Here is a 144,179-nt window from a genome sequence, read left to right as displayed (position 1 = left end):
CCAATGTTCACTATTATGTACAGCTGTGCATTTTAAATATTGTTTTCCTACTTAAAACGAAACGACCTTTTCTTTATTTTGGTGGAGAAGAATGACTACGGGGCGGCTTTTAGGAGCGACGCGTGAATGGCAGTGTGTCTGCAGTCGAGCAACCTTTTTCACACGATCAGATATACGGTACGCTTCTGGCGAACTCCTGCACCTTTAATACTACTGCTGCCTGTTTTTAAAGACGATAGTTCCTCTTGGGGACCTTCAACGTAAAAATTTTTGTCTGTCTGTCTGTCTGTACAATTGTCTGTTTTCCCGCCCTTAATGGTACCCTAAATGGCACCAAAGTGGCCAAACGATACTCCAAACGGCCGAACCCATTCGCCGCGCCAATATTGCTCACCAATATTGCTCATGATTCAGCGTTCATACGTGTGTGATTGTCAAATAAAAGGCAATTATTGCGCATATCTGAGGCACCATAACAACGCGTCAATATTCTGTGTGTCTCTTACTAGAAAAAACATACATAAGTAATTCTAAGCACTGTAGCATTTATCACGTTCCGCTGACCATGCAGCGCTTCCACAAAAATGCAAGTGTTTCCAACGCTTTGCTAATTCACTACAGCTTTGCTAAGACGACACGGTGGTAGCACCTACCCGTCGCCTTGCGTTCTACACCTTATCACCTCCGAGACGGGCGCGCAGGGTACGCGCTTTGTTTTCCAAGATAACTGCCAGATAGCACTCATCTCTCACGTGTGATGTGACTTCATGCGCTCGTTCACCTCCACTGCGTGCTCGAAGCACTCTAACGCAGTGCCTTCAGAATACCATTCACCAATTTCCTTGCGCAGAACATCAAATACACGTTTTGTTTACTCTCTGCAGACGCAACGCTATAGTCTTGGTCCCGTATCTGCATGTTACACTGCAAATGTCGTCGAAGGACGATAGTCTTGCGACTATTGCAGTGCAACATGCAGATACGCAGCCATTTTGGTTTCTATACAGCACTTTTCACAGTGACATGTATTGCTGCTGATGCTGCTTTGGTTGCTTAAAATAGTACATATCTTACCGCTAGGGACTACAGAGAAGCTTTTATTGTTTTAGGAACTTGAACAAGCAGCTTTGTTAGGTGGTGGAGTACCGTTGCACGTTATTTTACGGCTCAATAGGCATGTTTATGTACTGTTTTATTTGTTAAGTTTATCATTACCGCGTGCATAAATCTAAACACTAATACCTGTGTAGAGACGGATCACCAAAGCATCATTGTATTTACAATAACAAATACGCTTCACCAATGCAAATGTCTCACCGGGGATATTTAATGCTCGCATGGGCTTTAACTCACGAGTTTTTTGTCTGGTACAGTTGAATGCTCAAGTCAATCAAAATTGTGACAAGACCCCGATTCGGTAAAGACAATACAAATTTAGTAATGAGCTGGGCGCCATATTTGAATTTCACCACTTATTACTATGTTACTTTTTTTGTTTTCTTTTTCATCTCCCTTTCTGATCTCAAAAATATGCCTGCGTCGTACTCTGGTTGCGCCAATGGCGAAGAAAGTGCGAGGCTAGGAGACCTTACTTGTTTTGTCTTATTTTCTTTCATTCACTTGCGTTCTGTTTCATTTTATCTCTTTCGCTCCCTTCGTGTATGTTTATCTGATATCTGACCTCAGTTTTGTGCCTTTATTATCTCTAATACTTTCCAATTTTCTGTTCCTGTTTACCGCTTTCTTTCTCTCTCTCTCTCTCTCTCTCTCTCTCTATATATATATATATATATATATATATATATATAAATATATATATAAATATATATATATATATATATATATATATATATATATATATATATATATATATATATATATATATATATATATATATATATATATATATATATATATATATATATATATATGTTTAACGCGCCTCCCGTGCTGAACAGACTTCATTTATTGCTCACACTTGCTGCACTAGTTACTGGTTATAGAGGGGAATTACCCAATTCTTGTGGCCCATACCCACCTATGGAGTTTTGCTTGGCAGAGCAGAGTTTACGGATATCTTTATCGGCTTCACTGTTGAAACACCTCACAGCAAATAACTTCGAAACGGTATATTTATGATACGAAGCGTGGCTGCTTTGGTGCTTCTTGGTACTAATTGTGCGTTAGTTTCATGTAGTCGTCACTTGAAATGGCTCTGTGAAAAAAAAAGAGAACAGGTAAACGTCAATAATGAAATCGCGGATTTTGTTACTATTGATGCTGTGTACCAGCCCAGTGTAGAAATATAGTATCAGAACGATATTTTATGACGTAATTCAAAAACATGACTTTCGCTAATTCAAACAAGAACACTGAAGGGTCGTGAAAACACTACTTACAGCCTTCTCAGCTTGAAATCGTCCGGCCACACATCAAAACATCAAAATATCCTCGTTACAACAATAAACTGCCATCTACGCGCTTAAACTAAATTTCGAAGTAGCAGAACGATCGTGCAACAAAGCTCTGCCATAAAGGTCCGTCAGATTCTCTTCAAGCATATTGGTTGCCTAATAAATTATTACATTTCTCAAAAATAATGACCCAAGTCCCCCCCACATATTAATAAGAAATATGACGTATAAAAAGCACACAAGCTCTTCCGACTCAAGGTGTGGTTCCACACTTTTAGTTGGCTAAATCTTTATTCGCAACGTTGTTACACGAGACCTGTATTACCAAATGAGTAACATTATTTTGTTTAACCGCTGCCGTGGTTTAGAGGCGCAACAAAGAGTAACGTCCACCATGAAGCTTCCCGCACATGTACCAAAGTTAATATGTATGATAACAAGAAGTTAAAGCAAATGGTTCTGCAAACCGCTCGGCAACCATCTTATAAAACAAGGCTTTTTTTTTTTGGGGGGGGGGGGGGTCTCCTCTAAACAGTAGCTCGCTTTCGTGATCCACTAGGCTCAATAACAGAGCAGCCAGCATAATATGATTCTTGCTTTCATAGGATATCCTTATTTATTCTGAGGTAAATACATTACGGACTTCAAGATGACAAAGACTGAAAACCGTATGTATAAGTAGATTGATCTTGAAAAACTTTTAACTTTAGCTTGTTCAGAAGAAGTGGTATAAGAAGGTAATCTACCATTTTATTCAGCCTGTAAGGACGCTTGGTACTGGCGTTTCTTGTTGGGTACTGATATGAACTTAAATTCATCAAGTTGTTTGGAGGGAAAAAACAGACTTTGCGATCAGCCACCACCTAATAATAAAGCGAAGTTAATAAGAAAATGAAAGTAACTGCACTGTTCAGGCACTACATTGGCCTAGGCGGTTTATATAAGAAGCCTCACAAATTATTCTACACTCAATCTTCTTAGCCTTTCCGCTAGTACAGGAGGCTTTTCAGTGAGGCTTTTCTACGCCGTGGGGGTGGTAGGGGAAAAGGTCGTTTATTAAACTCCTTATGAGTACGTAGCCATCACAAGTTTGTTATCTATGCTAGCGAAACTACGAACAAAGCAGCAGTACCATTTCTGATTCCAAGGTACCTTTGTCTAATATCTTTGTCCAAGGTATCTTTGTCGTTCTGCTCAATCTCTTCAGGGAAGTAATGATGTGGTCAACTCATTATTTTCCGCTTGCTATACTTTTAGCATGCAGTGACCTTGAGCCTTACAATTGAAAAAACAGTTATCCTTAAATGATATGCTGATCGAAGCACAAGGCTCCAACAATGGCAGCTACAGCTGGCAGCAAAAAATTAGGCTGCAAAGAAAAACTTCACAAGTACAGCTGGTAGGGTAACTCCGGTGCCATGGTAATAGCACGTTTTCTCGCACTGTACATGAAACCACCACGCATGGCTAATTACTGATTCAAAAGTTGTGGTAACAATAGAGCAAGAAATAAGAAAGCTTAACTGATTGAAATTACCCAATACTTACAATGTTTTTTAATGCGAAGCATTTCTTAACGAACTTCGGCGACTTTGAGCGTATCTATCTATCTATCTATCTATCTATCTATCTATCTATCTATCTATCTATCTATCTATCTATCTATCTATCTATCTATCTATCTATCTATCTATCTATCTATCTATCTATCTATCTATCCATCTATCTATCTAGCTGCCTACGACATTTAGCTCTTCTGGCCATTTAGATAATGGTATCAATACGAAACTTGGTATTGCATTACATGATTGTATGAAGAACGTATTTGACTAGTCAAAACATAAAAGTTATAACATGTATCTAATGAATGTCGTGATTTACATTTGATGGTCCTGCAGCTCTTGCGGTGGTTTCGTTCGCATGGCAAGTTGAAAAACTGGTATGGTATGGCATGATGGCATGGTAAACAGAAGCGACAGACACTAACATGAAAATCATGACATGCGTGTCATGTAACAACATGATTACATGCCACGCTCATGATGTGCTCGCGGCCGTTTCGCTAGCGTCACATATACCAAATTTGTTATTACGTGACGCCAATGGAGGACAAAGGTATGTGACTGGGGCGAACATGATAATCATGAGATGAGTGTGATGTGAGAACATGACTGCATGCCACAGTCCAGGCGTCAATACATTTCGACGTGACGTGTTTCGCGTGCTCAATGGCGTTTATTTCATCGCCTCATGCCGGCGTTGCCACGCCAGGCACTGATCTTGCCATATACTCGCAGGCGTGCGCCGCGCTGCGTTACTTTGACGCATGCGCGTTTCAGCGTGTCCAGTGTCCTTCTGTCACGAAAAAAACTCCCAAGCATTTTATTTCCCCGAGGGTTAACATGGTTAAGTGCGAATGCACGGGGTGATGCTATGAGGGGTATTTATTAATTCACAGTAATATATTTATTAATCACACTATGGTGCCTTTATGGTGTAGTGGTTCCTGGAAATCGCAATTTGATAACACGGGGGAGTTTACGTTAACTCACTGGCGAATGCCAACGGATTTTAACTTTACTCCCCCTCATAGCATGCGAGCCCCGGACGAGCAAAGTCCAGGGCTCGCACCCTCTCCCGCGCGGCACGTTCACTGGCTCGAACGGCTTCGGGAACGTCCACTCGCCGTTGACGATTGCGAGCGGCGCCTTCACGCCGGCCTTCATCGCCCTTCTCCGCCTGACGCTTGCGTTGTCGTTCCGCTTCTTGGGCCGCGTTCGCGGCTCGAGGCTGACGCCTCATCTCGGCCTCGCGAGCGCGCAGTTAGCCATCCGCTGCACGCTTCGCCCACTTGTCCTCGGCCTCGCGAGCGCGAAGTTCGGCATCCTCTGCACGCTTCGCCCGCTTGTCCTCGGCCTCGCGAGCGCGCAGTTCGGCATCCGCTGCACGCTTTGCCCGCTTACGTTCGGTCTCACGAGCCCTTCGCAGCGCCGCCTTGTCTTCCAAGGTCGGCGAAACCACCGCGGTACCGTCACCTCCAACGACGGGTGCGGTGCTGGCGTTCGGTTGTACTGCATTCGTTGTTGATGGTAGCGTTGCCTCCGGGACATCCATCGCACGACCCGCTCTCGACGGGAGACTGAGAGAGAAGGCGGGCGCGCGAGAGAGAGGGGTGCGCGCGCAGCTGCAGCGAGTGAGGAGAGCGGAGGAGCGAGCGAAGGGGTAATCAGCGTCGCGTCCGTGGCTTATTCGGTAGAGCGTCGCGCTGCGGCCCACCAAGTCCTCTTTCTTTTAAAGATAGAGAGAAGACTGCGGACGCCGCCGACGGCGGTGGATCGTTTGGGGTCGCTTATAAAGTGTATTCACACTTAGAAGGTAGACGCAGTGTTGTCTGAGTAACGCATCGGCACGAAATGCAGCACGTCGCATTCCGCGCTGGTTGGCGTCGGGCCGTGCCGATGGACGCTGGTCGTGCCTAGCGTCAGATGATAGAGTGCTCGCGTTTTGCTAATGTGGCGTCCCTGTGCCCAGCGTTCACGCGCGTCAATGTTGCATTGGAGTATATTGGGCCCTTCATGATTCGCTCGCGACCGCTTTGCTAATAAACGTTAATAAATGACAAAACATATGACTGGCGCAAACATGATAACCTTGACACGCGTGTCATGTAAGAACATGACAACATGCCACGCTAATAGCGTGCTCGCGGCCGTTTCGCTAGCTCCACATGTACTAAATTTGGTATCACGTGACGTGAATAGATGACGAAGGTAAATGACACATTCAAACATGATAATCATGACACGGAAGGCATGTACGGCATCATTCATGTCCACCTCGTAACGTTGTGCTGATTTTAAAGTGACATATCAACACTTGTCATTCGTCCTTCACATATCAATTCCCACTGTACGTGAGATCTGCCAACTTTTTTCTACTCCAGTCAGCATTATTACGGAAAAGCCTCCATTCATCTGGAACTTTCAAGAGACCAAAACTTATCACGCATTAGGCGGTACATTTCAACAAAGCAACAAATCTTTTTTATGCACATTGGCCATATTCTTATTGGTTGGCGTCAACCGAAGGAACGATAAAACAGTATTTTACACATAGAACACCAGTAAAGGGACTAAACAAAAGTATAGAAGGGGAGCGGCAAGCTTGCAGGGATATCTGAACGATTATTGGAGGTTCTTATAGAAACCAGACACTGTTAATTTATCGCTCTGTAGCCACAAAGGTTCCAATCTGAAATTCACATTTCTCACTTTTCATTATCTTCTTTCTAGTATTCACTGCAGCCCATCAAAGAGGTGAGTAAGTACGTACGAGCGTGCACGCTTTTTATTGAACAAAAATGTGTTTTCAATTTGGTAAAGTTTGAAACACGTATAGATCAGCCTACAAAATTTTGATGCCCCCAGGTCTGATGACTGTAAAGCGTGCCTATTAATAGTCGAAGTGCTCATTTGGTTAGATCGTTTTCAGGGACGTCGTGAAGAAATATGTGCATCGCTAGAAGCCTGAATAACCTGATGAGAGAGTTTCCCGAAAGTATTCCAGACATGTATCTTTTTTATAATTCTACGCACACGCACTGTAATGATAGAAGCTTCTTATGATGAGAGAACCTTTTCACTTACTGGTAAGTACGCTAACATAAGTAGGGTAGTAAAGATTGCTGTAAATACCGCAAAATATTAGGTGCATGGAATCTATCAGACACTAATGCCAAGGAAAGTATAGGGGAAGTTATTTGAGGTAATGATAACTTAAATTTGAAGACAGAAAAGTAGATGAGAGATAACTTGCCGTGGGCAGGGAGGAAACCTGCAACCTGGCAGCTTGTTCAGTATAATTATAGCGGTATTTACAAAGCATCTTTGGGCTGCTTTATTGATTTGTTAGGTATCGTAGACAAATCTGTTCTCTACATCTCATTTGTGGCGCACTTCCGAGATTAACTAAAGTGCAATCACAGCACCAACAAGCAGCTGTTCTGTTGAAAATTTAGGACCAAGCTATATTTGTTGCACTTGGTGACATTTCACCACGAACACATAAAAACGCCTTGCATCAAAAATTCAACTTCGTAATGCAGTCAAGGTCGCATATTGATTCCTTAGTATGCTTGTTACATACTAAATTAAGCACTTTTGCACTGCTGGCTGCACTGTAGACTATGACCAAGCCTTTTAGGAAAGTTTTCAGCAAGGTCAGAGAAATATTCAAATACGGATAGCCACTCCAAGCTTCCACAAAAGGTAAATAAATGTTAGTGCAAATGTACGACAACTACTTAAGAAGCTCAATGAGCAGCACAGGCACATAACGTTTAGATTCCGTAAAAAGCAGTCGGTTTCAACTGATGTTGAGTAAACATTTAGTGGTATAACTAGCGAAGATTGCAAGAAGCAGGAATGCGATGAAGATGGAAAATCAAATCACTTCTCTAGAGCCAAAAATCAGCAAATAAAAAGTAAACAGACCCTGCGACCTAAATATAATACTTGATGCGCCTGCTGTACAAAGCTATCTACAGAAATATAAACCTTGGTGAAAATATGAATGGTTAAAGTGAGAGCACTTTCCTTAACTGCCAGAAAGTAGGGAAAGACACTTCAGGCCTTACTGCAAGTTTTACTTTATTTGTTTGAGCTTTCTTCCTTTTTTTTATCCTCCTGGCTTTCCGAGTGTTCCGTCGTCACATTCGCGCTCTTGAATCAGACGCGTTAAACCTCATTAGACCTTTTGCATGATGGATATTTTTCAGGTACCGAAACAAATCAGAGCCCTATTGCTAAATGAAATTCTGCAAAATGCCCTTAGCATAAAAACTAAACATTAAAAAATGAATCGCTGAGCATGGTATTGCACATACTGTTTGCAAGGAATATGGTGTCGAGTTTGCTTTAAAGAACGAATTAAGGTATGTCGAATATCCAATCAAGAATAAAAATGTTAATTTTGCTGCAAGGGTCAATAAATATATGATGGCAATAAATTCTTGAGTAATACAATGTAATACTTTAAAAGAAATATTCATTGCAGTAAGCAATTTCTCGCTAATTAAGCAGCTGCACTGCAACATGGCTAAACCAGCGTGAAGAGAGACTCTATAACCACAACAAGTCCCTTGTGGAATAATAGTGTTAATGACAAGCGGCTTCCGTGCGCAGATCTCAAATTTTTAGGTAATGAAGCCTAAAACGACATGTACATGACTTAAGACATGCAGCACGCGACTGTACTGCTTCTCAAACATGGTGTACACAGGTGGGTGTCAGTGTGTAATATTCAAAGACACTGAACGCTTAAAGCGTGTATGAGAGAGCCACGGAAAGCTCTTACCTAGAAGCTTTAAGTGCACCAGTTTTCGTTACTTCACCTATCGCTTTCAAGATAGGGCTCCTGAGGCCCTGTCTTAGAGAAAGGGAACAAGTAGAGTTCCTTTTATTTTTGGCAGCGCAAAACCTCGTTCTACGCTTTTTGCTCCTTCTCGGGGGTGGTTAATAAGCCTCTGTCAGGTGAGAGAAGCTCATGTATATTAGTCATTAGCCCATCGCCAACATTTAGGAATTTTTTGAATACCTCACCATTGATTATGCGCTCGTGTCTGTATCATGTGTACAAAGTATGCATCTGTATGCGGAGCGAATACAACAATGGCACACAAGTATGCACCGCGAGTGTCCATAGAGTTGCCTTCACATCAGAAGAGAACAGTCGAGGCAGAAGGAAAGATAAAATTTTAGGTACGAAAATCCTTAAGGCGTGGGTCGGGCGTCTCTGGTATGTAGTAGCCAACTCTCGTTTTAGTTCTTGAAATGCCCACTTAATGGGGATACATGTATATGATGAACATATGATGAAAAGATGTAAGATGGCGATACTTGGAGTGTTCACTAGGTAGGTGGACATGCATACATACATACATACATACATACATACATACATACATACATACATACATACATACATACATACATACATACATACATACATACATACATACATACATACATACATACATACATACATACATACATACATACATACATACATACATACATACATACATACATACATACGAATGCGGCCAGCAGATGATTCACGGTTTGCCGAAAAAACCCTTCGAAGCTTCGCCCCCCTCATCATCATTCACGCCGTGAATATGCTGTCATTTTTTAACGTAGACAATGTATTTAGGCTGCATGTGCATGGTCATTATTGAAATTTCTTTGTGTAATCTCAACCTATAACGCTCTTCCTCTGTGCGTCATCAGATTTGTCTTTCGCTTAAAATGGCTCTGTTTCACAACTGAGCTACCTTACAGAAAAGCACCCTTTACAGTCAACCTAGTCGCAAATTGTCAGCTCGTCGCCAGTATTCTCGTCTATTTCACACTACTTTTTGATTCCAGCCTGCTGATGAAGACTTACCCAAAGTAACGGCAATAACGATCGGCCTCGTATGTTCTAAATATAAGCACGTCAGTGTTTTCTAGTTTTGGTACACATTAGAGAACCATACACTCTATCTACAAGCTGTAACGATAGCACCACATTTTACGCCCCACCGTGGCTAAGGTACTCGGCTGCTGACCCGCAGGACGCGAGCTCCAATCCCGGCTGCGGTGGCTTCATTTCCGATGGAGGCGGAAATGTTGTAGGCCCGTGTGCTCAAATTTGGGTGCACGTTAAAGAACCCCAGGTGGTCGAAATTTCCGGAGCCCTCCACTACGGCGTCTCTCATAATCATATGGTGGTTTTGGGACGTTAAACCCCACATATCAACCACATTTTACAGATCGTTGTCGCTCTTTGAATTTAGGCGCACTAAGTGTAACAGTAACAAAATAGAGCTACCTATATACTGACGCTACATGTGGCCAATCATAAATTATTTCTGGCGTCTTATGTGCCATATCCCGACCATAATAAGGAAACAGATGATCGGAAATTACTCCAGTTTCTTTGTTGTTGTTGTTGTTGTTGCTGCTGTTGTTATTGTTGTTGTTGTTGTTGTTTACAAGGGATATCCTTTGTCATTGGTGTCGGTTTAAGTATGTATTTCGACTCTTCGCTCTAGCTAAAATGCCGCTGAACGACACAACGTCTTGAAACTGAACAGCGCAAGTTCACGCTATAACACGACGCATGAAGTTAGCTCTTCACAATGTGGTGCATTTTTTAGCAAACCTAACACACTATGACTATTTCTATCTATCTATCTATCTATCTATCTATCTATCTATCTATCTATCTATCTATCTATCTATCTATCTATCTATCTATCTATCTATCTATCTATCTATCTATCTATCTATCTATCTATCTATCTATCTATCTGTCTATCTATCTATCTATCTATCTATCTATCTATCTATCTATCTATCTATCTATCTATCTATCTATCTATCTATCTATCTATCTATCTATCTATCTATCTATCTATCTATCTATACTCTGCTGATTATCTATTTAATTTGACACATACCAAGATTGCATGAGTGGTCATTATTGCGTGACGAAAATTATGAACAGGTCATTGCTTTATTAGCCCTATATGCTCGCCGCGTACGCCTTCTAAACCTTTTCCTTCAGTCACGCGTGGAACATGCCCGCAAACCACGGCTGATGAATTGTGGGTATCAGCCACAGGTGAGTCGCAGCTTCGATCAAACCCGAAACAGTGATTATGGGGCCTGTGTTGCATAAAATGCGGGCCATACCTCAGCAGCATTGTCACTGAAGGAAAAATCAGAGGGACAGTAAAACTGAAAATCACGGTTAGAGCCTGAATTCAACTCCTGCGTTCCACGTGGCGGTCAAGCATTCAACCATAAAGATTCCCCAGTGCCTGAAACAGCTTACGAGAAGATTCCTATAGTGGCGTCATGGCGGGGCAACGAAAACTGTGGTTGAACATTTCGCTATCAGCTTTTATAACAGTGTCATAAGCGTTACACACTGATACGTATGCCTCACCAAGCTATGGCCAACCATTGCCTAATCCTGAGGAGAACGGGGAAACCCACTCCTCATAGTGCGCAGCTCATCACAGTGTTGCGTGCAGTTCGTATTGATATAACTGGTGACTGAGCTGTAACGTAACTACCAACGTTACTTCGCACCCCAGGATGCCCTTTGGGATTCCGTGCATCCTACGGGCCTGGTAAGCGTACAATTACCCCAAATAGTCAAGGCTTTCTGTAAAATGTCACCCTTACCCTCCTTCATACATTCTGGCTACAGACTTGCCCGCGATATACCCGTAACTACTCGAAAGCACCAAGTCTGTCCGACTCGCAACACTTCGTTAAAAGCAAAAAAAAAAAGAAACACTGTGTGGCCACCACTTGCCTACAGCTTCAACTTACATCTACTCCTATATTCACTCAATTCTGCCAATTTTATCTTTAGTTTATCTTTTTCATTGAAGAGTTTCTGGCGAATGTTCTCGGCTTCTGCCATGGCAAATGGCATGTGAGGCAGGCTAATTGGTTAACAAGAATTTATTTGCATAGAATGACCCCATTTACTTCTCAAACCCGATGGATTCGTTGCTGTTTCCAGTATTTTTTTAAGTTTACGGCGCACACATAGGACCCGCCATCGGTGTGCCGAAGGCGGTCTACGCTCAGCCCTTCAAGAGTCTGGATGACCGAAAAGTCGCTAAGACTGCCCAGCAAGCTACTTCACTGCACACTCTGGCGAATATGCAACAGGCTCCCTGTCCCCAGATTCACGTCAACGCTGTACACGAGGTTTAGGCCGCATTCGGTGAACCAATTGATGCGCACTATGACGTCACCCTTACCTTTAGCACATGTTGCTGCTCAATCGCCCCAGCCTGGCTTGCCAGCTCCATCACAGTCCGCCCCTTGGTTACAAAGAAAAGATACAACAAACAAAGAACGCTCAATTATAAAACTTTTTTCAACAATAAAAAGTGAATATATCCACTTAATCTATCTTCGAAGTAGAAGTAAATTCTGAATTATATCCTTTTTTGAGATGCGGGAGAAGGAGGTGTTTCTAAGAAGCTTAACTTCCGTGGAGGCGCTGCAGTGTATGGTTACATGTGTGCCACTGTGAACCCAAACTCTTTGTATATGAGACGGCGTCCGACGTGGACGTGCCATCGTCACTGGTTTAATGGAAGGACGAGACGTACAGGAAGCGAGCTGCCGATTTAGAGCAGCGGCCGCGGCGTCCAGCCAGCCAGAAGCCACCGAATGTATCAGGCACCTCGCGCCACAAGCCACGAGCGCTTGTCAACTGTTTCTCGAGTCGGCTGGCCGCCACTAGCACTGCGCTACATCTTAAACATACCACCTGCCCAACTCCCTGGATTACACTATTTCTTGAAACCCATGAGTAGGCTCTGACTCACCGAAACACACCAATATAACACGTCATTAGGGGTACTAAAGATTAAGGCATCAAAAAATGTTCCAGGATTGGGGAAAGCGGATGACCGCTTTCTGCAAACACTGGAATCTCGTCTGATATTGGGGATAACAGTCGTTCTCGACTGCAGTTCTCTTATCTGGGCGTACTGCTTCAAATCATGGGCTTCGGCTAGAGTGGCTGTATTGATTGTTACACCCATTCGTGCATTTAGGTTCGGTACTTCAAGTCTAGCCATTCTTTTACTCAACGTAAAAACAATGCCCAAAGCAAGACGAGTGAAACCAATACTCACTAAGCGTCCACTCCTGTGACTGCCTTTGAACACACCATATTGAATTTCATGGTTGTCCGAAAGCGATGCAGCCAAGCTAAGAAAACTGCGCTTCTTCGAAACGCTGACAGGCAAGTCCTTGCGGATGCCTTGTTTCTTGGTGTTCACACTGGACAGGGCCCTCCTATTGTTTCTCGCAACACAAACATGCTTCCTCTCACTCACTACAGAGCCCCCCCCCCCCTTTCTTTCTCTGTTAACTTTCGATAAGAAGGCCACATGTATTGATTCCGCCAGAACTCCTGTACTCCATTTCATTAGCTTCACTTCACTTGAAAGACTCAGCCAGGAACGAAATGAAAAGACAGTTTGCTCCACAAGCAGCACTTTGCGACTCACCCCAGCATTTGGACGCACATGGGGCAGTTTGGTTCTGAGTGCAAAAGTGGCCTGGTCTCGACTCGGCTTTTGTCAAACGAAATGACAAAGGACGGTAACGCATTTAGTTCCACGAAGCTCTTTCTTGCTCAGGCAACGGGAAGGAACAAATTAATCGGAGTGGTAGGATATCGTTTTCCCGCGCGGATAGAACAAGCAGGCAAACAGTTACGGCATCGCCGCAAGTCGTGCAAGTGAATGCGAGAAAGTTAGGTTTTGTTTTGTACGCACCTAAATCACTGCTTTATGCAGAAAGTGCGCATAGCAAGACATGTCAATATTAAGGTTCTTTATACACGTGCGTTTGTAAGCAATCGGCGATAAAATTTTTAAAAAAGTTTGTTTGTCTCAAGTAGTGTTCCACAGCATTTCCTATGTTGGTTTTTTGTTTCTATTTTTTCAGCTCATTACTCATGAGACAATCAGGTGAAGCCTGTACTTGAGAGGAAGTGTAGGAAACGCTCCAATCAGAACTGAAAGAAAACGTTCCACGGTAATATAACAGTAGTACTGGTGCGTTACCTTCCGTATTCCGTATTTGATTTGGTTGGTTGGTTGGGCGTTAGCTCATAAAAAAGCGCGAACAATTTTTACGCTTCTAACAATAATCAACTTGAACACAATGGCTTTTTCAAGAAAAAACGCGCCTTCTTGCACCTTGCTGATATATATATATATATATATATATATATATATATATATATATATATATATATATATATGTGTGTGTGTGTGTGTGTGTGTGTGTGTGTGTGTGTGTGTGTGTGTGTATGTGTGTGTGTGTGTGTGTGTGTGTGTGTGTGTGTGTATAGTTCCGTGTATGCATCTGTAATGTTGAAATTTTTTTACTTATGCGTACTACCTAATGAATTGTTCCGCGTAACCTATATTTCCACACGAGAGTGAGCTTGAAAATCACTTTCCAGCTGTAAGTAGCTATGTGTTTGTCCACGCTCATGAAGGTGTTGCGCGATGAGAAATTATAGTATTTGCTGAAGTGGTAACAACTGACGGGGGGCCGAAAGTTGTTTCAGATTGCGAGTTTTACACACAGCAGTTTCTTTCGTGTTCCTAGATTATAGGCCAAATGACAGTGCTTAGCACAGGATACATATTTCACGCTATTCAAGCATTCGATGAAATCTCAAAGTTCAGAATATTCACAACGACGGTATACGGCGGTTACCATGGTGCATCTGCAACATAGATCTCGCAGTACGCAATGTTCTACTCGATAAAAATGCCTAATTTTGGATTAAATTTCTGGACAAAACGAGCCTCCATAACAGCTTGATAAAAGATACAGCAGTAAAAAAAATTGCCCGCAGCTTCCCTCGGGGGAACACTGAGGAGGATGCGGACCATATAATTGGTTAACGGGGTGTTAAAGTGCGACTTACTTGGGTCGATGGCTAAATTGGTTAACGTGGTTGTGAAATGGGGTGTTAAATTGCGACTTACTTGGGTCGATGGCTAAATTGGTTAACGTGGTTGTAGGAGGGGGTGTTAAATGAGTGAACACGTACACACGTATGCGAAAGGGCGGCGCTGGTCGAAGGGACGTCCATCATTGTGTTTGTGGATTCGTTGGAATTCATTTCACCGCGACCTTGGACGTCGACGCGCCGTACAAACCAACCGACGAGCGGCAAGTGAGCGAGCGAGCGCCGACCTTGAGTATATATACAGCACGACGGCGCATGCACTGTCAGCTGTTGAATGTTCTCGAAGCGCGACGCCACATGCGCGTCCACTGGAGAATCAGGAGAATTGTAGATGTCGAACGCGGTGTGTAGAGGAGGAAGGGTGCACAGATGGTGGAGGAGTGAAGCGCGCGCGGTGTGTAGAGGAGGAAGGGATGCACAGATGGTGGAAGAGTGGGCGACGGCGCGACGGCGCATGCGCGCGCGTCAGCTGTCGAATGTTCGAGAAGCGGTGCGGACGGCGCACTACAAGGCGCGAGTATAAGATGCTCCGCATCTAAAACTCTGAGAACAAGAAAATCCTGCTGGCCCCACCGTGGTGGTCTAGTGGCTAAGGTACTCGGCTGCTGACCCGCACGTCGCGGGATCAAATCCTGGCGGCGGTGGCTGAATTTCCGAAGGATGCGGAAATTCTGTAGGTCCGTGTGCTCAGATTTGGGTGCACGTTAAAGAACCCCAGGTGGGGGAAATCTTCCGAGCTCTCCACTACGGAGTCTCTCATATTAATATGGTGGTTTTGGGACGTTAAGCTCTACACAACTATCAATCCAAATTCTGCTTCTCCGTCAAGTGCTTAAGGGACACGTGTTTTAGCATACGGCAGCGCAGAAGGCAAGGTCATGCATGCCGGCATCCTAGCAGTGACCAGCACGCGGCTCTTGAGTAAGCATAGGCTCATCTTAACGATATACTAGTTTATATTGTTATTGAACTTGCATGCCTCTTACACGGGAAGGCAAGAGTCAACTTTACCTGGGACTTTTGGTTTTATCAGCAGAGAGGCACCCTATAATATGACCTAGAAACCAGAATATCACACCATTGTAAGAATTTTTCACACTAAACACAGTATTCCTCTAGCCTAAAGAAAAATGGTGACAACCCTGCTGCTAGTATAGCGTGTTACAATCCCCCCCCCCCCAAAAGAAAAAGCAGAAAAGCAGGCGTCTTGAATAACATCACAGCGCAAATATAGAAAAAGCGGCCGAATGACGCTAACGGAAAAAGATAATATCTACGTGCATCCTGAAGAATATATTCAATCCACCATTATAAAAAGCGACGCTGCTTAGGGCGATCGCAAACTAGCGTGAAAGAAAAAATCACAGCATATCCAGGGAGTGAATGATGATGAGTAAGGTGAAGCATCTGTCACTCCGTCCGCGCTTCCGTCCATTCATTCGTTCTTGCTCGTATCCGTCCGTGCGTCCGTCCATCTGTCCGTGCGTAGATCGCTGCGTATGTCCGTCTATGCATTCATCCGGGCATCCGTCCCTGCGTTCGTCCGTGCGTCCATCCGTCCATCCGTCTGTCTGCTTGTCTGTCCATCCATGCGTTCGTCCACGTGTCCGTCTAGTGAACAATCCAAGTACCGCCATCTCTCATCTTTTCATCGCCATCGTAGTCACGCGATCAATTCTCTCCTTCCCCTTTGGCACATACTCATCTATCCCCTGTGGCACATACCCGCTTTCTCGGGTATGTGCCACAGGGGATACAGGGGGAACAAGGTTCGCTCTGCCCATCAGGAAGCAACTCATCGGAAATCACGACAGGTGGCCAGTCGAGACTATTTGACTCGACTCGTTTCAATTGCCCACGAGGTAGTTCGGTCGAAATGACGACATGCGACAGTGCTGCCATCAACTGTAATTTGGCATCAGTTTGCATTATAGTTCCTTTTTGTTAGCATAAACTGGCATTACTCTTTATAACTTGGCATCACTTGGTGTGGCGCGTACCAGCTAAAACCCGTGATCTCTACTACGCCTTTAGTCGTGCGCTGCTAGTGAAAGATACGCCCGACCTTTTTCTTCGTAAGCCATAGCAAAAATAAGAGCTAACAGGCAATCGACTTCGTAACGTCTCTGTTACGCAAGGTTCTCCACAGTGATTGCTGCCTCATTATTGGAGAGGGGGGAGGCGCAAAACAAAACAAATAAAGGTCCACTTCAAAGATTTGACGCATGGGTTGCCGCTAGGCTCGCAAATGAAAGCCGCGTCCGGGAAACAAGCTCCTAAAAATTTTACGTTCTATGCGATGAAAGTAAATAAGAAGCGTACGTTGAAGTTTTTGCGGGGCGGTTCATGAGAACCAACATGGACAACTACTGCGACCGCCATTTTTTTTCGTCTTGTCACTGCGTGCCAGAAACCAAAAGTATCGGCTCCAATGCTTTGATATTTCATCCTTTTGACCCCTTCTTATATCGCTGTCTCCATCACTCCCTTGCCATACTCCTTCTTGCTTAAACTCTCCTCCTTTTCATAGAGCCAGAGTTTTGAGCTCGGTCGCCCACGTAGAGGTTTCCTTTCATCTCTTAGAAACGCGCTGTCAGCACCAGCGGACAGCCTCTCTTTGCGGCTTCATTCCTCGCCTTTGGTTTTCTCAATTTGCTTGTCTCTGGTTTTTATATTTATTTCTTTTTTCGAACTCTACTTTCTTTCCTCTAGCATTTCTTCAACTCCGGCTTCCGTATTTGCACTGACATTATTGTAACAGTTTTATCTCGCGCCCGAACCAAAAAGTACTAGGAGATGAGACGTTCATAAAAGAATAAAATATAACTAAAGAAAGTGTTGAACGAGGATGCCGTGAAGAGTGAACCAGCTACTTAGAAAAACATTTATTTTCTTCTTTTTTTATTTTTTTGTCGAATCAGGAAGTATTCAGTATGTTGAAGAACGTCCAGATGCAGGTAACCACATGGTCAGGGCTGAATTTCCCATAGCTGTATGCATCCTAAGGAAACATACGCGAACAACGCAAGATGAAACTATGTTTGCAGGGTGGTTCGCTTTCCTGTTTGCCCGCCTGCCTCTCTTTCTTCTCTTCCCCTCTTCCATTCGGTCTGCTTCGTTACGTGTTGCTCTATACAAATTGTGGCTTTTCTGCAGCAACATTTTCCCTATCCATGCCACATTGCGGTACCTGGAAAAAAATTACGCATACGACTATATTCTAAATAAAAGTTACATCTTGCACTGTGTATCAGAGATTCTTCTTTTTCTATGACGATGTGTCCATGTCATAAGAGGGTTATATTAGATTGTATATTATTCATTTTACCTGTAACTTTTTATATATGTAGCACTTTGTTTTTTACATCTTCAATTGTGTTACAGATTTATAGTGGTATCCTCAAACTTACAATAAGGACGACTCCGAAGGGTTTCATGAGAAGTTTCGCTTTTCAATTGTTTTACTCTCTGCTTCTTTCCGCATTCAGCATTTTTTTCAGTATAGTAGTTCAGTGCATACGACAAAGCGAAATAATAGCGGGACTTGTCGGGATAAACCTCGCACTATGAACTCAAGTAGGCGCACACATCCCTGGTGCATCCCTAAGCGTCGTGTTTTTGCTTGCCTAGCTCGGCACCGCTGTCGTTCGTGACGCGCCTGCTCAGCGCCATTGATTTGACAGACACGTCGCTAAGAATTAGTGCAAAGCTTAGCAATTTCTATGCTCTGGAACGGAAAAAACGCTGTACAACATATAGGCTTCAAGACTATGAAACTGGCACAGAAAGTGAGACAGTAGACGAAAACTGAAGTCAAGAGGCACTTTAGAGAACCCAGCGAGAGATCGTGCATGTTAAAGAGCAGCCATATTAGTGTGTTGGTTGTTAACGCCTTCGGGTAGCGATGTCGACGGATGTCTAACCCAACATTTTCTCGCGTTCTGGGCACCTTTTGAACGCTGCCAAACGATTGTTAACATCTTTGTTATATCGTGATAGCTACTTGCTGATCATACCCTTATATTGCTTCCCAATATCCTGCTCTACTTTACCATCACTTTTTCACCACGTTCGAATTTCTTTCTATTTATTTTTACTGTTTGAGGATCACCATGTTTTCGTATTCACTTTTCTGGGCTGTTAGTTCTTGTTTTCTAATTGTTATTCTGTTCTATATCACCATTTATCTTGTTCGCTGTGTTTCAACGAATAAAATGATGCATGTGCCCCTTAGGGAAAAAATTGGCCTCGTATCTGCATGTTACACCTCAAAAGTCGTCGAAAGACGATAGTCTTGCGTCTGAAGAGAGTCAACAAAACGTTTATTTGATGTTATGCGCAACAAAATTGGTGAATAGTATGCAGCAGAGGCGAACGAGCGCATCACGTCACGTCACACGTGATACATGAGCACTATCTGGCAGTTATCCTGGAAAACAAAGCGCGCGGCGTGTGCGTCCGTCTCGGAGGTGATAAGGTGTAGGATGCAAGGCGACGGGTAGGTTCCGCCACCGTGTCGTCTAATCAAAGCGTTGGAAACACTTGCCTTTTTGTGCAAGCGTTGCATGGTCAGCGCAGCGTGATAAACGCTGCGGTTCCTAGAATTACTCATGTATGCCTTCTTTAGCGAAATAGACACATACAGAATATTGACGTGTTGTTATAGAGCCTCAGATATGTGTAATAATTGTTCTTTAACTGACAATCACACAAGTACGAACACTGAATTTCGAGCTATATTGGTGGGCGTAGCGGATGGGGTCCACTGTTGGGGTATCGTCTGGTGCCTTTTATAGTACCGTTAAAGGCGGACAAACGTACAAGTGAACAGACATACCAAAATTTTTGCGTCGATGGTCCCCAAGACAGACTTTCGTCTTTAAAATATGGTTTACATGTTGCGAGCGTTGACGGCTTGGCTAGCTCATACTTTGAAGACCAACTTTGAGCCATCCAGCAGGCCAGGGAAGTGGCGGAAAGGCTAAATATTACCTCGAACACTCGTGCAGCCTAGGCTCGGCCGCTAATCTGCAGGTTTTAAATAAAGATTTGTCCATCTATTCGTGCTACGGGCATCCATATGCTCCATGCTGTGCCACAAGTTTTACCATAATCATTCTCTTAGCAGTGCGACCTTTTACCAAACCTTTGAAAAAATGTGATGAAAACCTTGCGCAGCGGTTTTCGGTTCACGAACCTTATTGACTTGATAAGCGTAAAAAATTCCTCGTGAATCAAAAAGTGCTTCTCGTGTATTTGATGCCCAGCATGAAGTGAGCGTACAATGGCGTGAGCGTACACAAGCATGTAACTTATTCAGCTACAAATTTTCTTGAGATAAAATTTGCTTAGGTAAATCACGTAAAAGAAATTATGGTCGGTTCTCACTACCCGCATAAACGTTTTTCTTGTCTGCTTGTCTGGTCCCCTTCATTTTTAACATGCATTACCGTTCTCATAGCCATAGAGTTTCCCAATATACACTAGAGGGAACTCTGGCGCTAGTGTCTATGGGAGCTGCAATGCACAACGCTTCAGCGAGCATGGGATTGATGGGTAATACACACATTTGTCTAATTTTCGTACTTCTGGCCTGCTTCTGGCTTCGTGTGTGTTCGTGCAGCTTTTAGCTGTTTTTTCACGAAAACATAAATTAGCAAATGTTCACCGTTTGCGCTTCACAACCTAATTTATTTAGGCTTACCATTTCGAATCAAGTCACTAAGTTCAGAAGGGTATGTTCTTTCTTTCAAAACAAAATAGAAACACAGCAATAAACGAAGCCGCAAGTACGATTCGTCGCTCGCAAGCACGAAGACTAGGCAAATGTGTGTACTACCCATTATTCTCATGGTCGCTGAACGATCGCAGCGCCAAAGTGCCCTCTAGTTAATTTTGAGAAACTCTATGCTCATAGCAACTCGTTTATTAGGTTATTAGGTCACAAATTGCACAGAGCCTTTTTTGCAGACCCGTTTTTTGTTCTCTCGCTCTCTCCTGGATTCTGGCAGTTCTACTTGACCCCCACTCCTCCCGTTTGCAATTTGTATCTAGTTGTTGCGCCCCTTTCTCTCGCCGGGAGATGCAGCCGGAAATAGTAATACCGGGGGATCCACATCATTTTCTTCAGCCGTCATAACAATCAGCCGGCCCTTCTCGCATAGCCACTTCTTCCGTTCTCCATATTCCCGACACCCCATCGGCACCAAGCGCTTCCCTAACTCCACAATCTTGTCCCAATCTCCATCCCACACCCTCCAAACCCGACCTCACACCCAGTCTGCCAGCGCCACAGGAAATTCCGGCAGTTTGCGATTCTCTCCAGACTCGCGTAGAAGCTTCGCTAGCTTACTTCATAATAAGCCATGAACGCAGTGCCAAATACAGACGCGTTACCACGCGGAGGCCAACAATTCAAGCAGCTCCATCGCTTCCTCTCTTCTGCCTTCCTTTGTCACTCCCAATTCTCCCATCTGATTTCTCCATTTCCTTGGCATGCTCATTGCGACAGCGCATAGGGGACGAAACAAAGTTGCGCGTGCGATTGGCGTTCCTATGGCGACGCTCCCAGCTTCCGCTCTTGCGGACGCCGCAAGTTACTTCCCACACTACCTCGACGACACCAACGGCACATCCGATACACGCGTGGCCATTCCTCACTTCCCCAGTGCTTTTGTTTCTTATGATCGCAATCGTTGTAGTGTTGTGGCCAACAAATGAAGCTGGCAAGGGTCTTCTCTTCGCTGCTTATGGGCCAGCTACAGGTCACAATGGAGATGAGAAGGGAAAAGAATTGCTAAACTTTTTTTTTCATTGATACAAGCACCAAGCGACACTTTACTTTCTCTCACAAGAACAGTGCATCGACCTGTGACACGTGGTTTTCCAAATAATGAAAAGCATGTCTTCCAGCAAAAGTTATCTTTTTGTCTACTTTTCTCCCTTCACATATGCATTGCAATTACTTCCAATAACATCCTTCATATTTTACTTGGCTTCACTGTCTGTTAGTTCGCTATAATATTACTTCTAAGAAGGGAAACAAGCTCTTAAATATACACTTCTTTTCTAAAAAATAGAAATATATGATTGTGGTTGAAGCATAATTGGATATATGTAGTATAGGTACTTGAGTGAGAATAATTACCTAAGACCTTCCAGAGTAAATAATTAAAATTTAGCGAATGAATTCATTGAAGGACTGTGAGCAGCAATAATCTTTGCTGCACCTGGTTGGGCAGATCTCATTCACGTGAATATAGAGCGAAATCTGTTATGAGATCACAACAGAAGCCAATTTCAGTTTCGAAGTTGTCCATTCCCGTTGGCACCGTGGGTGTCCGCAACCATCATCACACACTTGCAGCAGTCGCTCTGTGGGCCCGGTCGATCAGACTCAGCTTATCTCTCAGGTTATCGCTGACCAGAAGCTCCTCCCGTAGCCCTGTCGTTAGATTTTGTATTGATGTTAAGGCTTCAATGGCCTGACATTCCCACGTGACGTGGTACAGAGTGGCTTTAGCTGAACCGAAAGAATTTTCTGGGTGTGTCTCTGACTAGTGGTAGGCAGGGCTAAGTATATGGAGCAAATCAATCCTGAGGGTTGGCAAAAATGTCTGGTCGAGAATAGAGACAGTATTAAGTAGGGGAAGTGACTAAAATTACATTGCACACTATAGCCTAATCACACTAGTAACAACCTATCCGGGTCGTTCATCCCACTACCTTTTTTTCCTCACTAAAATCAGTGCTTCATTTGTTATCATTTTGATGCCTCCGTTTCGTGCAAAAAGGTGCATAGGCCATTTTTTACTCTTTGTTTATTTCATTAGGCATCAAGCACGTAGCACAGGAAATCACATAACATCGATTGCTTCCCCATTCGGCAAGTACCACATGCATTTATATGCTGAAACCAGGTTGTGTAGGATTCCATAACTATTGTTTTAACTGTCAAACAAAACTGTCACGGGGTCATGACGTGAACGAAGGAAGTGGACTGCAGGTCGAATGATACACTGTTTATTCGGGCCGTACTAAGGGCCATGCAAAAGGAAAGTAAGATCACAGCAAGAAGCTGGCACTAATAGCGTCGCGCAGGGCGTCGGCTGTCGATCAACTGAGAAGTGGCGAAGCGTGTCTGCATTTATACACTTGCCATGAAACATTCTAGCATTATCGCTAGTTGCGACGTAAGTTCCAGAATAATTTGAAAGTTTCATGAAGTGAGCGTAATCTTAAGAAAACGATCTACTACTGCCTCGAAGCTTCTCTAACACCGTAGACACGGTTTGCGCAGAACATAGTGTAACGGGGCGATAATAAAACTTGAAGAAAGGAACGTGGCAATACGAACATTTCCACTTGCATCAGTCAAACTACTGAAACTGTTGTTTTTTTTTTTTGAGAGGAAGACCCTTTGCTTTATGCTATATCGAACACTTCACTGAACTTGAACCAAAGTGTGTATCTCAGCCTGGAAATGTCAGAGCCAACGAACACACTCAGACAAGTAGAACTTACTTTCATTTGTGTTGATGCTCTTTAATTTACGTTAGGGTATAGAATTCGTGCTTGATTAGAGAGTGTAGGCTAATTCACTGTTACGTCACGTTTCTGTTAACGCCGACAGAGAGAGCAAGTCAGCATAACATATAGCTACTTACCAAAACTCAAAAGTTGCAATTCAATTTTTATTCTGCCTTTGATTTATATGTGGGGTTCAACCTACATATAAATCAAAAACACGATATGATTCTGAGAGATGCCGTAGTGGAGGGCTCCGGAAATTTTTACCACCCGGGGTTCTTTAACGTGCACCCAAATCTGGGCACATGGCCTACAGCATTTCTGCCTCCATCGCAAATGCATCCGTCGCAGCCGGGATTCAATCCCGCGACCTCCGGGTCAGCAGCCGAGTACCTTAGCCACTAGACCACCGCGGCGGGCCTTCATTCGGCTTTTTATGAGCGCCGTCCTCCCGTTCTCAAAATGTGAAAGAAGAGCTGATATGAGCAGGCTTTTCAGCCAAACCTCAATGAAAGATAACTGAAAAGAAAGTAAGGTTGAAGTAGCTTCTATTCAATCTCTAGTCGAAAGCCTATAAGACAGGCTTGTGTGGCTGGAGAGATATTCTCTAAAGAGGAAACTAAATTAGTTTTGTCTCCCCTCAAAGGATAGACACTATGTGGCTCTTTGATATGTGCAGCTCGTGGAGTGCTCAGTACATAATTAAATTGAACCCGGAAGTCTGTGTAGAGACGTCTTGCGAAATCTCGGCGCGGTTCCTATTGAAGTAGGAAATACCTGTCGTCCGGTGCTATCTTCTAGATGTCGAAGAGTCTAACAGTGCCGTGAGCTAGCGCAAGCGCAGTGGATTGTTTACACAGGCTTCAGCTATCTCACAGCTGTCAGAGACATCCAACAGGCGCCTGAAATAAAGGCATGTCATTATAAGTTAATATCACTCTTGAAAATAAAATGGAAGTAAATAAAGGTGAAATTACATCCCGGCTACAGTCGCTAGCATTTATTTCTATCTTTCTTTTTTCTTTGTGTGATGTGTTTTTCTGCGATCGCCTTCACATAAAACAATTCAAATACCAGCTTTGCGTGGTAACTTCATTCATTCATTCATTCATTCATTCATTCATTCATTCATTCATTCATTCAAACCAACGTGAATGTCAACTCGTGTTATTCTGTAATTTATTTGTGCAAATTCTCTGGCATATCATTGGGACAACAGTTCTTCTATTAACCGCCACAGTGGTCTAGTCACTTGGGCATCGACTGCCGAACCTCAGGTCACGGAATCAAATTCTTGCTACGGTGGCTGCATTTTCTATTGAGCCAGTAATACTTGAAGCCCATGTACTTATATTTAGGTGCACGTTAAAGAACCCTAGGTACACGCAATTTTCGGAGCCCTCTATACTACGGCGTCTCTTATCATCATGTCGTGTTTTTGGGACATCAAACTCCAACAATTATTATTGACTATTCTTCTATATCAGATCACCAAAATATTAAGAAGCAGCATTCACCCACGAAAATCTCATTTCTGATTGCGCGTCCTCGTAAACAGAGTATAACACGGATTGATGTAAGAGTCAATGAACAGCAGCTCGCAGCGCTTTATGCGTCAGCATCAAGAAGTTGAAATGATCAAGATGCACGTGGCGATTGCTGCGACTACGCAATCAAGTTAGCAGCAACAGACTGACACGATAGATACCTCTGCATTTTTTCGTGACTCAGAGCTCGTACATTCTGGCTATTTTCTTGCGTAATTGGCCATCTCTACTTGTTACATTTCTCTGGACACCTACTTGTTCACGAAAGCCTAATTGGCGCTGAAGCTGCCCTAGCATGTGCTCGAGCTTTCATGATCTGAGCGCAGGCTAGACTAAAGGACGCTTCAGAAGTCACTGATCTCCCTCTCTCCCCGCCGCATTTACCTGTAAATAAAGGTTGGTTACGCGCCGCGGTGCTCTAGTGGCTAAGGTACTCCGCTGCTGACCCACAGGTCGCGGGATTGAATCCCGGCTGCGGTGGCTGCATTTCCGATGGAGGCGAAAATGTTGTAGGCCCGTGTACTCAGATTTGGGTGCACGTTAAAGAACCCCAGGTGGTCGAAATGTCGGGAGCCCTCCACTACGGCGTTTCTCGTAATCGTATGGTGGTTTTGGGACGTTGAACCGCACACATCAATCAATCAATTAAGGTAGGTTGCATACCACAACATTTGTGGGCATTACTGCGTAGGCCACCAGACCCTCCCACCTTTACTTAAGGTCTGGTTTTTCGTTGATTTTATCTATGAAGTAAATGTCAGATAATGCGCTAAAGAACAAGTAGGAATGAAAAGTTGTGCGTCCAAAAAACACAGAAACACGAGATCACTTTTACATGTGGAATGGCTGTCACAATTTAATACGCCAACTTAGTGGAACATAATACATAAGATTCACCGCGCATGCATTTCGTTACTAAGCATGAGGCGGTAAACATCTCGTTTTGGAAAGCGGAGAATGGCCACCATCGTTTCCACTCGCATGGGCTTAGCGATGGAACAGCCTAAGGTAGCCGTTTCATGCACTTATAATTCAATTACAGTGCCGTGCATTAATTCTCTCTCTGCTATCACATTTGTCCATGATGACTGGTGCGCACGAATGAATATCACTTAATGATCTTCTTTGAAGGTAAGTATTTATGATATCAGTAAGTTCGTGAAGTGGTGGGCACAAATTACCGTTTATGTACTTGAAGGCAACATGAGGTCTGCAGATAACTGTAGTGGCGTAGTCAGAATTTTTTTTACAGGGGCAAGGAAGGGGCAGTCAACCATGCTTTGCATGTTCGCGTACGCGTTTTGATCTTTGTGTGCGTGCATACGCATGCAAAAGCGCAAAATTTTGGAAGTGACCGGTAGTACGACCCAGCCCTCTCTCTCCACCCCCCTTCCTCTTCCTTGGATACACTAGTCGATCAGTGTACCACTGCTGCTACGTAAATGCATGCCCTTGGCAACTTTCGGGTAAAAATTTCTTATTTTTCTTAAAAAATTTCTTACACCTTCTAAGTGTTTCCGTGTCCGGCTTTCGAACGCAGTGGAAGCAAGTTTACTTGGTATCACCTGCCTTCCGAAATAAAGAAGTTGCAAACCAACATTCATTCTTTAAAAGCATACTTAGGAGTCACTTTACTTAATCGTTGCTTCATCCCGTGGCTATAATAAAAAAAACAAGCAGTCATGAATGTGGAGGTGCTTGTGTACAGATGAGTAAATGAGTTAGTAAGGCGCGATTAGTATACGCAGAATAATTCTTAATCCCCAACAATTCATAGGATACGGAGCCAGCCAAACATGACAGGTACCATTAGTTTTTAAGAAGGCCATCTTCGGCACTAAGTAAATAACATTCAATGTAAAACTTGAAACACCTGCATGATCCATCTGAGGGGAGGGGGAGGACCCAACCTAAACGTCAGCCATAATCCCGTGAGCACTGGCGGTGTCTCCGGCCTGCAATATAGAGCAACTTTGTAATTGTTTGTTTATTAATTAATGTTCATTCGTTTTTATTTATATAAAAACACACAGGTTTTTAGGTTACGTTACACATTTTGGCAGAAGTGATGTAAGCATAACAAAATTATGTAAATGAATCGCTTGACCGACTTGTGCAGCGTGGAAAACTCAAATCTTATTCTCGCGGCAAGCCTATAGTGAAAAAAAAAACACTAGCCAAATGTTAAGCCCGTTCAACTCAGTTAACTCCGGTGACAGGTTTTCAACTGGTGGTTTAACTTGTATTTGCCTTGTTGTGAATGGGTTATTTACCTACTAGCGAGGATAGCAGTACCATGAATTAAAGATGCAAATGTGTGAAGAAGCACATTTTAAGGCTTGCTGCATGAAGCATTCGCTGCCTTGAAGTGATGACCGGCTTAATTCTTCAATTGTCAAAACATTTGCAAGCTCCTTAAAAGTCCGACAAATACTAAGTGCACAATGCATAACATGAAGAGGAGCTCTTGAATATGTCACATCGGGTTTAGTCATTCTAGAGGCCGCATCTATGCTTTCGGTGAACACGTCCGATCATCGTGTCTTGATGCTATTACCCGTAAAATCTGCCAGCCTGATCTCACCCCTCTTTCATCTTTTTCCCTATAATCATTTGAGCCTTCGACACTTCTGACACCTCTTAAGTATAGTATAAATTGCCAAGTTGCCTTAATAGATTTATCAGGTATGCTTCAGCCACGCTTCCGCGGAAAAGTCCAGACATACCACTATACCACTCTAACACAGTTGTAATACGAGCTTTTCGCGTTCTTCTCAACGCGCTTCACAAGAAGTTGGCTACTAGTGGAACCGAAAAAAAATGGTAGTCCGGGCTTTCCCCTACAGCACTTATCCACCAAGAAAAAGCTGCACGCTTCATTGCTACATCCTTCTACGAAACACGCTCGTTTTTCCCGTTCCTCCATTCATACAGGGGCCTTGGTTGCCGTGATGACATGCACGTGCCAAAAGTCTTCTTTCGCCTTTTGTCCCGCGTCCCCGAGACTGCTGAAGCGCGATGGCCACAACGCCCACATGTAATGGTTCGCAAAGGCAAATGTCGCCTTGGCCAGGCAGCTGGCCGAGGGCGGATGGCGCATGCGCAAGCCGAGAGCGGTGTACGACGCCATGCGCGTTGATCGATGGCCGCTCGTCGATGCATCAGCGCGACCCCTCCGTGTCACGTGGCAACCGTATACCGTTCGACTGCTGCGGGCGCTGCCTAACACGCCACTGAACAAAGTCTCCCTCAGAGCCTCCTCTGATCACAACAACCCACTCTACGCAGCAGCTACGACTTAATGGCGTAAAGGGCTTGCTGTGAGGCCATTGCTTGTCCAACTCTCATTTTAGGCGTGCTTACTAGGAACGTGCGTTGCCACCGCCACACTTACTCACTCTTCAATCTATCTCCATCCTAGCTCCGCATTCCGCTTTGTCAGGTCACCTTGTGGTGCGGTCATGGTCGGTGTTGTCGCGTTTTCGATCTAAATAAAAGTGCTTGAGAAGCTGTGTAGTATGTGGTGCTTTCAGTGCACGTAAAGAACACCTGATGATTGAAACAAAACGAAGCCCTTCTCTACGGCGTCTTTCGTAGCCTGAGACCCTTGGGGACGTCACACATCACGAACCAACCGGTGATCGTGCCTGATGTGAAGTTGAAATAACCGCCTATACTAGGCAGGGGTATGTCGTGAGCCGAAATTGAAACAAATTAAAATGGTAGCGCGGGAGTGCCATAAATACAACAGTAACAGAAAAAATGTAATTTTCATCGTCTATTGGCACAGTTCGATCTTTAACGCAGCGTTTAGACCTCCACTCGCCCCGCTCTATTATTGTTGCATCCTTTTCTTTGTGGTGATAGAAGTGGTACCAGCCCAATGACGTCTGCTTAAACAAGCCCCACTTTTTGAAGTAAGTGTTTTTTCAAAAAATTAAGTTTTTTTTATTTAATTCTACTAGTGTCACGTCTGCTCCAACTAAACTGCGACATATTTGTTGACAAATAAAGTTTCCATGACGACCACTTTTATTATCATCTTCATAATCATGAACAACAACAGAGCTCGCTAAGTAGTGGTACAAATTAAGAGGCTGGTAAACACCACGGCACTGTGTGTTCTCATTTTTTAACCATCAAAGGTGGATGTGATGCTCGTTCGCCAGTGGTTAATTCTGGAGAACCAGTATGAATTAAGTAAACTATATATCCTGCATTTTATATGTAAAAAAACAAAAATAAGAAGTACAGTCGCAGTCACATTTATGTAGAGCGTGCGACCAACCAGTTCTTGCTCTGTGGGGTGACACTTCGCGGCAGTTTTGGGATGAGTCATCACGTGTCAGGATCATGCTCATCCTTGTAGTCAGGCTGACCACGCAAGAGCCCGAAACCGCTTCGCGGTGTCACCCTGCAGAGCAAAAACCAGCCAGTTGCATGCTTTACACAGATGGGTACACTGCCGTGCATGTAATATTGCAAAAGCCCGTATCTTTTTTTCTTTGCTGCATTCGCATAGGCGCTTTCTGTGCTCTCACTAAATCATCCTGTTCCTATTTGCTTTCATTACGTTGTCTCGTTTTTATCACATCATTGGGTTTTGCCTTGTAAAGTTCATTGACCTCTGATTCTGGGTCTATATGCACATTTCATTTTATTTTTCACAACATGTAGCCCACATGAGCGGCGAGTTGTACATGCACACAGCTACTTTTACACGAGTTTATAGATCCCAGTTTTATCTTCACTTTACGATGAGCATGTGGTTAGAATTTTGTAAACTGAGTTCCACGAAAATATGCAACTATCTAAAAATTTTATGGAAGTGGAATAACAAATGAGCCACCAAGTTTTACTCTCAACAACAATACACGCAAAGGGAAGAAAAAGTATCAAAGCCTAAAACAAAACGTATACGAAACACAGCATTGGAGACTGTGAGCGTACGTGTTCCTACAAGGAAACAAAGTGCTGTTGCCGACGCTGTTGACAATTCTATTCCAGAGAACAATGACGACAGTAATAATGCCTTGGTTTCGTTTATCTCAACGCCAAGCTTCCATTCCAGCAGTCATACGAGCACGAAGACAAAGTGCGGGACCGTGTTCGAAATGCTCACGCCTCTGTTACGTATACCCCTAATTTTTTTTCTGTCTTGGGCCCTGGGTCCGAGGTTACACTTTCTTTCGGTGTTTATACAAATAAAATAAGGGCGTGAGAAACATCACCGGCAGAATCAGTTGTTTATGCAGTGAGGCCATACGTCGTTCTTCGTTGCTGTCACACTTGCTTTTTGCCACAGTCATGTTGCTTTTGGCATCGTTGTATAGCATTTGCTGCTAGAACTTCGTTGACGACTACGGCGCTTCTGACAGAACCTTAGTTATTCTTCGTTTCTTCCCACCACTGACAAAAAAAGTGACACGGTGACGTGAACAAAGAAACATACATATTAAGGAATCGCTGCTGTGAAGACAACAGTCAAGAAAATAACGGAATCTCATGCGGGTGGTGATGAGGGAGATGGATGGAAACCAAGAGAATAATCCTGTAAAGTAGTCTACGCACCATTATAACCATTTTGTCACCACGGAGTGTGTTGTTTTCATAGTACAGGCACAAGCTAAAGAGTGTTTACCTAATGAGTGTTCATAATACATATGCTACCTTGTGAAAGCTACAGATGATGAATCTAAGGAATACGTAGGTCAACGTCTTCGGTGATCAAACCTAGTCATTGCCAGCCGCAACAAAGTAGCTATAAGTGGGCTAGTGGGCCTCCCATTATTATATAAAACTTCGAGCAATAGTAAACGACAAAGGAAGGCAATGCGAAACAAGCATCACAAGCGTTTGTGGTGTGCATTTTGCTTCTTCGTCCTGCGTCGTTTATTTGTGCTCGAAGTTTTATAGCTCCCGCCAACAGCAAAAAAGTTTCCTTTCCTTGTTAATTCAATTTCATGCATTTAATAACTACTACAACACAGTTAAAAACTCAAGACATTGATTTTCATGCCTTCACCGGCTCCACTGCCTGTCAGCTTCATCAGGCTGTGTTCTACGTAGAACTGAGCCTTGTTTCGTTCACAACAAAGGGGAACCCTTGTGAAACCATTATAATTAAACAAGTTGTTTATATTTTTGACCAAAATGCTGTCACTTTACGGCTTTAGCTGGCGGATAAGGTAAACCTTTGCAAGGTTGCTCCACGAAACCACCATGCTTTATGACAATACAAACCCTACTATTTGTAAATAAGCCCCGTGGTCCTTCTAGAACTGCTGATGTTTGAATCTTATTGTTTCCATAGTGTTTAATCAGTAACATTATATAAACAAACAATTGCTGAAAACGTAAAGCAAACGCCTACTTTAGATAGAGTTTATTTATGTATTGATATTGCACTCATCCGATATGACACACAACATATGACAGAAAAGTATAGCCACACAGGTCCCTGTCTCATCAACACACCGCTGCACATGAATGCCCCCCCCCCCCCACACACACACCACCTCATATTTGCTATCGCCAATGTAAACCTCCAAGACAAAAGTTCAAATGAAATAAGAGAACAAAGTTCACTTCTGAGCCGTGCCGCTGTCTAATTAGAAACCAAGCCTGAAGACATGTCAATATGCTCGAAGCAACTTTAAAGACCGCGCAGCCAGAATAAAAGAGCTTTTGGAAGATGAGCAAAAACAGGCAAGAGTGTATGAGTGGACTGAATAAAAATAAGTCACTATATTTACACCCAACAGTGCATTCAGATGGTGAGAGGCACGTACGCTTCAAGATCGATATGCCAGCTGATGCGCTACTGAATGCAGTTGGAGCTGACTCATGTCTCGAAACCAAACAATGATTTCGGGTGCATTGAAGCACAGCATCCTCCACCTGATTTTTACGTCATGAAGCGGCTTTTTCCGAAGCTGTTCCTGGTGCACTGCTATCCAGACACTACCGAGCCCGCTAAAGATTACAGATCAATTTATAACGGCTCGTGTGTCAGCTAGGGAAGAGCTTTTTATTTCGATTGTCACATGAGCGCTACTTTTTTAGACCACATGGAGGTCAGTGTTGTGAAAAAAAGCTGCTTGACGCCACAAATTTCGACTCTTCTTCGTTTTAGATGCGAAGAGTTTCTTCAGTAAACTGAGAAGCTGTTTTCGTCGAGCACAAATACGGACGAGCCATTTCGTGGAAGATTTTCAGCGCCACAAATTAAGAGACCAGAGTTTACATGGCCAAGTCTTTTGCTATGTGTATCCATCTGTAAGTGTGCTGGTTCAACCAACGACACTTTAGCAAAAAAAGGCACAATCATGAGTGCGATAGCAAGAAACTGCAATGTCCCACGAAGACAATCAGCTCAATACTTGCCGCGCGTCGCTCAAGCTAAAAGGAAGACGCTCAGAAAGAACGCATAGGTTTTTACACAGGATAGGTAAAGACTAACAACGGTCACAGTTGTTACGCCTTTGTGTTTCAGCAACCTATTGCAAGTGTCGACAAGGCATATCCCGGTGCTCTTATCAGTTCTTTTTCTTTTAAACTGCAGCGCGTGTAGTGACGCCTCTGGGCCTCTGTTTTTTGTTTTGTCTTTTTTTTGTCAAATCACGAGGGGGCGAAGAAATGAACTCCTTAAAAATGTTTTTTTTTCTTTAAGACCTACTTAGAGCAACAATCTTTACCACCCACACACACATATATATATATATATATATATAAAGAGATCTAACAGACAATAATGCCAAGGAATGTATAGAGGAAGTTATTAGAACAAATGTAATGTGAATGTGAAGAAAGAAAAGTTGGCGAAAAAATAATTAGACGTGAGCAGGACGTGAGCGATGGTGATTTGGCAGTGAAGGTAGAGCGCTGACATTTTTCGGTGTAAATAAACCCATCACATCCGTAACAATATATATACATATATATATATATATATGGTGGGCTGAAATTCAATGGATCCGGTGGAAAATGCGGTAGAAAAATAAGTCGACAAACGTGCGAAAACACAAGTTTTACTAACGTTTCGGCAGGTGGGCCTGCCTTCGTCGACCTATTTTTCTACCATATATATATATTTATATATATATATATATATATATATATATAGTAGTAATTTCCGTCTTTTGTAGTTTCCATTCACGGGAAGATTGTTCAGTTGCGATTTTCTTTCGAGCTTTTCTTATACAAAACACGCCATCCACGTTGAGCTGGAAAAAAGTTCTCTTTCATGAAAAGTGTCAAAGTCACAACAAACAATTTTTTTCGTTCTGCTTTTTCCTTGCCTCTTCTCGTCTCACAGAGGCACAGCGGACTGATACAACTGCTCCGCGAGCAGCACCTGGTTCAGAAAGGCTATTGTGACGACAACAATGAGAGCTGAAACTAAGGCATTCTTCACGAGAGCCAGACACGATGACTAAAAAGGGCTTAAGCCATAATGATCACCGTACAAGGCACCTAAGGGGACTAAAAGGGATCATTACCATGGAGCTAGTAATAAAGTTAGAAGCAAAAAAAACCTTCGCAGCTCACCGCTTGGCATGATACTCAGCAGAGCCGATTGATGAAAGAAATCGTTAAAAAGCAATGAACGTCTTACTATTCTGCTTCCCATTCCTTAACTTTTAATACTTTTCAATCTTGCGCATGGAAATATTCCTTTTTCTTATTGCGTCAGTACCTAATTTCGTATCTCAACCCCTCTCAGCTCCTCCGTTCCATCACTTGCTTTTCGAACAGTGACCATCGCACTCGGCACCTGGTCTTACGTGGACACGATCAGCGATCGATCAGAACAGCTCGTCGTTATCGAAATAAGGATAAAAAGCTATACTCAGAAAATCCCTGTCTTCTTTCTGGCTTACAAACACCCGTTAATGTTCTGTTTTATCGGGGGAACCATGGCACTCCATCATATCGTCCTCACTAGCTAGCACACGAACTTACATTTTCATTATCTTGCGTAGTTTGCAGTGCTAATTACTGCTCCTTCTGTTCCCTTGTTGTAGAGTTTTGCTCGTACTTATTCGTACAGTGGGGTGGGGTTGCAGGGGATGTTTCGCTTTCATTTACATTCACCTTGAATTATCCCAGGAGTGTGATAAATACGTACTGTTTTGGGATGTATCGACAAACAGCTGGGAGAGGGGGCAGAGATGTGTGGCAGCACCGGATTTCTGCACGATGTCCAGAAGACTCACCACTTGCCTAGCTTTGCGAAATGAGGTGGTCCCTGCGCAACGCTGCCGGCAATCACCCCCCTGAAGCACGGCCCCTTTTTCTCCTCTTTCGTCATCGATAGAGTTGCTGAAGTGGAGGTGGAAGGGTTTTTCCGAGCTCGGCCACCAATTCGCTTTCTAATGAAAACGAATCAGCGGATGATTAGGGAGAACGACAGAAACGGGCACGGCATGGCGGTAGCGCCTGTTCTCCCGCGCGTGTCTGCCCAGAGCAGAACACGACAGTGGGGAGTGGAGGATACCGAACAAGTAAGAGGAAAGAACGGGAAAAGGCCGGGTCCCGGCGCGTAACTTAGTGCACTCGTGGCTGTGTGTACAAAGGGGACACTCTGCTGCAGGACGGGCCAATGGTTTAATCTGTGTTCGCCAGCCGCTGTCGCTGTGTACTTCCTGCGTCCTCGCTCGTTACCATTTATTCGTCGATCGGTTAGGTTGCTGGCACGTTTCGCGCCCCGTCGGGTTCGCTGCGCAATTATAATTGGATCCACGTCTGAGCTTCTTATTCTGTTTCAAATTTCTTTATAATGACTCCATCATTAAGTACAAGCTAACGATTTCTCAGAGTTCCCAAGGCACTTAACTATTTCTGGATTCTTAATGTTCGCTGTCCTCTAGGAGCCTTTTTCATAACAATCTTCAATCATGTAGTGCGCTCATCCAGAAAATCATCATTTATTGACCAAAGCAATCCCTGAAGTATATGATGTAAACGTTACAGAAGTTGGGACTAACAATTGAAAAGGAAAAAGTCAGGAATTGAGACAACACTGTACAGGAGAACAGGTAATGGTGAATTCTGCCTCAGTGGCCATATTTTCAAAGAACTCATAGGATAGTACACTCACAAGACAAAATTTGAGCCAATGCAGACGCTAGGCAATATATTGAAGGCTACGGGTCAAAGGCAAGCAGAGCTTACTTAGAAATAAAAACGTTTGTGAATTGAGCAGTGGTTTACCAAAAAGGGCGTAAGTAAAAAAGCATAGAAAAAAACACCTTTCGAGTTGTTTTCATTTTTAGTGGTGTCTCCGCCTTTTAACTGCTTATTATTCCGCTATAGGTCACATGGTACAAGTAACTTAGATGATCCGTACTTATTTTGAGTGCCGATATTTACAAGAATGCAGATGCACTACTTTACAAGTTCAGCGCATGAGTGAATTTAGAACTTTCGGCGACAGGAACTCCGCAAAGCCTGATACACAGCAAGCATGGAGATTAAAAATAGTGTGTGAAAAGAGGAAGGAACGCCATTTACAGCTTTTGGGGTTTCTACTAGAAAATTGATAAACGGGTTTAGCATATGAACGGTGATTACAGCTTAAGTATATTGACTGCAAAATCTAACACACATTTCATCACTAACTGCCCGAAGATTGTTGCTACACAGAACCGTATCTTCTGCGTTCTTTTGAACAACTACTATTGAGTGCTTGAAGACGGGAAAAAAGCTTCTGTATTAAACTAAATATTATTTCTTCCTGCTCAAAACAAATGGTGCCTCAAGCAAGCCTTTAGCTTTAAATCCGCCTTCACCGTCATTGACCAGCGGTTGCAATGCTATGTAACAGCAAAAAAAAGAAAGAAAGAAAAAGAGAAAGAAAGAAAGAAAGAAGAAAAGAAAGAAAGAAAGAAAGAAAGCAAGAAAGAAAGAAAGAAAGAAAGAAAGAAAGAAAGAAAGAAAGAAAGAAAGAAAGAAAGAAAGATTTCATTTGTCGTCTTGTCTCAGGATGCGTCGCTCAATTCGTAAAACCACTTTTATTACAATTTCACTTTTGCGTTCTCTTAAGAGCGAGATATATTTTAATTCCATCTCTCATTTCTCTCAACAGAAGCAATGTACTACTAATAATACAGTGAGTGTAATCATTCCCCCTTTTCGCATTCGTATCAGTCGCGTTTGACGTTCATAAAATGAACTGTGAATCTTATGAATGATTGGGCATTCTTTCTCTTTTACTTGACTTACATTCTCCGAAGATCTTCATGCCGCCTTTAATGAAATTTCGCAGAAGTGATACTCTATCTTATTGATTTGCGGGTAATCCGTCGACCAAAAAAATTCAAACAAGGTGTTTCTTCATTAGTCTAGCAGCCCCCCCCCCCCCCCAAAAAAAAAAAACGTGACTTGTTAAGGCATGCTGTTCGCAGCCTTTGCTTTTCTTCTCTTCCTTTGAGTTTGCAGTAGACATGAGCCACGTATTTATTCCGAACTAATTTGCATTTGAGCCTCATTTATAATATCTTCTTTTATATTTCGACTCAAAATAATGAGCGCCGTGCAACTAAAGAACTTCGGTCTTTTCGGCGATAGAACCTTTACTCATCGTTAGCCTAACAAACGACCCCAGCGATTTCTCACGCACAAAAGTGTGCATACCGAAGTTCTGCCGCCAGTGACCTCGATTCGGTGAAGCCAAGAGCAGAGTAGCGGAAAATGAAGAGTCAATGCTCGTCGGGGAACGGCAGGCTTTGAGCAATCGCTACTATGAATAGAACACGTTCTTTGATGTTCCGAAATAGAAAACAAAAGATCAAAGTATTCACAATAGTCTTAGTCAATGAACCGCGGCGCTCAGATATCATTATACTGTCTCTCGTGGGGCTCTGTGAAGCCAGTGCTCTGCTCATCAGATGGTGTGTCAAGTAACTTCTTTGTGCGACACTCATGCTTTCGCTTTCTTTAGTGCGTACCTTCTCAGTCAAATCCTAGCTAGACTACACGCCTGTGGGCAGGAAATCAAGTCAAATCAAGCCGCTTCTACGCGGTTCCGTAGCCATGCCCCAGAGAACCGGCCCGATTCAAAGTGGCCTTGAAAATATGCGGAATATTAAGTTAAGTTTTTCCTGGCAAGATACGGCCAGTGCCATTATACGGCCCTGACGCGGTGGTGAAAATAAAAAGAAAAGACATTATTCTACGCAATCGGGAGCGGCTTCTCGCCGACAATGCGGTGGATATCAAGACTATATGTAATAATAAAACTATTAGTACCACAATCGTCTACATCTGCGCGAATAACATGCAACGCACACTCAGCACTGGAATCGAATTCGGGACCGAATGCACGTGAAGCAGATGTCTTATCCGTTGCCTCACGGCGCCACTCCACCTAGGTGAGTTTTTGTTAAACCGTCAGCGGAACTTTGACATTTTTTGTGCCGTATGCATTTGTTTACGCATGCATTTGATTAGCGAATATTTTGTAGGGCTTCATGAACTCCAGACAACCATGGCGAGCGCTTTCGGCTCCGAATTCGGTTCGTGGTTCGCCGTTCCACCAGAACGTTTAACGTGTGTTCGTGCGTCGCTTTAGTGTTTCCCCGTGAACCACGGGTGTTTCGCTCACCAAAAATTGCTTATACCAGCGCGACAGGGCTGCCTTCGGCTGTCGAAATCTACGTATGTTTCTCGCACCTGCGTGTGCTGTGAGCAATTTTGCTTATTTGTGTCGCCTATTCTCAGCTGTTTGAAGACAATGCGCTTTCGCACGTAAACGTTGCATGGGTATTTTAGCGTGCCTACTCTAACAAGTGCATTTCGCACGCGCGAACTGCCGCGAGCTTCACGCTGGGGCAGCAGCACCTCTTTAGGATTTCGACGATTACTGATTTCCGCAATTAGAATTTATGCGTGTTATTTCGCAAAATGGAGTGGTTTTTACTGATTTTCTGTCTTAAACTGATCTTATTTATGGGGAGTGGCTACTCTTACCTTTATTCAGTATCACACCGCTGTTCAAGTTAATGCTGAAGCGCACGCCAAGGTGAAGTATGACGTACACAAATTAGCAACGAACAGGTAGCTTTCCCTCCAAACAAATATTGCTACGGCACATCTCTTTTGCGAACGTCTGCGTGCAGTTGGGGTCAAGAAATGATTTGGAACGAACCACAAAATCTTTATTGTTACTGCATGCAGTTGCTCTTTCGAAAATGGGGATTTTTATAGCTGATACATTATCTCCACAGCAGTACACTGGTTGTCTCGGTCGTGGTTTACTATTACAAATCCATGCTGGAATATGAAAACTGTACCTAATATTCAAAAGATTGAGCAAATGTTGGTGGCATACGCTCTCCTGCTGACTTCTGCACCTGACTTCTGTACTTGATGTTCATCATCAAATTACGCAACCCCTAATAAAACATCAACCAACTGATTTTCAATTTTGATCTTTCTCTGTCTCGCCGCTTTCCGTTTGTTTCTTTTTTGCCATGCTTTCCTAAAATCATCAGTTCAACTTGTTTTGTAGAACACGAGCATCAACAAACATAGGTCAGTGTTTCAGTAAGCTGTCGCGCATACACTAGTACTCTTTTTTTCAGTGTCTGACACAATGTCCTACCTCGGCAACTAATAAACGGAAAGATGTTTGCACTCTTTTATTAAAATCAAACGAGTAACACTAGGACCGCACATCCTAGTGCTTGCCCAATTGCAGGGAGATGTATGATATTTTGAATAAAGTGTGCCGGAAGGCACTGGAAGATGTTTCCATCTAAGGCCATCTCGTAGAAAAATGATCATTACAAAACAGCAGGACGAAACGGTGACGCACATATGCCATGGCAGGCGACGGTGAACGCGTGTGCGTGAGGTGATCCCGGCGCCGAGCTGGCGAGACGGCGGGGTGAGGGAAGGTGGGGGTGGCGTTTCTCTTCTTTTTTTTTTCTATTTTCTTTGCTCACACTCGTCACTGAACGGGTCTGTGTAAGCTGATGCAGGCTACGGTGCCAAGCTGGCGCACCAGATTCAGGGGCTTTCTCATTTTTTTCTTATTGTTCTCTTTTTTCACCTGCTCTTACTAGCTATAAGCAGTACTTCCATGCCACGCGGCTGTCACGGATATTTTTTATTACTGGGCTTCTTATAGACAGGATTTTAGTCAGTACGTACGAACGCGCCGTTTATATGCCATTTGTTATCCGGAACTTGACTGAGAGTGTACGCTCTCCTGTCTCTTTTGTCTACGTACGCTTCAACCTTGATGCGTCCAGTGTATGCTTCCGCAGCGGAGGAAACGAGTATGTATGTATGTATGTATGTATGTATGTATGTATGTATGTATGTATGTATGTATGTATGTATGTATGTATGTATGTATGTATGTATGTATGTATGTATGTATGTATGTATGTATGTATGTATGTATGTATGTATGTATGTAAGTATGTATGTATGTATGTATGTATGTATGTATGTATGTAAGTATGTATGTATGTATGTATGTATGTATGCATGTATCTATGTATGTATGTATCTATGTTGAGAATGAGCTGTCCCTTTTTTTCAAGCCTGTCATAAAAGGAAAAAAATGAGTGCGGACTCCTACCACTTATATGGGCTTTGTGCATGCTACTAACAACTTATCGCCTTTACGAATCCTGGTCTCACAAAGTTTCTGAACGCAGCGAGAATTGCTCGACAGGCTGTAGACACAGCGACTAGTTATTGGCTTTATTACGGGGACAAGGTGCGGGAATGCGCGAGCAATCCAAATTGATGCAGCGGCTGTCAAGGCTGCCAGTTCGCCTGCGTGGGACCGATTCCTATCTATACGCACGCCGTACAAGGACCTCACATTCGCCTGTGAACGCACACCCACAGCATATAACACAGCGGTATTCCCTTCGCGCTAGTATTGCGTACGCGTGAACTATTTCGTTACGAAATCACGTACTCTGCTGGATCAGACTCCGCGTGACTTCTGAATTCCGCGCGTACGTTTGTTTTCTTTGCTATGTGAGCCTGTTGTCTTACAACAGCGTGAAATCAATTGTCTCCAAGTGGCTTTTTTTTGAGAGCGTAAAGCAAATTGATTTAGTGTCGCCATGAGCTGCATTCATGAGAAGTCTTTTGACATATCCGGCAGAGAGCTTCCTACGAAGTGGCTGTTGCGGATGATTGCGGCCACACGACCACTAGCAGGAGAACCGAGGAAGACAAGGAAGAAGTTAGGCACGAGCAGTCGGAGTAGAGGGACGTTCTTGGTGTATAGGGCTCGGGTCTTGAATACGCGACAGTGGCTTCTTCTTTTACGACTTTCAAATTTCAAAAAGTAAGGAAAAGAAACAGCTAAATAAAACTTGTACACTCTGTTAGGAGTAATCTGGCGCTCGTAAAAAAACTGTGGTAAAAAGGTGGCATAATTAGGTTGGTGTGGGTGCTCTTTTTGATCTTACATTTACCGAATGTAAGTGCATAGCACGAGTGTGGGCCTTGAATAGTCGTACGGCGGTGTTGTAAGGCAATTTTGTTGCGTGGTACGTGCTACGAAGATTGATGATGAGAGCAGGTGGGCCGGTCGCCATAAAAACGGACAGGTTGACGGGTCTCCTTTCTTTTGAATGGCACATTTTGTTCTCTTATAATACCGACCCCGCAAAGCTGCTAAAAACGCGCTCGCACGCGTGCGTGCGTTGTAAAAACAACGACGATGGTCAGCCGGAACAGTTGAAAAGAGGCACCGCAAACAGAACAAAGAACAACAAGAACGAATCAATAGACGACAACAGAAAAACAAAAAAAGTGCGACGCCATTCCGGCAATGCCATCCCTTTAGCCGTGCACGTTGACACGGTTTGGGGTTTTCACGGCCTCATTAGACTAACGCTTCTCGCGTCGTCCACTGGTGGTGAGGAGCGGTGCTTTGTCGCCGACGTTATGTTTCGTTCTGCCGTACTCTCGCCACGTCTTCCGTCTCTTCGACAACTCCAATTTCTCAAGGGACACTCCGGCAACTTTGCCCTGGACTCTTCCCAGGCCTTCTAGAACCTTTTTCACGACCGTCTGCTTAAAGTCACTCGTGCATTGCATGCCTTGTATCGAGCTTCGCTTTAAATGCGAAGCATTTCTTAGCGAACTTCGGTGACTTTGAGCGTATCTATCTATCTATCTATCTATCTATCTATCTATCTATCTATCTATCTATCTATCTATCTATCTATCTATCTATCTATCTATCTATCTATCTATCTATCTATCTATCTATCTATCTATCTATCTATCTATCTATCTATCTATCTATCTATCTATCTATCTATCTATCTATCTATGTAGCCACCTAGGACTTTTAGCTCTCCTGGCCGTTTCGAAAATGATATCAATACCAAACTTGGTATGGCATAACATGACTGTATGAAGAACTTATTTGACTTGTCATAACATGAAAATCATGATATGTATGCTATATATGTCATGGTTTACATTTCATGGTCCTGCAGCTCTTGCGGTGGTTTCGTGCACATGTGACATGTTGCAAAACTGGTATGGTACGACGTGGTTGCATGGCGAACACAAGCGACAGACCCGAACACAAAAATAATGACATGTGTGTCATGTAACAACATGACTACATGCCACACTCATGATGTGCTTGCGGCCGTTTCGCTAGCGTCATATATGTACCAAATTAAGGTACGTGAATGGATGACGAAGGTATGTGACTCGTACAAACATGACAATCATGAGATGCATGTCATTAACAACATGACTACATGCCACGCTCTAGATGCGCTGGCGGCCATTTCACTAGCTTCACGTATGCAAAATTTGATAATACGTGATGTCAATGGATGACGAAGGTATCTGACTGGCGCAAAAGACGAAATAATCATGAGATGCGTGTCATGTGAGAACATGACTGCATGCCACAGTCAAGGCACCAATACATTTCGACGTGATGTGGTGCACGTGCTCGCCGGCGTTCATTTCGTCACGTCACGCTGGCGTTGCCACGCCAGTCGCCGGTCCTGCCATATGCTCGCAGGCGCGCGCCGCGCTGCGTTGCTTTGACGCATGCGCGTTTCAGCGCGTCCGGCGTCCCTCTGTCACAAGAAGAAGGAGACGCAAAGTTGTCTGAGTAAGGCATCGGCGCGAAATGCAGCATGTCCCATTTCGCGCCGGTTGCCGTCAGGCCGCGCTGATGGACGCTGGTCGCGCCGGTCGCACCTGGCGTCAGACTATAGAGTGCTCGCGTTTCGCTAACGTAGCGTCGCTGGGCCAAGCGTACGCACGCGTCAACGCTACATTGGAATATATTGGGCCCTTCATGATGCGCTCGCGGTCGTTTTGCAAGCTTCAGTTATGCCAAGTTTGGTGTTACTTGACGTCAATGGATGACGAAATATATGATTGGTGCAAACACAATAATCCTGACAGACGTGATATGTAAGAACATAACAACATACCACGTTCATAGTGTGCGCGTTGGCGTTTCGCTAGCTCCACATATACTAAATTTGGTACACGTGACGTGAATAGATATAGAAGGTAAACGACACATCCAAACATGATAATCACGACACGGAAGTCATGCGCGGCATCATTTACCTCCACCTAGTAACGTTGTGCTGATTTTAAAGTGACATATTAACAGTTCTCATTCGTGCTTCGCATATCATCGATTCCCGCTGTACGTGGGATCTGTCAATTTTTCGAGTAATGCCGAACCAAATTTTTTTCTGCGTTCTTCATCCGCGTTATGCTTGCTGCTTATACGTGACAAAGTGCCTCGTGCTTTCTCCTCTGGCACACGGTTGAAGCGTATAAATTTATTTCTTCTTCTTCGTTTATGTTTCGTGAGTCGTCAAGTCGTATTCGTGCTAAGGAAATACAAGCAGCCTGGCTGCGAAATTTCCCGGTGCTTGCTAGGCCGAACGGAGACAATTCGAGCGTGCAGACATGGTCGGAGTCGCGACACGTCTGCTCGATGTATGGAACTGTGGTTTTTAGGTGGCACCATAAGTGAACGCGCCTTCGGCAAAACTTTGCGGGCAACTCGCTTCAAGAAACAACATGGTGTCGACTGTTCGCGCCGCATGACAGCTAAGAGAGTACTTCACGAAGACGTCCATCCTTCCTCAAGACCTTTCCACAAAAACTTGAGTCCTCTGTGGAGGTGGGCAACCACACTACAATGCACTTAGGAAAACTAGTTCGGTTGCATGCTAGTTAGTTATGTAGCAGTCCCCTGGTATGGTCCTTGGTCTAAATCAAAAATTTTCTCTTGCAAGTCTTCTTTTTCTAATTCTAATTTAGGTGGTTAGAACGGGCAATAGCATTCGAGACAAAGCTTTTTCTTCGCGGTTACAGATTTATAAAGGTTCTTTAGTCACGTTCTGTTTCACAACAAACATCAGCTGTATAATTGGGGCTAACTAGATGTCTCTTCTTTTAAGAGTACAGAATGCTGTACAAGTTGGTAATTCATAACTACAAAACTGCGCGAAAAATCTACAATAAACAGAGAAGGCACACACACAAGTGCTTCTATTATAATATTTCATTTTTTGGGCAAATGAAAACAGCATGTTGATCATTGATGTTTCCCGTGCTAATACCGCTGATTCATTACGGATTGTACATTTTTGCAAGCCCAAGGTAACACCGAATTAAATATAAAATTACTGGAAGTTGGGTTCGACAAACCACAGAAGTCTCCGGGGCACACTTGGTACCTTCAAACCTTATATGAAAGGTCACGAGCATAATGGGCTGCTAGAAGATTACAAGTGTGATAAGAGCTGCAGCAATGGGTACAAGTACTACAGGTTCCAAATGATCTAGTATGGGAGTGGTGTTTGTAGCGCACTATAAAAATATACAGAAAATAACGCAAAGAAAAATGGCTGTAAAAGAGGGCTACCTAAATATTCTCAGATATAAACAAATGCAATTGGCATGCTTCTTTATTCTACATTTTTTTTTGCAGTTACACAGTCTGTAAACATTTTAGAGAGGTTTGCTTAAATATATATGTGACTTATCAGTTGGTAAAAAAAAACTAAACCGCATCGACATGGACATATACTGTTTATTCTCAGTTTTGCCTGCCTTCATTTTGCATATAACTTTTCTAGAAACGTCACACACTGTCTATATGCCATCTAGTTATCCCGCCATTTCCACAACACGTTAAACAATCCGCTGTGAAGCAAGGAAGCATTGCTAAATCGAACCTGAACGAGAGAGATTCAAGCGGCCAAAAAATAAGAAAAATAAAGGCAAATTCTTCTTTTTTTTCACTAGTTTCCGGACAGAAGCCCTTATACTGGGCAGAAAGAGTATCAGACGCGCAATCTAGGCGACGTGCATTACAGTTCTAGAAAAACGAATTTGTCCGAAGAAAAAAGGTCTGGCTTCACGAAGGTATAGAAAGGCGAATTTCGCTTCCAGCTAGAGGTATACTTCTGAAAACCTTGACCGGAAAAATGACACAAATGAGGCAAGAGGCTCCCATATCACTGCTGCCTTTTCAAGGAGCGCAGGTGTTTACACGAAAACATCCGCTCCGTCTTGTAACAATCTGTGCTCCCAGCCAGTAATTAATTCACCATGAAGCACGAACGCACGCATTTGCAGCAAAGCAGTAAGTACTGCAGACTGAAAAAAAAATCTACGCGAAGTGAAGCCGATGAGACTAGGAGGCCCGCCTGTCCATATTCAACTACGCTTTGAAACATTACTCTTTTGTTTTTATTTCGTAATTTTTCGCCAGCCATTTTAGCTAAATTGTATAGCACTTTACGCAGCGCATGTGGCCTATTATGCCTAACACGAAAAGAAGGAAGAGCGTCTGAATCTCGTTAGCGGAACAAAATCTGGCGTGTAAATTAAGGAAAAAACTTTGCTCGGTGTGTATGCAGAAGCGAAACGAACACTCATTTAATAATCAAGTGCATGGTCCGTGATAAGTGCGCGAAGTGCATTCATTTCATCAGGGTGAAAACATCGTTAAGTAAGCTGTATTCAGTGCGAGATTTCAGCCACATCAGAAAAAGAACAATGAGAAAATGTGCAAATCAAGGATTTGGCAGCGACAGTGATTGATATGTGGGATTTAACGTCCTAAAATCACCATATGATTAAAAAAGACGCCTTAGTGGAAGACTCCGGAAATTTCGACCACCTGGGGTTCTTTAACCTGCACCCAGATCTGAGCACACGGGCCTACAACATTTCCACCTCCATCGAAAATGCAGCCGCTGCAGCCGGGATTCGATCCAGCGACCTGCGGGTGGCAGCGAAAGAGGTAATTACCTTCCTCTCGTTTTCATGCAATATTTGTTGTATTATTCTTTCGTGATACGATTTTATTGCTGCTTTACACTAGATACCTCCTGACGCCAGTGGCGTCTTGTTTAAATGCAAATTGAATTTTCTCCTCCCCGTTCATGGTTATCTCACTCTGGCAGGCCGCTGGCGGAGTCCATTCTTCGAACCTTAGCTTACGTATTCTGTACGGCCCTCTATCTTCTTATTATTCTTTTTTTACTACACTGTGTAGCATCAGCTTTCCCGATATTGCTCATATTCACACTCAAAAGGTTGAGCTCCTAGAACTTCTGACGAAAAAAAAAATTCGGCAGATCCCGCGTACTTTGGGAATCGACGTTATGCGAAGCGTGCGGAGGAAAAGTGGCCGTGTTGGAATTTTTTTATTGAGCAACCCGTCATGCAATCACGCTAAATATACCTACAGCGTATATGCAGAATTGCGCAGCCAGGTTGGTCCCTGGTAATTACAACTATAATTTAATTATTTAAAGTTGCATTTAATCCATGCTAGGAGACTAGCTGTCTCCTAGCATATAATTAATTAAAGACAACCTTGACTGGAAAACTCTAGCCCAACGCCGCTAAGCAACAAAATTGGAACTTTTTTTCTGTATTTACTCTGTTCTCACAGGTATTAACAAAAACTAGTACGTTTTCCCCTCACTTTATCTACGCGCGTTTTAATCATCACTGTAAAGCACTTGAAACGCGATGCCGCACAAATCCGTTTCGATATTCATTTTTTGCCCACGCCTCCACGCTTTGGAACATACTTCCTAAAGGTATAGCAGATTGTAAAACACTCTCCCAGTTCCAGTAGTTTTTACTCTCAAAATTCCCGTGAGCTTTAAACTAGCTGTCTCCTTGCTATTGCTTGTGCTGTCTTTTTTTTTTCTTTTCTACTTTTGATGAGATTTGTGCCTGAATTATGTGCCGCCACTTTTTATTGTTGCATACACCGCTTTGTTATTGGTTCATTTTTTCTCTTTGTCTTTGTGTAAACATATATTTTTACGTGATTATATTTTCTCATGTTAGCCCCATGCAATAATTCCCTCATGGAGCTGCAAGTACTTGTATAAATGAAGAAAAGATAAAAAAATTTCCCATGCACAGACACATGTTGAAGAGTTCGAGATGTTTATATAACTAGTTGTTCGCACTTGCGCAACGATTCCAACTAGAACATGCGTATTAGCAACACCAGAAGCTAATATGAAGCGCTGATGCTCGCGAAGATGCTGGCCCTGGACATTGCTACATGAATCAACTTCAGCGCATAGCAACTAACACAGAATTGACCTTAGCGCGACTTGACGGCTATATCAAAGGAATACATATGTAATGTTTATAAAATTTAGTAGGCAGCACTTCAACCACTGTTGACGTTTCACAAATATTAGCGCCTATTTGAAAAGTAGTTCTGAGACCTGGCGTAGCTCTGTGGTAAAATAGTTCATTGCCCCGCGGAATGCTTGAGTTTTAGTCTAGCTTGGACCTTGACACTCATTATTTGCATTTATCGGGTAGACGGTGCCGATGTCGGGTATTTCTTAACGCTCGCGTGTTAAACTTGCGCATGTGTGTTCTCATGATTGATTTATTTGTGGGGTTTAACGTCCCAAAACCACCATATGATTATGAGAGACGCCGTAGTGGAGGGCTCCGGAAATTTCGACCACCTGGGGTTCTTTAACGTGCACCCAAATCTGAGTACACGGACCTACAACATTTCCGCCTCCATCGGAAATGCAGCCGCCACAGCCGGGATTTGATCCCGCGACCTGCGGGTCAGTAGCCGAGTACCATAGCCACTAGACCACCGTGGCGGGGCTGTGTGTTCTCATCGTTCCTGGGTAGAAACTAAGTGGTAATCACCTGTGCCACATACCCGCCCGTGGGCATGTGCCACTATCTGGAGGGAAGTGTTTGACGACGTACGCGACGGGATTGTAACATTATTCATGTTTCGACCAGTGCGTCATATTCGTCAAACCATCTTACCCTTCAATGCTAATTTTGGTTCGTGCCAAGTTAAGGGCACCCAAACCTAAGCGGCTAGACAGACAGACAGACAGACAGACAGACAGACAGACAGACAGACAGACAGACAGACAGACGGACAGACGGACAGACGGACAGACAGACAGACAGACAGACAGACAGACAGACAGACAGACAGACAGACAGACAGACAGACAGACAGACAGACAGATAGATAGATAGATAGATAGATAGATAGATAGATAGATAGATAGATAGATAGATAGATAGATAGATAGATAGATAGATAGATAGATAGATAGATACGCTCAATGTCGCTGACGTTCGCTAAGAAATGCTCCACATTTAAAAAAACGAATGAAGTTGTTCATTCATTCATCCATTCAATCATTCATTCACTGAAGGCACGCTTCTTCTCAGATGAAGCAGGAAATATCTACTGCCTTAAAAAAAAGAACAATATTCTGCTTCGCTTGTGTCATATATGCTGTTCTTTCTCATTTCATGTAGTCTGTCTAAACCTTTGTAGTAACATGTTCCCTATGCAAAGAGAGGGCACGGCCACAGGTTCATGTATCGCTCTTCCTTCATTATCCATTTTGTTGTCATAGCGTCATTTTTTTTGTTCTATTTAGGTGATGTGGCGTGGAAAGGACACTTAAGAGCACTTTACATACAGTGACGAAATTGCCTCCAATGCTTACACTATGGAACCAGTGTTTACTCATGTCACAATGACAACAAGTGTTAGTTTGTCAAGCAAGAAAAATTAGAAAAAGAGATCAAGTGACTTTTAGCGTTTGCAAGGACCACGAGACATGAATGCTACTACACTGTCATTATTTAGGTCACACGTCTCGCCGGCAGAAGGGTTCGGCCAGCCCATGCATGGGACGCCCTTAGTTCTGACCCATTTATTAGTGATATACGGGGTTTAACGTCCCAAACCACGATATTATTATGAGAAACTGCGTAGTAAAGGGCTCCGGAAATTTCTACCACCTGGGTTTATTTAACGCGCACCTAATTCTAATTACAAAGGGAACGAACATTTTAACTTAGCTCTGACCCTTCTGATGAAGTGTGTGTTCCTTTGAGAAGCATCAATTCTCACGTGTCTGTTCTCTTGTACACAAGTCAGTCACGTCTTCTTTACCTGACGCTGATGGTGTGTACCCTGCTGCGGTTCAAGTGTGTGACAGTATAATATGACCTGTTCAGCGGTTCTTCGGAAAATCAAAGGCTCATTTAGAAAATTATAAAAAACCGCAGTTATGGCGCATGTTGATCTATCAGTTATCGTTGTTGAATTGTTGAAACCACTAATATTTTAGCGAAACGAACATTTCCATACGGCGCGTGCTACAATCACGGGTTTAGAGTCATCATTCGACAGTAATGCCTCGCAAAATCTTTATACGATTCAAATCTGCCAATACCGGCTAAATATGATGAAAGTTACATAATCCACGTTACGTAGTAACAAGCCGGTTACATTGTTACAGACATCGAGTATTATCACTCATGGGCTGATAATATTAGTGACAGGTGTTTGCTGGCATTGCTTTGGGCGTCTTGTGGAAATCATGTCTACATCTGAGAATCGTGATGAGGTAGACCATGCATTTTTGGAGGAAGGAGAGATTAGCGCCTTAAAAAGGTGAACGAACCTTTCTTTTGAACCTTGTAGGCGAGGGCTGTAAGCTGAAAAATGTGTACGCGTTAATCCTTCAAAGTGCTGAAGCAGCCAACCCCCGCGCACACTATATACACAAATAAAATCTGAGAATACATTTTTTCTAATGGCAGGCCACCAGAGGGACTTAGTACTTAGTATTAATACTTAATACAAAATACTTATTACTGTATATTTACGCACAATGTAAGCTGATACCAACCGTCAAAAGCTCCAGAGAGAGAACACACAGCAAAGGTCTTGTTGACCCGCTATATCTATTTAGCAAAGCAAATTGATTATTATGTGCAGTTTAACGTCCCAAAACCACCATATTATTATGAGAGACATCGTAGTGGAGGACTCCTGAAATTTCGACCACCTGTGGTTCTTTAACGTGCACCCAAATCAGGGCACACGGGCTTACAGCATTTCCGCCTCCATAGGAAATGCAGTCGCCGCTGCCGGGATTCGATGCAGTGACCCTAGTACATTAGCCACTAGACCACCGTGGCGGGGCAACAGAGCAAATTAGAACGTATGATATTTAAACCGTATATTGCATGACTTTAGCGCTTTTAGATAAACATTTTCTTAAGAACTGGAGTTTCTTTCTCTTTTAATTTTTAAAAAAGGGCTTCTTGAAGCAACACGCTTTTTAACTTTTTTTTCCTTTTCTTATGCTGTTGTTAGAGAAAATATTTCAAAGGTTTTTTTTTCTATATGTGCCATAGTTTTAACGTATTGCATCCGACGCATCAAACTCAGCAGACGTTTCTCATTTGGGTCATTGTTGCCAAGTTTTTCTTTTATTTTTCTTTTGAGGACAGCTTTAAAAAGCATGGATGTAGTTCACAGTATTGCGTATTAAGACCAACTGCAAATATCTTCGAAACGTCGTTTACAGTTCACGTTAACGTCGGCCGTGAAATGCAAATATATATTTCAAGGAGCAAAAACAGGACGCCTGTGCCGCCACCTTCAAATGTTTTTTGACGCACTTGGAGCATTTTTCGCGGATAAGATTTGCGGTTTTGTGCACTTTTAGTGGGACCACATTGTATGTAAAAAAACCCAGACACAGCAGGAATACTGACCGGACATATGCATGTTAAATCTCTCGTGGAATCACCCAGGAGTAAAAATTGTATTTTTCCGTAAAAGTGCGTGTTTGAACACTGAGCTGTAGTTTGCAATAAAAAACGATCCTCCATGTATTTCGCCTTCGTGAGGTGTTCTTTTTTTTTAAAACAACCCAAGTTCTTACGTACAATGCACATGAAACGCTGCATTCCAACGCATCATCCCTGACGCTGTTCCGTGATCAGAACAATTCTGCGGAGGCGATGCATCTTGACTTGAGGAATATGATAGACAGATAGGAAATTCATTATGGAATACAAAGACGGGCATTTGCGTTTTGTGTCATGTTCACGAGGAGGAAAAAAACTAATTACACTGCTGGAGCAGCTGTCTCTCGTGCGGACAAACAGAGAAGCAATGGAGATAAAAACCAGAGCTGCGTCAATGCATCTTCACTCTCTTCTTTCTCGTCCCTACTTCATTTATTCGAACGCGTGCTCTCAGACTTCGAAATGGCGTTACAGAGGAGGAGGTGACGCATTCATTGTGACACTCGAGCAGCTAAGGCAAAGTAGAGAAAGCTAGCTGGTAAAAAAAAAGCCTGCAAACTAAAATTGATTCGAGCGAGAAACAATCTAACTATTCGCATTATTTGAGAGCACAAAGAACTATTCCCCCCCCCCCTACACAAATTGATCGCATTTTGCTGTCGTTTTCACCATGTCATTTTAGGGAAGAAAATGAGAAAATCAAGCGCGCGCGCGACAACTTCAGCCCCGTTCAAGCATCCTCGCCCTCGTGATGCTTCAGGTCTTGGAAAAAGCGAATCTTGTTACGTGTGCCTTTACACGCGGGGGCAGAAACAACGACTTAAAAAGAAAAAAACAACGTTGACATCGGACGAAGGGGAAAGTTTCATTCCCAAGGTATGCCGCCAACGCCTTCAAATTTGGTGGCGGACACAGCCAGGACTCTTTTCCACTATCTGTCCTCGTCCTGAAAGGGAGAGGAGAAAAGAACGGGACGCCTGCATGAAACAATGGGGCGTCCCGTTGGCCCTCGCTAAATCCAAAGGGAATCGATGCCGGCCTCCACGTCCGACCTGCAGCTGGCGATCGGGGAAGGCATCGGAGGCGCATTGTCCCGTATAGTGAGGCTCACAGAAGAGCGAGACGGGAAAGAGGCGACCCACACACAAACGCGCTCATCTCTGTCACGCGCAGCATGGTTTCCGATTCGCCAAATTTCCATATAAATTGCGTCCCGCGTGAGTCGCTTCCCTGCACGCAGCTTTGCCCAGCACTGCGCGGCACAGCTACTGCCTCGTTTCACTGCGGCCATCACCCAACGCTCCCCTTGCAGGGTTGAGCCGCCCAACCGCAACGTAGAGGGTAGGTGAGCGAGTCTGCGTGTCTGTGTGTCGCGTGAAGAGGCGTCACGAAGGCCGCTGTCAGTCATGCACGCGGTGCTTGCAACTTGTACTTCCCAGGACTGCATCGGCCACCGATAGTCGTAAAAAAGAAGGGGGCGTTGGTGGTTTTTGTACCAGATGGCTCCACACGTGCCCCTTTCGCGTGTATTCAATGAAGAGGATGAACGCTGGCGTGCACGCGTTCGTAGGGCTATTTCCAAAGAAAACGTTTGTTCGGTGGAACGATGTCGAGTATGATCAACGGGATTGTAAGAGCGTATGGCAAGTGAGCTTTCCACTTTCAATTCCAAGCCCCCGCATGTGCTTTGCGTGTGGCACTCAAGTCGCGAATTAGCTATGTAAATGAAAAGGTGTCGCCTTGCACTCGAATTCTCAGGAAAATGCTCATAGCATAGCATAGTGATGAATAGCTCTGCTCTGAGAGCTCTGGAAATTTTTGGAATACCAACAGCTATTTGTTCATGATGTACACGTGTTTCTTCTCTTTATTGGGACTGCGGTTATACGAACGCATGAAGCGCATTTGCGACATCGGGCCCACGAAGGTGTCCTGCTATTGACCTTGAGTGCATACCCGAGGCGTTGGAGGGTTAGAGCATTTTATGGATGCACTGTGCGTCTGGTTAAAAAAAAAAAGAAAGTGTAGTGCCAAGTGCTGTACAGTTATATACAATGTTCATTGGTCATGAATGGTATGTTGTGTTTAGTTGTTAATTTTGTTTCCCTTCATTATAAAGGATATGTGGTGTCAAATATAGCTTAAGTTGACAAAGAAGAGGCCTGGGCACGTTTCTCTAGTGGTCGTTAATGGTTTCCAGTCATACGAAATGCATCGTATTCGAAACGTCATCTACTGTACAAGGCAGTGATTGTCCATGACTATCACTGTCATGAGCTTTGTCGTCATCGTCATGACGTATATATATTGTCATAAGCGACATCTTCATCGTCTGGACGTACAGTGCGTACCTTGCAGGTGCTGTACCGTGATGGCTGTTAGAGAATGTGTGGTATGGGGTGTGTTCCTATACTCACCGTAGACGGCTAAATAGACAGCTAAATGAACGGCAGCCATCTTAAGTCCCATTCTAATTCTCACGTAGCCGTCAAAATAGACTGCTCCGAGAAGACCGCATCGTAGACATATGTGATGCAGGCTACTTTGCTGTCTAAACAAGATGGCAGCTGAGCGAATCACTCGAGTAGATCGTATCTCACCGGAAAGGTCATCTGTGCACGTTTCTCCAGACGCTCAATGTGAGTAATGTTTGTTTTTCAGAATTCAACACAAAATAAGCCAAAATATACAAGTGTTACGTTTGTTTATTTTGGCTTTCTCTTCTCCACGCGAGGTGGCGCATTGTTGTGTAAAAGTCGTCCAGACGTGTTCCAATTCTCAGACAGCATGGGCTCGGTGCTGTCTTCTAAGCAGTCTGCGTAGACTGTCAACGTGCTGTCTAAGAATTAGAACACAGCATGATCGTCATCGTCAGTGGCGGCTACAGCACAGAACGCCAACGCCAACAGACAAGCATCGAACGTAAGGAGCTTCGCCCCTGAGAAGCCAAACAATGGGAGATCAAGTGTACGCACCATCACACTCCACCTGCACTTCCTGCGCAAGAGGAGGGGATCAGGTTGAGACTAGAAAATAGATGTTTGTTTAAGCCATGCGGTGACTGTTGCAATCGCAGAAGGAAAAAAGAGATGCCAAGTAAAACACATTGCAAAGTTTCTCGTTTCTGTCTATAGTGAAGTAGAATATCATTCTAGTTCACTATATTTCTGTCTAAGCTGTCGTTGTTCTTTTTATATGCTTTACAATTAATTGTTTTTTCTTTCAATTTGTTCATTGGTGCTCACGGAAAAAAAAGACAGTGGGTATACGTAATATTACTCATATGTACCGGTCTTCTCTTTGCCTTTGTCTTCTGTTCGGGACACTACAAAAACAAGGATGAATGAAAACAGTTGAAGTGCCTTTAGGGGACCGAAAATATATCACAGCAAATCCACGGAGTGAATGATGAGTGGGGTAAAGCTTCGAAGGGTTTATTTTATCAGTAAACTGTGAATCATCCTCTGGCCGCGTCTGCCTGCCTGCCTGCCTGCCTGCCTGCCTGCCTGCCTGCCTGCCTGCCTGCCTGCCTGTCTGTCTGTCTGTCTGTCTGTCTGTCTGTCTGTCTGTCTGTCTGTCTGTCTGTCTGTCTGTCAATTTTTCAATTTAAATCTCAAAATTTGTTTTATTGTTTTCTTGTACAAGATACTAGAAACAAAAGGATGTTGGGGCTAAAGGAATATAGCCTGACAGAGGACCCAACACCCTTGTACACAGTTCGTACATCAAAAAATATAAATAAAAAACAGCTTCCGCGGCATCAGTCATTTATGAACAAAAGAAGCAACAGAGAAAAGATCTATCTATCTCTCTATCTATTTATCTATCTATCTATCTGTATGTATGTATGTATGTATGTATGTATGTATGTATGTATGTATGTATGTATGTATGTATGTATGTATGTATGTATGTATGTATGTATGTCCGCCCGTCCATCCATCCATCCGGCTATATAGTGAACACTCCAAGTACCGTCATCTCGCATCTTGTCATAATATATTCATCATATACAAGTACCCCCATCCAGCGGGCATCCTAAATACTAAAACGAGAGGTGGCTGCTGCATACATGAGATGCACTACCCACGCCTTAAGGAGCTTCGCCCCGAAAATTCCACCATGTCCCACTAAATGGAACCATGTGCGGATGCGAAGCAGCGGGTGCTAACGCGCACACTGGTGGTAGTGTGTTTACGCTGGCGCTCACCGTGGCATCGGAAGGACCAATGTTTCCTGATGGAACATGCCAATCACTGCAAACGGACACTTAGAGACCCAAGACTTCGATAGGGCACAGAAACCAGCAGTTTTCTTCTAGCTAACGCGCACGCAACGTATTTTTATAGCACAACAACGCGCAGGAGAAATCTCCTACCGACATTACCTTGGAAGTCCAGATCCAGCGTCCGGGTTGGCCAGCGAACGATTGTGCATCGTGAGGAGCCGGAGTTTTTAATCAAGAAACTCACTAGCAGATGCTCCCTGCGTCGGCGTTGCGAGGTGAGAGTTAGGGCGAGCGTAGGAGAGAAGAGGGAGGGAGCGTGCATGCACACCCACTTCATATTCACAATGATAAAGAGTGCTTACTAGCGCAAACGACAGGAGAAAATAAAAGAGACGAGACAGAGCGCTGACAGCGCTCTGTCTCGTCTCTTCTATCTCATCCGGTCGTTTGAGCTGGTAAGCACTCTTTATCATGTTATAACGACACGCTCTATCCTACTGTTTCTTAAGTTTTATATTCACACTTGAGGGAGAGCAGCGGATGCGCCGCGAAAGTAGAAGTGATAACGCAGGAGATGCGCAAGCAGGTGGTCGGAGAGATGTTGTGAGAGTAACGCGCAGCTGTTGGAGAGAGGCAAGGAGCAGAGTTGCACATGCGTAGTGTGAGTGCGGACGCCGACTCCACGGGACATGGACCCGAGCAGGAGATGCTCCGCATGCTCCGCGTCTAAAAACGCTTCGAATGTAATATACAAGAGTCTAAGTTTGTATCAAGAAAATTAAAATTAAAAGTTTGTATCAAGAAAATTATCAAGAAACACTGCTGATCCCTCCGTTATGGGCATTGGTAAACACATAAGTGAAACGTAACTTCGAACATTTAGCTCAGCGTTTTTTTTTCTGTGCTTTGTTTCCCCACAAGTGCGAAAGATTGAATGTTATGGCAACAAATTGTAATGTCACTCGAAGAACGGCAAGCAGCTCGAAAATTACAGCGTGCTCGGCAAGCAGAAAGGACCCGTGGAAAGAACATACACAGGACGAGCGCCGTGAACTAACAACTGTCATGGCTCGGCACCTAAAGCGTGTTGCTCAGAGATAAATACACACCAAACAAACACGCACGAGTCTACACAAGACGAGTGCGAACTAACAAAAGAATATCTATGCTTTCACGCCCCAAAACCCTACGATTATGAGAGACGCCGTAGTAGAGGGCTCCAAAAATTTCGATCACATGTGGTTCATTAACGTGCACGTAAATCGAAGTACATGAGCGAGCTTGAACTAACAATTGCCACACTGGTTACTTTCTTGTGCGTGAGCTGCGTGCTTTTTTTGCAAACATGGCCGCTGTAGCGAGTGCACTGAATTTCGTGCTCTTTGTAACTTAAACGGCACTAGAAGCACAAGACGATCAAACCGCTCATATCAAGAATTAAGCGAGCGCGCCCAAGCGAACACGCCCTGACGAGGAGCTCGCACGTCGCAACGCGCGGGATGATATCTAAAGCGGTCAGCTAAAGCCCCTTGATCTTTCAAGGGGCTTTCCGCCTTGCGCGCCTGTTGCGCCATCTCGCTAGCAACAACGAGAACACGCGAAATGTCATGGAGCTTTGGGTATCATCAGCGGTAAAGGGTGTATATAGATAGCCCGAAGTTAGTACCCCGAAGAACGTTTGGCGGGTTGTCACTCCGTCTAAGGTCGCAGGTTCGACACACGGTGACGAAAATATTTCTTCATGTTTCTGTTTTACCTTTGTTGTAGTATGTTTTTCAACGTCCTACTTGTGACGACTGTACATCAGTGAAGCCATAGTGGATCCCGGCATAGATCTTTTTTGAGTTAAAAGCTCTCTGAAAAACCTCGCATACATAATGACGCTTCCCTCTGTAGCCCAGCTTAATGTTCTTTCAGTAAACGGTGAACTGCCAATTGACACAAAGTGGTGCAACATACGGTATTAACAAAAAAGACCGTTAAGTATTCAGAGAATAATTATAGCACTAATAAACGTATGCCACTGCATGCAACGGGTGTAGTCAATCAAGTGTCCGCATGTATCCGGCAAGTACTTAAGCGACGTGCGGTACCACGTCCGCCATATGCAACCTGTTTTAATGCGACGTAAATGCTCAGGCTGTCGCAACAGGGTAGCCGACCGTTCGGTCGGCTACCCTGTTTGGTGGGAATGATTGAGCAATAAAAAGCAAGAAAGGAAGAAGAAATTAAAGAAAGCAAAAAAGAAATGTAGTTGAGTGAGAATTTCGTACTGAAATGTGAGCTATAAAATACGAAATGTATCTATCGCAAAAACGGAACTACGAATTCGGTCCTTCTCATTCATGGATTTCATTTTTGTATTTAGTAATGTTATTTTTATTTCACTTTATATCTGTTACATGCACCCATTGTGAAATAGTGTCGCCAACTCTTAGCTGTTTGCGTGTTTCCAGAACATTCGCATCATTTCATTTATTTTATCGTTTTTAAACTGAAGCATATCACTCTAAAAGAAGCGCTGGTCTTAAAAAGCAGTAGCGGTGCTCGACTCCTTTCACTGCTATTCATGACTTCTAAGTGAGCTTATATTTGTACGCAGACCACGTGTGTACATGCACACGAAGCCACACCAGCCTAATGGTTGAGATCATGTACAGTATTCTATTTCACTTGCGGAGCCAACCTAAGTGTTTGCCTTCGCATGCTTGTAAAAAAATCAAGAAGCAAAAAATAAACTGGAAATACCAGCTTTTTGTGTACATAGTACACAAGAGCCGAATCATCTGGGAGGCTGGACCCGGAACAAGCTTAGCAAGACTTTGATTTGAGCGAGCTAGTACATGCTTAGGTGGGCAAACACAGCGTAAGAAGGACGAAAACGCAGGAACAGAGTACATTGGTCTCGCCTTGTACATTCTGCTCGTCCTGCGTAATGTGTTCCTGCATCCTCGCAATCTTTGCGTTGCGTTTCTCTGGCTAAGCTTAGCAAGATTTTGGGGGATAAGCCTTTTTTTTACTTCAAACTAGTGTTATGAAAAGCTTTAATAACCTAAACTAAGGATAGATGCAAGACATGGCGAACTTGTGCCGAAGGTGAGCGAGGAAGCAAGGGCATTGTTGTAAGAAGCACGCTATAGCGCCCACTTCGACTAGAAAATGCGCTCGGCATTCAGAAACAACGTATTTTCTCCTTCGCTTCTACTGTCAACACGAAGCAACAATTACACAAGGACCAGTGAAGTGTCTCTCCCCACTGTCGCAAAGCATTGAATAGCGAACTCACGAAAGCTACCTCGTCCGGACGGGCTGAAGTGGGTGCTCTTCATGGATAATCATGCACAGCAGAAGAGGTGCAGGCTCAGCACAGCACGTCGGAAGCACACACCGTGACTCGGTAGCAGCAAAGAAGCAAAGGATATAAGCACTCGCAAGGACGCACGGGAATGCTGTCGGAGGTTCAAGGCGAAGACTGAGAAGAAGCCAGATGGGCTGCAATTACCGGACTCGCAGCACTGTTAATGGGCTCCTCTTCTGGCCGCCAGTAGAGTGGCCACTAAGAGCGTTTGTCCAGATGCGCTAGCAAGCCACTCAAAGACACTGTCGCGACAAAGGAAACCGAATCTACTCGACAGTGTCCAAGTGGCAATGTCGTCACCAATCACAGCAAACACGCTTCGGTTCAGCCAGCGTAGCCGCGGTCGGAAGAAGCGTGTCGTCTTTGCTCGGCCTCCATTTAACATTGTCTCCGCGTGTTACCTTACAGCGTCTCTCTCTTTATCCCCTTTCTATATTTGGCCGCTCGCTCTTTGCTGTCGGCTCTCCCTGCTTTGCTAGGAGTGTGGCATTTGTACAAAAGGAGACAGATCTGTCGTTCATTCGGCACCTGAAGTCTGTGAATGCGACGCGTGTCTGGATTCTTGCCGCCATTACTATCCACGAGACGATGTCCTTGCGAAGAAACGACAAGTTTGAGAAACCGACATTCGGGCGCCCGTTGAGGGCAATTTCGTGAAACAGCCGCGCGAACTACGCGACAATCTTCGGCTGTCGAAGAACGATGTCTCGATAACAAGGGCTGCAGCATCTATCATGACTGCATATAAAGAGAAGTTGAAATATATAAAATGGCGTTGTTTTAGCTGCATGACAATCCTATAAGGTCCGAGCATGTTTTGAATATTGCGAAGCAGTGCTCTAACTTTGCTATTGTATAGTATGCACACGGAATAAAACGCTGTGCTATGCCCGTACGGAATATTTGCAGGGCCACGTAGAGGAATGATGAAATTACAAATAGATAAGTATGAAGAGTAATCGCCAGTGTACAGTTTAGGAGCAAAAAGGTGAATCCTGAGCACCGTGACTGAAAAAAAGATTGTTCATCTCAACCGGCAGTTGTCCACGCATATTATATTGTGTCATTGATGGATATTGCCAGGGCCTTCGAAGAAGTATTCTTTCAGTTTTGTATTTTGCGAACCCAGCTACATATTATCTGCAGAGTATTCTAAAGAAAATATCTGCAATACTACAAATCTCACTATAATGCTCTTAAGCATATAATTTACAATGAAAATAAACATTCATGCAATGTAGGTTTCTATTTCTAACGCGATGTTTTCGCTGCATGCTGGTTCAAGCGGTGAATCTGTACTGGAACCGCTCCTTACCGAAATCTGTTGCACCAGCTGTCCGTAATACGAGAAGGCTCGAACGTGATAGACGAGGTTGCTATGACATCGCAGACGCTATTAGAACGTGAAAGTTTCTAAACTACCCTTTTTTTCGCTTTAACGGTCTTCAACAAAAAGCAAAAACAAAACAAGAACAAAAACGAGAACAAAAATACACAATTGAATGGAGCTCCTTGTCTTCTCTCAGTTCCCCTGTCAATCACCTGTTCGTAATTATGGCTAATATCAAGAAGGCTCTCTGCCTATCCTTTACAGTGAAACATAAAGTTGATGATGACCCCTCCATGATTTTGGTGCTGGTTTTAGAGACTGGGCACGTATATGCCACGTAGGAAAGTAATGCAAATTTCAACGGGACGGGAAGCTTATATGTTACGTATTCCAGTGTTGGCGTTTTTCATTCAGTGCATCAAGTATGCGTGTTGAACATTTAGAATGAGAAATAAAGAAAAAAAATTATTTATACGACAGTGAGTTCTCGAAAGATAACGCAGCGTTGTCTTCCCCATATATGACAAACCACCTACAGATGCAAATTGAAGCCGCTTCTTTCCTTACGCTCAGCTCGAGAAATAACACGAGATAATCATCGACCTGCATGACTAAGCACAGTTCGCTGAACAAGCTCCTCTAAACCTCGAAGACTAAGGACAACTGTTCTTAGTCATCGAGTTCTCAGAGTAAATGCAGCACAGCGAGCGAAAGGTGCGTTTAATGAACGGTCCCAGAGGCTTTTCCAAAACGCTTGCGGTACTGGTTCTTCAATAAGGTGCTATTACATAACCTGCTGGCCGTGCAATGACGCCGCATTGTGTACTAACCTCCGCCAGCCGATTTTCTCGTCTATCACTGATTTTAGGCTGTTCTTTTTTTATTAAACTTTTGTTGCCCATGAGTTTCCTCAGATTTTCGTTTACCATTTTGTTTTTTGCTTGAAGCTGCGTTTTATCGCGTATTCCATTTTACTAAGATTGACCTGCACTTATCAGGATTAAAATAAATTTGTAGGTGCATTCAAATAAACAGTGTCATTTGGCCGTTTCAAACACCAGTGTTTTACGATTATCCTCATTGTTATCCGACTGCGTTAACTAGTTCAATGTTGAATACATAAAAGTAAAACAGGGCAAAATGTCTAACTATATGGCATGGTGACTCGCTGTTCGACCTATGACTCATTGTTTGGATTGATGATTTTGGTACTATGGGTCAATACTTCACCTCTAGCTGACAATTCTAGGGTTAGAACACTTTCAAGGGAGACCTCGAAGCAGTAACTGTTTTCGTTCGTAGGAGCACACCTTGGTGAAATTGGTCGAGCGCATTTGGTTTTTAATAAATATTTGCTACCACTATTGGCTGGGTCTGCGTGGTCTTGTGAATACAGGAATGCTCGTCCAGAAGGGGGTTCCGAGAAAAAAGATTTCTTCGCAAGAAATTACAGTGGCTGTCTAAAAGAAAACTCCTGGTTAAATAGCAAATTATTTTGTAGCTTCGGTTTCCAGGCCTGCATTTAGCAGACGTTTCTTGACGTATAAGCCTCAAAGTTAGCTGGGTTGGCCCCGTCGTTGGGTAGTTCGTTTTGTTTTGAGGCCGATAGCAAGTGACATGGCCTGGCACTCTGACAATCGAAGTGTTAGAAGCGGGAGGGGAGGGAGTTCTAAACCGAAAGCATGAATAATTAATAGTGTGTACTCTTAAGTTGCCTTAAAATGATGGGTAACTGAAAATAAATGTTCGCGAACCTCCTTTACTCGTAGTGTGTGCTAAGTCGAAATATCCTACACTTTGTGGAATCTGTTTCATGCAAAAGAGTCGGCGAGCAATGCTCCATGCTGTATTTTTTCGCTTTTATCCAAACACTTCGAGTTGGACTGACGTGTTTTTGTAGATTTAGTAGTTCTGTGCACGTCATAGACTTTTCAGGAACATGGTTTACATGGGTGTGTAAAAGGCACCTTATGGTCGGACGTAGCATCTCCCTCATGTTAGAACAGAGCGGATGCACGTATATTAACAAAACGAAGCACACATTACTGAGCACAAATGTGAATATCATACTTAACTTCGTTAGCGTATTTTATTGGGATTGAGGAGTGCTTTATTATAGCTTGCCGAGTAATAGCAATATAAATGTAATGTTTATTAGGTATGCTGGAGTAAAATGTAACAAACATTTCAAAATAGTTAATATTTATTTTTATTTCACGCCTTACAATTAAACATCAATGAAGAAACTTCAATGGAGGTATGTGCAACATAAGTATTGCAATGTTTCCACTGTTCTCAACACCAATTTAGGAACAAATAAAGAACGTTACAGATTTCTCATTTGGTCCGACATGTGGAACAAAGCAAAACGCTGTGTGGGGCAAAACGAGGCAGCGTGAAAAAAAAAATTCATTGCTTCAGTTTTTGCACATAAAGACTTCAAATTTATTCTGTAAGCCCTTACGCAGTCCAAAGATTCCAGTATTTGGACTTCAGGCATCGGATATAGACAGAACGCGATGTTGTGCTGCTCTGAAACGTCTTGCAGATCAAACACAGCCAGTGTTGCTTTGTGCTAATGTCATTTTTGAACGATTGTACCTCATTGTATTATTCAACAACTGGAGGCTAGATGTGTTCTGACGTATCTTCTTCGCCTCTTTTCGCCGTTTTGATGCAGAACTGTTCAAACATTGCGTGACTTTCATTTTCGTCCGCTGGGCTTTTTGAATTTCAAACTGTACTAGAATTAAATTGGTACGCTTGTTTTAGCGCTTGTTTACATGTGTATGTTTTAGCACTTGTTTTTTTTCAATTAGGGTATTGAAAAAATGCCGTTAAAACTCATTCCCAACATGTTTTTGGGAACGACTTGACTTGGAGATTCTGCCATTTGGAAATTCTGCCAGGGCATCCTTGAGAGCACAGAAAAATCTCGATGCAGCGCGAAGGAATGAAGTCATGTCCTGAACGAAAATCAGTGCTTTTTCATGTCGTTTTTGCTCTATATGACATTCTCTTGGATGTTCGAACCCTCGTAAAAGAAGAAATGTAATATATACTCAGTGTAAGTTATTGGCTAAATTAATCAGACACTTTCTAAGGCAAATGGTATGCCGTTTTGGAGCGTGTTGCCCCTGCCTCATTCCAGAAAGAATTTTTTTACGTTATCCCCGGGCACCAAACAAACTGAACTTTTCGTTTTATGTAGCTTGTAGCCTAACATAACAAAATAAATATTTAACTAGTGGTACTAACGTCGGAGCAGCTTCATGAATGGATCCACAAATCTGGCTGAGCAGAACTTTGCTCCTTTTTGACAGGTCACGAAAACACCGACACCAGCCACGTAACCTTTCCCGCGCAAAGGCTATGAGCAATCATGATCTTTCACACAGACAAAACTCGCCCTTATTGCTGGAAAAAATAAACAAATAGGAGTAGTTTTTGGATTACCTACAGAGGCCAGCAAAGCCAAAATGTCGCGCTTCGCCCCGTGTGTTATTATACCCCACCCAAACCGAGACTGCTATAAAAGCGGAGCCCAAAATGGAACCCTAATTGGCCTTAGCCCAACATGGCACCTATTTAGGAGTACATATGTAATGCTTATTGTTTTGTTATGAAACTATTGTTTGATTGATATGTGAGGTTTAACGTCCAAAAACCACCATGTGATTATGAGAGACGCCATAGTGGTGGGCTCCGGAAATTTCGACCACCTGGGGTTCTTTAACGTGCACCCAAATCTGAGCACATGGGCCTGCAACATTTCCGCTTCCATTGGAAATGCAGCCGCCGCAGCCGGGATTTGATCCCGCGACCTGCGGGTCAGCAGCCGAGTACCTTAGCTACTAGACCACTGCGGCGGGGCTGTTATGAAACTAGATGACAGACACTTTTAATTGGTGTCGCCCCGACTTTACACCTACATAAGGTATTTCTCCAAAACAGTTTCAAGACATGACGTGGCTTTGTGGTAGGATACCCGAATCTCAGAGCTTGGGCTCGGTTCTTGCTGGGATGTTGATTTTTTGTTTTTTAAATTCATCGGGTTTATGCCACTGACGTTTTCGCCTAACGCTCTCGAGTTTGATAGCCCATGTCTATTCTCACCACTCTTAGGCAGGCATAAACTCTCAATAGCCTGTGGCGCATACGCGCATACCATGGCTCATAACATGAGTCGGAAGGAAAGGATATGAAAAGATACGCGAGAGGATATTAACGCTATTTATCTCATGACCCCATAGTCACATTCAACAAAACCTTTTACCATTCCATACCAAGTTTGGTGCACACCAAGTTAAAGAGGCTACCACGACTGCACTCAGACATAAGCGGCTACGTAGGTAAATAGATAGAATGATAGATGCGCTGATAGAAACTCTCAAAATGCCTTTGGTTCACTATGTAGTTGTTCTCATTAAAAATGGAACCACATGATTACTCTGTACCACATGCTTTGGCAGTGTCCTGTGGCATTCACAGACTGTGACAAGGAAAGGCTGGTGGTAAAGAGTCATTCACAATGGAGCTCTTTTAGGTCAAGCACAGGCCGTCAAGAAGATCCACGATATGGCGATAAGATTAAACCTTAATATTCTAACGTGAGATCCGCCGGCGTCAACCTAAGCGTTGATCTTGAGGCCCTGAATTAGGTTTACTGTACAATACCCTTAGGAATGATTATTCGCTCGCATGTCTTATGCAAAAGCCTTTTTAGTGAACTATTACATTATGAGATATTTTTTCTATACTTTTTCTCCTGTTTATATGTTTGGTAGCTACAACCAGCCTAGTTTTCTTATACAGTATGCGTAGCTTTGTTACCACTTAAGGGAAAGTGTAAGAATAAAAACAGAACCTTAACTCGGCCCTTGTGTGCGTCCATGGAAACGCAATTCAGATTTTTCTCTGCGGCTCATCCAACGCTGCACTGCAGAAGCCCTGGCACGTTCAGACAGTTTGTCTTTCAGTTTACTGCGAGCCATCACGTCACCAAAGGTACCCAGTGCTCGCACTTAAAATCGCAGAAGCAGCATTTTCTTTCAGCTGTCACCAGAAAAAAATCTGGAGAACAAACTCGAACGACTTCTATTTGCATCCGTATAAATATTGTGTGCGGAATAACTCCCCTCCCCTATCTTTCCGTCACAATGTTAGTTCACCCTGCATGTAGTCGTAGTTTTATTTATTCCCCAGAACCATCCCATCTCTTAGCCCAATGTGTGCATTTCATCTTTATCTTAACATATACTCGTATTTTTCTGCTGCACGTCGCGCCTTACCCAATTATTCTTGGCGGCAAATTAAATTTGGATCTCGCATTTCTTACATAACGCAGAGTACGGCACATTTTTTTCTGCCTATGCTGCGACTTCGGCGTAAGCTGCTTCGCCCTTGGGCTTTGCTTAAAGACGACGTACAGCCACGTCGAGACGAACTACATTTTGTTAAGTTCTTTTCAACATTACTTTCACAGTCGACCACTTCATCCTTTTTGCGGTGCGCTTCCTGAAGAGTATTGCACTATGTTTTTTTTTAATTGTCACACGTTTCAGTTATTTACATGAATGTTAACAATGAGGCACCGCCACCCATGCTCGGTATAATCTTTGTCATTTATTATTTTTCTCTATTCTGTTGATTTCGCCCCGCTCCTTCCTTTGAAACTTGTTGTAACGTGAAATGAATTTTTTGTTTTGTTTTGTTGCTTTCGCGGAGATTGTTTTTCGTATTACTTTGAAACGCGTCCTTTTGATAAGCCTCAGGACAACAGTCTCGCATAAACTTAACAGCTGCTTCTCGAAAAAAAAGAGAAAGAACTGTAACTTGGGTTTAATCTTCTCAGATTTATGAATCAACCAACTCAGTCATTAGGAGGACTCATTAAGTCAGTAGGATCAGTGCACAATTAATTATCTTACACCACGCTGAACAAATAGGTCCATGTGCTTGAACAACATTTTTTTTTAGTCTGGTATTTCGCATTGAGCACAAATGGCAGATAATTCAAGTTGACCGACACTAATGTATCGAGAGACTTGAAGAGCCAATTTCGATGTGCAGATTCAGAGTAGTTCTTGAGCAACACTTTCCCGACTGTTACTCAAATCAAATTGCCTCCTGCAACGCGCCCTAACTGCGAACGAGTGGGTACGCAAGAAGTCCATTTTTATTCGCCAACTAGCTTTGCTCATCTTTCTGCCCGCCATTGTTTCGTTCTCGCATGAAAAGAGCTAAAAAGAAGCATCACGAAGTAAATGCGGAATGGACTAACGTCCCAACGGTAACGATTTTTCTCGCAATAGTTTCCCGCGATTTCGAACGTCATCTTGCAGAGTCTCACAGCACACACTGATATTCTCGCATTACGTCATCTAAGATGACGTAATGCGAGAACCGCTCGTTACTTGCATGCAGTCAACTGCCACTCAAACTTGCGCAATTTGTCGCTTTGATAAGATGCTTTGAAGAATCGTTCTCTTTCGCCAACATCGACATCTGGGCGCATTTGCACGACATCCTTGTTCAATATGCAAGTAGGTACTGTTTCAAAATCTCTTCGGTTCTTGGGATTTTAAACAAGCGGGAACGAATGGTTAGCATTAAGCTTGCGACCTTTACTTTTGCTTCATGTCGACCCAGCATGTGGATTGCAATTGACAGTAAAGAATTGTGCGGATACTGTTTTTTTCCCCTGCCGATAATAGTTACGAATACGAAGGTTTCCTGAAGCGCTGCCGTGGCGCAAAAGACAATTTTATGGATGAAGATATTTGTGAGCGAGATGGTAATGAAAGTACTGAACAGTCGTCTTAAAGTGAAGGCGTCTGGTGACGACGTATGAGATATATCGTCGTATAACTTGAGGTTCTCGCATCTCCACGTAGCACTGTGTCTCTTGTGAGATAACTGTTGCGCAACATTGCAAAATTGGGCAACAGAGAATGATATGCTCTTCGCCTCACTACTTTTCACGCACAATTTTGCCGTTAATATTATAGCGAACACTCTTCTATCCCATATGCCCTTCCATTCGATGACTAGAAGCACCTACTTGGCTGATTTAGCTATAAAAGCGATGAACAGTAGGAAAGCTTCGTTCACATTATCTGCAGAAAAATGCAGCAATTGTGTTTGACTTCAAGATTTTCACAAATGTTCCCGTATGCTTTTCTTGTGGACGCTTATATGCGTGAGGGCCACGTTCAAAGGGGTACTGACACAAAAACCTTGGCCTCATGTTTTTCTGCTGCAATGCGTTGCTGGGGGCCTGTTAGTCACGACACGACACATCGTTTGCTGCAGCACGCGAAAAATAATCAATTACAGGCCCCTCATTATCAATCAGTTTCCGTTTCAGTTTGAGAGAGTTCCAAAAACTGGGTGCAACTGTCGCCACCTAGCGTGTGCAGTTCTTGATCACGTCAGCACACAAAACTGTGACGCACTTCCGCACGGTCCGCATAAAGAATCACTTCCGAATAGAAAATCAGGCTGGAATGTCGCCAAAAACATGACTTTCTAAGCGTGCGCGGCCACGCACTCGCAACCAGCCACCGAGAAATATAGACTGCGGCAACTAACGCACCAAAAAGAAATGGCGGCTATGACGTCATCACAACTTGTTTTGTTGACCGTAGCGTGGTGACGTGAGGGAAGTAAGGGGTCACCTAGGGGTCCCCTCCGTTGGTGTCTCTATCACTATAGAGTCGATCGCTCGCGCAAACTTCAAAATGAATATAAAATACCTTTCAAGCTATGCTCGCTCTTGATATCTTGCAGATGATATATGAATGTTCACGAGAATCGACCACGAGAGCTATCTCGGCCCCGAAATTTTGTGTCAACACACCTTTAAAGCACAATTACACACATGGCCAGCGTAAAAAGCGTGAACTGCTTCTTTTTGGACACAGTGTGGTCGTTTCTATTCCGCATATAATCTCTATCAAAAGAGAAAGATAACACATGACATGATTTCTCGATATGTGAAGGAAGCATTCGACGTACTATTTTTTTTTAGACAAGGAAGACACCTTCAGCATCATGTTAATACCACGTGCGGCTAAATTAACAACACAAAACTTTCAGGGCGTTTACGGTGCCACACACTGCACAAGCATGTTTATCTTGGAAACGTTGACGGCACACACACTCGCGCAAGCCAGCACGCGCGTACGTGCAGACGCAGGCAGCGGGAGTCGCTTCAAACATAATTAGATATGCTGCGTACGCCAGCACTAACCTGCGCAAGTGACAAATGAGACCCGCTATGATGGGACCATTCCTACCCTAACTAATGCGCGCATGCGCACACGCAAATGACTATACCAAATCCCGCCCCACAGTTCGCCGTAATTCCATCCGTCTTAGCGATGGGGAAACACGAACCACGTATAAATTAATCCTGCCTGCTTAGCGTTCTTTAATTACCAATGTCTCACCGCCAGCCATTCTCATACTCTTTCACTTTACGATCCTACGCTGCAATAAGTATTGTACCCAGGCGAATCAATTCTTGAGGCAGAAGACAGGAGCGAAGTACTTTTCAGGTCGCGTTTTTTATCACCCTTTTTTTGGTATTGTTAAGTAAAAGAAAACTTTTCAAAAAAAGGTGCAATGCACATTAATCTTGTCTTCTCCTCGTGTTCGAAGATGGCTTCGATAAGAACCGGAATTATTTTTTTCGCCTCGGCCACCTTACACATCTTCACTTTTTTTGTTGAGCGATGGCACGATTGTTGATCTTCTTTTTTCCCCATTTTATTTATAACCCCGTCCAACGCTTTACGAAACGAGCGCAAACCAACTGCCACAAACCGAAGGCCCAGCAGACATGTTTTAAACATTTTGATTTTTTTTCCTTGAAAAACGCTTCCAGTAATCGCATTTACTTTCTCTTGTCTATGCGTGTGTCTTACTTTCTTTACTTTGCCTTTACGTTGCTCCATTTTTCCCCTTGTGCAGAGATTCTACACATTATCGCAGACAAATCATGCTACATTGTTCCACCTGCGCAACACACATTCCCTCCGTGTTCTCGTGGTCACCTCATTCCGCAATTTGTTCTCTCACTTCTGTGTTAGGTAGCGCCGTTGCAATCTGTATGTCCTGTGCAACTATAAGTGTTCACGTGCGTGGTTCACCTTAACTTTCCTCTTCTTTTTTATTTCATTTTTTTTTTATTTTTGTGGCTACATATTCAAAGGGCAAACGTGCACTCTAGCAGCGAGAAATGGATCGAGAAGAATATGATATGGGAGGCAATTACCGCCAGCGACCACGCGATAAATTGAGGAGTTGTGTGCCCTTTTGTTTTAACGGTTGAAGTGTTTTCCTTCCTTCTTTTTCAGCTCCCCTTGCACTTTTTTCTGACATGTGAGGCGTTTTATGGTTCAGCTCAATCAGGTGTACGGCGTGACCACCCCTTCGCGCATGTGCGTCTTTTCCCCTTTTTCTCCTTTTCAACGCTCACCCCCTCTCTCACCTCGCAACGCCGACACAGGCTAGTCCAACGCTCGCACTTGCCTTCCCTCTCCTCGGACATCCTTACTAGTGGCGCTTAAATTTCCATGGCGCGTGCACGCTCCCTCCCCATCTTTTTTCTCTTTTACGCTTCCTCATCTCTCTTGGTGGGTGGTGGTAGTGGTTAGAAGAGGAGGAAAGCACCTAATTCTTCTCTTCTAACCACTACCGCCATCTACCAAGAGAAGTGAGGAAGCGTAAAAGAGAAGAAAGATGGGGAGGGAGCGTGCACGCGCCATGGAAATTTAAGCGCCACTAGTAAGGACGTCAGAGGAGAGGGAAGGCAAGTGCGAGCGTAGGATTAGCCTGTGTCGGCGTTGCGATGTGAGAGAGGGGGTGAGCTCAGAAGAGGAGAAAAGGGGGAAAAGACGCACATGCCTCGCCTCGCTGGCAGCATTTGCTAGCCTACGCTCAATTTCCCTCACTCTCCTATAGGCATCCCTCCCAGTGGCGTTTACACCACCATTGCGCATGCACGACCTTTCCCGCTTTCACTCCTCACCTATTCCCTTCCTCTCTCGCTTCACAATGCCTACGAAGGTGGCGTTGGCTAGAGCCTAACCAGTTTATTTATTAACTAATACAGACTGCTCGCGCTGCAGAACATTTCACTGACCACCCCATAGGAGGAAGGGAAGAAATGAAAGGCAGGAAGGTCAACCAGACGCATGTCCGGTTTGCTACCCTGCACTGGGGGAAGGGGTGAGGGAATTAAAGGAAAAGAGAGAGAGAAGTGAAGGGCAACGTGTGTGTAGATGTGACCTTGTCCATTGCACGCTTATAAGCGGTCGCGTAGTGCGGTCGTCTTTAGAAAACTTAGCAATGCCCGTGTCGCTTTGCTGGCCTGCGACGCGTAGAGCCATGAACCAAGGATCTTCTCTTCGGAAAAAGGTCTACCGTCTAGTGTCTCTAACGTTTCGCGTAGCAAGTTGCGTTTGCTCCCAAAACGTTCACATGAACACAGTAGGTGTTCTATTGTCTAGTCCGTATCGCACGATTCACATCGGGAGCTATCCGTCATTCCTATGCGAAAGGAGTATGCATTCGTAAAAGCTACTCCTAACCTCAGGTGGCACAGTAAAGTTGCATCCTGGTGGGAGAGATCCGATAGAACTTGAAGCTTTCTCGATGGGTCCAATTTGTGTAGGCGGCGGTTCCCGACACTGGGGTCACTCAGCTAAGTTTCCGACATAGTGTTAGCGAACGAGTGAAGGCCCCTTGCAGCGTCGATTCTCGACGATGGAATAGGATTTGTCTGGGCGTCCGCGTGGGCGGATCGGCCAGCACTATCAGCAAGGTCGTTACTGACAATACCACAATGTCCCGGTAACCACTGGAACACCACGTCATGTCCTTTCGATAAAACTTTGTGAAACACTTCTCTTATTTCATTCACTAGTTGTTGACGCACCCCTTGTCGTAAAGCTGATTGCAAGCTCTGAAGGGATGCCTTGGAGTCGCAGAACACAGCCCATTTTGGAGGTCGGGCTTCCGCGATATAAAGTATAGCAGCACGTAAGGCGGCAAGCTCCGCTGCTGAGGATGTTGTCCTATGCGACAATTTGAGCTTTATAGTGACCTGGTACGCCGGGATGACAACAGCATCTGCGGAGCTGTCAGCCGAGACCGATCCATCGGTGTAAATGTGGGTCCTCTGGCCGTATTTTTCAGTTAGTAGTGACAATGTCATCTGTCGTAGGACCACTGTTGAATGACGGCTCTTGTTCGTTATTCCTGGAATAGTCAGGCACACCTGGGGTTTTTGTAGGCACCACGGAGGTGACGCTGGTCTTGTTGCTGGAGTGAATCCAAAAGCAGGGAATTCTCTATGAGCAGAAATAATCTTTGAAAATATCACTTGTGGTCTTTGAAGTGGCAACACTGCAACATGGTGACCAGAAACTCGGCATAGGTGTGTTATGTGGGCTCTCAAATTGTCAGTGGTGATGTATGTTTGACTTGGATGCTCTCTTGCGATCATAATATCCCCGTAGGTTGAGGTGCATCGCGGCAATCCTAAGCACACCCGTAGCGCTTGTCCTTGCAGACTTTCGAGGGTGCGGATGTTCGTCTTGCACGTACTTGCCAGTAACGGCAAGCTGTAGCGCAAAAATCCCAGAAACAGTGCCCTGTATAGCTGCATCATTGACCTTATCGATGTGCCCCAATATTTTCCGCAGGGGAACCGCATTATATGGACGATGGAAGTTAGCCTTCTCTTCAGGTAATTGAAGTGGGCACTCCACGAAAGGTCCCTGTCAGTAACCACACCCAGGAAGCAATGGTTCTTCTGGTATGAAATATTTTGTCCATTGATGGTAACGGGGTATTGTGTCATGGCTCTGCGAGTAAACGCAATCAAGGCACATTTCTCCGTTGAGACGCAAAGATCTTGCTTGCGGAGATATGAGCATGTCAGGGTGGCAGCCTGCTGGACTCTTGCACGTACTTATAGACGAGTTACAGCCGAAGTTCATAGACAAATATCGTCAGCATTTATTAATATGAGGATAGTACTGGGCAAAATTTCACGAAGACCTGCCATCGCGAGGTTAAACAAAGTGGGACTTAATACGGCGCCCTGAGGGATGCCACGTGAGGTACAGTAATTAGTGGTAGGTCCATCAGCACTTTGTACAAAAAAGGATCTTCTCGTTAAATAATCCTGGATCCACTGGAACATCCGACCACCGATTCCGACAGCTTCCAACGAGTCTAGTATCGCTTTATGTGTTACGTTATCATAAGCCATCGCTCGTTATCATAAGCCATCACATCCATCACTTCGTGCTTTCTGCCTCCCCAAGTTTCTCTCCTGCGCAACGCCGCAATGAGCGCCAGCGTCAACGCTGCCGCCAGTGTAGGCGCTAGCGCCCGCTGCTTCGCAGCTACACATGGTTCCCCCTAGAAGGAGATGGTGTAACATTTGAAGGGCTCAGGCTCTCACACTGCAGTGCTGTGAAACTGGAGATCTTAAAATGTTACTGTCCGAGTGAGTAAACTCGATATTCGACACAAGTAATAGTGGAAGGTAAAGTGGTAAAATGCTTATCTCGAATAATATCTTTGCAATGCAAGAGTTGGAGGCGTTTTTAGCTAGTACCTCCGTGACGCCTTAAGCTTTTTGAATGAAAGAGGGTCCATTAAACAAGAAAAAAAAAACGCGGCCACTGTCTTTTCCCCCTCTTTCCGATGGCTCTCCTTTTGCTGTCTAGGCTTCAACTGTTTTTTTAACGACTCCAGGCCTGAGTTCTTCATTTTTTGTTGTTTCTTTCGACCACCTATCTTCCGACATCGTCGACTAATTAACGTCGATGCAATTAAAGTTGAAAATCTTTCACTCGGTACTGAAGCAACATAGGGGGTGCCAGCCCTGATTAAAATTGAACGACCGTAGGGGGTCGTCGAGGTGAACTCACAAACACGCAGAAAAGGGAAATTGAGGCTCAGGCGTGACATTCGTGCAGAGCTGAATAATTGGCGGCTATGAGAAGTGAGGTGATGTCGGCGTCTGCTTTGCGTTGCACTTGAGGTGTGTAAGGAGGAATATACCCACGTCGACGTGCATACGGTCATCCGAGCGAGGAACAAGTAAGATATGTTTTTTTCGTGCCAGATATTTTAATTAGAGTCGGTCGTTTGTTTAGGTTCGCTTCTTTTGCTTCTAAGGTTGTTTCTGTTTCACTTCATTACTGCAGGTTTCGTTGTTACCCCTGCATTGACCCACCTTCAGACTAAAGAGCAGATACAATGCATGCCATTTGCTTTACTGCACGGCCGCCGGTACCTATAGACCCTGGTATGCAACGTGTAAACAGATCCGGCGTCTTCAGTTTTCTTGATTGCATGTCTCGACGGGCCCAGTCGTTGCTGTCGGCTACCAACGTCCTATATAGGCTACAACCGCGATTGCGCGACTTCCTAATAATGTGTATGAAGTTGTTACAAAAGTAATATTGGAAGATATATATAATGGTTGAAAAAGACCACGCTTTTATATATATATATATATATATATATATATATATATATATATGAAAGTAGATGCGCTTTCACTTAACAACTGTTTATTGGGCCGACGTCTTGACGGAAACCCCGTCTTTTTCAAGGCAAAAGACGGGGTTCCCGTCGAAACGTCGGCACAATAAACAGTTGTTATGTGAAAACGCATCTACTTTCATATTTATAACCTTGCGGTAACCGAAGTTAATCTTCTGCATATAAGCCTTATATATATATATATATATATATATATATATATATATATATATATATATATATATATATATATATATATATATATATATATATATATATATATATATATATATATATATATATATATATATATATATATATATATATATATAGTGTCCCAGGTAACTTTACTCCGAGTTTAAAAATATGCCGGCACGCGCTATTACGACGCTACCAAATGCATTTTGCTCACTGTTGCCTGGAGTAAGTCAGACTATTTTTTATGTTCTCAAATATTGTTTATTATATATGTTTAATTACTAACTTCTCAAGAAACGAAGATAGATAAAAAAAATTAATGAAAAAGTTGTAGATCGGTTTGCAAAACGTCCGATTAGACAGTTTGGAACTTTATATCTGTTAGGTATTAGTGCTTTTCTGCTAATTACAAATGCCCACGAAATACTAAATAATACGTGACACACCTGCTCGTGCGCCAGTGCGTGCAATGATTCTAGTGCTCTCTAGCATTCCGCGTATTAACGACCATAGATTTGCCCGATTGTGCTGTCTCGGCAGGGCCGTAATGATGGTGGTCGCTTCACGATGAACACGTTTTTATATCAGCCACAAAAACGATAACCGCTGTGACTGCTTATCGCTGTCATGAAGCGGTGAGAGGGGTCACGGCCGGTCTAGACTGCACCTTTACGCTCCCTAAAACAAACGCGCGCAGGCGCAGTCTAGCTCGGCCGTGGAGGGAAGCCTTTCGTTCTTGCGCGGAACGTTAGGGAGCACTGAAGTCATCGTGTGTATTTACGCGTGAGCGGGTTTGTCACGTGGTACTTTTTTTTTGTATTTCGCGGGCATTTGTAATTAGCAAGAACCCTAATAATTAACAGGTACAAAGCTGAAAACTATCTATTTGGACGTTTTGCTAACTGATCTACAACCTTCTTATCTAAATTTTCTGTCCCTCTTCGTTTCTTCAAAAGTTGGTTAATTAAGCGTATCTAATTAAACAATACTTGAGAACACAAAAAGTAGTCTCACCAACTCCAGGCAATGGTGAGCAACATGCGTTTGGTCGCGTCGTAATGACGTGTTCCAGCATATTTTTAAACTCTGGCTAAAGTTACGTTGGACACCATATATATATATCTCAGCACCGAAACACCAACTGATGTACGGTTTATCGACTTGGCGATAGAGGAGAGAGACACAGAAAAGCAGTGCTATTACGGTAATGCCTATACGCTTTATTCGCGGACTCTGAATTACTAGGTGTCATCCTGTCGACAACAGTTCACAAGACGCGCCACTAAATCGGAGAGTATATGAGTGATATGAAAATAGTCACGGCGTATTTAACTGCGTGCGATTGCTAACGATGAGAACATGTTGCGCATAATTAACATTACTTGACAAATGTTCACCTAATGTTAAATACATTGTGAGAAAATCAATATTAGTATAAAACATTCATTGTCAAAATGATGTACTGCAATTAGTTCAAGAAAGGACTAGGTAGGTCCATTCGCGCCCGCTTCACAAGATTTCGCTGGTCTTCGAGAGCTGGGCTCGATAAACCCTCCTCCCACCCCTCCCACTTGAGCTGTGTAGTTTTCGCGATGCTTAGATTAGACTGGCAGGCCCAAACCTTGAGAAACAAGTTTTAGCTTCGGTCCATCGGCCCATACGTAGTTTAAAGCAGACTTTACCTGTCAATTATCGCTGGACGCCACGTGTCGTGCCAACTGACTGACACAACCACAGCACAGAAGTTGTTCATGCCTCCCACATGAAACACTTTCACCACGTATGACGACTCGATTGTAACGAAGTTTATTTGGCTGGGAACACGTGAGCGAATAAGCGTCACGGGTACGTTGATGAAGCGCACATCCACGCACCATGTAGATTGTCAGCCAAACAGGTGACGATGACTGATTGCTGCTCGGATGAAGATGAAATGAATAGTACATGCCTACAATATAATTACTACAACTTTAAATGAAGAGAAGTTTGTAACTGTGTTATACCTCGATAAGCTACAGCAGCGTACAATATAAACAATAAGAAGCGAGAAGACCCCGCTCGCCACATTTAGAACCATCTATTTGCGCGACGGTGTACGAGCAACTAAATCAAAATGTCGATGGACGCCTGCCTTACTTCAATGGTTCTGAAGTCGTGTTTTTAGATCGCAACTCTACACTGCGAGATTGATTAAGCTTCCAAAATCGCGATTGAAAAGCCAAGGGTCTGAACACAATTATTTCTTGTGTAAACATTACTGCTGTGGTTGCGCAAAGTGCACTCTCGAGCTTCGTAAATTTATTATTCGGTAAAGAATGTAGCCCAGAGGAAGCTTTGCCTTATAATAATGCCTCAATTCTTTATACTTTCACGCTATTGGTTACCAATCTTGCCTTCTGTCATTTCTTAAGAAGAAATTATGCTTTTTCATGCATTCTAAATTTACAAAACTGTTCGTGATAAAAAAGTGAACTGCATGAGCGCTTTTATACTTGGAAGCAGCTTAATTAAGTAACGCGATGACCAATAGCGAAAGGGATTGATTTTGAATAATAGTTGAGCGTTTCTTGACATGTAAGTTTAAAATATAAAAAAAACAGTAAGAAATATTGCAACTATCGCATATAAGTTCTGTAGACTACGAACAGCAACATGTTAGGTGCTTCAATATAACGCGACGTCTAAGCTACGTGATTTACGGAGGGCTTAGAAGTATGCATGGTAAGTAATGCTACGCGGCCAAAGCTGTAGCTTCGAACAGTTGTTAAAGTTCCTTGACGGGGTTGACACAGCGCGCCATTCTTGCTACGGAAAGATCGAAAATAGCACAGAGCCATTTTTATTAAAAGTTCCAACCAGAACATTTTTCAAGAGTTCATATACCGTAATAAATTAGCGAACTTCGATTATCGCATGTGAAATCAGCTTGTTTTTTTTTTCAACTTTCTTCACTTTTTAAGACATTTTCTGCGCTATTCAGTAATTTCTCCTTCAATACACTTTTTATTTGTGCCATGAAAATATTTTTAGTTGCATGGCGAGATTAATATTGTAACTTCACCTGAATTATTTAGGTTTATTTTCCCTTGTGTCTGCCTATATTCTGTTGTTTTTTTTCCTTCACAGCAGGCAAAACTTCGAAGTAGACGTCAATATTGTATTATTTTGGTCGCACCCACTAATAATACGAAGCCTTCGCACCTAAAAAGAACGGATGTATTCGGTGTGCTGCTGGCAGTAACGTATGAACCATGTAGAAAAATAACAATAAAAGGTCGGAGAGCATATCGTTTACAGCATGTTTCTTTTCTGGGAGAGTACGCTGATATAACGTTCACAAATGTTGCTGCAGATTGAACTTCTTTCAAACAGCTTCCTGTGCCATGAAAGGATTGAATGATAAACCACACATAAACAGCGTAACGCGATTAGAAAGTAATCATGTGGCATGAATGCATTCTCATTCCCTAATGCAGCGCAAACTGCTTCATTTATTTCTTCAGCCTTAGTATGTGTGGTGAAGACGAGAGACGATTCCCTTTCAAAAAAGTAACGATTTTCTTTCTCTATTTTCTAATAAATTATCTCTTTTGCTCTCTCTTTTGTGTACATGGCAAATGAATAGCATTAGGTTTTGAAAACATTTTTGCGCAGCAAGCTTTTTTCAGGTTAAGGTTGTACCAGTGATGAAACACTCCCTGAATAACGCTGCGCGATTTGTGATTGGTATTTCGCAAATAAATATACCAAGGCATTTCTAAGGACAAAAATAAACTTTAAGGAAGAAAGAAACAAAATTTAACGCGAGTCGGGGAAACAGCGTGATACGAGAGGATACTTATTTCAACCAAAATTTCTCATGGGTCGTATGAAGAGAGAGAGAGAGAGAGAGAGAAAGCGAACGACATCAAGAAATTTGTATGAATGCTTTGGTTTAGTCTGCTGCTGATTCAATAAAGCACTAGCTAGCTCTAAAGCCGCACAATATTCCGAAAGCTTTAGAACAAACATGCATGTTTAGATCGGAAAAAAAGTTACAGCGTACCCATGGGGTGAATGATTATCAAAGGGTGAATCTCCGGAAGTTTCATCGGTACCCGTGAATCTCCCGAAAATTTCGCCCAGTCGATCATCATGTGAAGACGTCGAGCATGCGCTGCAGCCGTTTTCTGAGCCCTCCGTTCCATCGCCTTTCTTCGTCGCTCATACTTGCAGGCACAGACTGTCGGCGAAAAAGGAAGCAAGCCAAGAGTGAACGCATTTTAGCGCGACAGCGAACGCGGTCTCCAGTCACGCGAGAGCACGCAGTGAGCGTCGCGGTGCTAACGTGTATTCAATTCATCTCCTATGTCACGCGACCACCATCTAGTGATATCTCATAACACTATGTGATCCCAAACATGGCGCCGCAGCCCCATCTAGTGAGCACTCTGAGAACTGGAGGTGACTGCGAGAACACCGGACTTGCCTACGCCTTACGTAGCTTCGACCCTAAAACTAATGGTGAAGCTTACACATATATGACCAAGCTCACTGTAGCACGAGCACACAATAAAAATGCCTCATCGACCCCCATAGGTTCAGGCTTTTTTCATTCCCGCCATGGAGAAAGATCCGAAAGCAGCAATAATATTAGATGGCTTGAAATCTCAAAACCAACTCACGCAACCCGCACTCCGATACGCTACATGAGCCGGCTAAACAGCTTGAGCCGGAGGAAAATGTCCCAACCCAGCATCGCTTTCCTTTGAGTTTATGTCAACGCCTGATTAGTTTCTTTGCATAAGCGAACGTGAAAAGTCAGCTAGCTTGCATCAAGATATGTTTCCCCGTGCTTTTATTACTTTTTTCTGGTTGGCCACACCACCTACTGTAGTTCTTGACGAGGGGTGATGTCATAATTGCACGACGCAGTTGGTAAAGAATGATGACGCTTTAATATCTTATGCTCGGACGTTCTGTTCATGGACTTTGAGACAGCATGCGTGATTGAACCTTGCTGCCTGCTTTATCTTGTTCTTTGCAAATTCTGATCGGCAAAACTGCTGAAACTGTAAGTGCTGGAAGAAAATGCTGCTGACATATGAAGGCAAAATTTACAAAAATGCCGGAATTTCTCAACGTTATCCATAGGCTATGTTGGACAATACACGATGGCGACACAACAGATTGGAAAAGACTCACCTGGGGTGAATACTTCATAAAATTTCTGGCTGAGGCCCTATAAAAACAATCCTTATTACTATTTAGTATTCTGCTATTCGGTACTTACTTAATCTTTACGCAAATAAGTACTCAGACAGGAGTAAATAAACCTCACTGAAGAAATCAATTAATTTTTTGCAAAGGCTAGTTCCTGCAACCCTCAACTGAAGTATTTGTTTTTACTTCACGAACAGGCATGAAGAATAAATTTTGCAGAGCTCTGTAAAAATTTTTTTACTTCCCTGTTATTGGAACAGATTAGGCTGCTGACTAATGTGGTGCGAACAAGATGTTGATGAATCAGCCAAGCGCACTGTTTTCTATTATACCTGCTAACGTTGAAGTAAACTAGCTGGTTGAAGTTAAGCATTCATATTGATAGAAGCAGTGATTATCGACTTCGTTTGTTTCTTTCTCCGATTCCTTTAATGACTTCTTTCAGAAATCGCTTTCTTTTAACCTCCGCGTAATTTGTGCACGCAAAATAAGGAATGAAATAAAGAACTGTTACGCACCACACTTCGATTGGTGCCAAATCTCTGTTTCTGGAAACGCTACATTGTTTCCTTCCCACGTTCCCTTTGTCCTACGCGCTTCCGTCTCCCTTCCTTTTCTCCGAAGTTATCGAACATTTTCATCCACCTTTTACATCCTAAAACACAGAAGGCCGAATGAATTCAGAGAGAACGAAGTAACGGGACACGAAAGGTCGGCTGGGGTAATCGGGGAAGTGACGAGAAAGAAAGGGCGGGATAAAAAAAAAAACACTAGAAAGTGCACAAAAGAAGCAACCTTTGCGGCAGGAAAGCGCCGAAAAGAAAGCACGCGAGGCGAGAAAGTTCGGAGGACGTGTTTGGCTGGGAACAGCCATCTCGCGTGCCCCAGGGCACATCTCCGAGCAAACGTGCACCGGCAATGCTCGCGTCATTGATCGCAGCTCAGCGACGCCCTGGTTTCACATTCGATTGGCGATTATCTTTCCCACAACTCCTTCTCTTGTTCTATTTCCTTGTATTTTCTGATTCACCTCTTTTTCCCTCCAGCATCAGCACTTTTTTTTTGTTCCTCGCACACACCTGACATCAACTCTTCTCCAAGCTCTCTCTGCCCCACAAACCGGGTGAGTAGTGAACCAGAAGATCTTCTCTGTGCAACTCACAAGTTGTCAGCAGATTGCTTTGCCATTGCATAGCTTTTTGTTTTCAATAAAATCGGGATAGGAAAGGAACTTTTTGCGTAAACTCCTTTCGTAAGCGACTAAGCATTTCTCTTCACTTTGTGTTTTCTACCTATCAGAGCCCCTTTATTAACATTTTTTTTTTCGATACCTGCAACTTTACCCCCTTTTTTTCAGTAGGTGCGATCCGTATGTTGTTAAAAAATAGGTCTACGTTTTTTGCATGTTATTTTATTTATTCCTATTCCAACCAGAGAGAAAAATCACCTCAGCTGTATTGATTGAGTGCTGCTGAAAGGGAACTGCTGTGGTTTTCAACATTATTACCAGGAAAGCACCTCTGTTTCATCTTTCTTGCTTAAGGTGGGTGTCGTAGCTGCAGTCGAGCTGCGGATATTGAGGCCCCTCAGAGAAGTTCATTATCATCAAAAATTCGTAGGCGTTATCAGTTTTTATGAAATAATTTTATGACAGCAGGACACGACATGGTGTCAGAAATGATGACGTTATAGGTGGCAATCAAAACTGGTCTAGTAGTCTTGCCGCTTGCCGCTGAGTCACTATGGTGGCTGAGGTTACACTTGATGAAATCCGTATTGGCTTCACTCCTCTCTCTGACGAATGTCTACTAGAAATTTTCGTGTTTGATGAAAATTACCCATACCCAATACTTCGTACTTTTCTTTTGTTATATAAGATTATCCTCATCTACATAGCAGCGATTAAGAAGGAGAAGGAACTCAACCACAGAACTTACTTGCAATATCAGCCATTGCCGTCTAATGAAACTGCGCCTACACTTCCCTGCAACTGCTGAGTCCAAGTGATTCCCGCAACCCACAGTTCAGTGCAGCACAGCCAACACTATGGCCCCGGTGACTGCCGCCAAACTTATTTTGGAGCAATGAGTTGGTTGAACCCACCAGAGCCACTTCCACCGGAAATTTGTCGGAAGCGTGGTTAATTGAAAACTTCCAATGTATTTGTGGAACGTTTAGGAGGGTTACACAACTATGTAACTGAAGAAAGTATGCACGCTCAGATTTCCATTTTGTTGCTTTTTTTTCATTTCCTAGAGTTTATACAGCGCAATGAAAAGCACTGGACAACGATACGAACGAAGACGAGCGCTGACTACCACCTGAACTTTATTGTGAAGAAAAAGTAATTTATGAAAACGACAGCGTGCGAAAAAAAAAACCACAGCATGTGACAAAAACGCACACTTCCAATAATACGAAGCTAACGTAAGCGAGCACTCTAGACCAGCAAACCAGAAGCAGCCCCGTCAGGAACAAGAGCGTATGTGCGGGCTTGTCAGGTAAAGCTATTAAAGGCTTGCTGACTTCGTTCGTATCGTTGTCCCGTGGCTTACATTGCGCCCCATTTACTCACGGAATACCAATTAACCCGAACCCAGCCTTGGCTCCACTCACATGTCTTCTGTCCAAGCTGACATCAAATATTCGATGCCACCTATTAACGATCCATATCTTCAGGCTTGAATAAAGCAGTACGAGATAGGCATGGATCACGTAGCAAATCCAACTCTCTCGTGCCTGAGCTCTAAGTAAAGTTGTGCGATGCTTCTAACTATTGGAGCGGGCGTTGATTCTATATTGAAGGGGATGCACAGCACCTTTTCAAATAATCATAAAAGAGCTTCATCAAATAAGCTTATTGCCAAATCAATCGACTGCAGCAAAATGGTTTTAGAATTCATCAAGTACGAGTAGACTACAGTAACTAGTGACACGCTTTAAGTGTATTATCTTTTTCTTCGTACAAGTGACAGCCAAACCTACACAGGTGCGGAGCCATGACAAATGACCAAAAAGCTGCGTCCATCGAAGAGCACATTAGTCCTATATAATTACAAAAGAGAAAAAACGAGAGGGGCGATCGCTTGCAAATTTTGCGAGGCTGGATCCACTGGAAACTTAGAACACCCTCATGCTTATCCTGAATTCGTCATCACATGCCCCGCCGCGGTGGTCTAGTGGCTAAGGTACTTGGCTGCTGACCCGCAGGTCGCGGGTTCGATTCCCGGCTGCGGCGGCTGCATTTCCGATGGAGGCGGAAATGTTGTAGGCCCGTGTGCTCAGATTTGGGCGCACGTTAAAGAACCCCAGGTGGTCAAAATTTCCGGAGCCCTCCACTACGGCGTCTCTCATAATCATATAGTGGTTTTGGGACGTTAAACCCCACAAATCAATCAATCAACTCGTCATCACACATCATGACCTTGAACAGATTTTTTTGTTCTTTCGAATGCCGGCATTACTTTTTGTGGACTCGCGAGCACGCGGCCGGGCACGTAGTGACATCCGTCGGCGGCTGCGGTGACTACAGGGCAGGCTACTCTGCTCAGAACGACCAATGATAGTAGAGTTTCTGTTTAAGACACTGTCTTTTGAATATATAGCATCACTTTCAAAGCATGAGTGAGAAAATTTTCGCCAACTTCGAGAATTAGTTGCAAGTTCCAGGCTTGTTCTACGCTGCAATATTTAGCGCAAATATTTGAGGAGTCTCGGCTATGGATAGGCAACGCTTTCGGACCATGCCGAAAAAATGATGAAGGGTCTTTTTTAAAATTGGCTCGGCTAAGCGATCGTTTTGAGGCGCCCAACAAACAGGCGCTTATGTTTCACCCTGATAGCACCAGTTTTACTCTTCTTTTTTTTTTCTTTAAAGTGTTTACTTATTTTTCACAACTGCAGGTTAAAAAACTGGAATCACGTCTCGTTAATCTCCCTGCTCTTCCTTCTTTTTCTCCCGATTACGCGCGGATATAAGGGCTTTCTCCTGACTACCCCGAAATAAATACATAAAAAGAGTGGGGGTGAGTAATTATTGTGTTGCCTAATTATTTACACCTAATTTGACGCGCCCGTCAGAGCAGTCCATTAGTCAATTATCCTGACCACATTAACTGCACTTCTCATTGGGCACATACGAACAATGAACGAAAAAGAAAAACCTTCGTTAAACTGATTTATGGAAAAAGTATTTTGATATTCCAAATGAGATGCAGTAGCTCATAAAACTTCAAGGCAAGATCGTATTGCAAAATAACCTCAAGAACTTGACAGTAAAATGGAGCACGTTTCATGATAATCAAGGGTTTATTAAACGCAAAATCTATATTTTAAAAAAACGCTGCATGATAGACACCTGATAGTGTATTAAACAAAAAAAAGAAAGATAGAAAACGGTGACGATAATTTGAAAGCGGCATAAAACAAATAACATCGTTTTTTAAATTTTCTTCACATTTAAAAAGGAACTTCTAGCCTTCGTCAAGTTTTTATTACTTAAAATGAACAAATTTATTTCAGTATACCACCTATTATTTCCTAGAAGTGAAGTTTTCGCAAAAACATCCGTGCTGTTTGCTTGCCCATGTAATTACTATAAAAATGAAGCATTTCAGAATTCCTACATTATGCGCTTGAGTAATGATGATGATGATGATGATGATGATGATGATGATGATTGATTATATGTGAGGTTTAACGTCCCAAAAACAACATATGATTATTAGAGACACCGTAGTGGAGGGCTCCGGAAATTTCGTCCACCTGGGGTTCCGTAACGTGCACCAAAATCTGAGCACACGGGCCTAAAACATTACCGCCTCTATCGGAAATGATGCGCTTGAGTCAACAGGATAAAAGACAGCAGTATTCCGGTTACATATTCATCCAGGGAAAATGGTGAGAACAAATCACTAGGCTTGTTTTACTACCTATATGCACTCAGCTTGCTTTCTGCATTTTCATTTCACATTTCAAGTTTCTACAAACACGCTTTGCGAATTCTCCTGTACACATTTACTGCCAATAAAAAACCAAATTCGTTTTCTGTAAATCTTTATGTTTTGCGTTACCTAAACTGGAAATGCATTTCATGAAAAAAAAAAACATTTCATGAAAAAAAAACATGCGTATTTTTCAAAGAGTGGTTTGGTTTTCAAGTCCCTGATAATACCATGGTATTGCTTGAATGCTCGCAAAACTCTTTTTTGCAGAACTAGTAAGTTTTGATAGTTTGTTTTTTGTAGTAGTACCCCATACCAAGATACCGTATGTCATTTTAGAGTAGAAAAGGGCGTATTATATTTATATTTGTAACCATTTTGGTAAGACTGGGCTGAGATTATATAAACATCACACGGTTTTACTGAGTTCTAACGTTAGTTTTTTTATATGTGTGTTCCATGTCAAACCTTCAGAAAACCATACACCTAGGAACTTCTGGCTGGTGACTTGCTCTATCTCTTTTCCCTCAAATAAAACAGTTGAACTATAGTTACGCGGCTTATTAGGTGGGGCAAAAACAATGTATTTCATTTTACTAAAATTTAGTTGCAGTTTATTCAAACTAAAATACGTGGACAACTTTCGTAGGTAGTTATTAACCTGGTGTTCAAGCTCTAGAATGGATGTGCCACTAAAGAAAATGTTAGTGTCATCTGCATACATTATTAACTTGGGAGAACATGGGATATCACACAGGTCGTTTATACAAATTATGAACAATAGAGGACCAAGAATCGACCCTTGTGATACTCCTCTTGTTATGTTTAAGTAAGTGGATGCACTTTTGTTTATGCAAACATATTGATGGTGGCTTGTTAGATAGTTTATCATTAACTCAAGAACTACACCACGTACATCATAATTGCTAAGTTTAGCCGTTAGTACTTCATGACATGCCGAATCAAACGCCTTTCTAAAGTCTATGAAGAAACCTAGAGAGTACAGTCTATGTTCGATGTTTGTGATCAGTTGATGTTTAATATTAAGCAAATCTGCTTCACAAGATTTACTTTTTTGAAAACCATACTGAGCCTCACTGATCAAATTATACTTGTCAAAAAATGTGCACAAGCGTTCGTTTATTGCACTCTCAAATACCTTAGATGAAACATGAAGAACGGATATTGGCCTGTAGTTTGTGAAAAGCCGTTTATCACCACCCTTGAACACTGGGCACACTCTCGCAATTTTTCGGCTGTCTGGGAAAATGCCAGTTTCGAACATTCTATTTATTATATAAACAATCACAGGAGCTATATTATCAGCTCCGTGATTCAACCCATGGCCGACAAACTCTGCAAGGCCAAGTTCAAGACACCCTACATCGTAAAACAACTCCAGTGGTTCCGCTAACTTCAAGAGACGCACGAGGAGAACTACCCCCCCACCACTAAGCCAACCAAACGCGGGAGGTCTGAATTCCGGATGAGGGCAACGCCTGGGTCGAGATCAAGATCCTGGTCTTGCGCAACGCCACGCGGCCACACCTCCCAGTCTCCGGGACTGAGAAGGCGCACTCCGTCCCGTTCCAGATCCTGGTCTAAGCCAAGGGGTGGCAATGGCCATCAAGGGAACCCGGCATTCACGGTGAGCTGGTCAGACGTGGCTAAAGGGACGCGCCCTGAGCCTTCGCGGGAGACTGCGCATAACGTCAGTGTTGTAGCCGAGCTGAAAAAAGAAAACGCTGAGCTTAGAAAGTTGATATCACAGCTTACTCGAGAAGTTCAAAGTCTTAAAAACTGCACAGATAGAACTACTAGTCAAATGCGTTCCGCGGCCCAAGAGAGCCTCGAAGAAATGCCAGATAACCGAATGGACGAGGGCAGTACCCCGCCACCTCTCAAAAAAAAAAAAGCTGAGGTGTTGAATGACATATCTACGGCACAAACCTCGAACATTAATCAAACAGTGTCTGAAATACAGAAGGCAGTCAAGGAACAGGCAGAGGCAACCAGCAATCGCTTGCTTGCAATATCCATGATTATGAATAGACTAGATCAACTTGAAGCTAACGTAGCCAATCTCAACCCTAGGACACCTCCGGTACTTCGAGCTGCCAACCTTCCGATGAGCACTGAAGGCAATTCACACTCATCTCAGGGCACGACATCAGCGGCTATATTAACTAATTTCATGAGGCTTGCCTCCTTTCACCCTCCTCCCTCTTCTATAGCCAACTCAAAAGAGGGAAGTCCAGAAAAAGAGACCTATTTATTTGGCAGTGGACTTGCAGGAGCTATGAGGGGAAGAGAGCATTCCTGCAATATCACCTTAGGGACAGAACTAAACCGGATGTTCTCATTTTGCTGGAAACCCATGGTTTAGCTAAGCTACCGGGATATCAGGCAATCGGCCCCACAACAAGGGGTATTAGAACACTAACCCCTCTTGTAAAGAATGGGCTCGTAGCAATCTGCCACGACACCCACATCGCAGAAATTGAGCATATACTCGTACAACTTGCCCCTACAAGAAAAAAATCTCCGAGAATGTTTATTCTGAATTTGTACAGCAATCCCACACACATACGACAACGCTTCCTTGTTCTCTTTAAGATGGCCGTAGAAATAGCGGGGCCCAATCCACTCGTCATAGGTGGAGACTTTAACGCTCCACACAGTGCTTGGGGATACCGATACACAAAAGCCAAAGAAAAAACGTTATGGCAGGATATTCAAGAAACAGGCTTAACTCTCATATCACCGACCCCGACTCTCCTACGCGTAAGGGAACTGGGCTTGCGAGAGACACCACTCCAGACTTAACGTTAGTTCGCAACGCGGGGGCCGCTAAATGGAAAAACACATTCGATGACCTCGGGAGTGATCATCGAATAATAGAAGTCAAGATAGAAACCATGGCTGCCGCAGAAATTCAGAGACAGATTAGATGGACCGACTGGGATAAGTTTCTAAAAGTCAGAAATGCGAAAAAACAAGACCCTATCAGCAATAATGAAGGTTAGATCAAGGATGTCAATAACGACGTCAGCAAAGCAACGCGAACTATCACCTCAAGTCCCCCCTCTAGAGCAGATTGATAGCCGTCTCGCACACATGTGGGAGGCCAAGCAATCACTGCAGAATAGATGGCGGGGACAGAGGCATAACAGACCCTTGCGCAAACGCCTAGCCAAGCTGAACAAACAGATCGAAGAGCATTGTAAGGAGCTAAGCAAACAGCAGTGGGGCCAAGTTTGTAATAGTCTCGACGGCCAAATGAATGCTGGCCAGACATGGCGCATGCTCAAACACCTGCTAGACCCAGATAATACTAAATCTGCTCACAAGCTAGCCTTGCGTAAACTGGTGCACCGGTATAACGGCAGTAAGGAGGACATTATCGCTGAGGCTAGAAACACGTACATTCCCGCCATGCCCGTCGTAGAGCACGGACCATATACCGGAGGCGCGAACGAGCTCTTAGATGAGGAGTTTACCGTGGCTGAAATCAGGGCTGGGCTGCAAATGCTAAACACCAAATCTGCACAGGGACCAGACGGGATCACCAACAGAACACTACGGAACCTTGACGACAAACCATAGAGAACATCACGCAATATATTAATGGGTGCTGGACCGAGAGCACTATTCTGAAACAGTGGAAAAAATGCTAAAGTAATCCTCATCCCCAAGCCCGGGAAACCCCCCGATCTATCGAATCTACGCCCCATATCACTAACGTCCTGTGCTGGGAAGCTGATGGAACACGCTTTTCTGGACGGAGTCAACACCTATCTTGAGGAAAACTAAATCTACCCAGATTCCGTGTTGGGGTTCCGCACACGGCTCTCCACGCAAGACGCCATGCTGCAAATTAGGCAGCAGATTCTAGACAACAAGACAAGAGCTACCCGAGCTATTTTAGGATTAGACCTTACAAAAGCCTTCGACAAAGCATCGCATACGGCAATATTACATCAGATCTGCCAATTAAGCTTAGGATCGAGGGCGTATAACTATGTCAAGGACTACCTAACAGACAGAACGGCATCCATCGTAATGGGAGAACTGAGATCTGAGGAAAGGCTTATGGGCAGTGCTGGTACCCCGCAGGGTTTGGTCATATCGCCAATGCGGTTTAATCTCATAATGATAGGACTCCCGGCGCGGCTTAACTTAATAGACGGAATACATAATTCTATATATGCAGATGATATCACCATCTGGGCGTGTGAAGGTAGTGACGGAGAGATAGAGCAGAGACTACAGGAGGCCGTCACCACTATCGAGGAGTATCTTGAAGGTACTGGCCTCGAGTGCTCGCCAGATAAATGCGAACTCCTCCTCTATCGCCCCACGCTTAAAGGCAGACCACCCAAGGGATACAACCGGGACCGTGCCTACGAAGAGATCCAAATTCACAGCAAAAATGGCAGGACTATTCCTATAATACAACAAATCAGAGTGCTTGGACTCATCATCGAGTCTAAGGGTACAAACGGCGAAACAGTCAAGAGGTTAGTAACGAAAGTCACCAACGCAATACGGCTAACCAAGAGAGTCACAAACAAACACCAGGGAATGAAAGAGGCTAACGTCATCAGGCTTATTTATTCATTCGCCATAAGTCATATTATATACATAGCGGCATATCTAAACTGGTATACAGCCGAAAAACTCAAGATCATCGCACTCATACGAAAGGCGTACAAACAAACTTTAGGCATTCCAGATAGCATGAGCACCGAAAAACTGTTTCAACTGGGCTTACATAACACTTTTAGAGGAGCTGATAGAAGCGCAACAGATTGCCCAGTTGGAGAGACTAGCCAGCACGCACACAGGACGAAGTATCCTTGACAAGTTGGGGATAAAGTACCATAGCCAACACGGAAGTAAAGTGTCGGTTCCAAAGGTGATCAGGGAAAAGATCCAGGTCACCAATCTGCCCAAAACCATGCACCCCGAACTTAATCAAGGCAGAAGAGAAAGCCGCGCTGGAACTCTACTTAAGGCCTACGGCAGAGACAAGGAGGCGTTGTTCGTAGACGCAGCGGAGTACCCTAATCACAAATCCTACGTTGCGGCAGTAATAAACACCGACCGCAAATGTGTAAGCGCGTGCTCCATACGCTCTGATAATTCAGAAATCGCGGAAGAAGTGACTATAGCACAGGCCATAATTTCCCCAGTGTGTAGGTATGTGATCAGCGACTCGCAGTCAGCAATCCGTAACTATGCACGAGGAAGAATATCTCCCGAGGCAGCCAACATACTCCTCCGCAAGGCAAAACTCGTATCATCCGAGGAATTCGAAGAAAGGTATATTATATGGTTCCCAGCCCACACCCCGTGTGCGTCGGTCATTCCCAACCTCAACGAGGAGGCTCACCGCGTAGCGCGATGTCTCACTTACCGCACTCGCGATGGAGCTTCACATGAGGTACCGGGAGGCAAGGAGTGATGGAAGAGGGACAGAATGTTTAGGTTCTGTGACATTATCCAATTTTACCGAAAGTCGAGGCGCAGTTTTCCACTACCTAGCTCCACATTAGACAGATCTCATGAGGTTGACTGGAGGCGACTTCAAACTAGAACATTTCCCAACCCGAAGCACCTAAATCGCATCTACCCCGAACTATACCCAGATGACTCGTGTGAGCTATGTAGATTGAGACACGACACCCTAGAGCATATTTTATGGGAATGCACACAGATACAGGACGCCAATGCAGTCTCCCCAGAACAGCTTGGGGCGTGGTGGAGAGCCGCGCTGATCAGCTCAGATCGGGTTGATCCCATATGGGCCATCCAGCGAGCACGAGAGGCGGCTAAGAGACCGGGACTCTCAACCGCCCCTGGCGCGGCTTAGGGCCTATGCCTCAATCCGCTGGTTAAATAAAGTTTGCTCACTGAATCACTCACGATGTCACGTTGAACACTTTTTGTCAGCCTGTGCGTAGTAAACACATCAAACATAACTTTATTTTTTTTTCTTAAAGAGGTGGTGCATTTCGGTTGGGGTAGGCACTAGCTGCGTGTGATGGTACAAAAATCACAAATAAATATCTACCTTGTGAGCGCGTTCAGGCTTTGTTAATTATGTCTCAGAAGCAAACAGGCCTGCACTAATTCGCATGGTCGAGTGATCTCCTCGATTTTTTTTTGTCAGTCCCTTTACACACACCGATTTGTTGAGTTATGGTACAACACCTACATACGCCGCTGAAATTCGGAAGCCCCTATTAGCCGCGCAAGTCTCAGCGTGATTATGAATTAAGCACGGCTCTAATGCAGCGCTAATGAACGAGCCGGCATCTAGATCTCAAGTACTGTGCACGCGCTTGATGAGTGCACATCGATGGGAACATTTTACGAGAGCAGTTTTGGACGACGCTCGAAATACGGCTATGATTTCAGTCAGCTCTTTGTATGTGACACGCGTTCCCGTAGCAACTGGTGCTTTGCGGGAAATCTGAATTTCTCAGACAGTGAACTCGGCTACATGACCCGCCAGCAACCAAACCACCTTGCCAGCAACTGAAGTCTGAAACGCATACGACGCATTGAAATACGCGACATGGGGCAGACGCCGGTATTGATTGCCACCGGTCACATCGGTTGTTATAGCAACAGTGCAAAAAGAATCAGTTTACCGTGTTCATGATAAATATCATCATCATCGTCATCATTAACATTCACGATACCGCTTGCAAATGGCTGTGGTTCAACGATTTTGTCATCATCGTTCATTATCACTACTATCAACGCTTAAATCACCTTGTTCAACGTTTTCATCATGAACATTGTTATCACCATTCAAGAACCATTAGCTTGCCCCAATTTCATTTCAACTTTCTTTCTATTGCTCTCTCTCTCTCCCTCTCTCACTTGAACTTGATCGCCATCATTTTTAACGTCGTTGGTCATTGCTACCAGTGCATTCATGGTTACGTGCAGACATCAGTTTTCGTCATCAGAAGTAACGTTGCTCGAGCGGATTTCTGGTTGATAGCCCTGACTTAACGTCATAATTAGCGGTGCTCTTTAAATTGGAATATTTTCTTCAGCCTGTAAGCTCAAAAATAATGGCATGTATGTCTTCATCACTTAATCCACGTCCCCAAAAAGCAAACAATATTTTAACATAGCATAGCATAGCTTCTGAAAGACGTATCAAGCTGCAGTGTACTCCCAAGACAATGATGTTTTGTGCTGAGTCCCTCGACCCCGTAGTAGGGCCGACTACTATTCGGCGGTCTGTGAGCTTGTTAAAACATTGTACCAGCTATGCCAAGCGTCCACAAACGTGGAAGCTGGGCTTACTTATATTGACACTACTGTGGTCGTTCAGAGTGCCACTCGCAAAAAAAAACACAAGACAAACATTTCATTTTTTTTTCAACAAAGCCAAATAAATAAAATAATCTTACGAAGAAGAGTGGACAACGTACGTACACACCTCTACAAGCAAATTGAGAAGAAAACCATTGTGTTCGTGTGTACCGCTGTTTGGTCAAGGAATTGAACACATATATGTGTTTTTTGTGAAATTCTAAAGTAGTGTGGAAATTTCAAATCATCATTTCAGGCACGGGTCGGCTAGCTTGATTTCACTATACAAATGTTTTTTGCACATACGTGGAAGCCATTCGTCCGTTTGTCCATCCATCTATCCGCAATGACGCTACGTGTATCCTGGCACAGCCCGAGTTTTTTCTTTTTTCACTGCTATTTTCACTGCTTTTTTCGTTCCCTTTTATTTTTTAATTGATCATCCGACGTCTTGCTTTCCAGAAGTATGCGAACTCGTTTATTTATTTCTATACTTTACTAGAAAGGTTTCACATGTTTCAAAAGAAAATGAATAAATTGTACTTTTTTTGTTATTCAACTGAATACTTTCGGCTCTTTCTTTGACTTAAAAGCAAGTTCTGCAAGTGCACAACTGAACGTCATCTTTTTTTTGCGTGTACATAACTGAATTTAACGGCCCGAAATTTGGCACTGGAAAGGTAAGGTTGCTCACGCATCGATTTCTCGTTCTGCAGGTAACAGCAGCGAGGTTGTTTCCCGCGCTTCAGCAGTGGCACGAATGGCGCAGACAACGAACGTTGTACGCCACACGAAATAAACGTATATAGTTACCAACAGCAATGGATTAACAAGCAAATGCGCTCGACATGCACTTTGTTTTGTGTAAACTCTTCGCGTCGCCTACTCAAAATTCTTCTTATCGTCTACCAGCGACATCGCTTCGCGCTCCCGACTTGAAACTAGAGCCGAGCTCTTCTCCCCAGTGGCAGCTTCTACCATGAGCATGCTTCGTAGTGTACCGCTTTTCGAAGAACCCCACGCACGCGCTCGGTCGTTTTGAGTGATACAGCACCTCGATACAGATGCACACCCAAGCTTAGCGCGTAGTTATTTTTCCTCCTTGTTCCGTGCTCGTGGAGCGCTTTCAAATTTAAGATGAAAAAACATTCGAAAAAAAGAAATCGTTACTTAAAATAAATAAGACATCGTCAGCGTAGCGAACTGACGATGCAGCACCGATGCCATGATGCCAGACATTGGCATATAGAAAGGAGGAAGTGAGATAGTCGGGAAGAAGCGAATCTCTTGCGCAAGTTGTGTAGGAGAAGCTGCTGCGGCAGGAGTAGGATACGCGTGCTCCATGAATTCGCTTTTTACTCCACTGCTCTTACGGTCACATCAACCGCAGCGGACACACGCGTCGGACACGAAAAGGGCGGCTCGCCTTCCTTCGCCAACGACGGCGACAAGGAATCCGCATGCATTTTTTGTCTTTTGTCCAGAGCTTTAATTCTTACCTTATCGGTGGGGAGCCCGACTCTGTTTCTTGAAACACTGGGCCTCCACTGTGGACCATCGGCCCTCTCTCTTTGGCAGCGGCTTACCATGCAAATGCTACGCTAGTTGTCTTCGTGGCTCACTTTTCTATAAGCTGCTTTTTGGTCCACCCTATGGTATCCAAATGGCTTTAAAGTAATAATAATCTCATTATTTAGCAGAGTTGGTACATGCACGTACAAATGCAGTTGACTTAGAGGAAGAAAGAGACGCGTAAAAGCCGGACGAGCACCGACTTTGTACTGACTGAGTTTATTGGCACTTTTACACGCTTTTATGTTTATTTATTTATTTATTTATTTATTTCTCTGTCAGTTGGAAAATGCAGTGAGTTTACACAAAAATTAAAACAAAAATAAACCTAGTTAAAAGAAACCACTTACAAGCACAACAACAGAACATGAATATCGTCGCCATACCTAACTATCTCAACCAAACTGCAGATAGGATTGACAAAATAACAAGAATCGAATAAACTAAAGACGCCGTAGGCAAAAATATTCGCATATTTAAAACAACAAAATGATTGCGCGCAGGTGCACCCTTTTTACCCCAGATGAACTACTTGATGAGATAAGAAGATCGACAATGCTGCATTGTACTTCAAAAACGCGCTTCAGAATAACTAGAATGAATATGCATATCAGTTTTTGTTATTCTGGAGCATCAAAACCATTTAAGTAATTCATGGCCTGCAGCATGCGCAGCGCAAAACCTGGTAGGTTTTGAAGAAGACAAGCGTACATTTTCGGGTACCTTTTCTTTGTTTGACTTAATGTTATTGATTACTAATAGACAAAGATTTCAAAGAAGTATAGGTGACATTATTATTGAAATTCAAAGTGGATAAAGAAAAGTAGCCTAGTAATACAGCGTCGGCCACGTTTTTCGAAGGTCGCAGGTCGTATCTTCTCGATGGCAAGTTATCTTTTCGTCCACTTTTCTTGCCAATTCTGATGCTGATGCTGATGCCTTTAGTAGAACCGAATGCTCCTTTTTCCGTGGCACACACAACCTCGAAGCGCCAAAAAGTTTGAAGACATATACAAACCACAGGGCACACTCAGACAACTAGAAAAAACAGTTCAAAAACTGTCAAGTTTCACACACGACTAAATCAAAGCACCGAAAAGAACCGTGAAGTTCCTTAAACACGAACCACTTCACAAAAGAGACTCGCACGTGTTCTATTTGTTTACTTTTCTTTTTATACAGTACCTGTCACCGTTGCTACGAAAGACGCTCTTGAGAATGTACGTCTCGTTGCACCAAAGGAGCAGTTATATTACCAGACACGCTCAAGTGATCATACTGCCACATCAACTCAGTCGATCTACTTATATCCCTCGCTTCATTAGGTTGTTATATTAAGAGGCAGGTATCTATTCACTACACGCATCATTTATTGCCTTCATCTTGGCTTTATGTTTTTGAAGTGGTTCATACAGATTTCACCGGCTGAACTGGTCATCGTACGCCTGTGTAATCATCCTACTCTGTTTCCCATCTTGCGTCGTAAGTAAGCCTGGAGAAGAATCAATCCTTGTAGCGAAAAATGTGGCACTAGGCATGCTTCTGTTACACTGAATAGACCGAAGCCGGGTATGCTAAAACATAATGAGATTGCCATACCAACAACGTTCGCAGCCCCACATTATCAAACCGCGAAATATTCTTTGTGGATCTGAAAGACAGAAAAGCTCCAATTTCTTGCCAAATTCATTCATGTTTCTATTTACGCTGTTGGTAGATCTCGTATAGTTCATTTCAGGTGCTCTTTTAGCTTGATATTATGAGTCTACTTTCATGTGTTTAGTGTATCGATTGATTTGTGGGGTTTAACGTCCCAAAACCACCATTTTTGATTATGAGAGACGCCGTAGTGGCGTCTCTCATAATCAAAATTTTGACCACCTGGGGTTCTTTAACGTGCACCCAAATCTGAGGACACGGGCCTACAACATTTCCGCCTCCATCGGAAATGCAGCCGCCGCAGCCGGGAATCGAACCCGCGACCTGCGGGTCAGCAGCCGAGTGCCTTAGCCACTAGACCACCGCGGCGGGGCGGTGTGCTTAGTGTATCGTTCATGCAGTATTAAGCCAGTGCGCTTGCATTCAAGCTGTGAAAACCTGGGCACGCTAGCATGCCGTAAAATACACATCCTAACCAGCTACATCTCGTGATCGCGACGCATCTGCGAGCACGACTGATTCTTCATTCACGTGTTGGTGCACAATTACACATACGCTATTAAGTACTCGTATAGAAGCGGTAACAGTCTTGCAAGACCAGATTGTATGGTACCACGTAATAAGACCAAGGGAGCCTTTTCTTAACCCCCTGCAGGTACGTAGAGCATTTCTATCTATCTATCTATCTATCTATCTATCTATCTATCTATCTATCTATCTATCTATCTATCTATCTATCTATCTATCTATCTATCTATCTATCTATCTATCTATCTATCTATCTATCTATCTGTCTGTCTGTCTGTCTGTCTGTCTGTCTGTCTGTCTGTCTATCTATCTATCTATCTATCTATCTATCTATCTGTCTATCTATCTATCTATCTATCTATCTATCTATCTATCTGTCTGTCTGTCTGTCTGTCTGTCTGTCTAGCCGGCAACTAAACCCGTAACCAGGGGGCTGCCCTAACACCCCCCCCCCTTTCTCGAAATTTGGATTGAGGGAGTGTTTCACAAAGAACGAAATAATAAAAATAGTTGTTTGTCAAGGATTTCAACAAGTGCCCTCCCCCTCCAAAAAAAAATTCCTGAATACGGGCCTACCGCCTACTTCTGCGTTTTCTCGTAATCGCCTCCTTGAATTAGGAGTGGACCAAAATTAGTACGAAAGGTAGAAGGATTGGTCGAATCATCATCATCGTCATCATCATCATCATCATCAGCCTGCGTCCACTGCAGGACAAAGGCCTCTCCCGCGTTCCACCAGTCAACTCAGTCCTGTGCTTGCTGCTGCCATTTTACACCCACATACTTCTTAATCTCATCTGCCCACCTAACCTTCTGTCTCCCCCTAACCCGCTTGCCTTCTCTGGGAATTCAGTTAGTTACCCTTAATGGCCAGCGGTTATGCTGTCTACGCGCTACATGCCCGGCCCACGTCCGTTTCCTCTTCTTGATTTTAACTATGATATCCTTGACCCCAGTTTGTTTCCTGATCCACTCTGCTCTCTTCTTGTCTCTCATGGTTATACCTACCATTTTCTATTCTATTGCTCGCTGCGTCGTCCTCGATTTAAGCTGAACCTTCTTTGTAAGTCTCCAGGTTTCTGCTCCGTACCTAAGTACCGGCAAGGTCCAGCTGTTATATACCTTCCGCTTGGGGGATAGTGGCAATCTACCTGTCATGATTTGAGAGTGCTTGCCAAATGTGTTCCACCCCATTCTTATTCTTCTAGCTACTTCAATCTTGTGCTTCGGCTCCGCGGTTATTACCTGTTCCAAGTAGACATAGTCTTTTACAACCTCAAGTACACTATTACCTATCTCGAAGCGCTGTTCTCTTCCGAAGTTGTTGTACATCACTTTTGTTTTCTGCAGATTAATTTCAAGTCCTACCTTTCTACTCTCCTTGTGTAACTCCCTAATCGTGAGATGCAATTCGTCCCCTGAGGTACCCAGCAATGCAATGTCATCGGCGAAGCGCAGATTATCAAGGTACTCTCCTAACTGTTCACTTTCTAGGCCTCTGAAAACCTCTTGTAAGAACGCGGTAAATTGCATTGGGGAAATTGTATCCCCCTGCCTTACACCCTTCTTGATTGATATTCTGTTGCTTTCTTTATGAAGCACTATGGTAGCAATTGATCCCCTTTAGGTTCTTTCCAGCATGTTTATGTATGCTTCATCGATGCCCTGATTCCGCAGTGTCTGCATGACTGCTGATATTTCTACTGAATCTAACACCTTCTCGTAATCTACGAAGGCTGTGTATAGTGGTTGGCTATATTCTGAGCATTTCTCTATTGTCTAATTAATAGTATGAATGTGGTCGATTGTTGAACAGGTTGTCCGAAATCCTGCTTGTTCCTTTGGTTGGTTTAATTCTAATGTTGTCTTAATTCTGTCAGCAATTACCTTTGTAAATATACGACGGAGAGCAAGTTGATCAGCCTGTAACTCTTGAAGTCTCTGTCATCTTCTTTCTTATGTTTGTCAACTATACCTTGCTAATCATGACATGAATAACGTGAAAATCCCCCCTCGTGCGTCGTCAAATCGCTTTCTCTAGACACCTGTGGCACATACCCGTATACCATGGGTAACCGTGCGCGAGTATGCGCCTCAGGTGATTGACAGTTCATATCTACTCAGGAACGGCAAGAATAGACATCGGTAATTGAAATGCGAGGGCGGTAATAAACACATACATCAGCACCTATGACCAGAAGAATGCAAAGGATGAATATTTGTATCCAAAAACAATCAAAGCCAAGCATTCTGCGAGGCAATCAAGTATTCACAGAGCCACAGCAGGTCTGGAAACTGCTTTGGAAAGAGACCCTATACGCAGATGTAAAGTTGGTGAAACGGGAATTGTGGTTGCTCTGCCGGCTAACTAATTATATGAAGATTACATATGTCCTCCAATCACAGAGGCGTCACGTCGAGTTTTGGTCAACTGAAGTTGGTCTATACGTCGCACAAGTCAGAACTACCAACCTCGCAAGTACACGCTCTACATAGCCCCCTATGGCCTGTGGTGTTCGTAACACCCATGTACCTGTTGGCGTCGTTACCGAACTTCAAAGAACTGGTTACCTAAAATATATGAGTCTTTTCAACATATGTCTGTGCGAACGCTTGTAATGCCTTCAGCGTCATTTCATAATGTCTCTCTCAATCAAAAAAGTTACACCACAGTCAACTTCCCTGCGAATGCTTCGCATAAGACCAATTCCCTTGGCACGGGGGATCTACCTAATGTTCCAGTGCATATTTTGCCAAGCCATTGGTTTCCCTACCACGAGGCACTACTCATATTCCGCCACCGTTCACTGCAAGCGATAACTTAATGCCTATCCTTACAATTAGGTATGATGTATTTCCCATGCATTGCCACACGAAGCATGAACAACCTCCCAAGCACTGATAAAAATTGCGTAGCTTCAATAACTTTTTGTTCTTTTTTACTGTTGTTAGACTCAATAATATTAACCAGCTAAAAAAAATAATCGAAAGAAGATTACTCTGACAAAAGTAACACTTCTGCGTCTACTCAGAATAGCAGCAGTGTCTCGCCTACAACAAATACCGAGATTCATTTAATTAAATCCCGTGTGGTCCCTTGGCTTCGCGTGCTGATAGCGAGGTTGTTTTTGTCTGTCGCCCTATTTTCTCTGTTACCTTCCCTCATATATGGTCCCTGCATCAGGAACACCGAGAGGACTCATGTCGTAACTATCGACACCACACTCCTATAGGGTGTAACAGACAGCTATGCGATAAGTGCGCGCCAACCGAGCGCGCAAAACGGCCAAGAGCGCCAACAGGAAGCCGCCTTAACAAAGTAAGAAAAGAGAGAAAGGGTGGCGACCGAGTTCGATCGGATTGTTGCAAAACGAGGCCTACGACATTTTTCGCTGTCGACGTGGATAGCCGCAGTGAGAAGAGAAATTACCGGGAGAGTCGGCCACTGTCCTCTCTTCGTCCCGCAACTCCTGCAGAGCCACAATCCGAGGTGCTCCTCGTATTCCGATCTCGTCCGCTTCATTTGCGCGAGAGGCTCACGGCAGCCCAGAGCATGGCCACACCTTTGTATCGAGAAAAACGGCCGCAACAACATCAACACGATACCTCGGGATCAAAAAGATTAGAGAGCCTCCATGATCCTAGTTGCCTCTTGACTCTGCGATCACTTGCCAAATAAAGAAGTGACTTCCTACAGCCAACCAACAACAATGATACCCTTTTATATTTTTTTCTCTCTCTCTTGCTATCCTCTTTCGTTACTGCATTTTGTTTCTTTTAAACCAACGTTTACACCGTTTAAATGCTAGTTCCCACTATCGCTGCCTTCCTTTATACTTGGCTCGATTTAGTTGCACCGTCATTATGGTAATGCTTGCGGCATGCCTTCACAAAGAGCTCCACTGACTGTCTATTATCTCTGATGGCGTCAGGAGGCACAAAAAGAAAATACAGAAGAGACAGGCATGAAATCTTCAAGAAATCTTGTTCGCTATTTCTTTAGATCCCTCGAGATCAGGAAGGCATAAAGCACTGACTGTATTCTAGCCCGCGTGCGTCATTTCTGCTTGACTGCAATTGCCCTTTCAAAGTGGTTGCTCTGAGAAGAGGTCACGCACGTCTTTTTTCTTTGTAGTTCTAAAGAGAACGTATGCATCAACGGAGTGAACAACTCGGTTGCGCTCAAGCTAAAAGGAGGCGACTGTGATGGATCCATACTAAATAAAAATGGTTGGCCGCAGGAGCATATTTGAGGTTTCAGACGTTCCGTCAATTGAGAATTGTCGCAGTCGTTGTGTATGGGAAACAATAAAAAGTACGGCGCCTTGGCGCTTTAGTCTAAATCACGAAAGCTCACAGTCAATCTGCTTGAATGAAATAGCATTTATCACACTTTTTTAATGTGTTCACAGTTAGCTGTAAAATTGAGTAAGTAGGCCACGTCAAAGCTTGCTATATCAAGAACAACTGATCATCACTCAAGCAATAATGAAAAATAAATAAATAACGAAATAGCAGCAGGTCTACCATACCTTCTTTGCCATGATAACGCATACCGCGTACAAGAATGAGACAAATGTCAAAGCCTCGTGCAGAAATAAAAAAAGAACAAGGCAGATGGATAGCTCAGCTTTGAAACTGTTTAATTTAGATCCAACAGTCCAGCGATGCCCACGTAATAGCTGCTCGAATTTGGGTAAAATAATAGTTTCATGTATACTTATTCAAAAACTGCCATAACAAAATTCTATGTACCTTACTAGTTTAACGATATGGTAGAAATCAGGTACATTTTTCGTGCAGGCGAAGCACCCACATGAACACGGTCGTTGTTAAGGTCTTCGTAAGTTGATTAACGCACCACAGGCTCTATTGTTAGATACTGCATTGGATTCTAGTCATGTATCAATTACATAAAAAAAAACTCCATATTTAGGGTCTGTTCTGGCACCTTATGCAGCAGCATTGCTATAATAAAGGTCAAATAACAAGCTCATTAGCATCGAAATTACTTCAAAAAGTTCCCATGTAATACATTTTTTTCCTGTGCTATCCAGTAACAAAAGGGCCCCTGAAGTTCTTGCGCGCATGGAGGAATCGAATTAGGCCAAGCATTTTGTAAGGAATATTTATAATATCCCGGTTAACACTATCATTCGCTCGCTGGATTTTTGCCCTGTTTTCTTGTCTATATAAGCTTGTTCCGCCTGTTCCTTGCCAGCGTGGTGCAATTCGTAATGCATTACGCCTGTGCATTTTCATTTATGACGATGCAGCTGATTGATAAAGAGACAGGTGATCTTTTTTATATTACTCTTTTGTAGGTGTGCGTGCTTGTGTATTCACACTCTTTACAATCCCTGATTCCACATCCCATTACAGGGCAGAAATACGAATGCTATATGTCAGGTTAACCTGCCGGCTTTGCTCTCTCTCTCTCTCTCTCGTCCTGTGTCTTTCTTTTCATTCCCTCTTTGAGATATATTTTGTGCCAGCTGAAGATGTCGAAATTCTTTTAGTGTAATAATTATTTGTTCCAACAGCTTCATTTCCTGAACTTCGCAAGGGCTTCCTAATGTTGAGGGTTGCTTCTAAGATTACTGCATTTCCTGTGGTTCTAAATTCTAACAATCCCAAAGGAATTTTCTCTCTGGAAGTTCATATACGTTAGGTTTATAGAGTAACACAGCATAGAACGTATTTGAATTCTATAAAGCCGAAGAACCAAGCAAACAAAGCACGCACGCCCGTATCCGATAAGTGGTTTACTGTAGCAATGAATGAATGGAGGCTGAGAACGTCATACAAAAATCAATGGTGACCATGAGACTGCAATTTGTCCGACCCTTGCGTATAAGTTGTGAAAAATCTGCGTAGATTTTTGAAAATAAACTCATTATAACGCGCTAAAAAAGCAATAAAAACATTACCTAAACTTCTAGCTTATATTTTCTACTCACATAACGACTGTAGTCAGCCAGCTTTTCATGGTGGACTTGGCAACTTCTAGGCTTTTTACAGGCATGAGAACTCTGAACAGAGAAAAAAATATAAACTAAGCATATTATTTAAACACCTTCCTTTCTCAACATAAGTGAACACAGCCTTCCATTCCTCTATTCATTTTGTTCACGGTGCTGTCAATGAAGTAAAATCTCCTATTCATGTAGCGATGCACACGTCACGCCCTTTTTGGAATGTCCGAGAATCTTAACAGAGGCCATCATGGCTAGTAGTAGTTCCTGATGGCATTGTTGTTGTTCCACTGCAGGCGCACCCCATTGAGCATGCGTCTGGCGTGTTGAAGATGTCAGTTCATCGGAACCAGTTGCACACGGAAACTTTTGGCCACTATTACTTGTTTTGCTTTTATTGGTGAGTGCACTAGTTGCGCTTGTGTTCTGTATATGCACTCTTTCAAGAGAATCCGTTGATAACGGTAATATTTTGGGAGCAATATTACCTCTTTTGGTACACCTACTCTGCTTCCATGGTATTCTCGCCGATTGTTGTTTTACGGTTTACATCGCGCAAAGATATGTTTTCATCTTGCTCCCATTTGGGAACAACAATAAGTGAACGACTACGCTACTGTTTGTCCATTTGTTAACATCTTTATTTCGACTAAGACTATTTGAACTTAACATCTGGCAAATTAGCCCAAATATAAAATTGTTTCTAAATAAAGCCATACGATTGTCTGATATAGTTTTATTAACTATTTAATTACCCCTCGTTATAGCAGGCGAGACAATTTCTGCATTCACATTCCAAAATTTCAATTTAACTCTAAATAATCAGTCAAATTAGACGTAGCTACACTTCCTAGTTTAAACTGCCGGCTCGGCGACGGCACGTAGTCTTGGAGACGGACACGATTTTCTTCACCCCCAATCCCGGAGCTCAAGTGGCCTTGTGGGTTGGAAACAGCTAGTTCACCCCTTCACCCTCCTTTTCGCACGCACACCCAGAGATATTGGTTCTCTCTGCACCACTGTTCTTAAGAAACCCACAGCAGCCGCCAGGGCGACTGCGTCGTTTGCCCACCGGACGCATTTTTTGTCAGACTTCTCTTCCTGTAGATTCATCGCTTTGCTTTCTCCTGTTTCTGTTTCCGTCAGACCACATCTGTTGCGCAAACTGGCAGGCAACACAGCTTTCCCTGTTCATTTCCCTTCTTCTATGTGTATTTTTTTATTATTTAGGAATTTGCATTCCACGCCTTCGTCGATCTTTATGAAACGATGGGAGGTGGGCGACGGGAAATACATGCAGGCGGTCTGGTCTAAAGGCGTTCTGCATTGCAAAGCAGCGGCGAAGGCCTTTTTCTAGGGACCACGACCGACGTCCCCGCAATGCTACGATAGATGGGCCCCCCGAAGACCTGTCTCGTGTCTGCTCAATAAGGACAATTCTGGTACTGCTCCCCCTCCGATTTAGTGCTCGTTATGCTTTATTGTTGTTTTTCCTATATTCACAATTATTTTACTCACGGAGTTTCGGGGACCTATTCTTACTCCGCGTACCCTCCACAACGCGGGATTGTGTTTTTATTTGCCACACTTGCACACTATCCTGATCGACATTGGAGCAAAGACGAAAAGACCAAATTCCATCGTGCGAACTGAAGAAAGAAATCTCCTGTAGCATAACGTCTTCCATCTTGCACACTACACCCCTCTCCCAGCAGCTGCGCCGTTTCCTTTCACTCCACTGCTTGTTTCGATGCGCCTTTGTTTTTTGTTTTTTTCACGCTCGAAGTTCCTGACTACCTCTTTCACTTTTTTTAAGCACAGAAAAACGTAGATATTATTTTTTTTCTCAGAAGTATACTATTAAACTATTTCTGACTATATTCGCCTCATTCTGTAGTTTCTGCAGACAACCATGGTGGCTGTCTAGTTTCAGAATACGCGTATTCATTTGCATGTTTCTTTTTTGATGTATAACTGTTTATTTGTTTTGGTACTTAATCTAGAAATGTTTTTTTTTCTGGCTGCAAGTTTTAAATACTATTCAAAACTAAAAGTCGTTTCGCTGTCTGTGGACAGTAAATGCACAAAAAAAAACAGTTTTTTCGGCGGAGTTCAGTTTGTTTCTTTGTTTGCAACCAGTGTTTCAGCGCGTATAAATGCTCGCATTTGCACAACGCTAACTGATTAGCTTCTGTAAAGATGACACAACTTCAATAACTAGCGTAGTTTTTATTTTTGTCCCTTACTACAATAGCATTAATAGTACCGCACAATAACCTACCCCAAGTAGTCGCGAAGAAGTATAAAACGAAAATGTTTCAGAAGTTGCCTCATTTTCACAATGTGCGTGAACATGGCGCTTATGACTTTTTCTGAGAGGCCTGCGTCTCGTGGACAAGCGCAGGTAAGATTACCCTAATGACATAGACACTTGTGTAAAAAATGGCAAATATTAATAACTAGAAAATAGTGAACAAGACTGCTACACTGCGCGTGATGATGAAACACCTTAACAAAGTCTAGGTGGCTACTTGCGCTGCCTGTTTAGAGCAGGTATGCCTGAAATATTGTGATCTTATTTTTTGTCATCATTATCATTATAAATAATAGATTTTTTCTTCATTTCATATATTACGCAGTGTGTAAGCAACAATCTTATATAAAATAATTTTTTTTTTAAAAAACTCTTCGTGTCTCTAAATTGTTTCTGTTGCATTCTCAAAAATATCTGCGCTGAAGAAATCGAGAAAGTGAGTGTCTTACCTCTGCTAGAAATCAAACGTATCAAAAAAGAAGTTTGAAGAAGTAATAAATTCCTCCCCTAACAATAACATACCCAGCAGTAGTTTTTTCTCTCGCTCGATGAACTCTCGCTCGATGAAAGACAATTTCATCATTTGGAATCGTCTTTCGAACGAAAGACTTCGAGGAACTTGGCAGTGGGTATTCGTGTATATGTTCAGCCCAGAGGCAAGAACTGCAACGAAGAAACACATCAGGATCTCTTTTATTGCTGTTACCTTCATCAGCTTCCTTAAAAAAGGAATACTATGCAATTATCACTTATAATTTCTAATTGTTTTAATTCGTTTGCACTTACACAAGCCCGTAATTAGTCTCCACCACCACCTCACGGGTTGCCGTTTCAGCAGGTACATAATCTCCTGCTTCTTCTAGACACACGCCGGAGTTAGGCTAAAATTTACAGACCTTTTGCACACAAGCAAACGGATATGCTGTGATAAGAAGAACACGAAGATGAAAAAAAAAACAATGCGAAAAGAACGGGCGAAGCGTTGCTTAAGCAAAATGGTTTTGGCCATGCAAAAGGGTGCGAGAAAAGCAAGGCGTGAAGAGAAAAACGCGGTCTTCGTTCCTCGGTGACTCGTCCAATGTTTACCCTTCTAACTTGTGTTCGGTCGACCGTGCACCCAAGCAACAAAAAGTGAATTCAAAATTTTCATATTTATATATAAACAGAATACCACTATATACATTGATTAGAAGAGAGGCCTTTCAGCTTGGGATACACAGGCTTCATTTTTTGTACAGCAGTCAAGATTGAAAACGTACAGTGTATGTAGAAAAGTTATAACCATTCGCTTGAAAGGTTCTAGAGTGCTGACACAGAATGTATTCTTTGAAATTGTTCCAAACCACGTTGGAAGCTCAGCGCGCAGTTTGTATGGCAATGATTTGTGAGTGATGGAGCGCTTGTCAATAACGTCAGCTGAATGCTGAGACTTTCACAAATTTTGTCTAGCACGCACATTCAGGTGTAATTTCAGAAACCAAGCGTCACAACTGCTGACGCGCATACCTAATGTTTCGAATTAGGGCAACCATTTTGGAAAAGCTCTACCGCTAGTGGCATTTGCATTATGGGGAACTGTTCGTGTTCTTAGTTTGCCTATGGAGCATTGTGTCTACTTTTGATATTGAACAGGCTGCAATGAAGGAAGAAACGAGTTTGTTCTTAGTACATTGCTTTTACGATCAAGTGTTTTCATAGCAAGTATTTTTGACTGACAGTGCTCAGGCTAGTTTATGGTTCTGATGCATGGTTGTCCTAATGGAAAAATTGCATATTTAGTTTTAGGTTCTGATACCTGAACTGTGCATGTTTATGTCTTGGTCGCTAGTATTCTTGAAGGTGCAATGGTTTTATGAGCCTCCTTATAAGTCCGAGTTGTCCAGTTAGTTGAAACTACCCCAGAAGATATGTTATTAACAAAGTAAAAAAGTGTTGGTTCCACCAACCTGTTTTTTGTGAAATATTTAAAGGCAGATAACAGTCAGTCGGTGAAAGAACTTTATTGAAGTCCTGGGGGGCCGATTACTCTTAATGCGGAGGCTTGGTTGAAGACCGCACTCATGTGGGGACGGGCAAATTGAGTCCCGCCTTCAAGTTACGGGCGCCTGAAGTTGGACGTTGCAGTCAAGCTGGTGAGCGCCGATTGCCAGGTTTCATAAGAGTTGAGTGAAGCGTCATGCAGTGCCGAACATTGTCAGAGGATGTGTTCGATGCAGTTAAAGCAGTTTGGCTTTATTTTCTCCAAAAGTTTGCTAATATCAGCAGAGAGGGGTATGATTCCGTTTTCAGCATTCTGGGCGTGATGAACAATGTCCTCGTCAGTGCCGGATGTGACGGTAGGAAATGACACCTATTGAGTCGCTAGTGTTTTCAAATTTCACTGAGAGTAAGGAGTGGATCTCGGTACCGTATCTCTCCTTCGTCCCGGATTGGCGCAGGTCCGGCACGGTGGATTAGTTCGCGTGACCGGGCATGAGCCAACTCGATGGCATTGGGCATTGCTGGATACCTATTTTATACAAGAAAACTATAGGAGTGCAAGGAAAGCAACATGCAAAATAGAGGTAATTTTCATCAAAATAAGCCCTTTCCTACCTTCATCTGGCACATTCACAAAACCACTATAGGTTGATCAAATATTCTACACAATCAACTGCAACTTTGGGCTGTCCAGAGGGCCCACGATGCGGCGCTAGGGCTCGGCCTTACTGTCCCATCGTGGGAGCGGCCCGCCGTGTGCTAGGGCGCACGCCTTCGGACTTGTCAATAAAGTTTTTCCAAACCAAACCAAACTGCTAATATCACTGTGACATAAAAACACAGTCATGCCAATAGATATAACATCGCATCATGCAATGTTCATGCATCATCATCATCACCATCTTCAACCTATTTTAATCCACTGCAAAAGAATCGGTCTCGCAATGATGTCTAGTGTGCCGTAACCTAGTACGAGCTTATTCCAGTTTATGCCTGCAAACGTCTTAATTTCGTCGCTCCGTCTTGCTACACTGCCTTCTTCGACCGTTCTTCCCGTCCCTTGGTAACAACGCTGTTGTTCTTACTGGCCAACTGTAGTCTGTTATACGCATTACGTGGCAAACGCAGGTCCATCTGTTTCGCTTGATGTCAACTAGAATATCTGCAAGCCCAGTTTGTTCCCTCCCCCATTCTGCAGTCAATCGTTTCTTATTGCTAGCCATAGCATTTTATGTTCTCGACGCTGCCTGGTCCTTAACTCTTTCTATACATAGTTGCTCTGCTATCCTTCATGTTTCAGCCCCATATGTGAGAACGGGATGATGCCACAATTGTATACTTTTCACTTTGACGCCAACGGCAGATGATTACACTGCTGAAGTAATGAAATATGCAACACTGAAAAGAGCAAGAAATTCTTCATAAAATGTCGCGTCAAGAACCTCGCGCTGTTCAAACATTTTAGGATTGTCTTGTTTTGCAACAAGACTGACATATTTTCGACAAGCTGGTGTGAATTTCCCGCGGGTTCACAAAACAACCAGCTTGTGATAGCAGCAGGAGAAATGACAACCGAAAAATGTTGAAGTATATTTCTGTTGACAAGAAGGCCAACTGTTCCGTATTCGTCTGCGTTGCACCAATAGATTGCGCCCTAAGGGACATACGTTTCAATCTAATGAGCGCTTACGTAGGCAAAACGTATATGCCGTTTGTGTTGACAGAATCTAGAAAATCCGCAATGAAGGCACATCTTTTGATCGGGCTGTTTATTTCTTTACAGCTGCAGTGACTAACTTCTTATGGGTTTTTTTAGAACGTTGGGGCGTTTTCTGTATTATTACAGCACCTGTTCATCTCCTTCAAATACGAGAAGGATACCTTCTTAATTCTGAAAAATAGGTACTTGGCTATATTTCCCGGTTACACCGAGGGACCACTAAATTTCAAATTCTATAAAGCCCATAAAACTCACTCGAAACAGGGCACCGAAAGGTTCGATACCATGCTTAAATTACATTAAGAAGCCAAGTTTCTGTTTCTGCCTACTCTCATACACTGTAAAGGTCTATCTATCTATCTATCTATCTATCTATCTATCTATCTATCTATCTATCTATCTATCTATCTATCTATCTATCTATCTATCTATCTATCTATCTATCTATCTATCTATCTATATATCTATCTATCTATCGATCTATCTATCTATCTATCTATCTATCTATCTATCTATCTATCTATCTATCTATCTATCTATCTATCTATCCGCCTTTTTTGTCTACATGATCTGTCGTGTGACAGCAGCTGGAAGTTTCTCTGAACTTTCAGCCATATCTCTCGGAAAGGTTCCCACGCCCTAATATGTGGTTTTGTAGATAAGTAATTTACCTCCATCTTCTATAAAATAAACCAACCTCCTTCATCATCTGTGTATCAATTCTTCGGGTAATACTAAGAGCTCGACGCAGAGACTATCTAACACAGGATACCTGTCATATATTTCGTAATAGATTTCGCAGCAGCAATTCATTTTCCTCGCTACAGTATCTAACTTAGCAGTCTTGTAGATTTAGCTTTTAGGTTAAAGGTGAACAGAAAATTTACCGGCTTTTTTTATAATGAAAAGAAAAAAAAATGCCAATTTCCAAGTTTTTTTGTTTCCTGAAGCAAATAAAAAGATGAAACCAGATTCCTAGACTCATGTTCTTCAACCAGCAGGAAATACTGTATCCAAGAAAGCCACGGAGAAGAAGACGGGCATCACAGAGAATGCGCAGAAGCCACTGGAAGAGAGGGAGGACGGACACACCAGATACGGTTCCTTTCGCGAGCCTAGAAGGACGCCCTTTCAACAGCGCTGCACACGCCCTGCTGTGAACTGTAGCAAAAGAGGCTGCCGTTCTTCTGCGCTTTCTTGCTAGAGTTTCCTTCCAGTAATAAGTGCTGAAATGAAGAGCCCTACAATCGTAACTGGACGCCCGATGTGTGAAACCGCAGTGGGTCCTAAAGCGACGCCCACGTATAAAGGTGGCCGCGATGCTGCATCACAGCATGTATACATAGCAGTCGACACCCACGCTATGGTTTGAGCGTTAAGCGCAGTGTATTCTGTCGTAATCAACAATTTTTAAACCCGATAGTCTTTCTCGGGGTACATCGATGAAAAATTTCGGTCTGTCTGTCTTTTGTTTGTCTGTACTCTTGTCTCTTTGTCCACCGTAACAATACCCCAAACGGCATCAAGCGATACCCCAAACGGCCAAGTCCATTCGCAGCGTCCGCCAATATTGGTCAAGTTTCAGCGTTCATACTTCTGCGATTGTCTATTAAAAAGCAACAATGCGCATATCTGAGGCACCATAACAACATGTCAATATCCTCTATGTGTGTCTTTATACTACAGTAGGCATACGCAAGTAATTTTAAGGACCGTAGCTTTTATCACGCTGCGCTGACAATACAACGCTATGGACAAAAAAGGCAGGTGTTTCCAACGCTTTGCGAAAACGCCACGTTGCTGGCACCTGCCCGTCACTTTGCATTCTACACCTTATCGCCGCCGAGACAGGTGCGCACTCCTTCCTTCGTTTTCGAAGATTACTGCCAGATAGCGCTCGTGTCTAACGTGCCGATGTGCTCGTTCGCCTTCACTGCACGGATCGAGACGCTCTAACGCAACACCTTCAGAATACAATTCAGCAATTTTCTCTCAAACAACATCAAATAAACGTTTTGTTCACTCTCTTCAGACGCACTACTATCGTCTTTTGACGACATTTGCAGTAAAACATGCAGATACGCGGCCATTTTTTTTCTAGTCCTCTCATGCAAACAGCAACTGGAAACAGGACACACTTTACACTCTTACATTTTTAATGCACTCAACGTTGAAAGCTTGGCGACTTGGAAAGAATGGGTCTTGTTACCTCCTGTGCAGCTCTCCCGAAGTACTGTGCTCTATAAGTGTCTCTTGTTCATTTGCACCCGCTGGTACTGAACATGTTTTTTCTAGTCAAAATGCCAACACTGCCAACATAGAACAATATATATTCTCTAATAATTGTGAAAAAACAAAACAGCAGAAGTAGAAAGGACACGCGACGAGCGCTCATCCTGTCTCCATTTTTCTTGTGCATATTTCTTTGTCCGCTTATCACTTGCCATAAACACTTGCAGATGATGCGTGTCACTCTGTAGAAGTGATGCACACAACGTACAGAAACAGCACAGTTGTTTACGAGGGACGCTGTTGCGAGGGATTAAAACATTTTATTGGATAACTTTTCTAAATTCACGTATGGTCAAGCAACAAGCACGTGTTCCTTTTTTTTTTTGACGTCTCAGTCAGCATGCTGCAGGCATTGCCGTGCATCGCAGCGCTAACACATTCTGAGCAGCCCAACGTCACAGTTAATGAAGTTTGAAGGCAGATCACAATCCTGAGCTTGGCTGTACTGTTTTCATACGTTAGGGACTTGTCTGCTGCAAAATAATGAATGTAAATTGTCTTCTCGCATCGGAAACGCACATAAAGCAAACACCATATTTTTTCTCGCTGTAACAGTAATCTGGTATTGACACCGTCGTGTATTGTATTGAGTGAAGCATGGGACCTTTCAGCGCAGTAACGTTACAGACTTCGTTTCGCATAAATTCCGGTATTCTCTGTCGGCGTCGTTGACTGTGAGCGAAAAATCAGCGTTCTTCCCGACTGAAAAATAGAGAAAGACGCCAATGATAAAAAATTCAACCGACTCCACTTCACTGACACCAATAAAACAGTGAAGGTGGTGGCCCTCCCTTGGTCAGTTTAACGCATTTATGTGCAGTGCGAGTCTTTCAGTCTTTCTCATATGTGACATCACATCTCCTTATCAAACACTCTTTGTTGAACTTTGTCGTGGTAGTCTAGCTATCACCTTTTATAACCACGTAGCGTCACGTGACAGGGGTATGACTAAGGTAACGCGCATGCCACTGGTTAGGTCGACTGTTGCCTGGTTCCTATTTAGTGAAAATTGTATATAATAATAATTAACCAATTTCCGCGTCACATACGTGTTTTTAATGATGATAGTTTTCTGATAGGCCACACTGATTTCTATAGTACATACTCGTTTGCTGGGCTAACTGTTGCCCTCGTCGTTAGTGTATTAGTCATGAGCAGTGGAATGTTTCCAAAGTATGAGGCACATACCCGTTTGTGATGGCCACAAGCGTTGCCATGGATCTCGAACATGAAAAGCTTGACCATGAGCAGCTTCGCTGTTAAAAAATTTGGGCTAGAGTTTGGGTCGAACCCAGGCTATCTGCGTGGCGTGCAGTTGTTCTACCATAAGTCAATGCCACTGCTTAAAGCTGTTTCGGAAATAAACACTCTATGAACATTATGAAGTGGGAACAGTTTCCTTAACGCACGTAATATTGCGTTGGTTGACCGTAGAATAGCACCGAGCGCCAAAACATTTGAAAACATGTGAAGGAAAGAAATACGGCGCGGTGGGCACTGCGCCACAGTATATACTAGCCGTAGTCGTATTGAAACTGCAAATTTTACGCCCACGGAACTTCGTTTTCTCGCCACGCGCATTCATTATGAACCCAATTTTTTCAAACCTCCTTGTGAGAATGGAAATCAGGCCAGCATTTGGGGAGGCGACGTGAAGTGAACCCGATTATGCTATCGCGTTTTACTCTTGAAGAAAAAATTCAAGGGTCCTCAAATTGTTGAAACGCCGTTAAGATTTTATCAACAACTCACTTCGGTTCTTCTAACCTACACTCTATAAAAAGAGCGAGTAAAAATGGTGTCTTTTTGTCCCACAACAATAATCGTCATCTATATTGCGTTCCATCCTTGCGCTATCACCCCTCGCCCGGTACATTCCGGTCACGATCGACATGCCCGTTATCGGGGTTACATTGCATTCTCGATAGGAAAGTGGCCAGCGCCGAGTTTTCAAGAAAGGAAGCGCATGCAAGCCTGATGACGTATAATGTTGTGGGACAAAAATACACCTTTTTAACTCGATATTTTTTTAGAGTGTATGCGGAAAAGTTGCTATTTAATTGTGCGTACGATTGATACTGCGGCAAAATTCGCCATGGGCTTTAATTTTTGTCCGTAGCCCAATCGGGCTCTCCTTTGCTGATGACACGCTGTAGCTTATTAAATGATGTACCACTCGACGCATTGTCATCAAAAACCAACCAAAGGCGACCATACAGCTTGAATAAAAGTGGCGCATTTGAAGAGGGAGGTAAAAGAACAGTGCACAAGCGCCTGGCCATGTAAATAGCTATGGTGTTAACGGTCATAAAGGGCCGTAAACAAAGCGCTTACTTGGCAAAGCCCCTGTAAGTGTCTCACAAAGACTATATTCCTTGGACAACGGTGACAATGCAGAAACATTAACTAGCGCCCGTTGAGGCAGGGATATAAGGCCACTGCTTTCATTTTACGACGTCCTCAAACACAACGGAGCAGCGTCTACATATTTTCGCTGTTTCACACAATATATTACAATATGTTGGTTTTACACAATTCGAATACCAATGACTTATCTTGCTCAATCTATCTAGAGCAACCCGCAAAAAAGAAAAAGTTGTCACAATCACTGATATGTGTGCCAAAAGAGCAAACGAAAGAAGTCTTAAAGGAAGGTCACTGTGCAGACACACACTTTTCTTGCCACACCGTTGGTTCCCTTTTTCTTTCCTTCCCTCAGAAGCACCGAGGACAATTTTTCTCAGCCTAGTTTTCCAATACTCATCGACTTATCGCTCCAAACTGTCTCTCGGTGGTCCTATCGCACGCCGCTTTGCAGCACCCACGGCGGTTGTTGGAAACGTCCTTCGTTGACTTGCCAGCCAGTGTCCAGTGCCTTTAGACACCCACCCGCAAAAACACAAAGCAATAGCGTTGGCCGTGCAGCAAGAGTGAATGCGAGGTGCCCGATGAAAAAGCGATCCGTGTCGCCTGAAGGTGAAAACGCCGCTGTCGTGTTGCGTCCGTGAGGCAAGGATGTGTCCATCATCAACCATATTGCCCGATTCTTCAAAGCAGTTCAATAGGGCTTTCGTTGTGTTTCCTGCGCTGAAGGGCTTCCTCGGCACTTTTGTAACTTTTTTTCTTTTTTTTTCATTCTGTGGTGATGTGGGTAACGGGCGTTTCAACAATATCGCCATGTCACTCGCGTTCGTCTGATTTTATTTCCTTCTTGTGCATTTCTGTATGTATGTGCACAGCCCTGCCTCACCACCATCCGCGGTGGCAAAACTACTCACACTGAAGAAGGCACATCTCTTACATCCGCTGAGTTGAAGTCCAGCTCAATTTCGGAACTAATTTTGAGCAGAGAAGTGTGACGCCTTGGTAACTTTCTCGTAGTACAGTTGGCAGCGATATTAGAGACAAAAAACGTTGATTGAAGCTTAGGACATTATATGCATAGATTTTTTTTCGCGGTTTTATCGCAGCCCCACAAGTATCGACTTCTTTTGATTGCTTGATATTTATAGAAGGACGCGGTGAAGGGCGTGGGGTAATACTTGGACAATTCCACTTTCGAAGAAAAGGGAGTCACAAAAATTCGTCGATACTGCCAGTGTCTAATTTGGTTTACATTTATTCATCAACTAAAAGCATGAAGCTAAAACAAAAAAGACGATAACATATAGGATCTCCAGAGAATATCGACTTTTTTCTTATTTCTATATAAGTTTATATGTTGCCTGCAGTGTAATGAAAACTATTGGTAATTCATACCTACTGAAATTAACAATTTTTCAAATCAGCGAGTAAGACAAACAAAATGCTTACAGAAGTGCATTTAGTTATTTATCTAAAGAACTAAGCGATCATATTTATGCCTAGAATTTCTGAAGGCACATAGTGACTGCTTTTGGATAAATACATGATGATTGTTTCTTCGAGAACCATCCACTGTGGTGACCTAGTAGCTATGACATTACGTTGCTCTAGTTCAAGTCGGATGTTCGATTCCAGAAGTTTGAGCCCATTTTAATGCAATTAAAGTGAACGAACGTTCGTGCATACAAATTTATGAGCACTTAAGGAAAACTAGCTAGTCGAAACTAAGGATATTTCACCCTGTTGGCATTTCTTATTATTTGAGTCTCAAAACTGCTAGGCACAAATTCCCTATACAATCATTATGTCGCAATATAACCACGTTAACATGCGCAATATAACGTGGTATAAGAGTGAAGTAGCAAGCAGGCGTCGCACAGTACAAATTTCATTGCGATGAGTCGGAGAATGCTTCCAGCCCACTACAATGCGCTCAGCTGTAATTGTTCATCTTCGTCAACCACCGAATGAAATAATGTAGTGGTGGGTATTTCGCAGGCGTACTTGTACTAATAGCCCCAAGAAAGTTTGCCACGGGTTCCAGGAATGGCGTTCTTCCAGCTTTCAATGTGACCGTGCTGCGCTGTCCGTGCAGGCCTGGCTTTTTTTTTTTACATTCGAGTAACAAAAAATGTGGTGACCAATGCCTCTGAACTCATGTTGGAGTTGAAAAGAAAGAAGACGTGTACTGAAATGATACCTTATGGACCAGCAAAATAAAAGAAAATGATGACTATTTCAGATAGTTGTACTGAATCTGTACGTTCACTTGTACATTTATGACCCGTACACCTCACCAATCTGTAACGCACAATAACGCCCTTATTTTTCTTCATCTTGCTGTAATGTCTGGGGGGGAGGGGGCAGCTATATTTTCTACGTAGCAATAATTCATGCACCTTTATTGCACCTTTCCCAGTCGGAAGCACCGAATACTCTAACACGGGAAATCAAAGGAAAGTACATGGAAACACACAGTGGCATATGGCGTTGAGTTCAGTGACCCAACTCAACTTTATAAAATAAACATGCGAATGCGGTTTTCTTTCCATTACTGTCTGCCATGTTGAGCAGAGTATAGCCAAAGAAAGATTGTAATCAGCTCAAGCGAGAAAGGGAAGGAAAAGATGGGGCTCCCAAGAAAATGGTGCGGACCTCTAACTTGACACATGCTTTCATAACTCGCAGTAGAACCTTCTTTATTATTAGTTTCATAAGTGTGTAACGTGTGCACGCTATGATAGTTAAGTGCCACCAGAACAAGTTAAAGCTATTAATTGCTTTCGCATAGACGCGTCTAAAGAGTGTGAAATTATTGCTGGTGATCCGAGGTGTGTGTTTTCGGTACGAATCAATTTTAGGGTTACATATAAAGCAGTGCACGACGACGGGCACAAAAGGAACGATAGGGACACCGCTTCCTCTTGTGCCTGTTGTGGTGGGCTGCTTCATATGTAATCAAGAACCATTACTAACTCGCTCAACTTTCGCCATTACTGACCTTTAGGGGGCTCGCCACTAAAACACACACCTCGGATCATTTCGGCTTGTCGGCGTGTCACATCGCTACAGTGTGGCGTGTCATCATGGTTCACCATGCACCAACAGCCGGCGGCGTTAGTGGAGCTTAAACATCCTTCCCTTCATGCCATAGGGAACCGAAACTGAATGTGTAGAAAAGAACAATAAGCACCACAGAGTGAACTGCATTCTGACGCAGTTTTCTGAGGACATTAGTGGAGCGATAACACCCTTCCCTATATGCCCCGTTTCAGGCTCGGCACCGCTGTAGTGCCTCATCATAGAAATATCTCTCAGAACAGTGCACCCTTCACCCCTCCCTATGTTTCACGTTAGTTGAACTCGAACAGCCCCTTCTAGATGTCTCGCTCCTTTTTTCATCAAGTAAATTTCTGAGACACCAGCGCCAACTGTATAGCTTATTCGCACATGCAACGAGCGGAAAAGCCAAGTGCCGTATCCAAAGTAGAAGGCAATCCTAGATCAAAGAGGGAGAACAGATTCTATCTGTGCCTTGCTGCTCATGTACGTACAAAAGCGCTGACAAGCACACCGGGGAACCTGCGATTGCTACGGTACAATATAATTTTACATATTCAGTATACAAGCACCTCGTGTACAGCGTAACCACTTGCGAAGCTGACTCCAGCCTCACGGACACCTTTCCTCGAAAGAAAAAAGGAGGGGGGGGGGGGGGTACGCCATAATTTATGGTACGTAGTTGGCGCTCATCGCAGCTCTTTCATCCAGTTCGTTGCAGCCTCTCTGTCCTGAAGACCCCTGAAACGTAGTTCGAACCAATAGAAAAGACGCAAGTATACTGCGTCTCAAAAATGCACGCAACTCAGCGTCGTTCGCATTTATTTGGCCTTTGTGTTATTCACTTCATAGAATTTCATACTGTTGTTTAGCTTCGGCGTTCTCCCATTATGACCTACACACCTCCCTTCATCTGGTATTTCTATCTTTATGCAACACGTAAGTGGGCGGTGACCCGTACGGGACTCGAGGCAAAGACCTCACAGCAACACGCACCTACAGCCGCTTGTCTTTTGGCTTCACTAAATTAATGACGTCCTTTCCTGTTAATAATGTTTCAAAATTGTGGTCATCTCTTTCGGGAGCTTTATGACATCGCCCGAGAGTCAAGCATAACAGCTACGTGTTATCTCCACGTAGGAGCGCAAGCTAATAACACTAATCACCAAAAAACAGGCATCATAGCTCACCGAAGTTCACTAATTCCCAGCATTACTGCAGAAACCAAATACATCTACATAAACTATAAGGGACAATGAACGGCTCTTTTTACTTTATTATTGTATTTAATTAGGGGTAATTCGCTTCCGATGGTCACTATACCTTCAAGAATATTTTTAAGGTGAAAGTATGCTTTGCGCTTTAACTGAGGGTGCATATGGGTCAGATATCGGTTGCTGGTTATGAGTCAAAAGAGCAAGGGGCAAGGGGGGGGGAGGAAGACGGATATTCATTCGAGGCACGCCAATAAAACGAGCAATCACATGAACGCAATGTGCTACATGATAACGGCACCTGCTCTAGCATCCATTTTTTTTCTATTTCCTGTCCTCTCTTCTTCACGTGTTCCGATCATCTAACTATTCTTTCTCGCTGTTATCGTCATTTTTTATCGTCCCGTTATAACAATTTTTCGACTTGGTTGTCGCCATATGACTATTGAACCAGGGCAATCACGCGAGCGGCAAGGCTGTGGTCGCAATGAGGCATAATCTGATCACGATTCGCACTGGCTGCCTCCGTCCCCATTTCACTTGATGGAACATTAAATGCGACGAACGAAAAAAAAAGCAAATGGTCTTCAGGAACGATTCCATGAAGTTAAGTACCTTTCAAGCTCTTTTCGTATTCTCGCATTTTTAGCGCCTAAAGATTGATTGGCAGTGCACGCCATCGATCATGCTATCGTTCACTCGTTCTATGTCCTGAGACTGCACGTGAAACTAACGATGGGCAAGAGCAATAAAAGTGATAAACCTAATTATCTGCTTGCACTGACTGACAAAGGGTTTTGTTTTTTCAAAGATTTTCCAGTGAAAACAAGAATGCTGAAAGGATGATCACCTTTTGATTTTAGTCAAAGGGCACTGAAGGGGGAATCTGCAATGGAGAATAATTGAATGCTCCAGGCTTAAATACGCAAACCTGAAATACACAATACACTAAGTGGCGCAGTGTTAACCCTCTTGTGCTATTTTCTACCGCAAGTGGACATACGCTGGTGAATACATGCACACCCGAATACACAGTTCCTTGACGAGCACCTCTCGTGAACAAAACATACAGCCCTCGTAATGACTCATTCAGATGTAACCAAAACGCCTCTTCCGTTTGTCGTCATGAAAGGCTCAGGTGGATGCCAACACCCAAGCCATGGATGAACCTTTCTTAGAAGGAAGCCATAAAACATCGATACCCAGATGGCACCAACAACATAGGTGTAATTTGCGAAACGTAGCAGGAGTACACTGCGAGTTCTTCCCAGCAGGGTTGAACATCCTCACAAATGCCGGCGTCTATTACTCTCTCTCCCTATCTTTCACTTTTCGTCGTTTTGCCAGTGAATATTCTTGGTCACTATTATATATCTTCTTGCATGATGCTCATCGCTTCATTTTACATACGCACGCGAGTGCCCAATGTCACGTAAGGACACCATTTCCACATCGACAAGCATTGTGTAGTAAAAACTGCGACCTTCCCTTGGGCGTTTAAACTGCGTCAAGCGGGGCTCCAAAATAATGACGGAGTGCGGTGTGCTAGTTGTACATTGTGTGTCAAAAACAGAAGAAGAGAAAAAAATTTCAAACGCTAAATTGTCAGCTGGCCACGCTTTTTGGGGACAACCGCAGGTGCTGCGACTCTGCTTCCTCTACTCGGAATATTTTCATTAGTGTCCGTTATGCTTCGCGAAGCGTGTCATGAAAAATGACCAAAACGGCAACGCTTTTTTTTTCTCCACCCAAATGCCCTTTTTTCACGAGAATTACACTTTTGCTCCCATTTTCAGCCCAATTTAGGTATTCTTATCTACACGGATTTCATAAGCTCCCTTGATCGACACCGGTGCGAGATTTCACGAGACAAGAGCAGTCGATGCATACACTAGCTACTCTCTCAGCCGACATAGTAGCCGTTGATAATGGGGAGTGCTACGCTTCAGAGCATTTGCGCTCAGTTTCATTTATCTTGCTGTCTACGCTATATGTATTTCGTCTAGTGATTCCTGCTTTTCGCTTCTAACTCCCGCTCTGTTATTCGATCCTCGCTTTGTCTTTATTTATAAAATGTTGTCAGAATTAATCGCAGAGGTAATTCCTCACTGTTCGTACAGTAATCTAATGAATCGCCATAGAAATAGACTCGAAAGATTGTTAACCATGGACGCACAGAACAGAAATAAACTTCGAAATGCCAGAAAGCCTGCATCAGTCACGCATATTTTTCTATACTTTGCTTGACATTAATACTCGAGCTTTCGATTGGAACTAAAGTCGAGTATTGCAAAGTGATGTTGGTCAAGCGGACAAATGGTGTGCAAGCACGCATTGACGCCCAAGTTGTTCTTCGCAAGCCAGCATTCTGTGCAAACCAACAACTGAAGCGGATTCGCCTCAACAAACTTCTTCATGTGGAGATGCCAGCCTTTCCAAAACACGAATGGAGTGGCACACGCACTGCAGCGTAGGACACGTTTCGAAGCTGCGCGCACGTACAAACATCAAGCGCCGGAATGTGTATATGTTCGGTTCAGGTCAATCAAGTCATGTTACAACCATTCAAAAGTATTTAACACTGTTCCGCGCATAGTACAACCATGTTCGCAGCTGTACACCCAGTATGAGTTGTTCCCAGCTGATCTTCACCAAAAGCCGCTGTCGTCACGAAACAAGTGTATCTGTTTTCCTTTTTTTTTATTCGACGCCGAAATTGCTCTTCCTGAATCACAACCTTAACGCATTGTGTAGTCAGCAAAGCATAAAAGCCAACCCATATTGACACGCTAATGCAGAACATGCACGAATAATAATTATACAAGTAACTAATAATAATACAAGTAAGTGTGTCGGAATTGACGATGTGTGCTCAGATTCAGTACCTGTTAAGTCAGGCAGTCGACAGGTGTCTGTGCTGGGGCCCTTCTTGTTAATATTTATTAATGATATAGTTTAAAATCTACTCGTTGAAGCTAAGCTGTATGCTGATGACTGCATAATCTATCATCACATCCTGAGTCCTAATTACCAGGCTGTACTAAACAATGCTTTAGCACAAATTGAAGTGTGGTGCACAGATTGGCAAATGAAAATAAACGTTAAAAAGTCTGTTGTGATCGGACTGTCACACGAAAACGACTGCCATTACGTTTTTCATATTTCGTAGGCGGCAACTTTCTCGCTGTTGTTAACAAATATAAATACCACGGGGTAATACTAACGTCAGATCTGATGTGGAACGAACATATATCGGAAGTTGTGAAGAGGGCAAAGCGGAAACTAGGTTAATTAAACAGAAGTTTGCAGCATTGTATCTTCGAGGTTAAATTACTATCATATAAAACTTTAGTTCGTCCTGTATTATAATAAGCATCGATAGTTTGGGACCCATACACTCAAGGCAACATAAAAAAACTAGAATCTGTCCAAAAGAAAGCCGCTCAGTTTGTATTTCGTTCCTATACCTGGCGCACTTCTGCGAGTGCCTTGTTAAAAAAAATACGGCATATTCACGGGGTGAATGATGATGAATGGGCGAAGCTCCGGAGGGATTCATCGGTAAACTGTGAATCTTCCGTGTAATTCGCCCAGTCGATCATCATGTAAAGACGTGAGAAACGCTGTGTGTGTATATACACAAATCAACTTTTATTTGTTCTTAGACGATGGATGGCTTGCGATGTCCCTTGCTTCGCGCGCTCGTACATCGGGATTCTGTCTGCGAGCGCGTGCTGCTGCCGCCTTGCGCTCTCACCGCTGTGCAGCCTTATCCATCCGGCGACTCCGAGCGCGCGCCAACAGCGAACGGATTTTATTACAACGCTCCCCCTAGCGTACGTCGCCGCACTAAATCGAACGATTGCCTTCAACCAATGACACGCGCCATATGTGACATCATTCCTATTTTATAAGATCTCGCGTCTTTCATCAACTACAAGTACCGCTTTCTAGTTTATAACATCTTGCATCATTTCATCATCAGCTACAAGTACCACCATCTAGTAAACACTACAAGAACTAAACGAGAGGTGGCTACATACAGGAGACGGTACCGCCATCTAGTGAACACTGCAAGAACTAAACTAGAGGTGGCTATATACAGGGGACGGTACCGCCATCTAGTGAACACTGCAAGAACTAAACTAGAGGTGGCTACATACAGGCTACAGAGGACGCACAGCCCACGCCCTAAGGAGCTTCGCCCCTAAAAAAGTGTGTCTTGAACGTCTACAAAAGAGACACCAATGAGACGAAGTAAAACACATGAATCTGCTCTGCTATTTCATGACAAACTTGGTATACTCAAGGAAACGTACATAGAACCGGTGCCCAAGCGAGCTACCCGGTCCCATCATAATATAAAATAAAAGCGTAATCCTGCCGCACTGAATCTTCTGTAAACTCTTTTTTTCGTGTTGTGAAATGTCCGACTACTAATTCTTCTGTAAAAATTCTTCAGGTGTGGTCGCTTCGGGTGTAAACACCTTCACATTTTTTTGCAACCTTTGTAGTTTCAAACCCTGTCAATATGCCTTTCACTTATTTGTTTCGTTTTTCTGTAGAGTGAAATATAACCCTTTTTTTAACCCTTTTAGTTGACGTGATATGGCTCTCGCGAATCATCTTTTTTTTTTGTAAACAGAAATATGGTCATATCTTTCTGCAATCAGTTTGCGCGCATAAATGCTTGATAAGTTGCGATTACGGTTCACATTTTGTTTGTCTGGAGCGTTATTTTGTTCATTTCTCTTTTTTTTATGCCACGAGTGTTGTATTTTGATTTCTTCACTTTATTTTCTACATATTACTACCACTCCTGCAGCTTACAGCCTCAGCTAGTGGCTAGCAGTACCGTATAAGTAAATGAACTCTATTTGCAAAGTTATAACCTCGAACATTGAAAACAAACTTACCAGATATAGCCCGCCAAATACGGGATATATATATATATATATATATATATATATATATATATATATATATATATATATATATATATATATATATATATATATATAGTTACTTGACCACCACGGTGGTCAAGTGGCTAAGGTATTCGGCTGTGGTGGCTGCATTAGTTTCAATGGAGGCGAAAATGCTGTAGGCCCATGCGCTCATATATATTTGAGTGCACGTTAAAGAACTCCTGGTGCTCGAAATTTCCGGAGCCTTCTTCTACGGCGTCTATCATAATCATATTGTCACGGGGTCATGACGTGGCTGAAGACAGGAGACTTCGTGTTGGGGTTTAACTATTTATTTGGGCGAACCTGTGCCCGGTAAACGGAAAGTCCAATTACAGCAGCAGTCTCGCACAGATAGCAGTCTCGGACTGATAGCGGCGAACGGAGCGTCGGCCTTCGATCAACAACTGACAAGCGGCGAAGCGCGTCGGCATTTATACTCTTGCCGTCGAATGTTCTAGCGTTATCGCTGGCGGTGGCGTAGGTTCCAGAACAATCTGTACCGTTCGCACAGTGGGTGTGATCTTATCCAAATGATCTACTACAGTCCGGAACCTTCTAGAAAACTGCAGGCGCGGTTTGCGTAAGAATCGTGTGGTGTTTTGGGACGATAACAAAAACTTGGGAAATGGAACGTGGCATTGCCCCCCTCTGAAAAAAAGGCATCGTCCCGATGCTTTAACTAAAGATGAAAGTACAATTATAATGCAAGAAAGTACAATGAATAAATTCCGAAACAACAATAATACAAAAAAACACTGGTTCAGTTTGTTAACGCGCATGAAACGGCTTGAGGCGCGCGACATGGACGACTTCAGGTCGCGATCGGCGTCGTTGAGAGTTCGTGATGCCGTCGGGGACAACCTCGTAATCAAGTGGGCCGAGACGTCGAACCACCTTGTACGGTCCGAAGTACCGTCGCAGAAGCTTTTCACTTAGTCCACGTCGGCGTATCGGCGTCCACACCCAAACACGTTCACCGGGCTGGTATTCCACGAAGCGTCGTCGAAGGTTGTAACGGTGGCTGTCGGTCGTCTGTTGATTCTTGATACGGAGACGCGCAAGTTGTCGGGCTTCTTCGGCTCGTTGAAGGTACTCGCTCACATCGAGGTTTTCTTCGTCGGTGACGTTGGGTAACATGGCATCGAGCGTCGTTGCCGGGCTCCTTCCGTAGACCAATTTGTATGGAGATATCTGCGTCGTCTCCTGCACCGCCGTGTTGTATGCGAAGGTCACATACGGAAGAATGGCGTCCCACGTCTTGTGTTCGACATCGACGTACATTGACAGCATGTCGGCGATCGTCTTGTTAAGCCGCTCGGTGAGGCCGTTGGTCTGTGGGTGGTACGCTGTCGTCCGGCGGTGGTTTGTTTGGCTGTATGCCAAGATCGCTTGAGTTAAGTCGGCAGTGAATGCCGTTTCTCTGTCGGTGATAAGGACCTCCGGGGCGCCGTGACGTAGGACGATATTTTCGACGAAGAACTTAGCTATCTCGGATGCACTGCCTTTTGGCAGGGCTTTTGTTTCGGCGTAGCGGTTGAGGTAGTCGGTAGCTACCACGATCCACTTGTTTCCGAAAGCCGACGTCGGGAACGGCCCCAGTAGGTCCATACCAATCTGCTGGAAAGGTCGGCAAGGTGGATCAATTGGCTGCAGAAGTCCCGCTGTCCTTGTCGGCGGTGTCTTGCGTCGCTGACAGTCCCGGCATGTTCTCACATAACGAGTGACGTCGGTGGTGAGACGTGGCCAGTAGTACCTTTCTTGTATCCTCGCGAGCGTGCGAGAAACACCGAGGTGCCCTGCCGTCGGATCGTCGTGCAGGGCCTGCAGGAGTTCTGGTCGCAGAGCTGAAGGCACCACAAGGAGGTACTTAGCTCGAAGCGGTGAAAAGTTTTTCTTTTGTAGAAGACCGTTTCGTAGAAAGAACGACGCAAGTGCGCGCTTGAATACCTTCGGGACTTCGGCGGTCCTGCCTTCGAGGTATTCTATTAGGGCCTTAAGTTCCGGGTCGGCCCTCTGTCGTTCAGCGAAGTCGTCGGTAGTTATCGTTCCTAAGAAGTAGTCGTCATCCAGGTCGTCGGGTAGCGGTTGGTCGACAGGCGCACGAGAGAGACAGTCGGCGTCGGAGTGTTTTTTGCCGGACTTGTAAATGACAGTAATGTCATATTCTTGAAGTCTCAGGCTCCATCGTGCGAGGCGACCTGAAGGGTCCTTCAAGGTGGCTAGCCAACACAATGCGTGGTGGTCGCTCACAACTTTGAAGGGCCTGCCGTAGAGGTAGGGGCGAAATTTCGACGTAGCCCAGATGATGGCGAGGTACTCCTTTTCTGTTGTGGAATAATTTGCTTCTGCTTTGGATAGCGATCGGCTGGCGTAACTAATAACCCTTTCAAGTCCGTCAGCCCTCTGCACAAGAACGGCGCCAAGACCTACGCTGCTTGCGTCAGTATGTATTTCTGTCTCGGCGAATTCGTCGAAATGGGCAAGTAACGGAGGCGTCTGGAGGCGATGTTTTAGCTCCTGGAAAGCGTGTTCCTGCGGCGTTTCCCACTTAAACTCCACGTCGGCCTTGGTAAGGTTAGTGAGAGGATCGGCGATGCGGGCGAAGTTTTTCACGAACCGCCTATAATAGGCACACAGGCCCACAAATCGGCGCACTGCTTTCTTGTCAGTGGGCGGCGGGAAGTCGGCGATGGCGGCTGTTTTCCGTGGATCGGGACGAACTCCAGACTTGCTGATAACGTGCCCCAGGAACAAGAGCTCCTCAAACGCAAATCTGCACTTTTCTGGCTTCAGTGTGAGTCCGGAAGTCTTGATGGCTTGAAGTACAGCTTCAAGGCGCCGAAGATGCTCGTCGAAACTCGAGGAAAACACGACGACGTCGTCCAAGTACACAAGGCAAGTCTGCCACTTCAATCCTGCCAGTACTGTATCCATAACGCGTTGAAAAGTTGCAGGCGCTGAGCAAAGGCCGAAGGGCATCACCTTAAACTCGAAGAGGCCGTCCGGTGTTATAAACGCCGTCTTCTCTCGGTCTCTTTCGTCGACTTCGATTTGCCAATAGCCAGTCTTGAGGTCCATTGACGAAAAGTACTTGGCGTTATGGAGCCGATCAAGTGCGTCGTCTATTCGTGGGAGAGGATACACGTCCTTTCTTGTGATTTTGTTCAGGCGGCGATAATCGACGCAGAAACGTAGGGTCCCATCCTTTTTCTTCACTAACACCACGGGGGATGCCCATGGACTCTTGGACGGCTGGATAATGTCATCCCTCAGCATTTCATCAACTTGTCTCTTCATGGCCTCACGTTCTCGCGTCGAAACTCTGTACGGACTCTGACGGAGTGGTCTGGCATTTTCTTCGGTTATGATGCGATGTTTCGTGATTGGGGTCTGCCTAATTTTCGATGACGACGAAAAGCAATCTTCGTATTGCAGGAGCAGGGCCTTGAGCTGTTCTTGCTTATCGTTTGGAAGTCTGGGATTGACGTCGAAAGCTATAGGAGGGGCTTGGTTCCTCTGAGCAGGTTCCGCCGAATCGGCGAGGGCGAAAGCACTGGTGGCTTCGACAATTTCTTTGATGTATGCGACCGTTGTTCCTTTGTTCACATGTTTGTACTCATTGCTGAAATTCGTGAGCATAACCGTTGCTTTGCCTCCCCGCAGCTCTGCAATTCCTCTTGCGACGCAAATATTTCGGGTGACCAACAGATGCTGACTGCCTTCAACGACGCCTTCGAAGTCAGGTGATTTAGGAGCGCCGACTGAAATAATGACGCTTGAGCGAGGCGGAATGGTGACTTGTTCTTCCAGCACGTTCAAGGCATGGTGTCCTGACGGCGTGCGCGGCGGTAGTGCTTCTTCTGTGGATAACGTTATCGACTTTGTTTTTAGGTTGATGACAGCACCATGGAGGCATAAGAAGTCCATGCCAAGGATGACATCTCTCGAGCAACGCTGTAGGACTACGAAGTCTGTAGGATAAATACGGCCGTTAATGGTGACTCTCGCGGTGCAGATTCCTGCAGGCGTTACGAGATGACCTCCGGCTGTGCGGATTTCAGGGCCTTTCCAAGCTGTCCTAACTTTCTTTAACTTCGCGGCGAACGACCCACTGATGACAGAATAGTCGGCTCCAGTATCGACGAGAGCGGTCACACTGTGGCCGTCGATAAGAACGTCGAGGTCGCTAGTTTGCCGTCTCGCATTACAGTTAGGGCGTGGCGTCGTGTCACGGCTGCGTCGGCTTGTTCCGCTGCTTCCATGTTGCGTCGTCAGGCCACCTTCGGTAAGTGAGCTTTCACCGTCAGGGCTTTGCCTGTTTGGCGTTGTGTTCGGAAAGCTCCGTCGCGGCGTCGTCGTCGTCGGAGGATCTTCGGTAGTTCGTCGCACAGCAACCGCACCTCCACCGGTTGCTGCCCTTAGTTTCCCGGATACGGGCTAGGAGACCGGCCCCGCGTTGGGACAGAGTACTGCCGGTGGTGCGGTGACGTGCGGCGGCTGGGCGACGGGGAACGCGAAGGGCTTCGTGGTGTCCACCGAGTTCCTGTCAGGTAGTCGGCGATGTCACGTGGTCGTTCTCCTGGCTGTGGACGCGGTGCATTGACGGCGAAGCCACGCAGTCCCATCTGTCGGTACTGGCAACGGCGGTATGTGTGTCCGGCCTCGCCGCAGTGGTAGCAGAGCGGGCGATGGTCAGGGGTGCGCCAGACGTCAGTCTTTCTCGGTGCACTGCGCTGGGCCGCTGGCGAACGGTATGACGTCGGTGGGGGTGGTGGCGGCGGTGGCGTCTGTCGACGGAAGTGCGATGGGGCGGCGTTTTGGCGTGGACGGGGAGGAGCGTTGTGGCGCAGTGCAGCGGCGTAGCTCATAGCTTCCGGCTCGGGCAGCGGTGCGTGGGGAACTTGAAGCGATTGCCGAACTTCTTCTCGCACAATGTCGGCGATCGAATCCACTTGAGGGTGCGCCGAAGGCAACAGTTTGCGCAGCTCTTCCCGCACGATCGCTCGGATCGTTTCACGCAGGTTTTCAGAGTCACTGGTTTGAGCAGCAGCGCATTCTGGAATCAGGCGACGATTATACTGTCTGGTGCGCATGTCAAGGGTTTTTTCGATGGTGGTCGCCTCGGATACAAATTCTTGGACGGTGTTCGGTGGATTTCTCATTAGTCCCGCGAAGAGCTCCTGTTTGACCCCTCGCATGAGGAAACGAACTTTCTTGTCCTCAGGCATGTCTGGGTCAGCGTGACGAAATAGGCGGGTCATCTCCTCTGTGAAAATTCCAACCTTCTCATTTGGAAGCTGAACCCGGGTCTCTAGTTGAGCAGCGGCCCTTTCTTTGCGAGCGACGCTCACGAACGTTTGCAGAAATGCGCCGCAGAAGACATCCCACGTTCGGAGCGTGGACTCATGATTCTCTAGCCAGGTCCTTGCGGTGTCTTCCAGGTAGAAGTACACACGACGGAGCTTTTCTTCGTTGTCCCAGTGGTTGAGGGCGGCCACACGGTCGTATGTTTCCAGCCAGGTCTCCGGGTCTTCGAACGATGACCCATGGAAAATTGGTGGTTCCCTGGGTTGATGCATGACCATCGTGGGCTGGGATGCGGCGGTTGTCATTGTCGCTGCAGTCGCAGTCATGGCCTTGCTCTTCCACGCCTTGTCTTCTAGAAGCCCGTACTCCGGTGGTAGCCCTTGCTGTCGGCGGCTTGTTCGCTGCTCCTGGTTGGCGTCGGTGTCTTCTCCGTGACGTGGGCTGGTTTCACGGCTTGACGGGGGCGTCCGGTACATGAACGAAGCAGCACCTCCACCAGATGTCACGGGGTCGTGATGTGGCTGAAGACAGGAGACTTCGTGTTGGGGTTTAACTATTTATTTGGGCGAACCTGTGCCCGGTAAACGGAAAGTCCAATTACAGCAGCAGTCTCGCACAGATAGCAGTCTCGGACTGATAGCGGCGAACGGAGCGTCGGCCTTCGATCAACAACTGACAAGCGGCGAAGCGCGTCGGCATTTATACTCTTGCCGTCGAATGTTCTAGCGTTATCGCTGGCGGTGGCGTAGGTTCCAGAACAATCTGTACCGTTCGCACAGTGGGCGTGATCTTATCCAAATGATCTACTACAGTCCGGAACCTTCTAGAAAACTGCAGGCGCGGTTTGCGTAAGAATCGTGTGGTGTTTTGGGACGATAACAAAAACTTGGGAAATGGAACGTGGCAATATGGTGGTTTTGGGACGTTAAACCCCATGTATCAGTCAATCTATATATACATACAAACGTAAAGAAATTGATCTATAAATACGGCGAGGCAAGAAAATAAGCATACCAGGAAAGACCGTTTCAAAGAAAAGTTTGACAACATAGTCAATGTTAAAGGCCCGGATACGGTTATTGCAAATGAATAGCCAACGTGGCGCGCGACGTATGTTACCTTTCATCCATGCATTTAAATAGGGGGAGGGCAGAAGGCAACATTTTACCCCTGATTGTCGTATAGTCCGGTGTGAAAGAGGAAAAACTAAAGCTGCGAATGCACTGACAAATTTCATGTAGTCCTCACCAAATCTACATACACGTAAATAACGAGTAGTCAGTCAGCTGCTATGTCTTCTAATCGCCGTCTGTTCAAGCCGAATGAAAGAGTTACAAATTCTGTTCGAAAGAGTACAATCATAAATGCACATAAGGAAAAAATAAAAGCAGAACTGTGCAGTGTCGTGCTCTTATACGACGTCATTGATTATCGCTTTCTGCACCTTCACTTTGTTTTTGTTTTTTATTGCTATGCTAAACAGACGCAATCATTCACATATAGGCATACCTTCTTTGCACCAGTCATTCCAGTACTGACGTCTTTTTTGTGTTGTTGTTGCTCGTTGTTGTAGGGGATGGTGCGGGGGGCTGGCGTGTTCGCGCCTGCATCCGCAACAGCCGATCTGTGAGAAGCCAGCTCACCGGGTGTCGGGCCCCGGTGGCGAATCACTAAAAGACGGGTTGACTGGGAAATGGCCGCCAGCGCCAAAAGCACCGCTATGAGCTGCAACGCCAGTAGGGGCCGTAAAACACGTAGGCCTAAATGTCCGCCATTCCGTGCTTGTGTTTGTCCTCTGTTTTTTCTTGTTGCTGCATCTCTCACTTTTTTTTCTTTTTTTGCATTGACCATGCTTGTGTGAGTGTAGCCGAAAAAAGCTTTCGTGCCACTCATTTCCGCTTTCTTTTCTCTTTCATCCTGCAGGCATTTTTATGTTGTTTCTGCACAGACGACGTCCATGAATGAGTCGCAAAAAACATGAAACTAGAAGCAAACGCCTAATAGCTGGTAGAAGGAAATGCAGGTGCTAGGGAAAGAGAATGCGAAATAATAAAAATTCAGCAGTGAAAAATAAAGTGGAAGGGTACTAACTGCAGATAAAAAAAACAAGGCGAGGAAAGGCACAATGAAATACGGCAGTAAGCAAAAATCACTGGTCTGCCACAGGCACTTGAATCTCGGAACCTCTTTTCGAAAGCGCATTCGTTTCTGAATGTGGAAGGGCTCTTTATAGAAGAGCGGTGGCGGCAAGCCCTCTTTCAAAGTGCATCTGGAGTTGCTCCAAATTCCTGCTTTCTCCTTAGTTCCACTTTTGCCTTAACTTTCCGCCTTTCTTTCTTTCATTGCATCGTTTGTTCCAGCTTGCAGACGACGACGACGACCCCAACCTCGAAATTCGGATTGAGGCAGTGTTTCACAAAGAACGAAATAATAAAAATAGTTGTTTGTCAAGGCTTTCAACAAGTCCCCCCCCCCCCCCCCACGAAAAAAAAAATTCCTGAATACGGGCCTGCCGCCACGTCTGCGTGCTCTCGTAATCGCCTCCTTGAATTGGAAGTAAACCAAAATCAGTATGAAAGGGTAGAAACAATTGTCAAATCATCATCATCATCATCACCATCATCATCATCCTCCTGCGTCCACTGCAGGACAAAGGCCTCCCCCACGTTCAGCCAGTCAACACAGTCCCGTGCTTGCTGCTGCCATTTTTCACCCGCATACTTCTTAATCTCATCTGCCCACCTAACCTTCTGTCTTCCCCTAACCCTCTTGCCTTCTCTCAAAATCCAGTTAGTTACCCTTATAGGCCAGCGGTTATGCTGTCTACGCACTATATGCCCGGCCCACGTCCATTTCCTCTTCTTGACTTCAACTAGAATATCCTTAACTTTGGTTTGTTTCCTGATCCACTCTGCTCTCTTCTTGTCTCTCGTGGTTACACCTACCATTTTCTATTCTATTGCTCGCTGCGTCGTCCACAATTCAACCTTAACCCGCTGTGTAAGTCTCCAGGTTTCGTCTCCGTGGCTAAGTACCAGCAAGGTCCAGCTATTATATATTTTCCTCTTGGGGGATAGTGGCAATCTACCTGTCATGATTTGAGAGTGCTTGCCAAATGTGTCCACCCCCTTCTTATTCTTCTAGCTACTTCAATCTCGTGCATCGGCTCCGCGGTTATTACCTGTCCAAAGTAGACATAGTCTTTTACAACCTCAAGGGCACTACTACCTATCTCGAAGCGCCGTTCTCTTCTGAAGTTATTGTACATCCCTTTCGTTTTCTGCAGATTAACTTCAAGGCCTACCTTTCTACTCTCCTTGTCTAACTCCGTAACCATGAGTTGCAATTTGTCCACTGAGTTACTCAGCAATGCAATGCCATCGGCGAAGCGCAGATTAATAAGGTACTCTCCATTCACTCTTATTCTCAACTGTTCACTTTCTATGCCTCTGAAAACCTCCTTTAAGAACGCCGTCAATAACATTAGGGAGATTGTATCCCCCTGCCTCACACCCTTCTTGATTGATATTCTATTGGTTTCTTTATGAAGCACTATGGTAGCAATTGATCCCCTTTAGGTTCCTTCCAGCATGTTTATGTATGCTTCGTCGATGCCCTGATTCTGCAGTGTCTGCATGACTGCTGATATTTCTACTGAATCAAACGCCTTCTCGTAATGTATGAAGGCTGTGTAGAGTGGTTGACGGAATTCTGAGCATTTCTCTATTACCTAATTGATAGTATGAATGTGGCCGATTGTTGAATAGCCTGTCTGAAATCCTGCTTGTTCTTTTGGTTGATTGAATTCTAATGTCTTAATTCTGTTAGCAATTAGCTTTGTACATATACGACGGAGAGCAAGTTGATCGACCTGTAATTCTTGAAGTCTCTGTCATCTCCTTTCTTATGTTTGTCAAATATATCTTGCTAATCATGACATGAATAACGTGAAAATCCCCCCGCGTGCGTCGTCAAATCGCTTTCTCTAGACACCTGTGGCACATACCCGTATATCATGGGCCACAGTGCGCGAGTTTGCGCCTCAGGTGATTGACAGTTTATATCTACTCCGGAACGGCAAGAACAGACATCGGTAATTGAAATGCGAGGGCGTCAATAAACACAGACATCAGCATCTATATGACCCGACGAATGCAAAAAATGAATATTCGCATCCAAAAACAATCAAACCCAAGCATTCTGCGTGGCAATCAAGTATTCACAGAGCCACAGCAAGTCTCGAAGATGCTTCGGAAAGAGACCCTACGCAGATGTAACGTTGGTGAATCGTCAATTGTGGTTGCTCTACCGGCTAACTAATTATATAAAGATTACATATTTCCTGCAATCATAGAGATGTCACGTCGAGTTTACGTCAATTGAAGTTGGTCTATACGTAGCAGAAGTCACAACTACCAACCTCGCTAGTACATGCTGTACATAGCACCCTATGGCCTGTGCTGTTGGTAACACCCATGTTGCTGTTGGCGTCATTACCAACTTCAAAGAACCGGTTACCTAAAATATACGAGTCTTTTCAACATATGTCTATGAGTACACTTGTAATGTCTTCAGCGTTATTTTATAAGGTCTATCTCAATGAAATAAGTTACACCACAGTCACCTGCCCTCCGAATGCTTCGCTTAAGATCAACTCCAACGGCACGTGGCATCTGCCGAATTTTTCAGTGGATTTTGTTTCTTTTAAACCAACGTGTACATCGTTTAAATGCTAGTTCCCTCTCTCGCTGCCTTCCTTTATACTTGGCTCGATTTAGTTGCACCGCCATTATGGCAATGCTCGCGGCATGCCTTCACAAAGAGCTCCACTCACTGTCTATTATCTCTGAAGGCGTCGGGGGGCACAAAACGAAGATACAGAAGAGACAGGCATGAAAGCTTCGAGAAATCCTGTTCACTATTTCTTTAGATCGCTCTAGATCGGGAAGGCATAAAGCACTGACTGTATTCTTGCCCGCTTGCGTAATTTGTGCTTGACAGCAATCATCTTTTAAAGTGGTTGCTTAGAGAAGAGGTCACGCACGTCTTCTTTGTAGTTCTTAAGAGAACGCATGCTTTAACTGAGTGAACAACTCGGTTGCGCTCAAGCTAAAAGGAGGCGACTGTGATGGATCTCCACTGAATCAAAGGGTTTGCCGCTGGAGCATATTACAGGTTGCAGACGTTCCATCAATTGACAATTGTCGCAGTCATTGTATATGGGAAACAATAAAAAGTACAGCGCCTTGGCGCTTTAGTCTAAATCACGAAAACTCACTGTCAAACTGCTTGAATGCAATAGCATTTAACCCTCTCTATTTAATGTATTCACAGTTAGGTGTAAAATTGAGTAAGTAGGCCACGTTAAAGCTGGCTATATTATGATGATGTTTATTCGAGCAGAGAAGTCGCAACGAGGTTGCAACAAAAAATGGCCGTACGGCAAGTCTGGCAAAGGCGGCACAGGCTCTCGCGCAATCAGAGCACGGGGCTTTTCGTTATCTTTCGAAGGCGCATGCGCGTTGGTGCGTATGCTCCACTACAATACCCCCGGGGTGAAGAGTAGCCATCCTGGTGACTCAGGGAGTAGGCACAATGAGGGGGTCGTAGTAGGGCTTGAAACGGTCGACGTGTACGGTCTCGCGTCCTCGAAGGCGCAAATCTGGTGATAGCGTTAGTGGCTCGATGATGTAATTCACCGGGAAGTCACATCAATGACACGGTACGGGCCATGGTACCGGGCCAGAAGCTTAGAAGAAAGGCAAGGAACGTGCGGGGGCACCCAAAGCCATACAAGGGAGCCAGTACGAAACGTAGGCGCTATGTGATGAACGTCGTCATGTGGGGTATTTTGTAGACCTTGAACTTCACTTGTCGTTGACCGAGGCAACTGACTGCAGTCTTCTGCGTATCTGGCGACTTCTGAAAGCGGAGAGCACTCCGATGCATCAGGGCGGTACGGGAGTATAGTGTCGAGTGGGTGGGATGGTTCGCGGCCGTACAACAGAAAGAACGGGGGAAAGCCGGTAGTCGCTTGCGTCGCTAAGCGAAGGTAACAAAACGTAATACAGCGTCCCAGCTAGTGTGTTCGGAGGAGGTGTACATCCTCAGCATGTCGCCAAGTGTGCGTTCGAACCGTTCAGTGAGACCATTAGTCTGTGGATGGTATGCGGTAGATTTCCGGCGGATGATGTTGCTTTGAGCTATAATAGCTTCTATGACCTCCGACAGGAACACTCGACCCCTATCACTGAGTAATTCCCGTCGAGCCCCATGGCGGAGAATGAAGCTGCGCAGAATGAAAAGTGCAACTTCGTGAGCGGTCGCTGCCGGTAAAGCTGCAGTCTCAGCGTAGCGTGTCAGAAGAACGACGCCGGCAATAATCCACCGGTTTCCAGGGTGACTATATGGGAGGGGGCCATAGAGGTCGATACCCACGCGGTCGAATGGACGAGCCGGGCACGGGAGCGGCTGTAATATGCCAGTAAGGTGCCGCGGAGGTGTCTTGTTCTGTTGGCAAGTAGTGCAAGACTGAACGTATTTCTGCACAAAGCGATACATTCCTCACCAGTAATACCGTTGGCGCAGCCTTTCGTAGGTTTTCAGGACACCTGCGTGAGCACTTTGGGGATCTGCATGGAAATCCATGCAGATGTCAGATCACATATGAGTTGGGACAGCAAGGAGCCACTTCCGACCACCAGGCATGTAGTTGCGGCGGTACAGAATGCTGTGCCGCACGGAAAAGTGGGCTGCTTGTCGGCGTAGTGCTCTCGTGGAAGGGACAGCAGACGGATCGGTAAGGTAGTCGAGTAACAATGCAAGGTTTGGATCTTTACGCTGCTCCGAAAGCATGTCAGTGGTGTCTATTGGTGACAAGGTGGCAAAAAGGGGCGACAGAGAAGCCAAACCTGGTGTTAATGGTGATCGCGAAAGTTCATCGGCATCCGCATGCTTGCGACCGGAACAATATATGACACGGATGTCGTATTCGGGCAATCGAAGTGCCCAACGCCGCAGGCGTCCGGACGGGTCTTTCAAGGTGGACAGCCAACATAGAGCGTGGTGGTCTGTACCACGTCGAAAGGACGGCCGTAAAAGTACGGGCGAAACTTTGTCAGCGCCTAAATTATGGCCAAACACTCATTCTCTCTCACGGAGTAATTCAATTCAGCCTTCTTGAGAGCGCGACTTGCATAGGCGACTACGTTTTCGGCTTGGGTGCCTTTCCGTTGTGCCGAAACTGCACCAAGACCAATGCCACTTGCGTCGGTGTGAATTTCTGTGGAAGCAGCGGGGTCGTAGTGACGAAGAATACGTGGTGAGGTCAGTAGGCGGCAGAGCTGGCGGAATGCATCGTCACATGTAGGTTACCATGCAGATATACATTAGCAGACTCGTGAGAGAAAGCAGACTCGTGAGAGGTGCGATGAAGGACGCGAAGTTGCGAACGAAGCGATGAAAGTAGAAGCAGACACCGACGAAACTGTTTAGGGCTTTCAGTGATGTGGGCAACAGGAAGTCAGCGACAGCTCGAAGGTTATCGGGATCCGGAAGAACACCGTCTCTTGTGATGACATGTCACAAGATGGTTAGTTTTTGTGCTGCGAAGTGGCACTTCTTGGAGTTAAGTTGTAGGCCTGCAGAAATTAGACACGTCAGAATCTCGTGGAGGCGAACAAGATGTGTCTTGAAATCAGATGAAAAGACTACGATGTCGTCCAGGTAACACAAGCAAGTTTTCCACTAGTGGGCATGCAAAATGGTGTCGATCATGCGCTCAAATGTGGCAGGCGCGTTGCAGAGCCCAAACGAACTTTGAACTCATATAGGCCATCCGGCGTTACAAAGGCTGTTTTAGGGCGATCACATTCAGCCATTGGCACCTGCCAATACCCAGAACGCAGATCCAAGGATATAAAGTACTCGGCGCCTTGTAGACAGTCAAGAGCATCGTCTATTCGTGGCAGCGGATAGACATCTTTCTTCGTAACCTTGTTTAAGTGGCGATAGTCCACGCAAAATCGTACGGTGCCATTTTTTTCTTTACCAGAACCACAGGTGATGACCAAGCGCTTTGAGAAGGCTGTGTGACTCCACGCTTAAGCATGTCATCTACTTGCTCCATGTCACGGACGGCTATTTTCGGCGACACCGCGTCACGGCAATTAACGGGCGCCGTACTCCCCGACTGACCGTGAGAAACGGCGAAACATGAAAGGGAACCGATAAGTGCAAAATGGGGTGCTCTCCTTAGAACGTCGCCGCCGACGGTTAATCCTTTTGTAACTGTGGCGGTGTCTGCAAGGTCGTAGAAGGCCGCGGTATACCCCGTACAAGGATTAGACTACAAGACGCCCGGCCGAGAGCTAAGTGGTTGACCGTTCCCTCGGAGAAAAGCGTGGGAAACGCTCTGGTGGCCAAGCCGTATGACAACAACCCGACAGGTTGTCACTCTCGCTAGTTGCGGGCCCTCTCCCTATTAAAAAGGGGTGGGGTCAAAATATTTTTGGGGCGGAGTTTCCCCTCAATTAAACGCGCATGATTGGACCCAGGTAGAGGTCTCTTGTCCCCAAGGAAGAGAGCGAGGAGACACGAGGGGGATTTAAGCGCAGGATTTTGCCCTGCTAGGCAGACTAGTCGCTGACCAAGATGGTGTAGAAACAGATCAACAAGCATCTCTTCTAGAAGTTTTTAGTGTGGCTCTGTATCGGCTGGCCACCTAAACTTAGCCGTTCGTCTAGTTGTGACGCGATATTAACGTCTGCAACGTAGACATCGGGACTTCGCCTCGAGTTAGCTCAACCTGCTCGAAGTCACCTGCAAGCACTAGCCTCCCGGAACCACCAGCGTTGCAACACCGCCGACATCGCAGTCGTGCCAGAACTCTCTTCGACTTCTCGCTTCCGATCGTCGGGGACGCAACGCTGCCGGTCATCACACGTATGCCTTCACCTGTTTATATCTTTGAACTTTCTCCTCCGTCGTTCTAGTGTTGTTAGTTTGTGTAGTTTGTAATAGTTCTCTCTCGTAAGCTGATTTATTGTTTCTGTTATATATTTCTTTAGTTGTACCAAGTGTCGATGCATTTTGTGAGTTGTATTGAAGTGTTGTATTAGATCCCGTGTGCTGCATTATCACTATAGTAAAGTTTGTTTTGTTTTCTCACGTCTCTGATCTCTTCGCTGTCTCTGCTTGCGTACGGAACGAACCAACCTGCTGTCATTCCCGTCGCCGACTTCGCGCTGGCGACGCTAGAGTGGCAGCTTGTAACAAAACTGGCGTCCGCGACAGGACGTTCCGTACAAGAGTAAGACAGTGAGGGGTGAACGAGAACCGTGCGGAGAGCGTGGTGATAGAGCCACACAGTTGAAGCGGTTGCATCCTGCAATGATTGCGCTGTTTTTATAGTGGCATTATAGTGACAGTTGCAGTATGGAGTGGGTGGATTTTGATAAGTGGATCGCGCACGGTAAACAGTTAGGCCTCGAGGGCGCCGAACTGAGACAATGTGTTAAGGAGCAGCAAAAACAGGCGCAGGCTTTAGCCAGAGAAGAGCGGGCACGGGCCCGGGAAGAAAGGGCGAAAGAACGAGAAGCGGCAAGGAAAGCGGCAAGGGAAGCCGGAGAACGGGAAGTGCAGTTACTGCAATTAAAGATTCGCCTCATTGAGGGTAGCAGGGTGAGCCGATCCAGCAGTGAGCACGGCGATGCCGGCGAGAAACTGTCATTTGAGCGAGACACATGGTGTCAAGGGCTACTCACGGTTCTGCCTTGCGAGGCAAATGAAGCTGTTGCGCGACTCAGTCAGCACAACGCGAACAACTACGAGGTAGTTAAGGCAGAGATGTTCCGGACATTCGGCACTTCTGTCTGGACAAAAGAGGAGCAGCTCAGACAAGAGTCTGAAAGAGAGCGCGAAGCAGAAAGACAAGAGTCTGAAAGCAAGGCGCGTCGGAAAGCGTTGGACATTGAAGCGCGTCATGAAACGCCAGAACCAGGAATCGCGCTAGAAAAGGGCCCGCATATTCTCGAATGCATCCATATAAATGATGTAGAGAACGAGGCCTTGGCCGGTCTCGAAGTAGAGACAGTATCAAAAAACGGTCCTAGCGAGGATGAGGTGTGTGCCAGCAGCCCTAATGGACTCAGTAAGAAGCTGGAAACCATCCTCATGCCTCGAGAGGACGTCTCGAGATCGTCACATGCAGATAGGGTTAGTACAGTGGCTAAACACAGCGAGAACGCGACGCTTCAGGAGTGCAGCGATGCCATCGGAGAGGGCCCAGTTAATGGTTTCATCAGCATTAACAAAGATAATTTGGCCCCGCAGTCCGTCGTGACACCGAGTACAAAATGTTTGAGCGTGGGGGAAAATGTAGCACAAGCTCCAACGAGCTTCCCAACCCCTCAGTTCACGACGCGACATGATGATGGCATCGAGAGAAAGGGGGCAAGCAAACATCGCCGAAAACGAAAGAAGCGGAAGCGCACTGCGCTGCGCAAGCCTAGGACAGGTCCCACTCAGTCGCAAGAAAGACGAAAGGGTAGGCCGTTAATCCGTTTCAAGGAACGTCAATGGTGGCGTTCAGGGAAGCACAAGCGGCGAGCCAGGTGTAGAGAGAGAAAACGAGGTACGCCACCCCAACGCAGCGTGCGGTTCAGTTCGACAACTTCGGGAAAGCGGCCTTTGCCGAAGGGTCAGAGTCGAAAGGGCAGAGTGGCTGAATACCGCTCAGGGGTGAATACAAAGAGAAAATGGCACAGGCTCCCTCCGAGCTACTGGCGTCACTTTCGAATTCCTACGGGGAATAGGCCGAAGTGTAAAATGAGGTGTGACGGAAGTGCACTGCTTAGAGTTTGTGCATTTTGTAGCCTCTGGCGTGCTCGACAACCGCCGGGACCGCGACCCCATCGTGTGCGATTAAAAGCACGATGAGAAGAGGGTTCAAGTTCAGTATGAGTAACTTTTGCACAGGCATGTTAAATATTGTTACTGAGTGTTGCATTAGAGATGCAAATTTGAGTCATTTTAATTTTGTAAGTTACATGATGCGGAGTAAATTTTTGAAAAGGAAAACCGCCGAACTAAAGGCTGAAAATTGAAGTCCGGTAATCAATTGTACGAATATACCGAGAAGGTAAAAAACTAAAAAATTGTTCTGTTTTTTTTAGTGTTGCAAAGGGTTAGTTTGATACCGTATGCCTTTACTGTCATGTGGATGTGGCGTGAATTGGCATTTAAGGAAGAAGATAAAATATAGACCAGATGATTTTGTAAAATGGTTAAGTTTGGCGCAACACAGTGGAGTTGTTGTTGCGCGCATTGAGAATTGAGGTCTATGAGCATGTTATTTTTTTTTCCTTTGGTCGGTTGTTTTCCGTTTGTGTGTACGTATTTCATTGTATAAGAAGTGTATTTTGAGTTATTTTCTTGTTGCTTGGTGCACTGGTTGTTTTTACTTGCTGTAATGCACATTAAAGGATTGCACTACAGTTGAGGAGCGCACCTGTTCCGTTTTATTTTGTAGTATACATTCGTGCAGTGTATTCTGTATTGATGGCTACCGTACACGGCTATTTCCTCTTCTTGTTTGTATGGCGCATTGATATTGTTGCGTGTAAATGAAGCTGGTACTCTAACCATTGTTTGTTTTTCCTTTTGTTGTTACTTTGATGCACTCTGCCTACTTAGGTTGTGTATGAGAGGGACAGTCCTCATGCCTCCCTTGTTGTTGGTGTTTTGTTCCTTGTCGAAAAAAATTCCCCTCCGTGCGAACAAATGTTATGAATAACATTCTGAAAGTGGGGGGCAATGTCCGTGACGGCTATTTTCGGTGACACCGCGTCACGGCAATTAACGGGCGCCGTACTCCCCGACTGACCGTGAGAAACGGCGGCACATGAAAGGGAACCGATAAGTGCAAAATGGGGTGCTCTCCTTAGAACGTCGCCGCCGACGGTTAATCCTTTTGTAACTGTGGCGGTGTCTGCAAGGTCGTAGAAGGCCGCGGTATACCCCGTACAAGGATTAGACTACAAGACGCCCGGCCGAGAGCTAAGTGGTTGACCGTTCCCTCGGAGAAAAGCGTGGGAAACGCTCTGGTGGCCAAGCCGTATGACAACAACCCGACAGGTTGTCACTCTCGCTAGTTGCGGGCCCTCTCCCTATTAAAAAGGGGTGGGGTCAAAATATTTTTGGGGCGGAGTTTCCCCTCAATTAAACGCGCATGATTGGACCCAGGTAGAGGTCTCTTGTCCCCAAGGAAGAGAGCGAGGAGACACGAGGGGGATTTAAGCGCAGGATTTTGCCCTGCTAGGCAGACTAGTCGCTGACCAAGATGGTGTAGAAACAGATCAACAAGCATCTCTTCTAGAAGTTTTTAGTGTGGCTCTGTATCGGCTGGCCACCTAAACTTAGCCGTTCGTCTAGTTGTGACGCGATATTGAAGTCTGCAACGTAGACATCGGGACTTCGCCTCGAGTTAGCTCAACCTGCTCGAAGTCACCTGCAAGCACTAGCCTCCCGGAACCACCAGCGTTGCAACACCGCCGACATCGCAGTCGTGCCAGAACTCTCTTCGACTTCTCGCTTCCGATCGTCGGGGACGCAACGCTGCCGGTCATCACACGTATGCCTTCACCTGTTTATATCTTTGAACTTTCTCCTTCGTCGTTCTATTGTTGTTAGTTTGTGTAGTTTGTAATAGTTCTTTCTCGTAAGCTGATTTATTGTTTCTGTTATATATTTTTTTAGTTGTACCAAGTGTCGATGCATTTTGTGAGTTGTATTGAAGTGTTGTATTAGATACCGTGTGCTGCATTATCACTATAGTAAAGTTTGTTTTGTTTTCTCACGTCTCTGATCTCTTCACTGTCTCTGCTTGCGTACGGAACGAACCAACCTGCTGTCATTCTCGTCGCCGACTTCGCGCTGGCGACGCTAGAGTGGCAGCTTGTAACACTCCATAATGACGTGGCGCTCTTCGGCGGAAACGCGGTAAGGACGCTGTCGCAGAGGCGAATGTGAGCCGGTGTCAATAGTATGAGTGATAGTCGTGGTGCGGCCCAAAGCAGGTTCTTGAAAGTCGAAAGAAGAACGAAACTTGTTAATGAGAGCAACAAGTTGGCGGCGATGCGAGAAGGAAAGGTCTGCGTCAATAGCACTGTCGAAGGCTGATGAACTTGATGGCTCAGACGCATGAGTGATTGCAGCAATGTGACATGGCGTTTCGTCGGGAAGAATAATATCATCGATATGGTCGACAGGTTGCACATATCCTAACGTTTCCCCACGAAGTAAGCCAATGGGATAGTTGCAGTGGTTGGTAACCAGCATTACGGTTAAACCAGACGCACCTGTAAGAACGAAAAGTGGGAGAACGATGCCCTTGCGTTCAGTAAAAAGCGGAGATCGCGTAAACACCACCGTGCCGTCAGGTTGCGCCCCACATGAAAGGCTAATAGGGACCGAAGCTTCCGGAGGCAAGGTGATGTCGTCGTCAGCGATGAGTTTGCAGAGCAGAGGAGAGTGGTCGGGTTGTGGAAATTCACAATAAGTTGCAGTTCTTGCCTCCGGAACTGCACTGATTAGTTTCCCTCCTCAGGAGGTGGTCGACGACGCATAGGCGATGGTGATCGGCGACGAGGTGATGGGAAACGAGCAATCGATGGGCGGCGATCCGAGTCGGAGTGCCTCTGTTTATATGCAGACGTGGTGGTCTGCTGCGGGGCTTAGGTAGGAGTTCCGAAGTATGTGTGCGCAGGTGTGGGACGGCGGCGGCAGAAACGTGCAGTGTGGCCAGCGATGCCACACGCGAAGCAGATAGGACGATTGTTTTGGGTGCGCCACTCATTAGATGGACGGAAAAAGCGAGGTGGGGGCCTGTAAACTGGAGGCGAGGCCGGAGGAGGTGGAGCCGATAAGGCGTGGATGCGGTGGGGGCCGCGCAACTACAGCTGCGTAGCTGAGGGGTGAAGGCGGCGCAGTTGGTGCGTAGCGGGCAGTTCAGAGATTAGATGGCACCGAAGTGCATGGGTAAGGGGCCGGTACTGTCGGGTGGGCATCGCAAATTTAAGTGCGTATGGCCTGCTGCAGTGTCGAAGGGAGGCTTGTGGTGGGTGCGTCGCTATGCGGCAGCAGAGAGAGCTGTCGGGCGACTTCTTCCCTGATGAAGTCTTCAATCAGGTTCGACAGAGTTCCTTGGCGAACGTTGCCATTTGCGAGTGTGACGGCCGAGAGCGAATCTGCTGATGGGACACTCTGTCAGGCGATGGAACGCTGATGATGCAATTCATTGAAGCTCTGGCACAGGCTTACGAGGACTGCCACCGTGCTCGGGCTTTTCGTCAGCAACATCTGGATTGCGCCATCCTCGATGCCCTTGAGAATCTGTCGAATTTTCTCTTCTTCAGGCATGGATGAGTTAACACGCCTGCAGAGGTCGAGCACATCCTCGATATAACCAGTAAACGTCTCGCCAGGCTGGCTGAGCTCGGTGGCGCAGACGCTGGTCAGCGCGGAGCATGCGGACCTCTGGTCGACCAAACGCTTCGGTCCCGAGGGTCTTAAAGGTGGACCAGTTGGCGATGGTGGTTTCGCGGTTGGTAAACCATAGCTTAGTGACGTCAGCCAAGTAAAAGATAACATAGGCAAGCTTAGAGTCGTTGTCCCATTTGTTGCTGGCACTTACGCATTCGTACAAGGAGAGCCAGTCTTTGACGTCTTGCTCACCACGGCCGCTGAAGATTGGTGGGTCCCGCTGATGAGTAGCGCCGGGGCAGGTCGACGGGGCAGCCGATAGTGCTGGCTGTGCTGGGATGGGATGGTTGGTGACTGCGTCAGTCATGTTATACGGTTGTCTTTCGGCCAACTTGCGAGAGCGGAGCTCCACGCCTGCTTAGTGATCTCAGCAGCCTCCACCAAATGCGTTGATGTTTTTTCGAACAGAGAAGTCGCAACGAGGTCGCGACGAAAAATGGGCGTACGGCAAGTCTGGCAAAGGCGGCACAGGTTCTCGCGAAATCAGAGCACGGGGTTTTTCGTTCTATTTGGAAGGCGCGTACGCGTTAGTGCGTATGCTCCACTACAATAAGAAAAATCCTTTCGATATATGCTGTGAAGAAGGCTGTTATTTCTGCAACCGAATTAGTTGAACTGTATTGAAGAATACGTACGTTCTTAGACGTACTCCTACTGTGCACGTGCGTTTTTACAAGCAAGGCATGAAAGCCTCGTGGTTAGATCAAATTGGCGGCTCTTCTACAACACTTTTTCGGGGTTTGTTTTTTTTCCACCTGCCATGCTTACTCTTCCTGGTGTCTGGATTATTTCTCTCTGTACATCTTTCTTTCGTCAAGCTCCTTACTCCCACCGTCCACACATCCGTTCTGCCATATAGATGAGCTACGTTTGCTTTCGCCTTCTCACAGGCACACGTAATTTAAATAGCGACAAACATACACGTTCGGGAAATAGAAGCATCCAAGAACGAAGAAATTTGTCCCAATGCCACCGATAAACATGCATATTCAATTTAACAAGAAAACAGCGTATATCAGTGTGCTGACGTTAACGGGTGTATAGAACGCAGTAATAATGACATTTTGGGCCAGCTCAATGCATTTAGCGCTTGCGGCAATGTTCGGGTCAGCAAGTCGTTTAGAAGTACGCCACCACTACGAAGTCGTGACACGTTTTTTTGTGTGTTTTCATGGGCCACCTGCGACAACTGTAGCCTGAAATAGGTGACAGTGCGAAGAAAAAAAAAGCACGTTCAATAAGAGGACCAAAAGAGCGCTTTGGTACAGTATATATTTTCGGTAAACGAAAATGTATAAAAGTGCTAGTGGTGATTCGCATACACCGGTATCTGTGTTATGTCCTCCTATAGTGCTGTAAATATCCTTACTGGCGGAAGCAATAATTAGTTGCAAAGAAATACTGAGCATATATAGATTGGAAAACGAAACTCTAATTCCAATAACTCTATATATAGCGGTTGTTCCGCATTTTGTGTCTGCTCCAGGGAAAGCCTTTTTTTTTTCTTGGGTATTTCATGGAGGCCCATCTTTGGTCTACCATGAACATACCATATCATGTGCAACCACTTAAGTGTAAGACAATCTTACGTAAGTGATAGTACTTGATAATACATCAGAATAGTGACACACCAGCTTATGAAAATACGCGAGCTTTGAAAGAGCGTGTCATCATAGGGAACTATTGGGCATGAGAAGGGCATTCAATAAACGAAGTCAACAGTTTGCACCCTTCATAATGAGTGCAAGCATGCTGAGGCATGTGATTAGAGAGGGCATAATTTCGGTAATTTCGAAGAGCTTTGTTACGCAGGGTCACAAGAAACGCCTCCATTAGGCATGTTGTCCGACAAATTGTTCTCATTTTTTTCACAGTTTTACGTATCTTTATGGCAATGAAGCCTAGATCAGATTTATCACTTCGTCGAGGAATTTGCGACAGTAAAGTACCGCCATATTTTACGCAACCCTCTTGCATCACTGTAATGGCACAGAAAGATATAACTATTCATTATTAATAAAAAGTAATTCCGAGCTTCAATTACATTACGAAATAAAGCACATTAAAGGGGCACCTCCTTACGTCTCGGTTGAGTAATCCTTGATCACGGACTATACCTTGAGTGCAACTGCTTTTCACTGCCTATACAGTTACCCAACCTAAAGCCAACGAAATTAAATTTTTTTCACCTGCTCCTCGCGTGTCTCGCTGCCTCATCACGAGTAAAGTTCGACCAAGCACAACAGCAGATGAGGGCCACGGTTTTGTTTTTATTTTAAGCTCAGCTGTCTCTCGTGTCACCTGAGCCATTCGGCGTACAATGAATAGTATTGCAGCCAGTGCAATCAGCGGTGCGTGACGCAACGCAGCACTCGAGTATTGGGAAGACGTAGCCACCAAGAATATAGACATTATACGTTGACTCTTCATTTACTTTCAAACTTTGTGCGTGTTATTTTGCATAAAAAGTAAAATCAGCCTAATGGATGGAGCAAGACGTTGCATTACTCGCATAATATATGTGAGGGTCGTGTTCCTTGGTACACGTGGTCTGGTCTCGAATCGCTATAAGTAGGCTGGTCTTGGGCCCACGAAGAAAATGCGCTTTGAATAAATATTAGCCCTGCGGTTGCCGTCGGCTGCTGCAAATGTAGAGAGACAAAAAAACAGGAATTTTTACAGTTTAAATAATTTGGTCAAAAGAGAACTGCGTTTCTTTTGATGTAGTGCTAGAAACACGGCTTGTCTCGCCATCGTCTTAGGTTACACGCATTATTGCAAATGAAAGAAATTGATGCCTTGGCAGCATCGTGAACGTGAAGCCTAGATCAAGTTTCGGTTAAAAGTAAGCAGAGGGCATAAAAAGACATGGGCTTGAAGAGATGCACGATATGGATCGTCTGAAACAATATCGGTAATTGCAGTCAGTATAATGGCCCACTTTCTCTCAGAAACTTATATTAGAAATGTGGGCAATGTTTTAAACATAGAGAAAGGTTTTAGGATCTTCCCAGCTGATGACCATGCTGATTACTTCTTCAAGGCACATCTGGGTATTTTTGATTACTGCATGAAGATACATCCCAAAGATAAAAAAATGAAAGCGGTTTGCAGATGAAATCACGTGCAGTCACTTCTCACAGAATTCTATCGATTCACTTTATATAGAAAGCTGATAGGCGATGTCGAGTCGTAACTATATACTGCGAGTACTCAAGTTTTGAGTATTGTTAATATTAAAAGAATTCGGGATTGTAGGATCTGGAAAATTGTTGTGCACATGTCAAGCGGGACGATGTGCACCGGCGTACTTTTTATGTGTAGTGCCTATGTTTCTATTGTGGGCTTACGAAGAATGTCGACTTCAATGCCGTTTAATTGGCAAGTAACGCTCTGATGTAACGTCAACAATCAGGTAAGAAGACAAACGTCAGTATTATTGAAACGAAATGCACTTTACGATGTGATGTCATTATAATACGTAACTTTTGTTAGCGTACTCTTCTAAAGTTGAGCAAGACTTAAATATAGCTAACTGAATAATGGCAATATCAATTCAAAATCCAGTATAGAGATATGTGATGCGAAAGATATAATTTCAGTTATTTCTCAGGGCACCACAGACGCGTAGCCAGAAATTTTTTTCTGGTGGGGGGGGAGGGGGCACCACTTTGATTTCGGCAGGGGAACCCCCTGGAAATGGCCAGTTTTTGCTTTAAAGATTCCAGAGGGGGGGGGGGGGCGGGGCACGTGCCCGGCGTGCCACTGTTTGACTACACTCTTGGAGCACCATAATAGATATTCACTCAATATAAGTCTTGTGTCATAGGAGTACGTTTATTGCATTGTTATCAGTTCAGAGAGCAAGCACAGCAACCAAAAGCGACGTTGCACCAACACCGACTTTATGCCAACATAGGGTATTTTTTCAAAGCAGCTTCAAACATCGCGTGGCTCTGTTAGACACCGTATATCTTTCTGGTAGAATGCATTACTGCCACGCAGAGCGCTGCGTTCCATTTCTGCTGTGACCTTAATTTTTTATTTTTTGTGTTCGTCGGGCCAATCTTGACAGTCTCGTTTGTTTCTTAACTCCAACGCATTCAAGTGATCAAAGTTCGCGCCTGTGCCCCACGTTCGATGACGTACGCGACAGGTTTTTGACGTTTTTCATGTCATTGCTGTCCAATCTTTTTCATCAAATCCCCTTATGCACTCGCACCAATTTTCGTATACACCAAGGCGATGCCGTGAGCACCCAGACCTAGGCGGCTAGATAAATAGATACGTAGATAGGAACGCTCAAACCACCTTTTT

Source organism: Rhipicephalus microplus, chromosome 1, assembly GCF_043290135.1.
Source record: "Rhipicephalus microplus isolate Deutch F79 chromosome 1, USDA_Rmic, whole genome shotgun sequence".
Taxonomy (NCBI): Eukaryota; Metazoa; Arthropoda; class Arachnida; order Ixodida; family Ixodidae; genus Rhipicephalus; species Rhipicephalus microplus.
The sequence above is the reverse complement of the archived record's forward strand: the minus strand, read 5'-3'. Positions refer to the sequence as shown.